This window comes from Pleurodeles waltl, chromosome 4_2 (assembly GCF_031143425.1).
Source record: "Pleurodeles waltl isolate 20211129_DDA chromosome 4_2, aPleWal1.hap1.20221129, whole genome shotgun sequence".
NCBI classification, from domain to species: Eukaryota; Metazoa; Chordata; class Amphibia; order Caudata; family Salamandridae; genus Pleurodeles; species Pleurodeles waltl.
In genome coordinates, this window is record NC_090443.1 from 115,055,546 (window position 1) to 115,199,724 (window position 144,179).

The following is a 144,179-nucleotide window of genomic DNA, read 5'->3' on the forward strand; positions in this document are numbered from 1 at the left end:
AATAGTTGGGTACAGGAGCTTTCAGTTGGGTATGGAAAGTTGTCTGTTCGATTTCACCTGGAATTTTTAAATACTCACTCAGACAAAAACACATGCACACACACTCTGGTCTCTGTTGTAATGGTATTAAAACATTGTTATTTCACAAAATACTGTGTTTTAAGTACTCTCTCCTAATCCACACTCCTTTCCCTTTCCAGTGATCCTTGAGCAACCCTCATGTGCTGCTTCTCATACAATAATTAACATGATATGCCAGCGTGTTTGTCAGAATATCTGAAGCTCACACCCTCCCAGACGTACTGACCAAGCTACACCCCTGATTTAGGTGTTAGCTGGTGTGACATACCACACCTCCACAGTGTACCACCCACAAATCAATGGTTTGGTGGTGCCATTTAACAAGACATTGAAGAGCATGATGGGAACTTTGCCTGAGAACCTCCGGAGGAAGTGGTTACTTCTCCTGCCATGTCTCTTGTTTGCCTACTGATAGATTCTGCAGAAGGCGGTAGGGTTCAGTCCCTCTGAGCTTCTGTTAGGGCACCTGGCACGGAGGCCACTCACCTTTGTCAGAGAAGGGAAAGAACCTCAGAGTCTCCACAAAAGGATTTGGTGGACTATGTGATTGACCTCAAGAAGTTGATAGCGCAAAACATGAGTCAGGCAAAGGAAAATTTTCAAGCCAGCCAAGTGCTAATGAAAATGCAGTACGATTAGACAGCTACAATGGTTGGATACCAGAAAGGTCAGAAGATGTTGGTGCTAATGACTATTCATCTCAGTGATTTGGAGGACAAATGGTGTGGGCCATACAAGGAGATTCAGATGTTTTCTGGGATTACACAGATGCCACAAGGGAATCTGGCAGGGTGTACCATTTGAACAGGCTGAAGCCTTACTTCTGGAGAGATCATGGTTATGGCAGAAGAAGTTGAGGAGGACAGTGAGATCTTTCCTGACTTGCTGTATAGTGACATGAGCGATGGCACTGTGACAGAGGGTCAGCTAGCCCCGGAATCAATGCCTGAGCTGTAAAGAGAATGTAGAGAGTTGCTGAGACGGTTTGCCAATTGCTTCTCTTTGGCTCCCGGGTTTGCACCTGCCTGTGTGCATTACATAGGCTCAGGGACAGTCTACCAATGTATGACAGAGTGTACAGAATGACCAAATTCAGGGATGGCTTAAGGTGGAATTGCCAAAATGTTGGACCTGAGGTAATTGAGAGATCTTGTAGTCCATGTTGTAGTCCTGTGGTGCTAGTACGAAAACAAGGGTCTCCTGACTTGCTGTTCTATGTGGACTACTGAACCCTCAATTAGGTTACCAAAACCAACACCCATCCAATTTGAAGAGCGCATGAGGTTTTTGGATTGGTTAGATGCTGCAAAGTACTTGAGAACCTTGGATCTAACCGCTGGGTACTAGCAGATTGCTTAGGGAACCAACTGCCAAGGAGAAGACTGAATTTTATGTCAGAAGGGCTATATTGGTTCAAGGTGAAGAATGCTTCTGTCACTTTTCAGCATCTAGTGAACCATTTTCTTGCATGGCTGGAAGAGTACTGTGTGGCCTACCTGGATGACACTGCGGTGTTCAGCAATTCATGCCAGGACCACGTGAGACACTTAGACGTTATTGGCTAATATACAGAAAGCAAAACTGACATCAAGGTGACAAAGTGTTGGAGTACAGTACTCTGTAGTCCACCTTGGGCATGAGGTAGAGAACAGGAAGATTGGCTTTTTGGATACCAATATTCAGCCTATGATGTAGTGGGATGTGCCTACTGCCCAGACTGAGATAATGGCCGTATGAGGACTCACAGGGTATTACAGAAACTTTGTGGCAAACTCTTGAAGTATAGTTGCCCCATTGACTGCTTAAACCTTTCGGAAGCAGCGCAGGAAAGTAATATGGACTGCAGACTGTCCAAAAAATTGACAAACTGAAGAAAGCACTATGCACTGCACCTGTACTGAAAGTACCTGATTATAGTCATCCTTTCATTGTACAGAAGAATGCCTCTGACAAGGGAGCTGGAGCGATTTAAGCTCAACTAGAAGACAAAGGTAGAGATCATCTGGTAGCCTTTATTTGTAGGATGTTACTACCCAGAGAACAGAACTGGGCAGCTGTTGAGAAAGAGTGCTTTGTCACAGTTTGGACCTTGTGTAAGTTCCGCCTTTATTTGCCGGCACTAAGGGCCTGATTTAGAGTTTGGCGGATGTGATGCTTATCCCTTCCGCCTTATTACAAGTGCATGATGTTCAATGGTACTTGTAATATAGCAGACGTTATATCTGTCATGTTTGTGATGGAGTAACCTGTCTGACGAACTCTAAATCAGGCCCTATGTTTGTGGTGAAAACAGATCATAAGACACTGATGGCTATGAAGAGAGAGAACCCCTAGTAGTTGAGATAATCTATTTCTTTGTAAGGATTAAACTATGTAGCGGAGCACAACGCCAGATTGCGCCACATGAATGCTGATGGACTTTCCTTATCTTACCACCTAACCTCTCCAGCTTTGGAGTTGGTTCAGAATGTTCTGATCTTGGAGGGGTGTCTATTGGGATGGTAAAGTCCCTTGCATGATGATGGATGTGTACCCCTGCCCTGACTCCCCCAATTGCTATGATGCCTGTATCCCTGTAGCTGATTTTTGTTGTCATGGGTGAACACAGATCATGCATGTGCATCCTGATGTAGGTCTGTCTCACGGATTGGGGCCTTTCTGGACCTGAAAGGGTGCACAAAGTGCAACTCTCATAGTGGTGAAAGGCTACTGCCTTTTCCAGGAGTTAAGCAGCACAGGTGTGGTGAAGGTAGCATACCTCGTAGTGATCAGTAGGAGTGAGCAGGTCTTTTTGCCTCTGTCACCGGAGTGAGGCCTACAGGCCCACTTATTGAAAGTTCTGCTACTGTGTGCTTAACTCATCATTGGCCTACATTGGAATGGTGTTCAGTACTGCACAGTGCGTGTGTGTTTTATGCATGTGTTTGGTGTATGTGTGCCTGTTAATGGAACAATACATAGAAGATGTGGTGCTGTGCGTTGCATGTATATTATAGGCATGTGCTGAGTGTATGTATGCATATGAAAGGTACAATACATGGAAGATTTCAAATTCAAATTTGGAAGACTCAGACTAACGGGAGAAGCATGCGGAGGTAGAGGAATCCCCCAGACAGATCTGTGGACTGCTGCATTCCTGTGATTTTGGTCTGACTCACTGAAGGAAGAGCCAGACTCTACTGAGTACTGTGTTTGAGTCACCGAAAGATCTCTGGGAAGGGGCCTAGGCACATCTCACGAAGCAGATGGGGCTGATAACAGGATCATAAAGAGAAGGGCCAAGGCTCTGTGGTAACCTTTAGATACGCACATTACTGTGGCTGACATCCAGTTGGGATACTCTAGTGGCCTGTATTGTGGTATCATCAGATTTGGAGTTCCTCCTACTGTGATAGGCTGCTTTCTAGATGAAGGGCAGGGCAGATGAGAGAGCACTTCAAAAGCAGCAGACCACCAACATAAACTTTAAAGACTCAAACTCTTATTCACATTCGGTCTCTGGAAGTGGACTATAAGAAGGGAAGTTTGAGGCCCTCAAAATTGTCAACTGCTAAGCAGCCAGTGTGTTAGGAGGCGATGCCCTGCAAGACTTCTGCCTGAGACTAGGACAGATGGCAAGGTCTGCTAGTCTCCCAGCTGGGTGAGAAGACATCACCCAGGGCATCCAAGATCACCAATACCTGCTTGCTTGCCAAGATAAGTGTGCCCTTTGAGGAAGAGGAGGGTGTTGGATGAAATGAGGTCCAGTGAAGGATCCTGGCTATTGGATCCCTGTAGGGAGGTGTGAAGAGATGGGTGATGCACTGATCGGTTTGTTGCCCGTACGCAGGTTAAAGCTGGCAACCCCCGTATGCCAGTGTAGGTCTTCCATGCAGTGAGCCGTGAACTTTGATGCACCAATCGGGTCATTTCCCATTTGCAGGTTTGAGTTGGTGCCCCGATATATAAGGTGGGGCTAACTGTGTAGATTATTGCTGTACCAATCAGGCCGTAGCCTGTGTGCTGAGTGAAGTCTGCAATCCTGTATGCCAGGTGGGGACACTGTGAAGGGTGCTGCTGTGCTGATCTGGCAGTAGCACATGTGCAGACTGAGGATGGTGACCCTGTATGCCAGGTTGGCCCACTGGGAAAAATACCAGCAGCATGCCTGGCCGAGAGCACCATTCAAAGAGGCTTCCATGGAGACCCGTGAAGGCCCAAGCCCCTAAGTCAGGACCTGCACCAGGAGCATTGAATTACCTCCCCCACCCGTAAGGAGGTTCCAAGGAAACTTACCTGTATTTTGGAAAAGTGTTGAAGACGTCCCCACCCACTGTCTCTGCAGAACCACGTGTGGTAAACTCAAGGACACCCAACTGCTGCTCCAGCAGGGTTTCATGTGAGGAACTCACTGGAGACAGCTGCTGCAGCTTCAGCACCCATGGAGGGGACGCACTCAGAGACTCCGATCATGCAGGCCCTGTTGGTGCTGGTAAGACTGATTCATGGGACAGATTAACCCAGTGGAACCTGCCTGCTATATGTCTCTTCGGTGCTGGAGCACTTTTGACTCAAATAAGTCGGAGTTGGACTCCTGAGACTTGGACTACTAGTGGGGCTTAACCTGGATGTCACCTATCATGAATGGGGAATAATCACTATTGCTAGCGTGGGGGACTGAGGAACCTGCATAATAAAAAATGCTAGAGCCCTGACCTCTGGGAAATGTGTGCATTGTTTGTAAATGCAGTATTTTACTTTGTGTGGGTATATAAATACTCATTTTTTAGGTCGCAGGCTACAAAACAGCTCAGCTGTCGGGTTTGCTAAAGACATCTTGGGGGCTTTCAGAAATTTGACCTAGGAATGCATTCCACTCGTTGCTTTACATTGGCTTTGTGGGTTGTAACACACTTTCTGGGTTTCCATTTGCTGGCTTTGTTTTACGCTAACCAGGTTCAGTTTGTCCCTTCCGTTCCCTAAACTTCCCTAAATGGTGTTTTCTGTATTCTTCTGCAAACTCGCTTTCTGTTTACAGCCCTTTAAATCTTGTTCTTATCTTGTCACATTTGCTGTGTATTCAAACAATGAGGTCAAATGTCAGGCACTGTCTTCCAAAGGCGCTTGTTTACTTTTCTTTCTCTGACTTCAAAGTGAGAGGATTTATGTTGCTATTTTGCTGGATCCTGCGGGAAGTACACAACAACATTTAAATGAACTGTGTAAGTACATCAGAAATAATCAGCATTATGAATGCAGAACTGAAGCACATTTATTGTTATTTCTGAAGTATGTTGTGAACAAATACTTTAATATGATCAAAACAAATCATTAAACTAGGTGAAGCAATTTCCACACATTTTTGTCTGTGCACTGTATAGTTTTATTAGTAAAACTGTATGTTCGTGCAAATGTAAATTCAATTGTTCAATTGAAAATGTGTTTTCTGTAATGGCAGTGTGCTTCCACACCATGAATACTCCACTGTTTCCACTTCACTCTACTCTGCACCACTACACACCACTGCACTCTACTCTGCACTACTCTACTTTACACCACTCTACGCCACTTCATGCTATGCCTCTCTGCTTTACCCTGTACCACTCTACTCAATGAACCCTTGCCACTCTACTGTACGCCATTGCATTCTTCACCACTGCAATCTACACCACTCCAGTCTAGGCCACACCAATCTACTCTGCAGAACTCCACACTACACACTGTACTCTATGTCACTCTGCAACACTGCACTCTACTCCACTGCACTCTATGCCAGCAAAGTCTACGTCAATGCACTTTACTCTGTAACACTCAACACTATGACCCTGCACTCTACGCCAATCCACTGTATACCACTCTAATCTACTCAGCACCATTCCACTCTGCACCACTCTAACCTACTCTACGCCACTGCCTTCCACGCCATTGCACTCTACACCACTGCACTCAACTCTGTGCCACTCTACTCTGCACCACTGCAATCGGCTATGCACCACTCTAATCTACGCCACTTCATTCTACGACACGACAGTGTATGCGGATGAAATGAATGCCACTGCACTCAATTCCACTGCCCTCTTCACCACTATGCTCTGCAACACTCTACGCCAATGCACTCTACACCAGTACATTATACTCTATGCCACTCCAGTGTATGCCACTCAATGTGACTCTACACTATGTCACTCCAATACACAACACCCTCTGCCACTCCACTCTTCAACACTTCATGACCCTCTCCTCAATGCCACTAGCTTTTAGCCATGCTGAATAACAGCTGCACTGGTGAACAACAAGGCTAAAACACATTGACAAAGCTAATAGCTCTTGCATAGGCAAGACCTTTAGGCTTTGCCAATGCTTGTTCAATAAAGCAAGTATTCGACTGGACAATCCTTTATAGATCCTGCTGAACGTATTTTGAGTTGTGGACCTGTGTTCACCCCCCTATGTCTACCTCCTGCTGAGAATCCTTGGACTGTTCGACTCACACTGTCACTGGGGGTCAGGTGCTGAAGGGGTACTTGAACTTGTCCCAGTTGCTCAGGATCCATGGTAGGCGGGCCCTGGGACATCAGGAGTAAGCGGCCACTTGTCCTGCTTGCCCCTGTAGTCCTCTGAATGTGGTTCTGACAGCAGCCTCCACACATCATGATAGACATAGTTAAATGTTATTGCTACAGGCATTTTCTCTTGTTTGTGTGCACATCACTCAGTGTTGCCAATGTAGGACAAACTATGTAAAGTTATGTCTGTGTTTAAAAACATTGCAAAGCCTCTCTGTTCACTTGTTGTATCATGTTATCTCATCCTTATGGTTTCCCAGTGCAGTCACACCTTGTTATTCTTCCCGCACCGTCGGCTGCACAGAAGCCATGGCTGTTGACTCCGGGACTGGATGCACCAAACAACGTGTAGATGAAGAGCGAGCGCATCAAAACTAGAATTATTATTGAAATAGTTTCTAGGCTCCAAAAAAAGTCAGTTTTGGTGTTTGCCTGTATGGGACGGAGTCCTCGGTTGAAGACAATGAAAATGCAGAAGATGAAGTGGAACTTGAAACAGACAAGGGCATAGGAAGGGGGCCAAAGTTTGCATCAGAGTAACTGTAGATTTATGTCACGGATTTTGTGATTTTGTGAAAATAAATCTAAAGTTTAGACACATCAAACATCCCTTCGCAAGAGTGACATTCCTCGCATTCCAACAAAGATTGTACAACGAACACTTTGCTTTAATTGACATTCCTATCATAATTCCTTATGTATCGAAAACATATGCTTCTCTTATTGACACAATATAATCCAAAACACAGTGTACGCCTCAAACAAAAGCAGTTCAACAATGTAATTCAAGCACAATAAAAATAGCCACTAGCCTGGGACGTTTGTAAGAAGCAAAACAATCTACTCATCGTTGCTGGCTCCAGATCCGGTTGGTTGGCTGTTGGAATATGCCCATCCTCGTAGTTTTCTGAAAATAGTATCAGACTAGAAGGTGCCGTTTTAGGGATTCGGCCTCAAACCAGCAAGTCCATGCCTGCTGCAGCATAGCATGTTTTAGGATAACGGGTCATTATGTAAATGATTCTAATTGTATGAGGATAGGTTTTAAAGAGACTGTCCGTCATATCATGAGATGTGTTTGCATGGTGGGTGAGCCTTCTGGGAGGACGTTTCTCGTGGTAGAAGGTCTGGCCTTTAGGAGGTAGTTGTAGGACTGGGAATATGTACCAAAGGCAGGAGGAAAGAACTATAAACGTATATGGAAATGCTTATCTAGGGGGAGGTTTCTCATGGCCTCATCTGAGGTGTAGAAGGTGTCTCCATAGTGAGGTGGTTGTCTTAGAAGGAGGTTTATAATGGTCAACGGTGTGTTCTGAAAAGGTGTTCATAGTGGGGTGTGCATCCTAGAGGAGGCTTTCTCATGGCAAGAGGAGCGGCTTGGAAGAACTTTTCACGCTGAAAAAGTTGTACTGGAATCAGGTTTTTCAAGGGCTGTGGTCTCTCAGAGGTTTCCTTATGCCTGGCTATGATACCTAGAGCAAGTTTTTGTGGCATGAAGGGCTGTTCAGAGGTCGGCCTTATGAAAGGGAATGTGGTCTAATCTGCGGTAGTTCTCTCTCATTGAAGTAGGGTATGCAGTCTTTAGACTGCGGTGCTTACCTTGCATTCCCTTTTTTGGTACTTTATAACGTAGTACTTTACGATGCAGGTACTTAAAATAATGTTGAAAAAAAACGGAAATTTAAGGGTAAAAGGATGAGTAAGGGTTCAGGGTGGGAAGACAGAGGGAGGGTAGAGCTAAAAAGAGATAACGTTTTTTTAGATTTGGGGGGGCAAGTAGAGGTTCTGTTCATTTACATTGCACACAGCGATTATGACTCAGAGCAAAGATGTCTGATAGTTTTGTGGAAGTTAATACAATTTTTGAGGTACATTGGGCCAATCTTGTGTATGGCTTTGTATGTGAAGTGTAGCTGTTTGTGGACGGTGAGCCAGTGGAGCTCTTTGAGGTGTGAGGTTGTTAGAAATGGCCCCTTTTGCAGCATAATCCCCAAACCGTTTTGCTTCTGACCTCCTGGTTTTGATCCATTGCTGAATTTCGTTTTTGCTGGTTTGAGGATTCTGGGTGCTTTACCACTGCTGACCAGTGCTAAAGTGCAAGTGCTTCTGTGTAAATTGCATTGGTGATTGGTTTCTCCATGATTGGTATATCTGGCTTACTAGTAAGTCCCTAGTAAAGTGCACTATGTGTGCCCAAGACCTGTAAATCAAATGCTACTAGTGAGCCTGCAGCACTGATTGTGCCACCCACATGAGTAGCCCTGTAACCATGTCTGGGGCCTGCCACTACAGTGTCAGTGTGGGCAGTTTTAAACTGCCAGTTTGACCTGGCAAGTACACCAAATTGCTGGCCCTAAACCTCCGATTTAACTAAATGTAAGTCACCCCGAAAGCACGCCCAAAGTAGCTTCATGGGCAGGGTTAAGTGTATTTAAAAGGTAGGACATGTACTGATGTGTTTTACCTGTCATGATAGTGACATACTACTAATTCGGGTTTCACTATTGTACGGCCCATCTCTCCCATAGGTTAACATTGGGATTCTCTTGAACTATCTTTTAAGTGTAATTTCCCATTGGAAGCAGATAGAGATATGGAGTGTAGAGTCTCTGAACTCACAATTTAAAAATATAACTTTTGGTGAAGTTGACTTTTGATTTGTAAGTTTGAAAATGCCACTTTTAGAAAGTGGGCATTTTCTTGCTTAACCATTTTGGGCCTCTGCCTGTCTGCTGGAATACATTTCTAAGTGATGATGCCAGTTGGGCTGTTTGTGAATTCACTTTAGACAGTAACAGAGGGGTAGAGGTGTGCCGCACAAATCCTGATGGGTCTTCCTAGGCTAGAGTGGTGGGAGGAGCTGATCTGAATAGGGCTGTGCCTGTCCTCACACAAAACAGTCTCCAACCCCCTGGAGTGTGTATGGGGCCAGGGCAGTGAAAGGCAAGGTGTTGTGTACTACAAAGGCTTCTCTTTGAAGTTCACCTACTTCAAAGACAGAAATGGGTAAAAGTACACCACCTCTGACCCCACAAAGTTAAAATCCTTCTGGACTGAACACATTCTGCCAGGAAGAAGAGCTGGATGCCATAGGAGGGATTACCACTCTGCCTGTTGCTTTGTTGTGCCAGCCAGCTGCTTGCTGATTCTGTCCGGGGAGTTGCAAAACTGGACTTTGCTTCCTACATTCTGCTTTCCAAAGTTCTCCAAGGGCTTGAACTGAGCTTGCTTCCTGTTAAGAGGCCTCAGGGACATTAAACACTTCATCTGCAAGTGCCTGGGCTCTTTACTGAGGGTCCTGACTTGCCAAGTGGTGCCGACTCCATTCCCGGGGCCCTTAGAATTGTAAGCTGGTGACCTGAAGAAGAAAATCCATGCACTGATGCGCCGTGGCCGAAAAATCAATGCTGCACCTGTCCCGCGGCTGAAGAATTGATGCACCACCTGTCTCGTGGCTGGAGAACCAATGCAGTGGCTGTTTCCTATTGGCTTCATCAACACACCGCATCTGCATTTTCCATGCATCGTCCCCAGGGCATCAGTTTCTCATCGACCCTGCACCACAGTAAGGAACCGAGGCTGTGTGTCAGGAAATCAGTTCAGCGCCTTTCCTGAGAGGAAAGAATCCACAAATCACCTCCCCTGCCAATAAGGAACCGATGCATCGCCTCTCCTGTGAAAACAGAATCAACGCATCACCTCCTCTGCGCAGTAAGGCACCGATGCATCAATTTGCTTTTTGGCACCTCACCTCCTCTGCGGCCTGCATTGTCTTTGTTTTTGACACATTCCATGTGCTCTGTGTTAAATAGATGCAACCGTTGATTCCTATGGATTAAGTCTCATCTAAACCTCTAAAAAGTGATATCTTTACTTGTGTATGTTGGATTTTTGCCATTTTGGTCTTGTTTTATTCAGATAAATATTGGCTATTTTTCTAAACTGGCGTGGAGTACATTTGTGGTGTTTTCACTGTGTTACTGTGTGTGTGTGTGTGTGTGTACAAATACCTTACACATTGCCTCTGAGATAAGCCTGACTGCTCGTGCCAAGCTACCAAGGGTGCGAAGAAGGGTTATCTTAGCTGTGTGACTCCCTTACCCTGATTAGAGATTGGGTCCCTACTTGAACATGGTGCAAACTACTGACAACTAGAGACTTCATTTCTAACATTGGTGATCAGCAGTGAGGATCAGACTTGTATTTGTACTTGACATACAGTGATTGGTGTACACTACTTCCATATCGCAGACCATTACACAACTACATACAGTTTTTTCTTTTTTGGCCTTCTCTTCTTTTTGCCTTCTTGAAACTTTACAACTTTTTAACCATCCACAATCATGATTCAGTCTGGGGAGCCATCAGCAGTTGTTGCAGAGTTGATGTTTGAGCAGGAGAGGTTGACTATCTACTTGGTGTATCAGCTCAAAAGGTTTTGCAAGTAGCTCAAATGTCCTGTTAGAGGCCTCACCAAAAAGGAGGAGTTGCAAAAGGTGCTGAGGGCCTCGTTGGCAGCAAAGGAGGCTTGTGAGCCCACAGAGGAGGAGAATGCTATTGTGCATAGAGAGGGGCAGAGCCTGCATGGTGATTTTACCTGGGGAGAAGGCACCCTCCAGGGCTGGCAGCGGTGTATTTTCAAAGGATCTGACCCCAGAGGAGCTGGGGGACAGGCAAGAAGGCGGGAAGTAGACATTGGAGCTTGAAAGGCTCAGGCTGGAAATGGAGACCAAGAGACTGGCCATAGAAGAAAAAAAAATTATCTTGGCGCACGAGCTGAGCTTAAAGGAGCTGGACTTGAAAGGAAAGGCCAGCACAGATGGTGGCAGCATTTCATCAGTGCAATTTGAGAGAAGGGTGCACCTTCTCAAGAATCTAGGGAAAAAGTACACTGAGGAGGTTGGAATACACTGGTGGTTTCAGCGATATGATGCAGCTCTCCATATGCACTCAATCCCTGAGAAAGATTGGGGGACAGGCCTGTGGAACTACTTCACACTGGAAGGAAGGGACACCTTGTTGGCACTAGGGGCAGCTAGCAAGCTCACCTACTCTACCATGAAGGGTGCCTATATCACTAGGTATGGCCTGACACCAGAAATGTACAAAAGGCTGTCTTGAGTGTGTGGATTCCTTTTGTAGAGCACTGAATGGTTGTGTGAAGAGCAGTGAGGTAACAGATTACCAGGGGCTGTACAATTTGTTTGTATGGGAGCACTTGTCTAGTCTGTGCTTTCCAGAGCTGTGCCAGCACTTGATTGACAGCAGACTTACTGACCCCAGGAAGCTTTCACAGGAGGTGGACGGCTAGATGAGTACCAGGGTCCACAAAATGTTGTATGAGGGAGACTCAGCCAAGGATGGGCAGGGCTTGTCTCCCCAGAGCAGTACATCGGCCAGGTGTGTAGGGTGACACCAGCCCATGGGCAGGACTTCTTCTGCCCTATGATACGATATCCCTAGAGTGGGTTGGGGAGGTGACCCCCAGGAGGGCCATAGTTAGTCCCCAGATGCCCATAGGCTACGTTCTGGGGAATAAATTTCCCCCGTTGTAAAGGGAACTGGGAGGGGTGGCCGTCAAAGGCGCTCTCACAGTTACGTTTTCTGGGGGTGCCACTCCATATCCGTGGAGTCCCCCGCACAAACTTCTTATTTAGCCCCAGGGAGGTGGCGGTCCCTGGGACTCTCGGGGAGGCCATAGGACCTCCCTCATATGAAAGTATTCTTTTGCTCCAGGGAGGTGGTGGTCCCCAGGGCATGACGGGTCCCGCAATCCCCTGCATTTTTCATTCTGATTGTCCCAGGGAGGTGGTTGCCCCTATGGCTAATAGAAGTCCTAGAAGGGGGGCCCCGTGCACCCCGTCTCTTATTAAAGCCCCCAATAACCCCAGGACCTGGCCCACTTGGGGGCTAATTAAAAGAAAAGGGCAGGAAACCGCCATTTTTTTTTAACATCAGAAAAATTAGCGGCTGTGCGTATATTTCCGACATTAAAAAAAAAATGCTTTTTCACCCTGGCAGGATCCCTCTGGGACCCCAGAACCAGAGTTAAGGGTTCAGGGTGTCCTTAGGCTGGGCCTTTTTCTTTTTTTTTTTTACTTTTTTTATGGGACTCGGCAGAAGCCAACACTTCCTTGTTGAAGGGTTGGGAGCCAATCAAATATCAGTACGGGGACAGTTGGATCCGTATCCCTAGATATCTATATTTTTTAAACTCTAATTTCTCAAAAAGTACTGAACGTATTTACACCAACTTACAAAAAGTGTGCTTTCTGGACCAAGACCTAGCTTTCTGACAAATTTCATGGAATTCCATTCAGCGGTTTGGGCTGTAGTCGTGTTCGCAAATTTGAAAAATTCCATTGATGTAAAATGAGGAAAAAATGTTTTAGACACACCCTTTTTCTCAGCCAACGCTTGACCGATCACGCCAAAACTTTCAACACAGCAGCTGTACTGACCAAAGTATAAGTTTAAACTTTTTTGTGAAGGTTCATCAAGTGGCGTCAAAGTTATTGGCAAAACAAAAAAATACTCTGTCTATAGAAAAAATGGTCCTTACTATAACTACCTACTTGCGACTGAAAAAACCCAAAGGTTACAGGGACGTTATAGTTAGGCTTACATTTTAAATGTATCAAACCACAGAAATTCACCAGTTATAGCTTGAGTTATTTCAATGTAACACAAGCCCTAAGGTAACTATAAGTTGCACCCCCGCTACTTACTTCAGCTGCTATCTTGAAAGTTTAGGGTGATTAATCAAGTGGAGGTCGAGAGATAGGGGCGTCCCAAAATGTGTTTTCCACATTCAATTTCTCACAGGCTTCTTGAACACAACTTCAGCCCGAACCGCTGACCGGAATTACACCAAATTTGGCGGAAAGCTAGATCTTGGCCCAGAAAAAGTGCTTTTTGTAATTTGGTGTGATCTGATTTGATTGGCTGTCACCACTTCAACCAAGAAGTGTTGGCAGCCATCTTGGGACCCAAGAAAAAGGTGAACAAGGAGAAGGGGGCAGGTTAGAAATATCTGTATCTTCTGGAGCTGGTGTTGTTTTTTTTTTTTCAATTTTGTCAGAAACATGTGGATGATCAATGGATGCCAGCAAAATTGAAAAAAGCAAACACTTGCTTTTCTTTGCCGCCCTGGTGGGCCAGGTCCTTGAGGGAAATACCTTTTAATTTTAGGGGGAGTGGGGGCACACACAGCCACCCCTATGCTGATTATAGCCCTAGGCATACCTGGCCGATTTCATAAGTAGGAAGGGGGCTCCCCTTCCTGGGTCGTGTTCGGCCCCGGGGACCCCATCCCATAGAGCCCGCAATGCATGGGAAAGGAAGGGGTGCACACGCCCCCCCTCCCAGAACCAATAAAGGCCCCGGGGGCCCCATTCCCCAGGGCTCAACTCCTGTTATGCCCCAGAGCATAATGGGTTTGCTATTGCTTGGCAGAAGCAATTTTAAAGCTCCCACCACATAAGAGCAAACACTAAGGGCCTCATTTGGATGCTGGCAGTCGCACCACCAAGCCGCGTCAGGTGCAGACCCCGTCTTGTTGAAGGTTTTCTGCCGACTGTACTTAGATGTTCCAATTCTGCAGGTGGTCTGAATGGCAGCCGTTCGCTGGTGGAGGGAGAGGGCTGGTTGACTCAATGGGCTTCGTACAATGGCAAGGGCTATGGAAGAGAGGTAAGTGGCACACACACTGTCCCTCAGCCATAGGTGTACCCCCGCACTACACACAACACAACACATTCACACAATATCCCATTGCCATTCCAACACAGCCCGTACATGCCAAACACACACATCAACATACATACATGCAATTACATACAGACACCATTGACACTAAACACACTCATGATGCTACCACAACAAACTACACACTCAGCTATAGAAACACACACCCAACTATACACATCACAACAACATCTGCTACACAACAACCACACTCACCTGAATGCTACTCACGGCAGCACAACATATACAACATAGGTCTCACATGCAAATGACACATGTAAAGACACAAGCAGATCACTCGCTCTCCCACCTCAACCAGCCAATGGCATCGCATACGCACATACACATACTGACTCACACACACAACTGACAGCACAGCATGACAGGTACAGTTTCCCTGACAATGTGCACACATGGACACAATTGACAGGTGTGAATGTACCATCATTGTGGTGCCAGCATTCATTTGCCAATTAATACTGGCACAATAATGACAGCTGCATATGTGTAAGATATGTGTTGTGCACCAGTGTGTCCCCACCCATCTCTGACCCGCTCATGTCCCCGATATATGCATGTGACAATGCTGAAAATAAATTACTGTGACATGTATGTGTCTCCAGTGGTCCCCATTTCCCGTGCAGTGCCCACACAACTTACCCTGGCAATGCAGTGTCCCAACTTAAAGTCCATCTTTGGGGGGGGGGGATTGTGTTATCTCCGTGGGTAGGTGGCAACAGCAATGGCAGGTGTTGTCCAGTCTTGTCCAGTCGAAGACTGGGGTGCACAGTGGAAAAAGCTTTCAATCCCCCCCCCCAATCTGCCAAGTAACAAGTGGAGGTCAGACCACTACTTTTCCCTTGGCGATCAGGCTCATCTAAATCTGCATGATGGGAAGGCTGGCTGTGGTCCTGCCTGCATCTCCTTATGTCTTTCCCGCTATCAACATGGGCGGTGTTTCTTGGCGGAGACAGCAGTTCAAATGCAGTCTTTCGTCTGTGGGACCACCAACATCTAAATATGGCATGTGGACTGTCATAGCAGCAGAGGGGTTTCCATTCGAAAAGTCGACAGCGGGACCATTACAGCCAACATCTAAATCAGGACCCAAGTCCGCTCCCAGCAGGTGGGAACATGTAAAAATCTTCCTCCCGCTGGGAGCGGACTTTCATCTGTTTTCCTACCTCCACTGAAAAGGGCAGGGAAACAGATGAAAAAATTGTTCTTGCCCACAGGGAGCAGCATTTTTTGCTGCTGCTCCCTTTAAGTTTAACAGTTCCCACTCCTGCACTGGGGCTCCTCTGCAACCTCCCATAGTGAGGAAATCGGTGGTGCATCCACCTGCTACTGGCCAGGTCCTGGGGGGATGGGGTCCCTGAAGCTGAAATCAGTCCAGGGAGGGGGGCTGTGTGACCCCACCCCCTTCAATAATTAGCCAAGCCCCAGGAGACGGGGTCTGTAGGGCCAAAAACGGCTCAGGGAGTGGGATTGCACAGCCACTATCCCCCATTTATAACTGCCCAGGACCTGTGGGATGGGTTCATTATTGGCCCTGGGAGAGGGGCTGCGTGCCCCCTCCCCCCTATTAATATGCAGTGGTGCACTGGTTGGGCTCCAGGACACCCACCATTTACTGGCCCGGCCCGGGGAGATAGGTTCCCTGGGGCCAATATTGGCCCAGGGAGGGGGGCTGAATGCCTCCCTCCCTCTTCTCAAAAAGGCTAGGCCCTGAAAGATGGGGTCACCGGGGCCAGAAACCAGCACGGGGTGCTGCGCGCTCCACTCTCCATTTAAATGGGGTTTGCTGCATGCAAGGGTTGGCTGCAAGCCCTGGATGCAGGCCAGCCCCAGCAGCCAACCTTCTGCAGTGCACGACGAAGAGCTTCTGCTGCAGTGGTTGGCTACATGCAGGAGGTTGGCCGCAGAAATTCACTGAAAAAAATCAAAGGTTACAGTGATGTTCTAGTTAGGAATTGGCATTTAAAAAAACCTTAGAAATTATCTTAAAGAACCAAAGATTACAGGGGCGTTATAGTTAGGATCAGAATTTACACGTGCAAAACCATAGAAATTTAGAGTTATTTCAAGTTACTATAACTCGTGCCCTAAGGTAACTATAACCCTCACCCTGGCCAAGCACTGCTAATTACTCCAAATATTACATCAGTAATTTAATCTTCTATGACATCATTGATAATATCATTGCAACATTTGCAATGGAATTATTGATCTTAAAACTGTGCATGGCATGTGTGCAGTAATTAGCAGTGCATGGAGAGGGTGCAAGTTATAGTTACCTTAGTGCAAGAGTCATAGTTACTTGAGCTGACCATAACTATAACTGCTGAATTTCTATGGTTTGTGCGAGTAAATTCATATCCTAACTATAACGTCCCTGTAACCTTTGTTTTTTTTTAATTGAATATCTATTTTTTTAATTCTATTTCCTAATTATAATGTCCCTCTAATCTTCAGCTTTTTCAGTGAATTTCTATTTTTTTCAACATAAAGTAATTTTACTTACTATACGTTAATGCAACCATTGCCACGCACGTCCTATAACTACCCAATACTACGCCAGGCATGGCCTTTGCCCCTGCACAGCAGGGGTTGGCTGCAGGACTTGGCCTGCGGCCAGGTCCTATAGCCATCCCTCTACAACCACCCAACCCCGCATTATGCACTGCCTTTGGCTGTGCACACGGGGTTGGCTGCAGGGCCTGGCCTGCCTCCAGGCCCTGCAGCCAACCCTCTATAACCATCTAACCCCGCACCATGCACTGCCTTTGGCAGTCCACCTCAGGGGTTGGCCGCATGACCTGGCTGCAGTCCAGGCCCTGCGGCCAACCACCCTATAACCCTTAACCCCCTATAACCACCCAGCCCCACATGCATAAATCTCTCAGTGGGTCTGTGAATGAGTGCATGAGTCTCTGAGTGGATGTGTAAGTGGATGCATGACTCTTTGAGTGGGTCTGAGTGGATGCATGACAGTTGGTCTGTGAGTATATGTACGAGTATCTGAATGAGTCTGTGAGTGGGTGCATGTATGTCTGAGTTGGCCTGTGAATGGGTGCGTGAGTGCCTGAGTGGGACTGTGAGTGAGTGTGTGAGGTTCTGAGTTGGTCTGTAAGTGGTTGTGTGAGGGTCTGAATGGGTCTGTGAGTGAGTGCATGAGTGTCTGCGTGAGTCTGTGATTGGGTGCGTGAGTGTCTGAGTGGGTTGTGAGTGGGTGCATGACTGTCTGAGTGGGTCTGTGAATGGGTGTGTGAGTGTCTGAGTGGGTCTGCGAGTGGGTGCATGTGTCTCTAAGTAGTGTGTGAGTGGGTGCATGAGTGCCCGAGTGGGTCTGAGAGTGGATGCATGAGTGTCTGAGTGGGTCTGTGAGTGGGTGTGTGAGTGTCTGAGTGGGTGGGTGAGGGTCTGAGTGGGTCTGAAAGTGGGTATGTGAGTCTTTGAGTGAGTGTATGAGTGATTGGATGTGTGAGTGGGTGTTAGTCTCTGAGTGGGTGAATGAGTTTCTGAGTGCATCTATGAGTGAATGAATTAGTGTCTGAATGAGTCTGTGAATGATTTTTTACATTTATTTTGGTGTTATTCACAAATTTGTTGCGACGTTACACTGGGGCCACGCTGATAGTCACGACAAATTCATGAATATCGTGCATGGGAAAAAATACCTGTTTCTTGACATATTGTACAACTTAAGGGCACCTCAAAGACCCCTATAGGCCAAATATAGGGTCAGGGTACTGCTACCCTGACTCCTTATACCACTATTGATTATAATTTTCAGCCCCGAGGACTGTGTCCTGTTACCTAAAATGGCAGCCTCAACTTCCTGCTCAGGTTGTGGTCAGCCAAACACAGTGTTCGTATTGGCACACGTATTCACGAATTCGCACCAATAATCGTGAAGTCGTCACAAAAGATTTGCGGCCCAAGATATACAAATTTATTTTCCCTTTAATATCTCAAAAACTACTGAACAAAGTTACACCACATAACAAAAAGCACAACTTGCGGAACAAAATCTAGGTTTGTGCCAAATTTAGGGGGTCATTATGATCCCCGGCGGTTCAGCCCACCATGCCAGCGGCGGGTGAAAAGACTGCCACCGGCATGGCGGGCTGAACTGCCATATAATGAACACATGGAGGGCCGCCGTAGGTGGCCCTCTTCCACTGCCAGGCTGCCGCTGACAGGCAGCTTGATGGTGGAAGGAATCACCATCCGACATGGCAGTGCTGCTGCTGCCCCTCGGATAAAGATCCCTACAGTCACCAGCCTTTCGCTGGTGGGTTCCCCTGCCAGGGAAAGGCTGGCAGAAGGGGTGCTCCGGGGCCCCCCTGGGGCATGGGCAGTGCAGGGGCCCCTGTGCAGTGCCCCATTGCGCAGGTCACTGCCCAATTTACGGGCAGTGATCTGCGCGACGGGTGCAGCTGCACCCGCCACACAGAGGCATTGACGGCGGCTCTATGTGGAGCCGCCGGCAATGTCCCGGCCCAGCAGAATGTTCTTTATGCGGCCGGCGGTGTGCCAGGGGGGCTGGCAGTCAGTTAAATGACCACCAGCCTGAACACAGCAGTAAAAACCGCCGTGTTTATTATGAGGGCCTTAGTGTAATTCCATCCAGCTTCCTATGGGAAATAACATGGGAAACACACTTATATTGACCCTCCCCCCTTTTTCTTGGCCCCGCTTGACAGATCACCCCGAAACTTTCAATGTGCAACATGAATCACCAGCACATTTTTGGGGAAAATGTCATGAACATTTGTCAAACAACCCCAAAGATATAGCCAAATCAAAAAATGCTTTTCCTATGGAAACATGGTCCTAACTATAATTAAACTACTGTCATCCGCCAGTAGGTAATACATGAATAAACAAATGAATACATTTATATATATATATATATATATATATATATATATATATATATATATATATATATATATATATATATAAATATAGGATAAAGGGGAGGGGTGTCATGCAGCTCACCTCCCTGATCAGTATGCAGCCCCAGGGCCCCGATCAATTGAAGGTGGATGCCCTTGTGCCCAGCCATGGAACACACCTGACGTTGGTAGGTGCAGGGGATTCCTCACCCCACCCCACCCCACCCACTGGCTCCCCCACATGCTGCGGGAGCCTGCTTAGCTCTCGCCCGGAGGGGGCAGCTATTTATGCTGGTCCCTCTGGGTGGGAGCAATATCTTGATCTGTTTCTCTTCCTGCATCAGTGTGGGCAGGGAAACAGATCAAAAGTCTGCTCCCAGCCAGCTGGAGCATTTTTAAAGCTCCCACACACTGGGAGCAGACTTTGTGTTTGTTCCGATTCAGTGGGAGTTTAAAAAATGCGCGTGCCAGGCAGGAGCAAACACAAGAAACTGCTATGTCCCGGAAGTGGGCTTCCTGGGACACAGTATGTGAGCTACCGTCAGGGGGATGGGGTCCCTGGGGCCTTTAATGGCTCAGGAAGGGGGGTGCAATGTGGCCTCCCTCCCTGTGTTTTTTTAGGTAGCAGCCATGGAGGAAGGGGTACCTGGGGACTATTAAAGGCCTGTGTGACTGCCCTCCCCTTAAAAAATAAAGTGGGTCCCGGGATGCGGTCCCCAGCGCCAAAAGCTGCCTGGGGAGGGGTGCTGCCCACTCCCTCCCCTTAAAAGTACTTCAGGCCTGAGGGGTAGGTCACCGAAGCCAAGAATGACCTGGGGAGCAGGGCTATGTGCCCCCACCCCTTACAAAATATTTTGAGTCCTAGGAGATAGCGTCCATATAATCAAAAAACCTCTGTTGCCCATTGGCCCCTTGCCTTGGTCCACCCCAGAGGGTTTAAATAGAAGAGCAGGAGCCCATGGTTCTTTTTTTTTTAAATCTGCTGCGTGTCATGGATTCTCTGCGAATCTGGGGGAAATTCTAAAAAAATAACATTTTTGACCCCAGGCGAGGCCAAGGGGGTCATGGTATCCCTACCCTGTCCCTCCTTATGTCTTTTTTAATGTTGTTTTAGGACCCGGGACTGAGTCAGAGTCCTATGATGGCTTTCACCAATTCTTATTTAATGTGGTGGCAGCCAATCAGATGTAAGTTTGAGATCTGTTGACTCCACGGATCCTCAGCGGCGTGATATATACCATTTTCTTAAAACCTAATTCCTCCAAAACTACTGAACGGATTTTACACTAAAAAACAAAAAAGCACTCTTTCAGGACCAAGATCTAGCTTTCTGCAAAACTTGGTGTAAATCCAGTCAGTGGTATATTTTCACTTATAAAGCAAAGATTACAGGGACATTATAGTTAAGCTCATATTTTAAACATACAAAACTATAAAAATTCACCTATTAGAGTTATCTCAAGTAACTATAACTCGTGCCCTGAGGTAACTATAACTCGCGCCCCCGCCATGCACAGTTTCTTTGTCAAAAATGTTACTGCAAATATTACATTGATATTATCAATGATGTTATCAAACATGTCATGAGTGCCTTAATTTGTGGGGAAATTAGCATTGCATGGTATGGGCGCGAGTTATAGATACCTTAGGACACCTTCAGCTGTGTGCGGTGGGGTTGGCTGTAGTGCCTGGCCTAATGCCAGTCCCTGCGGCCAATCCACCTAACCACCAAAAACTACGCTGCACATCCCCCAGAGCCCAGCCAAGTCATCTGGGTGTGTCCCAGGGCACCCTGTCACCTTGGTTGGGGACCCCAGGAGGAGCCTGAAGGCCCACTCAGTCCCAGTTGGCCCCCCTCCTCCTGTGGGAGCCAGCATTGCTGTCACAGAGAAAGAACTGCTAAAGCAGCTCCCTCTCTGTGAAAGCAATGTTTCCTCTGTTTCCATGCCTACCTCTCCACAGGAAGGGAAACAGAGGAAACCTCTGCTCACAGGTCTGTTTGACAGCTCTCTCTTGCTGCAAGCAGAGTGCTTGCTCTGACTTACAGCTATGTCCTGGAGGTGGGTAACCCGGGACATAGCAGGAGCTGGCCCTGTATGGCATGATTTGAATATATGCATGAATTTCTATGGTTTTCTATGTTTAAAATGTGAACCTAACTATAATATCCCTACAACCTTTGTTTTTTTAAGTGTGTGAATGTATATATGTATCTATATATATATATATATATATATATATATATATATATATATATATATCGAGAGAGAGAGAAAGAACAAGAGAGAGAGATTGTGTAAAGTCCTGTGTGGTGTTACAATGCATTATAAAGGTCAGCTTGTTGAAATGCCTGCAGGGTGAAGACATACATGGAAAACCCATTTGTAGTGAAGTCTGATATTCAGCAGGGGATGTGGTGTAACAACTGACTGGAGTATTTCTTGAGGGGGACATGATCCTTTGCCAGTTGTCCATTTGGGTATGATGTGCTTTGACCTCCTGAAATGTGTTTCTTATGGAAGGAATTCGACTTGCATCACACATGAGGGTTTAACCAGTATTTATGTCTGCAAGCAGGTCGGGATTTGGGGTATCCAACATGAATATTTATGTTATAAATGTGCAGTACAATGTTTCTAAGTGTATGTAAATTTGTCTCAGGATTATTCATGTCTAAAATGTTGTAAACCTGCATTGATTGTTTCCGTTTTGTAGGGGGCAGTCAAAGTAGACACAGGATCTCAAATCCCTGCCTCTTAAGCATCTTGGGTATTGGTGTATAGTCTGGCACATTTCTTGAGCTTGGAAACTGGATTGTGATCTAGATCGACACAGTTCAATGTTGGTCTAATAAGGCCAGACCACATTTTTGGGGCACCATAATACAAATGTGCCTAAAGGAAATTCATATAGAAATGATTTACTTAGTCAGTCATTGTCTTGAAAATTTGTTATAGATCTGGTCCTTGTGTTTCAACATTTAATACTGTGGCTCTAAGAGCAACCTCTGAAACTATATGTGTGGTCTCTTGTTGAATTTTCAAACTGACATTTGGTGTTGCTTAATTGTATCAATAGCAGATGATTAGAACGTGAATCATACATGTACTTTCACCTCCTGCTGGCATCAGAAGAAGTGATATCTGATAACATTGATGCCAGTGATTGACCATTTTCTGATCTCCAGGAAATTTTATTGAAAACTCATAGGTACAACAAGTTTACAAAACCAATTGGTAATGGACACAATCCATTTCCTCATAAAACAGGGCTGTCCAGTATAGGTAGGCCAGGGATGGCCTAGGACAGGCATCCAGGATTTGCAGGGCTTTGTAAATCATTCCCATTTAGATTAATTGTATGTAAAAGTATCTTATGTGGATAGCTTGAAAATTGCAAGGATTCATAGGTTATAGAATATACTTCATACATGTACTTCCATGCTTTGCCCCCTATTTAATTGTATTCCACGTGACCACCCTGGGTTCCATGCCGACTACATAGGTGGCGGGGGCAGCTCTGAGCAGTGTTGGAATCATTAGCTAAGAGGTATGCACTACTGCAAGGCTGTGGAATGGCAGTAGCTGTCAGCCCTGTAGGTGGTGTGATGCTCTACTTAGCTTGATCTCTCTTGGTGTCCCGGACTTGTGACAGACCCAGAGACTGGAGCTGTGCAGCAACCCTTGCTCCTGAAGACCCACTGCAGGTTTCTGCCATTTTTCTATATTTTTCTAAATATGTTAGTTCCTCAATTGTTAGCAAGGAAATCTCCTGATCAAACCCATTGAATACCTGTATGGGCAGGAAACAACGCAACACACACAAGGGAATTACCCAAGGGTGTGTTCAATCAATCAATCAAGGGATCTTGTAGAGAACAACCTTGTCACCCTGGGGGGTCCCCGGGTACTGGAGGAATGCTCGTCTGGCTGGCAATGGTGATCGAAGAGCCAAGTCTTGGGCTGCTTTCTGAAATCCTTCAGGGAAGGGGAGGTGCGCAAGCGGAGGTTCCAGTACCTGGCTGCAAGGTGAAAGAAGGAGCAACCTCTGAAGCATTCGCCTGTGGATGCGAGGGATGTGGGCCTGGGTGAGGGAGGCTGAGTTCTCCGGGCCGTCAGTGGAAAGTGAGGTGGTTGTTTCTGTAAGCTGGTCCTGCATTGTAGAGGGCTTTGTATATGTGAGTGAGGAGCTTGAAGTGGCAACTTTGCTGGACGAGGAGCCAGTGGAGGCCCCTGAGGTGGGGAGTGATGCTGGCTTTTCTGGGGAGGTCGAGGACTAGTCTTGCTGTCATGTTCTGGATGGTCTGGAGGCGGTTTATGAGCTGTTTCCTGGTTCGGGCATATACAACATTGGCATAATCGAGTCGGCTGGAGATGAGGGCCTGGATGACTGTTTTCCTGATAGAGATAGGGATCCATCAGAAGATCTTGCGGAGCATGCGGAGGATGTGGAAGCAGGCAGATGAGTCTGTCTTGATCTGTTGCTTCATGGTTAGTTGGGTGTCCAGGAAGATCCCAAGGCTGTGTGTGTGGTTGGTGGGTGTGGGGAGGTACCGATCGTGGCGGGCAACCATGTGTGGTCCCAGGGAGAGGGATTATTCCCAAAGATGAGGATCTCCGTTTTGTCAGAATTTAGCTTGAAGCAGTTGGTCCTCATTCAGGTGGTGAAGTCGGTCATGGTGTTTTGGAAGTTGGTTCTTGTGGTGGCAGTATCGTCTGTAAGGGATCGGACAAGCTGGGTATCATTGGTGTATGAGACGATGTTGAGTCTGTGGGTGTGTGTGATGTCTGCCATTGAAGTCATGTAGGAATTGAATAGTGGGGGGCTCAGGGAGGAGTCCTGGGGGACTCCACAGATGATGTCTTTGGGTGTGTTGATGTAGGGAGGGAGGAGGATTCTCTGTGTCCGCCGGAGAGGAAGGAGGAGATCCATTTGAGTGTGTTGTCTTGGATGCCAATGCTGTGGAGTCTGGTGATGAGTGTGTGGTGGGAGATGGTGTTGAAGGCTGCTGATAGATTGAGGAGGATGAAGGCCGCTGTACCCCCTAGGGTGAGAAGGTGTCTGATGTCGTCGGTTGCTGGGATCAGGGCGGTCTCTGTGCTGTGACTGGGATTAGGATTGGGATGGGTTGAGCTTGTTGTTGTCTTGAGGTAATCCGTGAGCTGGTGATTGATGGCCTTTCCCAAGACTTTGGCAGGGAATTGGAGGAGCGAGATGGGTTTTTTGAGGTTGTTTGTGTTGGCTGAGCGTTTCTTCAGTAGGGGATTGACTTCTGCGTGCTTCCAGGCCTGGGATGGTGTCTGTGGAGATGGAGGTGTTGAGGATTTCTGTGAGGGAGGCTCTGATTACTTCTCTTCTGAGAATGTAGAAGCAGTGCGGGCAGGGGTCCGCAGTGAATCTGGAGTGGAAGGAGGCCATGATGGAGATGGTGTCTTTGGTGGAGAGCTGCTTCTGTTTGGTGATCCCTTGGGGGGAGTGGTGGGTTCGTGTGCGGGGATGGTCGAGGTCTGTTGGCCGTGGGTCGAAGTTGCTGTAGATGTCCCAGATTTTATGTTGAAAATAGTCCAATAAAGAGTCACAGAGGGCTTGGAAAGGGTGGATGGTGTTCTCTGTGGCAGAGGGGCATGAAAATTCCCTGATGATGCTGATGAGATGTTTGGCGTGGTTGGTACTCGCCTAAATGCAGGTTGGTGAGTGCTTCTTTATTGGTCTCCCTGAGTCGGTGGTTGTATCTGTTGAGTGTGGACTTAAAGGAGTCTAGGGTTGGTGGGGGTCTTGTTGGAGCGCCAGTGTCTCTCGCTTTTCCTGCAGTGATGTTTGAGGGTCAGCAGTTCTGGGGTGAACCATTTGGCTTACTTGATGGGCTTGCTGCTGGTGGTGCTTTTTACGGGGGGCAATAGTTGTGGTAGCTGAGGAGATCCAGTTGGGGAAGATTTTAATGCAGAACTTGAGGGTGTCGGCCGGGGAAGGGTCTAGCTTCTTTCAGGGCAGTGGCCCAGGGTGTTTCTGTGACTTTCCTCCAGTTGTGGCAGGGGAGGTTGGGGGGGTCTCAATAGGGCTTCAGGCAGTCCATCGATGGTGAAGTGGATTATGTTGTGGTCAGTCCATGTTACCTCGTGGTGAGGGAGAATGTGACTCTGTCACTGGTGGAATAAATGTGGTCCAGTGTGAGTACTGCGCTGCATGTGGGGGCGGTGACCAGCTGTGAGAGGCTGATGATTCTCATGTTTTTGAGGAGTCGGACAGGGATGGCGTCTTCCGGATCTTCTAGGAGGAAGTTCAGGTCCCCCAGGAAGATGTAGTCGATAGAGTGTTGATTAGTTCCAGGACTTAAGCTTATTTAAGAAATTGGCTGAAAGTACACTTTATACCACAGTATGTTGCTAATTGTTGTCAGTATAAACATTTAAACAGACCTGAACTCTATGGTGAGGTCATATAACCCTGATTATCCTGAGGGGGTCACTAAATTGCAATTGCACCATTGGAGAAGACCTTACAGATACATTCGATTTGCCTTTGTAGGGGGCAGTCTCCAATGATTCAGATCCCCTAAGAAGACAGATTTTACTTTTTGCTGCAATGCAGAGTTTAAACTCCATCATATGGGGAGGCTGTTGGCATGTCAAGTCCATAGAATCCCAGGATTTGTGGAACATTCCGTGCAAGATTAAGAACAATAGTGCCTCCACTCTCTTTCAAATGCTTTTGAGCACCTTAGGCAGGCATTTCTAAGATGATGCTTGATTGCCCGCAATGCCTCCCATGGAAACAATCAGCCTGGGATTATACCTGAGGAGGATGCAATATGTTCTCCTGATGGGAACCTGGATGAAGGGGAAGGTTTAGTAGTTCATGGCAATAGCGATGAATCAGCCTTTAGAGTGGACCTAAGCAGAAAAGATGGCTCACCATGTGAGCAGTAGTTTGAGAAAACCAATGGACAAAGAAGTAAGGGGCTCACTTAGGGCGAAGTGCCCAAGAATGTCCCTTGAGAGAATAGAAGCAGTGACTCGAAAAAATGATTGCCCACTTTCATTATGAAATTTGTAAAAAAAAAGTCCCAAGAAATGGATTGGTTTGGTCTTATTAAGCATGCCAAGAGTAATTGCTTAACATAGCAGTTACACTTACTAAGATTCTAGACATGGCCAAAGATGCTATGGAAGCCATCTAATTAATAGATCCAAAAATATTATCTGAATGGGAATATAGGGTGATATGCTTCTTAGGAATTCAAATTGGGTCCTGTCCAGCAAGAGGCACCGCAATCTCTGAATTAAAATAGACCCCAAATAAGGTGAACTGGCAACTTTAGAGGTGGTCTCAACACTGGAGGGTAGCCTCTGTGGCGATCCCTTCATGAAGAACTTAGTACATTTGTCACCACATTTATGTCCTTTGACAAGGCCCAGCAGTACATGGAAAAGTCTTCGGACAAAAGATTTTTGGCATGGCAATAGAGGCAGAAGGCAGTAAACCAAATGTGCTTTTATCCCAGAATCCCAACAAGGGCAGTGTTCCAGAAAAATGATCCAATGGCATGTTCAAACAACATTTGGAGAATTCTTCTGAATATGTTGAGGCAGAGGTGACAAAAAGTATTCTGCTGTTCTGCTAATGGTTTGGATAAAGCATCAGGTAAGGAATACTTGTTTTTCCCAACCAAAAGTAGGAGGGAGGCTAGACCTCTTTGTTTATAAGCAGAGAGAGATTGTGTGGGATGCCTGATTTTCTTCAAACAGTGAAGGGCTTCCAGATAAGTGTTCTACCAAACTTTGTTTCAGGTGAAAAGACCACTTTCCTTCTCAGAAGAAGAAAGAGTTCTCATGGATTAGGAGGTGGAATCTCTACTTCACAAAAGAGTGGTAGCTTCCTCATCCCTGCATCTGAGAGGTACTGTCTGCAATATATTTGTAGTACAATTTAACGACAAATGCCATCATACCATAATCAGTGTCTGGGAATTCAGTGAATGGATGAAAGACAAATGGAATTCACCTTCACAGGGGTGTACTTCTACAAAATAATTGCCTTGTGAGGTTATATTTGAAAGACACCGATCTCACGATTCTTGATCTTTGCACCACACCAAACATTCATCCAAGTTCTGGTGGTGAGACAAATGCACCAATTCGTAGCTCCAATGCTCAGACTATCTTCATCACCTTGGTGTTCCTCCAAGGTTCTGAAGCCGACCATAGTGCTCCTGCATGCTAGAGGCATACATCTAGCCAACATTCTCCTGATCAACCAAAGTCCCACTCAACTACAAGAAAACCTACAGACAATGATGTCCCCCTTGAAGGACCAAACCTTCATCATCAACAAGGAAAAGTCAGAAATCATTTCAACCCAGAAAATGATCTTCCTTGGATTTTTAGGTTGATCCACCATACCTTGAAACTTCCTGAGAAGAAGATGGGAAACATCTGGAAAAGTTGAGAAAGCTGCTCCTAAGGAACAGTACTTCACGGAGACAGCTGGCTTGGTTATGGGACTAATCATGTCGAAATGACAGTCAAACATTCCAGGCGTACTTCATTACCAAGCGCTTAAAAGGCTGATAAAGTCGCATTTGCAGAAAGGACTAAATCATGTAGAAGAAATAAACATATCAGAGGAAGCAAAGACAGGGATTCAGTGGGGGCTGGATCACAAGGTGGCCTGGAATTGCAACACTATATTCACTTTCAATCCAGACCTAATAATAGAGTCGGATGTGAGCTGTTCAGGAGAGGGGGGCTCACTGTAGAGACATTACCACAGAAGTACAGTCATCAGAATAAGGTTTGGGGATGCACACCAATCGTCTGGAACTTGGTGGGATCCTTTGTGGTGAAGTGCATTTAGAAAGGACAAGGTTTGCTACGCCGTGCTCCTAAACATGGACAACTTATCAGGAGTATGAGACATCAAATGTCTGGTAGGCTCAAAGTCCAGAGTTATGACTAAAATGGACAAGGATTTTGGCACTTTTGCCTGGACCAGAAGATATCAGTTTCAGTGGAATACCTGCCAGTGAAATGGAACTTAATCAAACACTACTGTTTTTGCATGGAGAAGGTGGTCCTGTTGGTGTCTGGGGCAGACTCTGGATCCCATGGGTACTGATTTAGCAATATATATAATTTTCATAAATCACTTGATGGTCGCCTTGCATAAAGGGCAATCAGTGTGTGTAGATTAACAATCTCTGCAGGCCACGTGACATCCAATTGCATTTCGATAGGAAACCACCCTTTGGTCTGCAAGTTGCTTGGAGGTATCCAACAATCTTTTCCCTCCAAAAAAGTATGGGGTAATCTTTTTGAAGTATGGCAGTATAACCAGTATCTGCCACGTAAGGAGCTCTCAGCCGGGGTGTCTATGTTATGTGCCACATATTCGACAAAAAAGCATTTGATGTTAGGGGCCTGGGTATCTTAGCAAGGATGTTTATTCTCGATTCTAGGAGAACTAGATCCAGTATCAGATCAGTATCTGATCCATCCTTCCCAGACTATCTGAAACTCTGCGTGGTCAGATACATAAGAATATAGGAGGTCATGACAGAAGAGACCAGAGCTCCAAGGCCAAAGCAATTGCTAATTTCTATTGCTAATTCTTTTGGGACACTCTCATCTCTATTGTGAAATGGGTCCAAAGAATAATGAATGAAGCTGGGATTGGTACTTCCATGTTTGTGTACCCTCAGTAGGTACTCGGTTTAAAGGTATATTAAATGCATTTGATTGGTCTAACAAGTCAACATTCAAGAAATTTTACTTAAACCAGTGATGTGGTTGTCATCATTGGTAACCCTTCATAGTCTTAGCCTCCAGTCCAGACATACAATGTAAAATGTCCTGGCTATCGCAAAGGAAAGTTTCAATTTTAGTAAGGACATGGAGGTGATGATTATTCCACCCTAAGTTTGCCAGAAGTTGATAAACCTGCCTAGGGGAAGATGAAGATGTCAACATTGTTGGTATAATCATAAATGCTTTTCTTTTGCTGTTTTATTGGTGGAGATCATCTGTAGGCTACGAGATTGATTGCAAAGTTTGTCACACAGTAATGGTCTAAGTAACTGAATTTGATAAGGTATAGTGGAAGAGAAGCAAACTTTTAAGTTTTATTGTATTTACAAGTCAGAGTGGAAAAAAACAAATTTTTCAATGAAGGCAAGGGGAGACTTCATGGTTGAGAATTTACGCACGAAGAAAGAGGATCTAATGTTTTTCTGAGGACTGTTACATATTAATAAGTGTGATTCGATTGGAGGATTATTGTTGAACCTGCTCGGACTCAAGGAAAATGTACTCCTGCATTGATCCTGTAATGGTTAAACCAGTGCTTAATTTGTGCTTGTTGTTTCCGGTGCTGAGCACCGGCGCTTATTTCTGAGGGCCGGCGCTTAGTCTTCTGTCTCAAGCATTTACTGCGAGCAAAAGACACGTGGGAAAGAGAAAAAAGAAGAAGCGTCAGAAAGGGGAAAAGCAGGAAGCTGCAGGAGTGAGGTGAAGGGGCAGAGAGTGGCTTTATATGGATTGAAGAGGCCCGAGATGGCTTCAGGATTACTCTGCCTCAGTATTATGTTCTCGCACTTTTAATTGCAGCAGCTGCGTGTTTAAGAGGAGAGCTTTTAGCACCGGCACCTTTTTATTTACAAATTAAGCACTGGGTTGAACTATTATTTAAGGCTGCAGAGTGGAGAAAAAGAAGAAAGGCATACCTAATCCTTGCTTCTGTGTCCTTAGTAAAAATGAAACTTTCCTTTAAAACAGCTCGGAAATGTGATTCTCCAGAAGCTTGAGTTAAACAAGCGCTCGCGCCTCCGCTGATGATTGACGGCTGGGCTCAGTAACTTGCCTGGCATTGGCAAAGGTTGAATTTGCCTCTTTGCCATCAGACACCCACGCCAACGTTAGACTGTAGGAGCTGGGAACGATAATGAGATGCCACCTACACTCACTGCAATTAAAAAGATAATGTCTACCATCGAAAGTGCATAAGAAAGCACGACTTACACAACGTGTTCATGCCAAAAGCGGGCGTCGGAACAGCTTAAGTGAAGCAGCTGCTCGCGGGAGATGGAACAATCTCTGACTGCCTCTATATTCCAAAGCATGACCATGTAAACGCCTAGCTTGCCACATAGCGCCTAGCCCAGGGAATTAGCTTGTTTTAAGCATTGCCCATTTATTGGCAGTTATGGGAATGGAGGCGGAATAAGATGCAGAGATTTGGCCAAGGTCACACAGTGTTTCAACGAGAGCTGAGATCTCCTTGTACCAAGTGAAGACATTTGTAAGTTTTTACTGAAAAACATTCTCGAAAATCTTAGATCGATAAGAACACTTAGGTATCTCCCATGTTATTACCGCATCTCGTAAATGCTCTGGTTTTCTCTTGACTCTGGGGAAGCCCTGCCTCCTCCCTTGATTTCCTGCTCCGCACAGTACACTTGACAGCCAGAGCGTCCTATGACTGTCAGAACAATGCGCTGGTTTGCTCTTTCTTCCAGCTCCCATCTGATGCAGTCGTAAGCAGTTCTGGAAGTGGAAAATATTTACTACCGGGGTCCATGTATGGAGGGGTTGAGAATTGGCAGCGGAAAGGGGGTGGGAGGAGTCACGACGGGTAGCGTCACGTAAGAGGATTCTGGGGTTGATTTATACATTTATTTATTTTAAAACACAGCTGCAAAGAAATTAGCAACAGGGACAAACATGATAGCAAATGTATTCTGGCTTAGTTAATTGGTCACAAAGAGAATGCATTTCGAAATATTTTGGAGGTTACGGCACCTGCCGCAGATAACATGGAGTGCTCAGCAATTTTGAGGGGCTAAGATTAATGATGAGAAGAGCTTGGAGGATAAAGCGCTTGCCGAAGAGATCTTTCTTTTGTCTAGTCACTCTTTTGACTCATAAGTAACCCAGAGGGTTTATGTGCCTGCTGCAAAGCACATCGTGTAATACACAGATCACAGATTTATATTTTATGTAAATAGGTAGGTGGGTTACTACTTTTGATAAAGTTACTTTCTTAAGATGCAATCCTTCATATAGCACATTGAGCTATATACAACAGCATCAAGGAGCAGAATGCAAACCTCAAGGCGTTGGTTTAGAATCCTATTGCTTTTTTTTCTCAATCTGTGATTATTCAAACATTGCTAAAAAGGTAGTAATAAAGCTTTATGAGTAGAGAACACCAACCACCGTGTTACGATTTAAGTCGTGATTTGCATTTCTCCCGGCCATGCACCCTTAACAAAAAATGCCTACCAGTTAGGACCATATGTGAGTCCTACATCTTGTAACCCTAGTTGCCGTATGTAACATTTCCTGTACAGTGATTTACACACTTGTATTTTATTGTGTTGTCTAGGCGTTAGGCTCCAGAAAGGCTCCAGCCAGAATTATACTAGAACAAAAAGAGGGCTCACGGTCCTTTAAATCAGGTCTTTGTTTTGGCATCAGCTGGAAGTAAAAATAAGACCACCTGCTTCTGGAGGCACCAAATTGCACTCCCTAAATTCAGCATATTTTACTGGGGCCGAGTCCCAGATCAGGGTCAGTAGTAAGTGCCGGTTTTGGCGATCCAGCTCGAGCCTCCTCATTTCCTGCACTGTCAGTAAAGCAGCAGGTTAGTGTGAGGTAAAATACTTAAACAACCAAACAAAGTACAGTCACGCGCTCCCTCTAGCTTCAACGATCACTGAACACTTCCGTCATCCACCACAGTCTTCATAATTATCCAATCACACAATTGACTGAACACCAACACTAGTTCTGTGTGCACTCTGCAAAGCCACTGAAAGATTACTAAGTGTGACGGCAGCTGTGAAGCTCGCATGTAGTACCAGGATAGATGGTGCCAGTGCTTAATTTGTGCTTATTGTTTTGCCTCTATCACTTGCTGCGAGCAAAAGAACCATATGGGAAAGACGGAGGAAGGGAAAAACGAAAAAGCGTCACATAGGTAGAAAGCATAAAGCGGTCAGAGTGAGCTGAAGGAGCAGGGAGGGGCTTTATATGAATTAAAGAGGTCCGAGGTGGTTTAACGATTGCACTGCCTCAGTAATCTGTGCTCTCACATTTAAATGCAGCATCCACGTGTTTAAGAGGAGGGCTTTGGGCACCGGCATGTATTTATTTACAAATTAAGCACTGGATGAATTTATTTTCCAATTTACATGGCGAAGTGGGAAGGAAAGAAGACCTCAATTCACATCTTAAGTCTAGCTTTCTACCTACGCTATTATGTGAAACACATCCGGTACGCCACATGAGAGTGGTGTCCTTGCTAAATATAATCAACGCAGGCTTGACAATAGTGGTGCGGTGAGTAAGAACTATTCCGCTGGCGAGCCACATTACCATTCCCTTAGCACCAACTGTATTCAGCACAGGCCTTACCGCAGTAGCGCACTAACTGTGAACGACTCATTGCTACTCACAGAGGCTACATGACACATACAGGGCAAGATGCATGAAAAATCCAGTTTGTGATTTCCTAATTGTGAATCTTTACAATTTGCAATTAAGAATTCGCAAACTGCGATGTACTACCAAGTGCTTAACGCTGTTTGGGATTCCCAAACGGGTTGCAAGGGTCCTGCCTCATCAATATTCATGAGGCTGGTCGCAATTTCTGACCCAATGGGAATGGCCAGCACTTGCAGGGATGGTGGCCTGCTGGGGTCAGCAGACCACCAAGTCTGTGATTGCTTTTTAAATAAAGCATTTTTTTTGTAATGCAGCCTGTTTTCCTCAGAGGGAATTGGGATGCATTACAAAAGAAAACTAAAAAATTTTTAAGAGTAGGCAGTGGTCTGTGTGACCACTGCCTGCTCTTGAAAAAAATGTCACCCACATCCACAAAGGGGAAGGGGAACTCTGTGGACACCTTCATGTTTGCAAATTGGTTACCGCCTCCTCTACAGAGGCTGTAAAATATGAATGTTTTATGACTGCATTCCGGTCGCAGAACATTCATATATGCTAGTGGTATTTGGAATGAGGAAGGGACACCCTTAACATTCCCCTTTCTAATTCTGAATCGCAAAAGCAAAATGCAATTCGGTAACAAGTTATAGATTTGCATTTTGCCTTTTGTACATGGCAAAATGCATTTTACCGGTAGCAAACAGCCCGATGGGCCATTTGCGACTTGTAAAATGGTTCATATATTTGGCCATACTTTCTGGTAGCCACGATAAAGCACCCAGAACTGCTCTGGGGAAATGAGATGTCTTAAAATATCTTTTCAACCAACCACAAATCACCACAAGCATTGTCAAAGCCAAAAGGTCTCACCCCTCGGATCTATTGGCTTTGCCAATGCCTTTTGAAGATGCCAGTTGGCGTCAGGGGATAAAGTAAAATGTTTTTTGTAGTATGAGTGAAAAAATTAAAAAAAGGTGCAATGACGTAACCACTGGCAGTTAGGTCATTCCACTGGCATGTGTATTTTTGATGACGCATGCTCGTCCATGTGTCATAAAACACATGCACGTGCCAGCAGGATGATGCAGGCACAGTTTGCCTTGTTTTTTATTTGCAAAGCCCTAAATGGCAGACACCACTTGGACCTGTAAATAAAAAAATAATCTTTATCACAAAAAGGAAAAATAAAAAAAGGGCCCATGAGGGCAGAGGAGGAGTGGGTGGAGGGAGGATGGGAAAGGCAGCACGCTAGGGAGAGAGCATCAGGGGGCTGGGAGTAAGCACATGATGGAGTGAAGAACATTGAGAGAGGGTGAACACAATGGAGCAAGAGCGTGTAGAACAAAGCTGTGACAACAATACAAAGGGCGGGGAAAGAAGTACACAAGGGAGAAACACAGAGAGCTGGGGGTGGGCATTTAGAGGGAGCACACGAGGGAGAGAGGGAGATAGCTGGAAAATACCTGCACTTTCATGGAGTGCTTAATCAAAAAGAAAATGGTAGTTCCCTAAAATTGAGTACTGGAAGGACATAGGTCTGCCAAATGAAAACGATGGTAAAGAGGCTGTACTCTAGGGGAGGAAGAAAAACGAGATCGTCAAGGAAAGCTCTCAAACAAGGAGGCAAAGGACAGTGAAATAAAGCCTGCTGATGGCAACCAATGGGTGGTCTGAAAGCCTAATGTAAGTTCTTGGTAAGACCACAATAGGTATTACATAAACAAGGCTCCAGGTGTGACGATAAGGTGTAGAGCGGAAAATGTGTAAATCTTAAAACTATCTCCTGAGTGAGTGATTTATATTTTCCTACGCCCCCTCAGTGAAATTTACATTCCTTTAAGCGCCCCATCAATATTATGGGTAGTAGCTTGCACCTTGATCATCTTGGTCGATGTCAAGAGGGGTTCGAGGATGAAACCGGCCACCTATTAGGTGGGTGAGAGCATTTGTCCTAAAGCAGGGAGGTATCCATACTCATTGAATTTATACCCTGGCCTAGTGGCCTTTAGTTCTTGCGTGAAAAGATGTAATGCAGATTATAGAGGTAGATCTCTGCCTGTTTCTCCCTTACCCCTTTCTACTCCTGTCTCCCTTCTAGACTCTCAAAACCTTATAGAATGGTTGAGCAAAATATGCTGTAAGCATGGGATATGACCCGAAAGAGTAACAGAGACCTGAACTGTAATATGGGATCAGCAGAGTACTCGCTAAACACCCACTAATTACAGTTATAAGGCTGCAAAGACAGAGATCATGACCTGTGGACATTGGCACACACACCAGCCTGCTGGCATATGGCTCAAGAAAATGATACACTTTTCACAACACCAAGAGAGGTAAGAAACCCAGGGGTAACCCTCAATTCAGAACTAACCTTGACATGGCATGTCAACAAGGTCACAAAGAGCACTTTTATACAATCAAAAAACTATAATGCATCTTTTCATGACGTGGATCCTAGCAAAAGTTACAAGCTATCATCACTCTAGAAATCTCAAAGGTTGACTATTTCAATAGCCTATACCTCAATGCTGCCACGTCCATCATAAGTAAAACACAAATAAACTAAAAACCTGGAGCAGGACTCTTTCTCTGCCTCACCTCATAGAATTTCTGGAATCAGTCCTGAAAGCACTCCACTGTCTACCTGTAGGTAGGGGAGCAATGTTAAAGGCATTCTGCACTGTTCACAGAGCCTCCCAAAGAAAAGGACATTACATTCAAGTTAAAGTCAATTAATTTAAAGAAATGGGACACTGTGCTCCGGGCTTACACCATGCATTGTTACACCACCTTACTATAAGAAATCTATAGGAGGCATGGCGTTATCAGTACAAGCCACCAAGTTCCGAAACTCACTGGCACTCAAGATCCATAGCATCCAGGAGCAGTTACAGGTCAGAAGTGAGGCTGTTCCCAAGATAAGTACACATCCCAAAACCAAAGGAAAATAAACACTCGCTGAAGCACAGTCTACAGTCCCCAGACAGGCAACAACCCGAACATCACACTCTCCTCATGTTTGCCAACAGTCCTGCAATCTTCTATGTCCACTTAAGTTAAGAAGGGCTGAACTGTGTCTAGCCTGGGTATTATCTAGTAATGTAAATTCATATATAATCCTCCTGGTCTTTGCTATTAATACTATAACACTCCATTTGCATGCATACAACTGCAGTTCAAACAGGCTGCATAATAATTTGCTTACACTGTTAGGACCTCCTACACCCACATAAGACAAAAGTGCTACAGGTCTTGTTTGTCACCCAGTACTGTACCAGTTCAAAGCAGGAAACCACCCACCATCATTTGACAGACATGGAATAACTGAAGAGGATTGCCACACGCCGCTTGCCACTGTAGCACTCTAATTTAGTTCACCACTGCAGATCCCAACCAACAACATAGTATAATCGCTTCTTGACATCTCACTATGATAATTATATAAGGGAATATTGTAATGAAGTCCATCTCAGCAGCTCTCCTGACCATTTCTCCCACCAACCTAGGGCTGCTTAGGACTATCAATGGAAAACCTTGTGTGGGATCCACTGTGAGAACTATGACCATAATGAGTACCAGAAACCGTCCTGAAGTTCTGATCAAAGCTGCCAGTTTACAAAAAATCAATGAACTGCACACTTATCTCTCACACTTCCTCACCCACTGCACTGCTAGGAGTTGCATCCCTTAACATGAAAACTGCACCTCAGTTCACACCCTCGAAACAATTTCCACATAGGCTCAATAATACAACAACACACTTCCAACCACACAGTCTGGATGGTGTCGCGCATTACTCCTTCTGTAGATTTTCATTCATTCTCTTGGCCATGTGGGTGGGTAAAGAGGAAGGCTGCTTGCCATGTGCTCTCATACAAGCCGTTAAGGCCGAGGAGTTGCTGGTGGAGTCCTTCAGAAGCAGGGCAGCAGGTGAAGTAAGGCTATGAAAATAAAACCAAAAAACGTTAGGTAACATAAATGCAAATGAGTGATGGAGAGGTAGGGAAGCGATTAAGATTGTCCAAGAAAAGATGCACAAAATTATTCAGCTGACCCTGTCAATCAGTAGGTTGCAGGTAGGTATGGATGCATCTAGAAAGAGTCTTCCTCAATAGAGAACATTAATAAATACTACGTGAAGAGCATGCAATGGGTCCATCACGGTCCATCTGTAAAGTCATTCAATCACTTTTCCTCCCTCTTGTGATGGGTAAAGCTGAGGCATACCTAGCTCTTCAGACCATAATGTTCGGCTCACTGGAGGATTTGTGATCTGTCCCATCGTATTGGGTTTTGAGCCTGTCATCAATAGCATATGTCAAATTTTTAATCACTCCTTGTCCTATGGTGAAGTTACTGATTTGCACAACATGGTTTGTTACTCTTTTGATGAAAAAATGGGGTTGGATCCGTAGACCTTGAAGAACATCTGCCCTATCACACTGCTTTCTGTCGTAGCTATGTTAATAGAAAATGACTTGCCTACTCGTTAGCTAATTTCCTAAACCTGCAGGATGTCCAAGGCAGGTCCCAAGCATGCTTCCAGGTAGGGCAAAGCACAGAATCTGGACGAATTACGAGCTGGGCTCAACAAGGGTGAGACAGTTGGCGCATGGCTGCTGGAACTTTAGGTGGCATTTCACATAGTCAATCTTACCATGCTTTTTGTTCGTCCAAATGCTGATGGTTTTGAGGGACTGCCTCTTGGCTGTATCACCTCCTTTCTGGGGAATTGCACTCACTCAGCTTCCATCTTTCCATCCTTTCCACTTGTCTGAGAAAAGAGTTCCCTCTGTAGTCCCTCACTTTAGCTTCATTCTATTCAATGCGAATGCTCTCTTTGATAGGGAAAGCATCTGCTTTTTTTGGACCTGATTCCCTTTCCTATGGAACTAATTTGACCACAATTCATCTAATTCCATTGGTTGACTTAAAGACTGGCTGCAAAGAATTCAGAACTTCATGAACGTGAATTTCTCCAAGCTCAATGTGAAAAAAACAGTATTACTTTTGATCCGGAAGACAATTTGTGTAGGTCTTCTGTTATGGCCACCTCAACTAGGCTCTTTTCAGTCAATACCACTAAAAATGTAAGGGCCAGATTTACAAGAATGTGTTAATCATTTCCGATGTGCCACTTTACTTGCAACGCCCCTGCCCCACCTAATGACACCATGGCTGTGGCGTATATACAATTTATGAGGCTATTGTGGAACTTTGCTGGATTAACGCCTTGCTCAGCAAAGCACTGGAGAGGCCCATAGGTTAATATGGGCCTGTCACTTTAACACCTGCCCGAGTCGTTAAAAATGACAGAAAAAATGTTGCAGTGATATCTTCCAGATTTCACTGCACCATTCTTTGTGGCCTCCCTGCATGAGAACGCCCCCCTTGCATACATTATACCTGGCAGGTATAATGTGGCATAAGGAGTTACAAAAGAAGTGCAATGCTAGCATGTTACCACTTTGTAAACATGGCGCTGGGAAATGGCCTCCTTAATGCCACATTAGCGTAAGACAAATGACGCTAGTGTGACTCAAGAAGGCACAAGAGCCTTGTATTTCCGGACTTCAGCATCTTCCTTACCGTGCTATTTCATTTGTACCACACACCCAGAGTCGTGTTCGCCGGATTTCATAAACTAAAAATGCTTGAAAAGCTTTTCTGCCTTTTTCTTCAAATAAATATTTCTCTGCGGTTGAGGTCTGATTTTTGACCACCTGGATCAATGCAACACTATTGACCTTGGACTACGAGAAGATTGAACTCACAGACTCCAGCGCCTTTAAAATATGCAGGTGACTTAATGTAGTGGTCTGGGTGAATCTGAGCATGGAACTTCTGCTTGCCACTCTCTTCCCGGCTACTGATGAAGCGAAGATTCTAATTTAAGGCCCTCAGTTTTGTCCATTCATCCTTTTGCAGAATGAGTCCTACATTTCTGTCTCCTCACGTATTTCCCTTCACTACTTCCAGGACTCATCGACAAGTTTTGTTCTTTTTTTATGAGTCCCTCAAATTAAATAGTCTCATAGTGAGAGGTGTCCTTTTACTGCATTAGGGCCTTAGCACTGGAATATCCTACCACATAAACTGCCACATAAACTGCAAGCTCCTGGTAAATGTAGGCCTTATAAGATGCTGTTAAACATGTACACGTTTTGTTTATCCTCTGTTCTCTTTTCCTTTCGGTTCCTAGCAACAGGATGTGTTTTTGGAGGTCGTGCACTCAATAAAAATATAAATGAATATCAAAAATTCTTCAGAATTACTTTGCAGCAAAAAATTTCACCTCCTCAAAGAGGTGTACTGCTTGACAAAAGTTTGTTTTCTTATCTCAAAACTTTTAGAACTTTGAATATTTGCTGTAATGTACAGCACACATATAAGTTATAACAACGTTTTAAATTATGGCTGGATTTAGAGCTTGGCGGATGGGGTTACTCAGTCACCCATGTGACAGATATCCTGTACGCTGTATTATGATCTCATTATACCCTATGGGAATTGTAATACCGTGGACAGGATATCCGTCACATTTGTGATGAGGTAACCCATCCGCCAAACTCGAAATCAGGCCCTATATCTAAGAATAGTATTTTGTATTGGAAAGATATCCTTCTAGTGTAAAAGGTATGCTAGCCACAGCATACACAAGCTTCCACAGCAGTGCAAGGGGTGTGCGCTTGGCGCAAGGCAGCCTGAAGTGCAGGGAGAGAGCAACAGCGCCATATCTCAATAAATCTGGCGTTTTCCTGCTCTCTCCCTTTCATGCAGCTCAGTGCAGAAGTTTTGGTTGTCGCGCTGCATGAGTTCTTTGTAAATTTGCCCCTTACTGTCTTAAATAAGGTTTAAAAATATATCAATCACTCCATCGCATTTTATAATAACAATCTAAGCGCAATGGGACAATATTGTTGCAAATTATATTTAGAACACAGTATTTATGTTAGCCGGTATTTATACGATCTTTTAACATACAACTCCTGAAAACATATCTTGGTCCTCTCCTTGTAGTACATTCTCTTGGCTTCTCTCCTTGTGGACCCCAGGCTCTCTTCCAGGCTCACTGGGCCCTGCAGGCTCTCGCACACTTTCCAACTGGAACTGGTCAGATTTCTGCGCCTCCGGCCTATGTGGAAGTAACATGGCGGGCAGCTTTGTGAACGCCTCCCCCCACAAAGGGAAAATTAGGTTCCGCACACAATGAGAGAACAGAGAAGAAGGCGGCAGACAATTCTGCATCCAACGAGAGTGGCCATTTGCCAAAGAGGTAGGAATCTTTGCAGAAGAACAGATGTTGCAGAATGAACCCATTATGTTGATGACAACATAAGCGTCACAGAAGGTTAAAAACTGTTTGAATTGGCAATCAACAAGTGGGTTGGTGGCACAATATTTTTTAACGAACTCGAAAATAAATATGGAGCAGGTTTTGAGCACTGGAAGGAATCTGCATGATAGCCAGTCTCTTGAATAATTTATGTATTAGTAAAACTCTCAGAGTTTTTCACTAAGTAGGTCTGGCTGAGCCTTTTCAGCAACTCCGTGTTTTGAACTCTGCCCTAGCCTGATGCACTGCCTGTGGCTCTTGGTTCTGGCTTGGCTGGGCTCCTGTCTGCGGCCTGCGGCTACCACCAGACTCTGCAAGGGCGGGAGGGTGGAAACAGAGGACTGGTGAGAACAAACATGCACTGTTGTAGTTCACATATGTTTTGGTCTCCGAGTATGGCATGGGAAGATGTTGTGAAGAAAGAGCTGAGGGGGTCTCTTCTAGCTAGAGTAGTTGGAAATGGAGCTACTGATGGTCACGCGTGGATCTGCAATCTGCATAGCTGCATAAGTAACATACCCTGTTTGAAACAGGTCTTTCTGTAATGACGCTCACACTTGAACTGGATGTCATGCTTCATCATCGGGTCTGCTCCTCGTCGGGCTGGCGCTGCAATGCCCGACGGGGCCCGCGAAGGGGCTCTGTGCCGGAGATCTTTTTGAAGTGCATGCCAAGAAAATATGTAGGAAAGAATTCAGACCTTCTGTAAAGAACAGAGAGCTAGAAAAGATACATTAAAATTGGCTCGAGAGCCACACTGCAACAAATGTATTGTATGTGATGGGTCTTGGTCAAAGTTAAAAACGAGGGGAGTATGAAGTAAGTAATGTTCCTGTGCTCTGTCCAACTAAATATAAGGCAAAAGGACATCGACTCTAGCATTAACTATCTGTCAACATGTTTAATGCCTTGGGTGTCCCTAAGGATCAGTAGGTCTGAATTCTTTCCTACGTATTTTCTTGGCATGCACTTCAAAAAGATCTCCGGCACAGAGCCCATTTGCGGGGCCCGTCAGGCATTGCAGCACCAGTCCAACGTGGAGCAGACTTGATGATGAAGCATGAAATCCAGTGGATGTGTGAGGGTTCTGACTTCTAAATATAGAAGTGCCTCTGTTATTTCTGCTTTCTACTTAGGAACAGTGTCATTTTTGATTTGTATTAACCATTTAGGGAGGCTGTACACTGGACCTGTCCTAACGCTCCCTGTCCCTCGAATTTTTACATAGAGTTTCTGTAATGACTGCATTATACAAATTATTTCATTATATCTGACCCTAGCCATGGGGGGTGGAGGTTGGGTGAGGAGGAGTCAGATTTGTATGCACTGCAGCCTGTTAAGCCATAACAGGGTTATGACTCTAGAGAGAACATTGGATTTTATACAGTGTGTAGGAAGCTGGCTCTTTATATGATATTTAAACATGAGATATATTGTGCAAAGAGTCCAGGGGGTCCCCTACTAGAGGACAAGGGCTTGCTCTAGCAATACCAATGTGCTCTTTTTAGGGAGTAGTGTGGTGGAGAAGCCTCAGGCTTATCAGAGAGGAGTGTGAGACACCTGCAAATACACATACAGTCAATAAATGAGACACACGACTTAAGAAGGAGATCCACACCAAATTACAAAAATAACAAGTATCTTTATATATATTTCAACACCAGAATCAGTTTGCTATGTTAAGTACAATTTGCAAGAAAAATCTTTACAGTTTTGAAAAGTCAACACACTGCAATTTCAGAAAGCTGCAATGTTTTCCGATGAAGAAAAAACAAAGACGGCAAAACAGGTACAGTACAGTGACTTACGAGACCAAACTCCTGGAATTTAGGTAAGTATTGGGCAAGGGTCAGGTCCACACCAACAGGTCACACCGGGCGGCACAGGGGCGGCACTGGGGCGGCCAGGTGCAGGGGTGTAGGATGGAATTGGGTACCCAATGTTACGCTTTGGGGCTTGGTCCTGTTGAAAAGATGATGCAGATGAGGACTGAGGACCCAGTCGGGGGGAACCAACAAGTGGGCCCATTCTTAGGATGTTTGAGGATGTAGGGACACCTTCAGTCCTCTTCCCCACAAGTTGGGAGCAAAGGGTGCAGAGGTGTCCTGAGGCATTGTGTTTTCTCCACCAGGGCACTCGTGGTTGAGGGGGCCTGCGTGCAGAGCCTGTAGGCAAAGTCGGAGGGTCCACAGTGGTCAAGTCAGAGGCAGACTTTGTCCCTGGAGGTCTGGGGAATCACGCTGGCACAGTTGGTCCACTTCGAATCGGGTTGTGTGGCACGGGTGGAGTGGCGCTTCCAGGTGTCTGGTTTTTGGCTGTCTGGATTTCCCCCAGTTTGTCTTGGGTGCCTGCAAATGCCGAGAAGCGGCTCCACAGTAGTTCCTGGGTCTTTTTAGAAGGCAGGCAGTCCTCCCAGGCTTTGGAGGCACAACAGCTGCAGGATGAGATGAATTTGGTGAGGTACACCAGGAGCAGCAGGGCTGGGTCCAGGTCAGGTGCGTCTTCCTTTGTTTTCATGGCTCTTCACTGTCCTTCTTCATAAGTCAGCAGGAATCTGGTTTCCTGGTGCCAGGGCTCCCCTAAATACTGTTTTTAGGGGTGTTTTGGAGAGTGTAGGGTAGTAACCAATGGGCTATTTATCCCTGGGGTCACTACACTGCCTATATGACAGCTTCCTGTGGGAAGTGGGCATAACCGTGTCCCAGAGTTCCAAAATCTGCCTACACCAATATGGCAAATTTTTAAAAGTTGTGTCCACATCAGGCAGCACACCTTAGGGATGGGACAGACCTAAGGAGTGGACACACCTCCCTAAATACTAAATTTCCCACCTTTCCAAGTGCAATATGGGCCCTGGGGCAGGGGGGTCGGCATATCTGCTGTGAGGGAAGCCAGATCTGCATACCAAGGGCAACAAACTTCTTTGAAGCCCGCCTACCTCAGAATGCAGATTTGCAGGTCATCCTGTTGGGTAAGGTGCACAAACACCTCTCCCAGGGCAGAATTTGTGGTTAACTGCCCGAGAGCAAAGGCTCTCACCCTAGAGGTCAGACTCTTACCTAGAGGTGGCAGGTTGGCTAAAACTAGTTATTCTCCGCACCAGTAGTTGGCAGATTTTCAGGGGGTACCTCTAAGGTACTCTCTGGGTGCATGTATTAATAAATCCATCACAGGCATCATTGAGGGCTTATTAATATGAGATATTTGATACCAAACATCCCTAGTTTCAGTGAAGCCATCATGTAGCTGGGGAACTCATAGTGACCAGTGTCTAGCACATGTACTTAAAATGGCTTCCCTGCTCACTCACTATGTCTAAGAATCGACAAAGACATAGCAGGGGCATATCTGCTAGTGTTCATATGTCCTCACATGCAATATAATGCACACTGCCTTAGGACTGGAAGGGCTGCTGGAGGGATGACTTACATATATTGCATGCAGTGTTAGGAGTCATAGTACACAGGCTGCCTGCTATGTCGTGTTTTCACTTTTAGCTGCACCAGGACACGCAGCCTGCAATGGCAGTCTGTATGTGCTAGGCGAGGGATCTCTCAGGGTGGCACAATACATACTGCAGCTCTTGGGGACTCTCTTTGGTACCCATGCCCTAGGTATCAGGGGTACCATTCACTGGGGACTTACTGGGGGGGCCAAAGATATTGCCAATTGGGGAACAATTGTACAGTTTTAGGGAAAACGATCTGGCACTGAGGACCTGGTTAGCAGGAACCCGTGCACTTTCAGTCAAAATTGCATCATGTACCAGGCAAAAAGTGGGATTGACCATGTCAAAAAGGGACACTTTTCTACACCTTGCCTCCCAGAACCAATCACTTACTTTAAATCACCTCCAATGTACATATGTGTTCATTTTAGAGCTGGAACGGGGGCAACCATTTTGACTGGGTACAAAACAGTGAAAAACACTGATAATTTTGGGTGCTAACCTCATCAAAATTCTCCATAACTTAATTAAAGGACAAACAGAGTCATTAAGTCACCAAAGTTTTCAAGCTGCAACGTTAAAAACAGAACATCTCCCAAACATTCACACAGCACAGATATGCCACACTGCGGATAATCGAGTGGATCTCAACATCCCAAGTCACAAAGAGTGGTCAAACAAAGACAACAGAAGACATTGGACAGATAGATGTCACATATGTCTAATACACTACAGATAGTAAATACAGTCACTGTCAGCACTTGAACCAAGACAGTCCAAACAGAAACATAGTGAAATCTTTTCTTACTCACACATACGCACAGCACCAGCAAGCCAGATAACTGGCTATTAGGTTTTCCCCCCAAAACACTAACTACTTAAAGGACACAAAACTGAGAGAAAAAAACAGACAGAGCACTAGACACAATCATCACCCCCTAAACATGACATAAAGCCAGCAGCACCATGGACAAATTAATTCTAACTGCTGCACAAATGACGTTTCATCAACCAAAGGCGTTTGGACAAATCTTTTCCACTCTTAAATTGTGCAATCACCACAAACATCTACACCTACACCCAGTGCTCAACCTTCACATGGACTCAGCTCAATCCTGGACCATATCAACCCAGGCCTGGAACATAATACTCCAAACAAGCCACTATGATACGTCACACAGTGGTCTAATAGAAGAAAGCACACATCCTAGACATCTAACGGAGGTCCCAGAACATATGATGAATGCTATAAAAATGCTGGTGACAAAACATTACATAATATGATGAAGCATACCATGACATAACATAGTAAAACAGAGACAATTTTCCTGAGCCTATTTTAGGCATGTAGTCATGATTCACATGCCTCTGACTATTTATCTTAGCATCCACGATCAAGAGCACTTTGTTGAATTTCATTGGAGTCTTATCAGGGATAGAGACTTGTAATGGACTGAACTAAGGGCTTGATTTATTGTTAGGTGGATGTGTTACCCCATCACAATGGTGACCATATCCTATCAGCTGAAATATAAATTCCATTATATTCTATGGGATTCATTTTTCGGTGGACGGGATATCCGTCACTGTTGAAACAGAGTAACTTGTCCGCTGAAATATAGATCAGGCCCTTAGTCCATGAACTGAAAATGTTATCCTAATATTATAAAAGGTGTCCAACAGAAAAAAGTGGTTAGATGTGCAGAGTCAGTATATCACCTGTGATAAAAAAAACAGTATATCACATACATACATACGTCACACAAATGATGCTCCACTGCTCATAAAGCTGCCCAGATACATAAAGGAATGTTGGAGGGGAAAATCAAATTTCTCATTCTGTGGCAATCAAGGACAGAGAGCAACCAAATGAGAAAGAGAAAATATATTTATTTTCAGATGTCTCTTGGTCCTACATAATTATGTACATAAAATGTACCATCCAAAGCATGGAACAAGGTCTGGGAAAAAGGGTTAAATATGATTTATTTATAAAATCAGAAATCCATACATTAAATCATGCACATTTATTCGTATTCATATAAAGAGTTTCAGCCCACATGGAAGTAAAAAGGCCATCATCAGGATGAGGATGAATGTGACTTAAGTCCATTCAGGGCACTAATTAACCTGAAAAGGGGAACGTTTTACCCATTGATCCATTTTCAGGTTAACTATTGTCCTGAATAGGGTTAAAGGCATCTCTCCTTTTAGCAACTTCTCGTTGACCATGTGCATTCACTTTAGACTGACTTCACAAGTATTTTCCTGATATTTTTTCAGATACCTGTAGCACTCAGAAAATGTCCTCCTGCATCCTGATGGTGACCCTTTAGCTTGCATCTGGGTTGAAATGCCATTGACATATACGGCAACAAAGACAGACAATGTAAATAAATGCAGAGTGAAAAATATAAACTGTATGGGTATTAACAATTGAGCACTATGTGATTTTGCTTTGCTTAACCTGTCACTGTGTTCTTTTTTTAAAATCACATTTTGGGTTCTATTTTTCCATTATTGGCACTGTGTAATCACATTCTACACTGAAAACTTTTATTGAATATGATTACGTGCAATTTTTTCTTCGTACTCTGGTTGAGTTTCACATAAATGTGTTTTTGCTCAATTCAAATTCTCAAATGGTCATTATTTATTTTTCATATATTATTTAGTGACATACTGAATAGATCATGATTGATTATACTATTTCAAGGGGATAACTGTAGTGGGCATTGTTGCTGTACATATATTATTTTCAGGATAAATGCTACAGGACTGAGTGAAAGTGCTACTTATTGCACCTCATAAATAATGACACCCCATGTTATGTTATTTATCAGGTGTGATAAATAGAGGTATTACGAGTTTTCAGGGAATAATATGTGGAATTCAGTCCCATATTTTACTTTTTAGCGCTGCATTTGCGTTGTTTTGTGATGCAAAAACTGCGCAAACTTACAAAATACAATTGTATTTTGTAAGTTTGCGCTGCTTTTGTGTCAAAAAATGACGCAAATGTGGCGCTAAAAAAGTATGAACATGGGCCTTAGTGTTGAATGCACCAAAACCTATATGGTACGGTACATACCATACTCATTTCTCCTGCTAAATTTCAGCAGTTTGACCTGCCAAATTTAATGAAGGTTTAGACATTTAGGGCCGTATTTATACTCTGGTTGCGCCGAATTTGCGTCGTTTTTTTCGACGCAAATTCGACGCTAAACTAACGCCAACTAACGCCATATTTATACTATGGCGTTAGACGCTTCGGGCGCCAAAGTGCCCGGAGTGTGCGTCATTTTTTAGCGTGAACCCCTTCCTTGCGTTAATGATATGCAAGGGAGGCGTTCCCGTCTTAAAAAATGACTCCCAGGCCTTTACGTGGAATTTATACTCCCGGGCAAAAATGACGCCCGGGAGTGGGCGTGGCCAAAAACGGCGCATTTGCGCCGCTTTTTAACGCCTGGGTCAGGGATGGCGTTAAGGGACAAGTGGGCTCAAAATGAGCCCAGAGTGCCCTCCCCTGCCCCCAGGGACCCCCCCTGCCACCCTTGCCCACCCCAGGAGGACACCCAAGGATGGAGGGACCCATCCCAGAGACATTAAGGTAAGTTCAGGTAAGTATTTTTTTATTTATTTTTTGTGGCATAGGGGGGCCTGATTTGTGCCCCCCTACATGCCACTATGCCCAATGACCATGCCCAGGGGACATAAGTCCCCTGGGCATGGCCATTGGGCAAGGGGGCATGACTCCTATCTTTACAATGATAGGAGTCATGTTGATGGGGGATGGGCGTCGAAAAAAAATGGCGCAAGTCGGGTTACGACGATTTTTTCGACGCAACCTGACTTGCCCCATTTTAAGACGCCCATACGCCATTTTCCCCCTACGCCGGCGCTGTCTGGTGTACGTGGTTTTTTTCCACGCACACCAGGCAGCGCCGGTCTGCTAGCGCCGGCTAACGCCATTCAATAAATACGGCGCCCGCATGGCGCTTCAGTATGGCGTTAGCCGGCGCTAATTTTTTTGACGCAAAACTGCGTTAGCGCAGTTTTGCGTCAAAAAGTATAAATACGGCCCTTAACACATCTGATAATATTCAGATATGTTAAATACGTCCTAACTCGTAATTCTGACCCTTGCACAAACAGGGATTTACGCAAGGGTTGGAATACACCGACTAATTTATAATCAGGCCCTGATTTTTTAAACAAGTTACTTTTTAACTCACGTAAGGTATTTTTAATTTATGTGGATATCCTTAAAATTGATTCAATGAGAAAATATAGACTGAAAAACAAACATTTCGCAAAAATATAGACTGAAAATACAGACTACCAAACTCTTGACTGTAAATAAATATGTCCATAGAAAAATGTTAATCTGTGTTTAACCTCTAGATAAAACCATACTCAATTCCTACAAATTTTAGAAGTGGATTCATTAACTGTTCTTATGGCTTTAACAACATTTTTAGGGCAAACACTTCATCGTGGGATTAGGCACAGGCTGAATAATTTTGAGGAAAATATTTATGTCAAATCAGGAATTCAGTAATCAATGGTTTAGAGGTTATGTTTTTGCATAATATGTTTTTGCATTTAAGGTTTTCACATGAATCTAGCCCTGCTTTCTAGGACCTATACTTGGCCTGCCTTAATGTCCCAGTGTTCTACTAAAGACAGTGAACACGAGTTTTAGTACAAACTGGCATGGCACATACAACATCCTAGAAGGACTTGAACTAAATAAGGAGGAACAAAATAAGTTGAAAGGTAATGTCGGAAAACTGCAAAAACAAGGGTTTGGCATAATCCGGGGCCTGTCTTTGTTTAGGCTGGGAAATACCAGAGGGCATGATTCAGGCAGTAGGCTTGAGGTCTCATTAAGGATTTTAGTCTATTTCCCTCCATTCAAGTAATGCTACCTAGCTTGGTGAATATCCCAGTTCTCCCCTGACAACATGTGTGATTTGGAACATTTCTCGCGATACCCCTATGCACATTTTTAGTAAAATGTAAAATGGCTTGGCAACATCCATCCACACCATCAGCAGAACAAACCCGTTCTAGGTTGTGAATTATTTAAAAAAACCTCTAGGGTTTCCAAATGTTTTGCCCTTGACTTCCCACTCACTCCATGTGAGCAGTGAGGTGCCTCAGATATTCTCCATTCGTGGCCGCTCCTGCTGGGAATACAGCTTGACAAAACTCGCAGGTCTGGGAGCTAAGACCGGGTGAGTCTGAATTGAGTCTGCTGTCGGATGCCAGGGAGCAATCTTCAGACAAACGTCTTGGATTCCAGGATGACTTGGCAGAGGGCGAGAAGAACACAATAAGGACATTTCACTATGAGAAGGTAGCATTCAATTATTTGTGAAATTATTTAAAACTCTTGTAATTTGTAACGGTGAAATAAACTCTGTATTCTGTCATTTGCACCACTATTGAACCAACATGAATATTAAAGGCAGAACTGAGCAAGCATCAGCAGAGCCAATAGGCTCCAACGTTTTTAGCTATGTTGCACAGCAGAGTGGCTGCTATGTATGCAGCATGGCTAAAAATTTGAAAAAGGCAATATGACGCTCCCAGAGCAGGCCCCATCAAAGCATTTTTTCCTATGGCTGATAGGGGTTGACAACACAGACAATGGGAGGAATGGTGGGAGTTAAAGGGTACATTGGACAATGGGAAGGTGGGTGGGAGGAAAAGGAGAGGGGATGTCAAAAAAAGTACTACATGTAGGTAGCAGATGGAGGGCAACAAAGACAATGGGTTGGGAGGGGAAGAAGCAACACAGACAACAAAGGAGGGGAGAGTTAGAAGCAACAGGGACAATAGGGGTTGGAATTTTAGAAGCAACACAGAGAGTGGGGGGAGGGTTAGAAGCAACATGGACAATGGGGGTGAGAGGTTAGAAGCAATACGTACAACTTTATAAGCAGCACGGACAACAGGGGGTGAGAGGGTTACAAGCAGCATGGACAACGGGTGAGGGCAGTGCTTAATTTGTGCTTGTTGTTTCCGGTGCGGAGCACCAGCACTTATTTTTGAGGGCCAGGATTTATTCTTCTGCCAAAAGCATTTGCTGTGAGCAAAAGACACATATGGGAAAGACGGAGGAAGGGAAAAACGAAAAAGTGTCACAAAGGGAGAAAGTAGAAAGCTGCAAGAATGAGCAGAAGGAGCAGGGAGTGGCTTTATATGGATTGAAGAGGCCCGAGGTGGCTTCAGGATTTTGCCGCCTCAGTATTCCGTGTTCTCACATTTATTTGCAGCAGCTGCATGTTTAAGAAGAGGGCTTTGGGCACCGGCACATTTTTATTTACAAATTAAGCACTGGCTGAGGGAACGGTTATAAGCAACATGGAGAGCTGGTGTAGAATGGTTACAAGCCGCATGGACAACGGGTGGTGGAATAGCTACATGCAACATAGGCAATAGGGGTGGGATGGGGGAAGGAACACGGACAACGGGGAGGTGAGGGATGCAGTAACATGATAACAGGAGGGTGGGAGGAAGGAAGCAACACAGAAAAAGGGGGGTGGAAGGGAAGAAGCAACACAGAAAAAGGGGCTGTGGGAGAAAGGAAGAAGCACAAGAAGAAGAAAGAAAAATTGTACTTCTATCACAAAATGAACAGTGAAACACTAATCAAAATTAAGCAACCAGTAATTGATCCTTCCTCCACATAAAAGAAGAGGAAGTGAAACTGGCCAATTAAAAGGCAGCAAAACAGAGAGACAATGAAGCCAATGAAGAGTAAGCAATGGGTGGGTTTCAAGCCATGGATGACAATTCACCAAAATGCCAGGGGGAGCGGAAGTGACATCACACTCCATTTCATCTTTACTTTCACATACACACACATGCTTACATATACACACACATTCACACACTCTCTCTTACATAAGCACACAAAGGCAGGGCTAGGGGTCGCAAAGGGCAAGCGAGGGGTCGCAGCTGCGACCCCCGGCGACCCCTAAATGACATCCATGTTCCAAGCCCCTTCTAGTAAACAAAATCTCTTGCAAGCTACAGCGCATGCGTGCTACCTTAGGCAAGCCTTAAAAATGAATACTTGAATACACATATAAGAATAAAGAATCATGTAGGTAGTATCACAAGAAGTACCACATTTTAGACATTAGCTAGCAACTTCAAGCAATGTCAAGTTTCTAATCATATCTGTGAAAATATCTTGTATTCAAAACCATGAATTACTTTCTGAAGACAGAAGAGAAACTATTTTGGCAAAATGATGGTATATGGCTTTTGCAATTAGAAACTCTGTGCCTGGTTGATCTTAACAAGGACCAAGAAGTTACAACTAGCATTAAAACAAAACCTAATGGTATTTGCATTGCTTGGATTTGGCTCTCTGGTTGTGACTATGATATTTTAAGTAAGGCAGTAAACCTATACTGATGTGAAAACCATAGCTAATTTAAAAAAACAGGCTGGTGCCCAAAGTTAAACTTATAAACCCAAGGCCAGCTCTATCAATGATCGGGGCGCTGAATATCAAGTCATTATTCTGCTGCATGCCTCTTTAATCCACCATTAGGCACTCCCTGCTCCTTTCTCCCACTCTTGGAAGTTCTTTTTCATTCCTGCTTTCTCCCTTTCACACTGGTTTTCCATTGTTCTCTTTCTTTCTCTCTTTTGTGTCTTCCTCTCTCTTGATCTGTATCAAAAGCTGTTGACAAAAAATAAGTGCCAGTCCCTGAGTGCTCTGGGTCCCACCTACAACCACAGCTCAAATTAAGCACTGTAATGTTGCTTTTGTGCAGGCAGTTTTTCTGGGTAATAAATCTGGCCACCACCAATAAGGGTTTTAGCTTTGGATAGGAAATACATAGTGCTGCGAGACAGACACTTAAAGACGAATGAAACAAAAAGCAGGGACTTTTGGCGCTTGAAAGTTAAAGGTCTCGAGTCACTTAAATGACCAGCCACGGGCAAGATTTTCAGCACGTGTGATTCCCATGGAGCCAGGGACATCCACTGGAGCTACTAGATCAAACATGAAAACTGGATAACTGGGATTTTCATCACTATGCTCCTGCAACTTTAGAATGTGATAGCTCCTGGACTGTTAAGGTGGATTATTCAAATGTAACCAGTAAACAAGGATTTATGTTATATAAGAAAAATCTGCACGTCTCCCTGGGGACAGATGTGGACACCCTCAAAGTTACAGAGGGGTACGGGACGGGGTGGGAATGATGCTTTCCCCCACTCTCACAGTTCTAGAGGGCTCTTTGCCAGTTGCCCACCTCCCAGCTGGTACAGATATTCTTGCGCTAGTTCTGGTAGCCAGCTGACTGTAGGGCCCTTGTGGCTTCAGGGGGGGTTCACTTTGTTCTGATGTCCTTCAAGGAAGCTTCGGTGTGAAAGGCCTTGCGCCTGGATCTTCCAGGTTAGGGTACATCCTTCGCCGCGCCTGGCAGTATTCTATCTTCCAGGTCACAACAGCATGACTTTACCCATTTCAAAAGTTTGTACCTCATTTCGGGAGAACAGTAACATGCAGAGTTCTTCTCCAGGCCAATATCACTTTGTTTCCAAGGTCAACACAAAGAATCCAGGTAATGTCAAGGGGGTCATATTAATTGTCTATTTGAGGGCCCTTGTAGGAAGCCAGAGGCGCCCACAGTCTAAGCAACCTTTAAATTGTTATGACTCCTGCAATCTAGAGAGACTGAATATAATATCTGGTCTTACCATGCCCATGCCATTCAGCACTTCTGTAGAGAAGACTTCGCTGGGAGGCTGGTAGCAAATGGTCAAGGAATGTGCTTTTGGTCAGTGATGAATCAGATGCTTTCAGTCAGGGCTTCTCTTTAACTAGGTACAGATCAACCCAGAGCTGAGAAATATGGGATCAGGTATCCTGAAGTTGATAAATGTCAGGAAAAGAGCTCTTAATTTGTCAGCCTTCCAGAAATCCAGTGACTGCAACAGCTTGGAGTCACGGCCTCACACTTGTCAAAGACAACCAAAAGGAACCGCCAAGTTAAGCAGACACCCACAGCAGGCTTCAACGTGCATTCACAGCGCAGTGGTCTAGTGTTGCAGGCACATGTACCATGCCGAACACGTACAGCCTACAATTCACGCACCGAGGAGGGAAGCGACTAAAACCTGAAAAGAGGGGAATGGGAACGATCTTATAGGTGAGAGACGGTGGGCTTCATCAAGATCTGTGGGGCAAGTGTAAAGGCCTCTACCCATGAATTACAATCAGCTTCCACCCCTTCCAGTCTCTCCACAGCAGGGTGTGAGGGCATTAATATGAATTAGAATCTGGAACTCTAATCGTAAATCTCATTTTTGAGCATGAGGGGCCGCACAATTTTATTTTGTGAACCAAAACCAAGATTATATTTTGTCATTCTGATTTCTGGCTGATAATTTTCAGGATTTTCTTCCTCACTTGAATTTATTTTCGTTTTACATTTGTTTACATTCTTCTTTGCTTTGAGCACGGCAATGAAAGTCTCAGCGATACAAATCAACTGGGTTGGAACTACTCCCACAGCTTGCCTCCCTTGTCCTCCACCTAATTCTGCTCCTCTTCCCTAACGTGTCCCTGTCTTTTCCTTGCCTTTGTGCAAACACTTGTTTTCATAGCTCACAAAAGACATGCTGAAGTACCACAGCTTAGTGGACAGATGGCATAATAATTAGAACATTGGAAAGATGGGCGCTCTACTGAGGATAGTAGTGTGGCAGAGGGTGATAAGGATGGTGTAGGGCTTCTGCTCAAATATGCCACAGAATGTTTGTCTTTCTGTTTTCCCCTTTTAATTTAGAACTTAGAATTTTGTGCCCTCAGTGGGTATAATGTTTTGTTGGCATTATGGCTCTTCTGCCTTGGATTATACCAGTCATTAAAGCTCCTTTCCTTTATTGTTGATTTGAGTAATTGACTGTTGATATTGGATTTCGACACAACGTCTACATGCATCCCCACATACGGCACTAGACAAGCCCTCTACTCCTAAACCTGGACCTTGGGTTTGCCAGGATGGTCCTGTTGTGCTAAGCACCCACAGATCCCTCAGGACTACAAAATGGGCACCAAACAACAAAACAACACCATACAACACAAATAAATAAGAGAGCAAACAACTCTAATGTAATCTAATCTAAGGTAATTTACTGGTTCTAAAATCAAATTCATTTGATCAGTGGTGACAACAGCATTCCTGCTGATCGCTAGGTAAATCTGCTGAGAGAGAGTGTGACTCATCTTCAGTCACTAAGACAGGCACAGCAGTGTACCAGAAACCTGCTTCGCTACACAGCATAGTAACACTGTGAAAGTATACCTTCAACTACGAGAGTCATTTGCATGGTTTTGTGGAAGTGGCGTGGTCTGGTGGGAGACCGTGTGGCTAAGGGCCACTGGTGATGATATTGAAAGGAGGAAGGTGTGAATGAATGGTAGGCGATCTTGTTCAGTGGGAGTGGATTAGTGGGAGGAGGAGTGGTTCACCACCGAGAGAAATCATCTACTTGGGGAGGGGAGGGGTTGTGAGAGGAGGTATGCTAGATTGGGAGAAGCAGAGAAATCTGCTGGGTGGGGGTCCAGTGGAGTGAGGTTATTTGTACTTTGCTGATGAACGTGGAGTGGTCTAATTGGAGTTGTTTTTGTTCAGTGCGAGGAGCTACGTTTAATGACGGGGGGTGCGCTCTAGTGAGGTGGGAAGTGGTGGTGTGGGAATACATGTGCAATCTAGCGGGACACTGTGTAATCTAGTAAATAGAGGCATGGTCTAGTTGGAAGAAGTGTGTTTACATGTTCAAAGGATATGATCTTCCGGGAAGAATGAGCGCTATAAAATGCAAAAGGCGGGGGCTGTTAATCAGACCCACTGCCCATGTTGACATACCTTTTAATCAAGGGAATTCTTTCTTCAGAGAGGGAACATGTGAGTGTCTTCTCTGAAAAGCATTGGTAACAATATAACTATTTTAAATCATTGATCAGGAACGGTTCATACCTGTTCTGGTCCTCGAACTCCTTTGGGCAGTTCAGCTTCCCAAAGTAGACTGCTGTGCCCCAAATCGACCTCTGATTGCATATAGTGAAGTAGGTTGTAAAAGTCTGGGAAGCTATTAAATCGACTTTGGTCGCTCAGGTCAAGGTAGGGCAAAACCTGCACCCCAGGGACGGAGCCACTGTTGTCCTTAATGGAATCTGCGCCAGGGCACTGGATTCCAGACCTTTCCTGCAGGCCACACTGGTGTTCTCCGTGGCCCCCATCGCGAGTAGAAACGATCTTCTTTGATGCATCTAGTTGATAACGCCCCTCTTCTGCCCCATGCTTAATAAAGCAGTAGTTGTCCATTGGTATCAGCAAAGAGGCCTCCGCTTTGCATGGTTTCTTTCCTGAAGAAGAAGGATGGGGAGATTTGGAAGCAGTCCAGTCAAGAGGACCATAAGGCACGTCTTCCACTTTTGTTTCTGATACATGGTCTTTGGCTTGTTCACGTTCTTGGTCATCCGTACACTGGACATGTATGGAAACAGGCATGTCTATAAAAGTCCAAAAATAGAAAGTATTGCATTCTCTGTTTAGAAAGATGATGTAATACATTCTGTCGTATGGATGTACAATATATGACCAGGAAAGCTAGATCAAAGCCCAAATTTGGGGATCACCTCTGATTAAGTCAAAGAGTTTAATTTACACTCATTGTCTGTAAATGTGTATTATGTGGAGCATGGATTCATCCTCATACATTGAGCATACCAGTACATCGTCATTAACAAAAATACATTAATAGTATTTTAAGTTTGAATCTGTTTTATTGGTTTTCAGTGTGGTAAACAATACAGAACATTCAACCCACCTACATGCATTGGCCGGTGAAGCGTAGTTTAACATAGGGAGGGAGGCAGAGGGGGAGAGGCGAGGAGGTTGGTAATGTCCGCTGGAGAGGGGAGGGGCAAGGCACAAGGTGAGGGAGTAGTGTCCTGGTGCAGGGGAAAGAGCTGCTCGACGAGTCCTGCTGTCGCATGGTGCCCTAAACGCAGATCTGGGGATGAACGCAGTAGCCCACAGCTAAGTCTTGCAAGCTCATTCATCATCGTTTTCAGTGTGTGTAAGTCAAAGAATCTGCAAATAGGCCAGACAGGACAGTTCTCTGAAGTCTGGAGCCAAGCATTGAATGCATAGACCCATTGTCTTGGGTCAGCATGTGTTCTACGGCAGCTGTCAGTTTCTCGATGCCGAGCAGTCCCCAAAGTTTGTGTAGTCAGTCCATGTGCGTGGGTATCTTTTCTGTGTCCCAGGTGGACAGAATAACCTGTTTGGCTGCACACAGGGCGAGCGTGGTGGCCCTCCCGCTGCAGAATGGAGAGGGTATGTCAGAGCATTCAGGAGCCCAATAAAATGTAGCTACGATGCCTGGGTATATCAGTCTAGTACATTTAATTGATGTCTGTCAGAATATCTGCCCAGTACCGCTGCAGTTTAGAGCAATGCCAGAGAATATGGGTCAGCGAACCTGGATGTCTGCGGTTTCACCAGAAGTCATCATTCCTTTTTGACTTTGACTTACCCGTTTGAGCTGGGGTGTAGTACCAGTGCGCTAGTTTAAATAGGCTCTTTCCCAGAAGCACTATAGGCAAAGGTGTGGCCCTGTGTAGTATTTCTGACCATTCTTTGGGCGTAAAGGGTCATTCACATTCTAATTCCTATCTCAACTGGGCCAGCGATTTAGCAGTGGTCAAGGGAGTGTTTAGGAAAGCATAAATGTTAGAACAAGTCAAAACTTGGCTATTTCCTCGCTAACTGCTGTTTTTTCCTTCTCTCCCTCCTGGCGAACGTGTCTTTACCTTTCTGCTAGTGCTTCGATGCCTCAGCCGGAATGCGCTTTACAAATACAAATACAAAAGATAGAATACGCTTATCTGTGAGTCAAGTGTGTAGCCATTTCTCAGGGACACTGGGTGACTCAACCCCACATATGGATACAGGCATATGTGCGGTTGAGTCCCCCAGTGTCGGAAGTCAAATTAATGGCAATATTCAGTGCATGGCAGCCCACAGTTAGAGCTGAGTAGTGAGAAGTCCACCAAGCTCTGGTGGTCAAATGAGTCCCCCACTCTCTTACAATTAGATTCTTGCCTAGGGAGATACATTGTTCACCGAGTAGCTGGGGGAAAGCCAGGGTTTCCCATAATAGGGGTTGTGGCAAAATGTGGATGGAGAGGTTTTTCATCTGTGTAACTCTATCCCGAGTCCCCATTGTTGCTCTCACTACGGGGTGTTTTTGTGGCAACCACTGGACTTTCCAAATGTGGACCACTGGTCAATGAAGCACCAGTACAATTCTGCATGGGCCCTGTTCTATTCCACCAGATATGTGAAATTAGTTGCCTGATAATAATGGGTTAAGTTGGGAATGTCCAGGCCCCCCTCTACAACAGCGAAGTGAGCATGCTTTTTGGCCAAACGAGCTCTCTTGAAATCCCATATGTAGTTCTCAATCAGGTGTTACAATTTCCCCAGTATGTGTGAGGGAGGTTGCAGGGGGAGGGTCTAAATAATGTAGAGTATCTTTGGAAGGAGAGTCACCCTGACAGACGCTATTCTGCCCAGCTAAGAGATGAGACCACCTTTCCAGGACTGTTAATCGAAGTGGGCAGCAGACAAGAAAGAAGCGTAATTGTGCTTCGTCATGTTCTCCACCGTGGAGTGTATCTGCAAGCCCAGATATGGAATCCCTCTGGCCGCCCATGGGAAGGGGAAGAGCAGCTCTAGATGATATCGATAACTCTGGGGAATGGTCAGGTTGAGAGCATGTGACTTCTGTATATCGACTTTGAAGCCAGAGATGTTACCCAATGCTTCAAGTTCTTGCAGAAAGTGGTAATATAGAGGTGTGGAGTTGTGTGAGTGCAATCATGACATCATCCACGTATAAGGCGATTTTATGTTCCTAGCAACCCATGGTAATTCCGATGATTAGAGAGTTCCTACAGATCCTCTCAGCTAGATAGTCCATATAGAAAGCAAGTAGGAGTGGGGTTAGGGGTCATCCTTGCCACGTACCTCGTGCTGTGTTAAAGAAACATGGGCCCATATTTATACTTTTTGACGCAAACCAGCGCCGGCTAACGCCATTCCCACGCGCCATGCGGGTGCCTTATTTAAGGAATGACGTTAGCCGGCGCTGCGGACTGGTCTGAGTAAAAAAAAATGACTCAAACCAGGCAGCGCCGGCGTAGGGGAAAATGGGGGTTGTGCGGGAAAAAATGGTGCAAGTCAGGTTTGAGGCAAAAATCATGCCTCAAACTGGACTTGCGTCATTTTTTGATGCACAACCCCCATTGAAATGACTCCTGTCTTAGCAAAGACAGGAGTCATTCCCCCTTGCCCAATGGCCATGCCCAGGGAACTTCTGTCCCCTGGGCATGGTCATTGGGAACAGTGGCATGTAGAGGGGCCCAAATTAGGCCCCCCTATGTCACTTTAAAAAATACTTACCTCAACTTACCTGTACTTACCTGGGATGGGCCCCCCATCCATGGGTGTCCTCCAGGGGTGGGCGAGGGTGGGAGTGGGTGTCCCTAGGGGCAGGGAAGGGCACCTCTGGACTCCATCCATGGTCAGAGACCATGGAAGTGAACCCACAGGCCCCTCAACGCCTGCCCTGCCCCAGGCGTTAAAAAACGTCGCACATCAGGCTGTGCGCCGTTTTTTAAGGCCTGCCCCCTCCTGTGCGTCAAAATGACGCAGGTGTATAAATAAGGCGCACAGGCCTTAAAGTCATTTTTTGGGCGGAAACGCCTACCTTGCATGTCATCAACGCAAGGCAGTTTCCGCATCCAAAAAATGATGCACACAGAGGAATTTTGACGTCCGTGGGCTCGGGCATCAAAGTTTAAATATGGTGCATGGTTTGCGCCGAATGTGCGTCAAAAATTTTGACGCACATTCAGCGCAAACAGAGTATAAATATGCCCCATGATGTCAATCCGCTACCCCGCACTTTGTCCTTGGGCCTGGTATAGCTGCCCCATATCCAATTCTGAAAGCATGCCTCTAGTCCTGCCTTAGCTAGCACAAGCTGGGAAAGGGCCAGTGCACCTGGTTGAAAGCCTGTTCTGTATCGATAGACATTAAGAGAGCTGGTACCTGAGAGCAGTGTGATTTATGAATGAGATATTATCACTGCAGCTTCTCTTGGGAAAAAAACCCAGCTTGGTCTGGGACAACCAACTCCTATATGTAGGGGCCCAGGCATGCTGCGAGAATGCTGGTAACGATCTTGGTGCCGACATTAAGTAAGGAAATGGGATGATATGAGGAGCAGTAGGTGGGGTCCTTACTGGGCCTGGGGATCACTGTAATGGGGGCCTGCCTCATTGTTTCAGTAAGTGTACCTGCCTCCCTAAAGAGATTGTAAATGCAGGTCAGGAGAGGGGTCAGCTGCGAGGCAAATGTTTTGTAAAAGACAGAGGTGAAGCCATCCTGTCCAGGCGCCTTTCCCAATTATAGTCTTGCAATGGCCGCAAGTACTTAATCCTCCCAAATATCCTTGTCAGGTTGAAGGGCATCTTCAGCTGGCACACTTTCTGTAGATGCTTGAGTGAGGTAAGCAGGTGCACCCTTACAACTGAAGTCTTCCGCCGAATACAGTGTAATAGAAAAGTGTTCAAATTCCTGTGCAATCAGATCATCTTGAGTAACACTTTGGCCTTGTGGTTCCTGGATTTCAGTTATTCTGTTTGTGGATTTGGGCCCTCAGCCGATGGGATAGGAGGTGTCCCTCCTTATTATCCACTGCGTAGTATTTCTGTTTAGTATGAAGTAGCACATAATACGCTTTGTCTGTGCCAAGGGCATTGAGTTGCTTCCTAGCTAGCGTAAGCTGTCTCCCCACTTTGTAGGCGCCAGGCTGTGTGTGGGCTTCCTCAAGCCCCTTCACCTGGGCTTCCAGGTCAGCTCGCTTGTCTTTTCTGTTCTTAATAAGTCTGACAGCTATGGCTCTGAAGACACCCCTTAAGTCTGCTTTTAAACTGTCCCAAAGTAGGGAGATGGAAGACTCTGGTATGTCGCTGGTGCAGAGGAAGGTGTGAGTTTTGATCCTTAATGTGTCAATGTTGATTTATAAGTCAGTAATTTGGAGTTAAAGTGCCATGGGGATGGAGGCGAGCAAGGGCCACTAATATTCAGGGTAATCGAAATAGGGGAGTGTTAAGACAGGGCAGTTGCACCTATGTCCACATGAGTAGTGGCGGCCCTAAAGTGGGGGAATATCAGGAAGTAGTCTACCCTAACATAAGTTTGGTGAGATGCCGAAACATAGGTATAGTCTCTTACAGTGGGATTACTTGTCTGCCACATGTCTACTATACCCATCTTCCTCGACCATTTGAGGACCTTTGAAGTGACTGACCCTGTTTGTCCTGTCATGTGTTTTGAGCGGTCTAGCAGCGTACCTGGTACCAGATTAAAGTCTTCCCCTAGATGTACGTCTTCATCACGGGTGGCCACCACCAGCCCTACGGCAGCCAGGATGAAGTCCTACTGCTGGGCATTCAGGTTCAAATTTAGTGATTATAAATGTGTGTGTATTTACTGCAAGGCTCACAAATAGGAGTCTGCCTCATAGTTCCATCTGTGTCTGGAGGACCCCTTGGAAGTGAGTTGTCAGCAAAATCGCCACACCTGCTTTCTTCCCTCGCCCAGAAGAGAAGTATTATTGGTGTTCGAATCAGTGGGATCACATATGTTTCCAGTCCCCCTTAAGGGGATGTGTTTCATGTATAAGGCACTTGTCACAGTCAGAGTCTCCAAGCATGGAAAGGAGCACCAACCACTCTACTGGAGCATTAAAGCCATGGATGTTCAGGCTTAAAATTGTAATCGTTCAGCCCCATAGGCCGTTGTGCTGGTAGTGATGAGCGAGGGTCATCTGGCAATACCTCTCCCTGACAAGAAGGACAGTTGAGCACAAAGTGTAGGGGGTCAGTCAACAGGTTTCTCACCGAGCTGGGTGGAATGGGGTAATAACCAGAACAACAAAGATTACTCGCACCCCTCTCTGAAGCATGAAAAAGGAAGTGATCAGTGCCATGTCACTGGCGAGCAAAGGCCTCATCACAAGGTGTGGGGAGAGGTCTGGCTTGGCGTTGTATCTGATGGAGCAAAGCTGATCTCTCTCTGTAACTCTCAGTCGGTGTGGGCTTGCCTGATTCTTCCTCGCTGATTAGTGAAAGTGCCTCGAGGTGTCATATGAGTCAGGTAGGCTCGGTAGCGCTGAGAATCGTGTCCACCCTGCGGAAGGACTTCCAGGCCCAGGATTTTTCGGGCCTCCTCCAGTGTTCACACCATATACGTCTCATTATTCCAGGGGAAGACGAGCCGAAAGTGATGTCCCCATTTGTACCTGATCCGCTTTCCTCTTAGGAATGGGGTAGCTGGTCTGAGTGCCTGATGGCGCCGCAACAGGTCCTGGAACAGCCATACCTTTGTATCTTCAAATGTGAATGAATTCTGATCTGGCATTGCTGCCATGATGGCCTCTTTCTGGTAATAGTGGTGCGCACAGGTTAGTATGTCCTGTGGCACCCTTAGGGATTTGGACAGGCGGCCCACCCTATGTGTGCAGTCTTAGACAATGTATTTCTCTGCAAACTCTGGCAGGGTATGGTAGGAGAGATGAATCAAGTAGCTTTCCAGGCTCCAGAGGCGACCTGGAGAGGGACCCCCTTGATTCTAATGTTTGAGTGCCACAATATGTTTTAGAGGTCTTTGTGAAGGTATTGCAGTTCGGTATTTTTGTCGTATGGCTCTAGCAGTTTGCAGCTGTGAGGATCCAGCTCCTCTTCTCATGTGCCACCAGTTTGTCCTAGGTCCCCCAAATCTATCTTGATCTCTTTGATGTCTGCTGTCACTTCTTTTCGGAGTGCAGCCGTATCTGTCCGTAGAGCACTGAAGAGGGTCTCCATGAAAGTGTGTGTGATTGGGGCCTCCCTCTCTCGAAGGTCCGTCTCCGCTACATCGGGGGAAGTGGTCAAGGTGGGGAGGCATCGCGCTGTGACTGATCACACGGCCGGGGACCTGCTGAGCGTGTTATTAAGTATGTTATCTTTCTGAGTGCGGAGTGCAACCATGTTGGTGCTGCGTCTTTCTTGCTCGCCGGTACACTGACAACAGCGGGCTGGGGAGGAGCAGTCCTTCAGCACTAGCGCTCCCTTGTTGCATCCCCACTCCAGCAGGGGGCACTCTTCCTGGCGCACCCCCAGAATGAGAAGGTAGCGACGGTGGAGAGGAAGGGCTGTTCCCTCAACTCTCAATGCAAGGCCATCACGGCGGCTTTCGGTCCTCCCCACCCCAGCTGCAGCGCACAGATGCTGGTCACTGCTGCTAGACAGCTTCTAGGCACTCAGTGCAGTCCTCACCATAATTGCTTGTCCTGCAACAAGCCGTCCAGTCAGGATGATCTCGGGTGGGCTCTTTTCTCTTGCCTGTGTTTTGTTGAACACGGGTGGGTACTGTTTTCCAGGATCAACCTCCTCTGGTCCTTTGCCGTAGGTATGGGGCTCCTCTGTCCCCGCCCTGCTGCTAGCACTGTTGTACGCACTGCCGTGCCGCGTTGGATTAGGGGCCTATTGCGAGTGCCGTCTATTTGAGTGGCCCCCTTCGACAGGGACAATGGCTGTGTCTCCTATTCACCAGGCCGGGGGTGCTGCCCCTCTTGTTCTGTGCCATCCCGCTGGAGGCTGTCCACTTGGGGATTTAGGTCCCGAAGCCGCTATCTTGGGTGCGCTATCAATGGAGGGGCCCGCGGGAAGCAGGAGCAACGATCCAGTCTTCCCGGGGGCCATTTCGGGAAGGAAGTGATGGCGCAGGACAGTGATTGGAGGAAAGATAAGTGGGGGTGGGTGTAAGGGGTGGGAATAAAAGGGGTTGGGGGTGGAGGGACCGGCCTCTTTCCGCGCTGCCCATCGCACGGTTAGTTTGGCCGGTCCCGGGAAAGGTGTCGGAGTATCAAGGTAGTGTGCGTCAGGCAGGGCAGGCAGGGCCGGGGGCGTTTAGCTTATGGTGCTGGTTTTTGTCTGGGCTGGGCGGAGTGCGCGTGGGCGTTCCGCGTGATCCTGTTCAACTTGGCCGGGGGCGGCAGCGCTCTCCCCGCACGCCGTTCCCTCTTGTAAAAATAACCGTGCTTTGCCCCCCCTTGCGCGAGTCCGCATATCTTCATTGGGGGCGGCAGCGCTCCACCAGCGTGCTGCTCCGCCTTTGGAGCAAGCACACGTGCCGTTTCAGCCGCGGCTATGCGGCGACGGTGGGGGGTTCTGTGGATCCGGCCGGCGGCGGTGCGCTGGGACCCTGCTCAACGGCCTTCAGGCCTATTTTCAAGGAGTTTCCAACGGCGGTTCCCTTTAGGGAATGCGCCAGCCGCGCTGGCGGCGGGGGGGGCAATTAACGAAGTGTGGCGCTACAAGAAAAATAAGGAATAAATAAAATAAGGAAAAAAGATATATATTTTTTTAAAAAATGTTGAATTATAATGATTTGAGGAGAACATCGCAAAAAAAAATAAAACCTTTTTGTTCTGGACCAAGGCAAGGTCCAGGGGGGACTTAGAGACAGCGATGCGTGAGCGGCGGCGTGCTGCGCGCCCGCAAGCCCGCAAGCCGCAGGGCGTCCAAAGACTTCCCGGTCAGGTTTTTTCGGCCCACTGCAAGGGGGCGGTCAATAAAGGGCGGAAGGACCTTCCACCCTGGCGCCATGGCAACCAGCCATGACGCGGAGGCGGTACAGGCCGCGCTCCGCATACTAGGCGAGGCGGGCCGACCTCCTCAGGCCTGGGGTTCTGGAGCAGGCCTGGGTGGGGATGGTGCGGCCGACGCGCGTTGCGTCTGGCCGGGTAGCGGCGGTGGTAGCTGCCTGCACATCCCCAGAGAGGGCAAAAAGCCCAAAAAAGCAGCGGTGGCAAAGGCGCGTGGCACTCCCTCACCCACCAGCCAAATGGGAGACGGGGAGGGACCCTCGAGCGAACCAGGGCCCGCAGGGTACGTGCCAGAGCCAAATCAGCAGGCAGGGGATAACTTGGTGGACAGGGCCCCCGCGCAAGAAATTGTTGTACAGGAGCTCCCCGCCCCCAGCATAGAGATGACGCCCATGGACCTGTCACTACCCAGGGTCAGAGCCAACTCGGTTGGGGTCAATAATAACGCAAAGAAGAAGGGCAAGGGCCCCAGACAGACAGCCGGGCAGGGCAAGGGCAAGGGCAAGGCCAACAAGGGACAGCCCAAGGTAGATGGGGGGGAGGGGGAAAGAGCTTTTCACAAGCACAGGCCAGGGTGTCCCCAGGGCGGGCATGTTAGACGTGGGCGAAGCATGGGATTTAGAGGCCAGGATTCGGGAACAACGCCGCATAGTGGCGGAAACAAAAGATAGGTGGGCCCAATTGTGCATTGAGCGAGAGATGGCCGAGCCATACGGCCGGCAGCTAAAACGGCCAGCAGAAAATCTAGGGAATGCAGGAAACATGCCACAAGAAGCCGGAAAAGGTAGTTGGGTGTGGGTACCGAGCGGTAGGGGTCAGGAGGCTGGTGCGGCCGGTGGTTTAGGTAGCGCGATGGGGATCAGTGGTGCACACGGCCACGCAGGGCGCGAAAGGTCAATGCCAACACAAGAGGTCGGCAGAAAGAAGGCGATGCCAATGGGGCGCAAAACCGCCTCTGCACGTTGGTCTGAAGCGCTAGAGGGGTCTTCGGCGGCCTTCTCTGCTCCGCAGGATCGGGGACAACACAGAGATGGCGGACGCCATGAGGGTCACGATGATATCTCCACTAATTACATGATGATGAGTGGGAGTGTTGAAAAACGGATGGATGTGTGTGAAGACGATGTGCTGGAACTTCACTATGAAGAGGAACTGGAAGAATGGGAAGAGGGGGAGATCAGGGAGACAGAGGTACACAGCACAAGGGGGAGGGGAAGAGGACGCAGGAGCGGCGCAACCCCTCTCTCCGCTTCTATTTTTCAGGAGCAGGACAACAGCAGTGGTCCACATGAAAGGAGGCAAGACCAAGCACGGGGCCGAGGGGCCCGGAAGGTTTCACGGCCTGTGGCTACACAAGGAAGAGGTAAAGGGCAATGGTGGTCGGTTTGGGGGGATGGCGCTAAAGGGGATGACGCTCCAATTTGCAAGTCCGTTGGGGTAGGGGATGGTTCGATACTTGACCCATTACCAGCTAAAGATAAGCAGGGCGGGGAGAAAGGCACAGATGTGCAAGGCAGAGCTACAACCGAGGGCGAGGGCAGGGACAAGGCAACAGGAGAGAAGTCAGGCACAGAAGAGAAGGAAGGGGGAGAGCACAAGAAGAGGCTACCCTATATGGGTCTGGCTATGCCATTGGGCTCACACGTAGCAGAAAAAACAAAGGCTAGAATATGGAGACATGAGTATGTAGACGTTTTTAAACTCTTACATAGGGACATACAAGCCAAAGAAGGGTCTAAGGAAGAGGAGTGGGAGCTGGCCCGTAGGCCGAGGGTGCCAATTAATATGGATAATTGGACATCAGCGTTTTTGATTTTTGCAAGCATTTATTGCGAGAAATACCCTGACAGGGCTATAGCACTATTTAAATACATGGACATCATTAGGAAGCACAAATGCATTTTGGGGGTTTTGCCTGGCTGAGTTAAGACAAGGAGTTCAGAGCTCGAGTGAGCATTAACCCGGATAAGCCATGGGGGGATGTAGACCCAGAATTATGGATGCAGTGGATGGCATCGTCACAATCCACAGCATCGACACATACGGCCAGTGGTTTACCAGTGGCTTATAAGCCATTTCAGGCACGTCCCGCCTCGGGGGGGGCTGGCGTGGGACAAAGAACAACACCTAGCACGACAGGAGCGTGCCGGAATTTCAACAAGGGTTTCTGCTCCAGACATCCTGGTAAATTTAAACATGACTGCTCCAAGTGCGGAGGCCGTCACCCGGTCACACAATGCTTTTCACTTTCCAGTCCCTCCGAACAATGGAGGGCTACAAAAGGCAGAGGGACACATGGCACTCCTGCTCCAAAGGGGGCCTACGCCAGTTAGGTTAGACTTTATCTTACCATGGCTGCACATATACCCGGATAGGGAGCTGCGTTTAAGTTAGCAGAAAGTTTTCAGGAAGGTTTCAGGGTCAGCTACCAAGGCCCACGGGGGAGGCTCTGGGCAGACAATTTGCGGACTGCGAAGGAACTACCACAGGTGGTAAAGAAAAAGCTGGACAAGGAATTGTCATTGGGCAGAATTGCGGGCCCATTTTATGAGTTGCCGAGTCAGAATTTGATGATCTCCCCATTGGGAGTCGTGCCGAAGAAGGCCCCGGGGGAGTTCAGGTTGATCCATCACCTCTCATGGCCGGAGAGCACATAGGTTAATGATTTCATTGCAGCAGAGGACACCAGAGTGGTGTATGCATCTGTGGATGATGCTATTAAATTGGTCAGGGTGTGTGGCTATGGGGCAGAACTGGCAAAATGCGATAGACAATCAGCTTTCAGGCTATTGCCGATACACCCAGGGGATTTTGATTTGCTGGGGATGCAGTTTGAAGGAGCAATCTATGTGGACAGGCTCCTGCCCATGGGTTGCGCGATTTCATGCGCCTTGTTCGAAGCCTTTAGCACTTTCATGCAGTGGGTCTTTGTCAAGAGCAGTGGGCATTATGCGGTGACCCATTACTTGGATGATTTCCTCTTTGTAGGAAGGAAGGATTCGGGGAGTGCCGGAATGCTCTGTCAAATTTTCAGGACATGGCACATCAGATGGGAGTGCCGTTGGCACCTGAAAAGACCGAAGGCCCCTCATCGGTTCTCACCTTTCTGGGTATTGAGTTAGACTCCAGTACAATGACGGCCAGATTACTGGCACAGAAAGTAACGGAGATGCTGGTTTTCTTGGTCATGGTGAAGGAGGCACGAAAAATCGATTTGCAAACAGCCCAGAAGCTGTTGGGGTACGTTAATTTTGCTTGTAGGGCAGTCGGGGGGAGGAAGTTTTGCAGGCGATTAGGGTTGTCCATGTCAGGCGCAGTTTAGCCACACCACAGAATAAGAGTGTCAATGGGACTCAGTGAAGATGTTAGGGTGTGGGAAACATTTCTGAAACAATTCAATGGGGTATCCATGTGGTTCTGTGAGGAAGAGACAGTATGGCAGATGCAGATATTTTCGGATGCAGCGGGAGCACATGGTTTTGGGATTTTCTGGGATGGAAGATGGTGCGCAGAAGCGTGGCCAGCACTTTGGTTACAACAAGGGAGGAGTATTGCTTTTCTGGAATTTTTTCCCCTTCTGGTGGCCATGGCAGTATGGGGACACGAGTTAGCAAATAGGACAGAGTTGTATTCAGAATCGCCAACATGGCTGTTGTGGAGCTGGTGAATAGACAGAAGGCGAGGGATTTGAGGGTTTTGCGCTAGTTGCGCCGATTTATGTTGCAGTGCTTATCTCTATCTTTAAAGCTGTCCATATACCGGGAGTTTTCAACGAGATTGCGGATTCCCTGTCTCGTTCACAGTGGCAGCGTTTCCGCAACCTGGCACCAGGAGCAGAACAGACCAAGACATCGGTCCCGGCAGACATTTGGGAATGGGGGGGCATGATGATCACAGGGCTGGTGGAGATGTCTTTAGCGGAATCCACTCGGTGAAGTTACTGGCTGGCCTGGTTGGATTTTCAGTTTTTTGAGCGGTTTGCAGGACATTTTTGGGGACAGAGTGATAAGCAGCTAGAGCATTGGGCGTTGCGCTTCGTGCTGTGCATGAGTCAGAAAGATTTATCAGCAGCCACTATCAGGGGAAAATTGGCAGGTGTATTGTTTTATGGGAATTTGTTTTTTGATCACGACCCGGCAAGAAACGATCTTTTGGGAAGAATGTTAAAAGGTTGGGGCAGAATCATAGTGGTAGAGGGTAGAGCAGCCAGGGAACCCATTGATTTTGATTTGTTACTGGAGTTGTTACACGTTCTGCCGGTATGTTGCGCAGACGAATATGAGCTAGCACTTTTCCGCTTAAGTATGGTGTGGATGTTTCTTGGAGCTTTTCGAGTGTCAGAGTTGTTGGGTGTTGGGGCGGTGGTTGGGATACGCTACAGGGAGGTGTGCGTGCACGGCGATCGATTGGGGATCTGGCTTAGACGATCGAAAACCAACCAGCTAGACAAGGGAAAGTGGGTATGGTTAGAGAAAGGGGGCAACGTGTTGGCCTGCCCAGTTACAGAATGGAGCAAGTTTCAATCCTCATTTATGTCGAGCAGGGAAGCCGGGGTTTTTGTGCACAGATCAGGGTCCAAGCTCACCAGTTTTCAGCTTTTGCGAGTATTGAGGATGGCATTGGGACATGTGGGCCACCGGGCCATGGATTTTGGCACGCATTTGTTTAGAATTGTGGCAGCTACGGCCGTGGCACATTTGGGCTGGGACTGGGCAAAGATCAGGGCGATAGGCCGCTGGAGATCAAGGTGTTGTGAACGATACGTTAGACACTGAGATGTGAGGAGGGACAGCTGCAGGGTTTTCTTGGGCGGGGGGGGTTGATATTTAAAACACATGTTACAGTTATTTTTCCATTGCAGGAGATGCGTTTGGTCCATCGCAGGGCAAGACGGTTACATGGCTGGTCGGCCATTCATTTGCCCACTGGGCAGCGAAGTTCGCAGAGAAACAGATATATGGTCGGGCCCTGGGACTATCCAGCAGGCGGCAAGAGGTGCTATGATGGGGAAAGAGCGGCATGCGGTGGGGTAACCTGCTTCCTTTCATCACTGCTAACTTATTGAACTGGGGATGTCCGGATTTGTTAATCATCCATTTGGGAGAGAATGATCTGGTAAAATTATCAGGACTCACGCTACTGTAGCACATGCAGAGAGACTTGGAGATTCTCAAGCAAAAACTGCATGGTACATGCTTGGTGTGGACAGAATTTGTTCCCCGTAGAGTGTGGAGAGGGGCCGTAAAGTATGGAGCCATGGAGCGGGCTCGAAGGAAACTTAACAAAGCGATGAGGGTTTTTTGCTGGGCCCAAGGGATAAAAATACTGAAACATGAGAACATTACAGAGCAGGAGGTGGCACTATTCAGAGACGATGGTGTTCACCTGTCCACACCGGGAAATGCGTACTATCTGACAGATCTGAGACTGCTGGTGGAGGAGTTGTGGGGAGAGAACTTGTGGATTACAAACAAGAGATGAGAAGTTCTGGCTGCAGTAGCGTGGCCTTGGGGGGGGGGGCAGCAGAATGCCAAATGGGTTTGTGCTGGTTGGCAGTAGATGGGGAGGGTGGTGAGTCAGATGCGGGCTTGGCCACCCTTCCAGGGAATAAACAAGCAGGTGAAGGCTCTGAGTGTGGGTACGCACAAACCAAATGGGGCATGAAAGGAAAAGGGGAGTTAGTAGGGGAATGGAAACGAAATAAGGGTTTGAATGGGAAGGATGAGCGAGGAGATGTTAAAGGGAGGGCGTTATCAAAGTTACGGTTATGTTTAAAAGTGAATGGTTATGTTGCTTATGCAATCCTGTCCTAATAAATGACCTTTTACACTAAAACAGCTGTCAATGAATTATTTCCCGATGGAGGGGCCCGCGGGAAGCAGTAGCAACGCTCCAGTCTTCCCGCGGGCCATTTCGGGAAGGAAGTGACGGCGCGGACAGGGATTGGAGGAAAGGTAAGTGGGGGTGGGTTTAAGGGATGGGAATAAAAGGGGTTGGGGTGGAGGGACCGGCCTCTTTCCGCGCTGCCCATCGAGCGGTTAGTTTGGCCTCCCACCCACCCGGCAATTAGAAGGGGGATTGGAGGATGGAAGTTAGAGGCGAGTATCAAGAGGGGGAGGGTAGTCGACAGTTAGGGCAGGTTGCAGGAGTGAGAGGGCAGTAGATGGGGGAGAGTGGTGAGTCAGATGCGGGCTTGGCCACCCTTCCAGGGAATAAACAAGCAGGTGAAGGCTCTGAGTGGGGGTACGCACGAACCAAATGGGGCTTGAAAGGAAAAGGGGAGTGCGTAGGGGAATGGAAACGAAATAATGGTTTGAATGGGAAGGATGAGCGAGGAGATATTAAAGGGAGGGCGTTATCAAAGTTACGGTTACGTTTAAAAGTGAATGGTTATGTTGCTTATGCAATCCTGTCCTAATAAATGACCTTTTACACTAAAACAGCTGTCACTGAATTATTTCCCGAGGCGTGGCACCAGGACCGGTTGCAGAGTGTTAGCCGCTCCTGGGGATCAGTGTCGCCCTCAGTGCCTCAGTGTGTCCCCAATCCCCATGCACCATTTTGAGCTCCCAGATGCCTGTCGAAACCGCCCACGTTCGGAGTCAGAAGCGGAGCTCCACAAGGATGCTGCTACTCGGGCGTCATCTTGGACTTGCCCCTATTATTATTGTCTTAACATTTCACCTATCAAATGCTTTTGTAGTGTTGAAACTACTGCTGCTGTCTCAGATTGCTGGAAAACAGACAGACTGCTTTTTTTAGTTTTTTTTTATCGTACATTGGAAATACCTTAAGGTAGCAGAGAACAACGATGTCCAAGATAAATCAATCAGGTAAAACCATAGACGTCAATTCACCGAAATGCCCGGGGTAGCGGGAGTGACATCACATACCATTTGACCTCCCCTTTCACTCACACACATTCTCACACATACACACAAATTCACTCTAACATTCACTCTCTCTCAGGTAAACAATTTGTTACTTACCTCAGCTGCCATGGAAGGGCATAGTCCAGCTAACTGTACTCCACTTTTATTACCCTATTAATGAATAACATGTTACTATTCATTACTAGGGTAATAAGAAATTGACAGAAAACAAAGAGAGCGAAGCCCCAACTGACGTCCATAAGGATGAGCTGCCACTGTGTTCCTCACATTGAATTTGCCACCTCTGAAGTCAGGCAAAGGCAATGCCAGGGGAAGCAAAGGGCAAGCCAGAGGCCACAGCTCCGAGCCCTGGCGACCCCTAAATGACGTCCATGGGTAAAACCTGTGAATGTCCAAGGACTTCATGGACTACAAAGATCTTACCTGGACTGTGTCTGCTTGGGTTTTGAAATTCTTAGAACCTGGATCGACGAGGACGCATGACCATTATTGGAATATAGCGGGATATTTTATTTTGCAGATCTACCTCAACAATATTGTATGCAGCACCGGTGCACAGCCTTGGTCCACAAGGGCTGTATCCATGGCAGAGTTTTAAGATAACTGCAAAATACGTAAATATTTGGCATTCGTACCCAATGTACGTAAATGTATCCCATGCAGACATCTTGAAAATCTTACATATATATGGCCCTCGTGGACCAGGATTGGACACCCTGGGTCACCGTTAACTATGTTAATTTCTCCCAGAGTTTGTATATCCTTTATAAATCCTATATTCGTACAATTCTTGTTTGGTAACAAATATAGTCCACCTTGACAGGTGCCTCAACTGAAGATATGTTTATATGTTATCGCTGACATAAATGAGAAGTGTTGGAGAACCCGCTCAACACCAAACTGATGTAAAATACAGGCAAAGTGCAATTTACAAGAGTGAGGTGGATCCCAGCAGCAGCAAATGTACGTTTTATTTTTGAACACTTTAGAGTTTCATGCGAATGTAAATTTCACAGGGTGGAGAAAATGTGTTCTAAATACGAATGTGCTGCTCTAAGAATAATGCAGAAAGTGTCCCATCCCTAGGAGGCAGGAAAGCTGTTGTTGGCTTTGTATTTTATGTATTTCTGCACTGCAAGGCAGCACTGGGAATTTTTTGGCGGCCTCTCAATCTGTTTGTCTACCCCCTAGCACATTCCATGCGGAGTGTTTAAAATATGAATCGTTTGAGGAGCTCTAAAAATAGCCCACTTTCCAATTTATTAGCAGGTCAAACAAAGCACTCTCAAAGTTTAAAAAAACGCCAAGCTCCATTTCAATGTGCTACATTCACAGAAGAAAAACAAAATAGGTAACATAGTTTCTAATGTTTCGATATTATTGAAAATATTTTCGAAAAAACAACACTCAACATTCTTTAGCAGCAAATAAACATTTTAAAAATGCTCGATGAGCTCCACTGTTCAAATGCCAAGGATAGTGCATCACAATCTCCTCTTGTCCAATCTTGATAACAGTCGTCCAAGCCAGGAGGAACTGTAAAAAGCCTACATCGTTAAAACCCCAATCAAAGACATACATTCCTTCACAACACAGTTTTGAAATAGTGGCAGATCAAAAACTCTCCTAGTTCAGGCTGATACTCGCTCATATTCCGACAGGGTTATTTTCTACCGCTAGGTGGTGCTAAAAGGGTATGACTCTTCCTGCCAACAAGTTCCAAATGAAGAGCCATGATGGGTTGCCCCCGCATGGGCCGCCGCAACACGTTTTTGAACTACAGGCATTTTGCCCCTGGACGTCGGACTATGACCTTCTAAAGTGAAAGGGAGCCAGGAGGGACATAATTGAAAAAAATAAGCAGGTGAGTGCGAACAAACTAATTATAACCCAAACCTGAACGAAAAGGCTCGCTCAACAATGAATTGGGCAGGTGCATATACCTATTAAAACAGGCTTAGTAAATAGAATTAGGTACTCTCCAGACTAGCTCCAGACATAGAGAAAGAAGACATGTGTAAAAGATGTATTGGCGCTGGTTGATTAATTTCCGACGGTTGTAGTGTAGGGTGACCACCTGGCATTGAGACAAATCCTGGACAGGACTTTAAAAAATTCAGGATAAAGGGTCAAAATTTAGGACAAAAGTTCAGGAACAAATGTCAGTTTTACAGACATGTCCAAGAGAGCTCATGCCTCACTATGTTATCAGTGCATTTATTTACTCTTTTTTAACATAGCACTATTTAATCACTGTAATATTTTTGTGATTGCTTACTGGTATGCTACATTCAGGTGTCACATTAAGTCCTTGTTCAGTACTAAATTAATGCCCTTCAGCACTGTGTCAAGGCCACCACTCCTACCCAATCTTTCTTGAAGAGAAAGTAACAGCAACATTATGATTATGTTTCTGAACATTTTAAAACCCCTGGCAAACAGTTTTGGAAACATTAAGTTAATTAACCATATGCCAGTTTAAACAGATTGAACAAAAACATCTGGCTCACCCCAACCGCCCATGGACTTTCAACCTAGATAAAATTTAATGAGGCAGGGCAGATGGTGTGGGCAACAATCACACACCTAATGTCAGGATGTGAGGTACCCACAACTTGTCTGTAGTCTCACAGCACTAGAGTGTATGTCTTGGACTCTACATTTATCTCAGAAATGGGAGCCTGGACTACCAATCAAAGATAATTCAAGAGGAGGATGAAATTGAGATCAAATGTGAGATCTACGGCAACTGATTCAAAGGGTTGGTGCTAAGAACTGAATAAATAAGGAAGAGAAAAACAAGGTGGGACAATTCCTAAAATCAGATAAGATGGGTCCACCCAGACTATCGGAAGGTATTGCGCACCTTGGGAGTTGTCTCTGAAGACAGGAGAGAAACAGAAGAGGCACTGTCGAGTGGTTGAACAAGCAGCACCCACCCACCTTGGCAAACTCTTCTGATGCAATGGTCCACTCTTCGTGCTTGTGAAGGGTTAGCAGGGGCCAGACCCCTTGCGAGGATGTGAAAGGCATTTGCCCGCTTTATCCTTATCTTAAAATGGTTTTGAAATTGAGCAAGAGCCAAACTAGTGATCTGGGTTATCCCTAAGTGTCAAGTACACATAGAATCTTCAAAATATTTGGGATGTACATTGCACAAACAAAATGTAAAAAAATGTAAAATGTAATTAGTGTTTCTTTAACATATGGCACTGTTTCCCCCTTTATATACAGTTAGACCTCAGATTGAACTGGGAACCAGTTACCTCTCAACACCTAGTGATTAATACCTACCATTCTCCCAATGCTTTGCAGTATGGAAATCTTGGCAGAGTGTCACCGTCCCTCCAACCTCAGCTTGCTTTTTGGTCTTCTTTTCTGCTTTCTGTAGTGGGCCATGTGGCACTAGTGAAGAAGGTGGGCTACCCTGATGATAGTATTATTATGCAAACCTTCCTGTGCTCATCCTTCATTCCTTCTTCAGACATGCCACACATCTGATTTGGTGCTGGGGCACTGTCCAGTAGCTCTTTCCATTCTAAAGATACTCGTGATTACGGGTTGATTACGTCTTCTGGACTTAAAATGCTATTATTCAGCTGCACAGGTCCAAGCTCGCTGGATTTCTGCCCACCCCCTGCATGAGATGGGGTTTATCCGTAAAGATGTTTAAGCAGGGCTTCTACACTGCTCATTGTTTCCTACTAACCATTCTACGGATCACCGTCGGGGGTTATCATGCACAGCTTTCTCTTGCCTTGCTAGAACCTGTAAACTCACTGACACAAAGAAACCCTGTGCTCCTGCAATACCTTTGCTAAGCCTTCCCACTTGCACAGGACGGCTGTGCTCAGAGCAACTCCATCAGTAGCATGCTGCAGGTGTCATAAAATTGGGGGATTTGTTTCTGGATGGTGAGCTACTAAATTTCCAAAATCTTATGGCAGACTACCATCTCCACCCCAGTCAACTCCCTACTTACAACCACCTTAAACAATCATTAAATGCCCTATTTCATGTCTGTCACCTAGCACTAACCCAACGTGAGGTGTTCCAGAAGCTCTACACCATAGGGACTGGTGGCAAACTGATAGAATGGGTGTACAGACCTTTCCTGCAACATGGAGACCACTCCAGGTCTTCTCGTCATACTACCTGGGCGATTGATGTGGTCAAACCTCTGCAAGATACGGACTGGACTAAAATACTGGACTTCCCCCACAAAGTATCACACGAGTGTTACTTTAAGTACATTCATAGAGCTTCCTTGGGAATGCATTCTGCTTGTTGCTTGCCATTGGCCTTGTGGTTTGTAACTCACATTTTGTTGCTTTCAATTTGCTGGCTTTATTTGTTTTAGGCTATGCAGCTTGAGTTTGTCCCTTTCTTGCCAAAACCTTATTTACAGTATCCTTCCGAGTGCTCCCTTTCTGTAAACAGGCCTGTAGATCTTGTTCTTATCTCATCGCATTTGCTGTGCATTGAAATGTCAGGCTCTGTCTTCGGTGGGAACGTGGTGTTTACTTTTCTTTCTCTGACTTCAAAGTGAGAGGATTTATGCAACAATCTTGCTGCATACTAGGGTTAGGAAAGAGTTTTTTTCTACCACAAGACATTTAAATAAACTTCAGAATATATCAGAATTTGGAGTCAGTTTTGAAATGTGCTGGAAACAAATACCTCTATATGATTAAAACAAATCATTGCATTAGGTGATGCAATTTCCACACATCATCGTCTGTGCTGTGTATAGTTTTATTTGAAAAACTGAATGCCTGTGCAAATGTAATGGTCATTTCAATCAAAACATGTTGTCTGTAATGGCAGTGTGTTACCACACCATGCATACTCCACTCCATTCTGCTCTGCACCACTCCACACCACTGCATCCTACTCTGCTTCACTCCACTTTACACTGCTTCATGGCACTGCACTGTGGGACACTGCACTCTTCTCTACTCCACTCTATGCCACTGCACTCTGTTACTTCACACTACGCCTCTCTACTCTACTCTGTACCACTCTACTCTATGCCAATGCACTTTACGCCTCTCTACACCACTGCGCTCTGCCCCTCTGCACGCTATGCCACTCCAGTCAAGGTAATACCAATCTAGTCTGCACAACTCCACTCTGTAACACTGCACTGTATGCCACTGCACTTTTCAGCTAATACACTCTATGCTAGTGCACTTTACTCTGTACCACTCAACTCTATGCCCCTGCACTCTACATCAATACACTGTACGTACTCAGCACCATTGCACTCTATCCCACAGCACTCTACACCACTTTACTCTATGCCAGTGGTTCCCAAACTTTTTCGATCCGCGGCTCCTTTGACCTATTGGCCGTGTTGGCCACGGCTCCCCATTATGTTACTTTTTTTTGGCGGGTGGGGGAACGTAATCCCAGCCTGTACCTGTACCTACACTATTTACAGTTTTACTTCTTAATTCTCTCGTTCAGGTTCCTGAAACCATTTATTTTAAATTATTTCTTTTCTTTTGTCATAGGGATATTATTAATGGTACTCTGGCGCCTTCCGCTGGTCACAATAATTAATGCAGGGGGTTTTGTTTCCAAAACCACGGTGAAAAGCTACCGATTAAAAGCACCTCCGAGTGGTTTCCAGACTGTGTGCGGCGCCCCTGGCTAATTTTGACGGCGCAACAAGGAGCCGCGGCGCACAGTTTGGGAACCACTGCTCTATGCCATCACACTCTATGCAGCTCCACTCTACCATTCACCCCTCCACTCTATGCCACTTCACTCTACTATGAAACAATCCACTTTATGGCACTGCACTCTGCGAAAGCTGCATTCTATGCCCCTGCACCCTACCCTGCACCTCTCCACTCTAAGCCACTGCACTCTACTCTGAAACAATCTATTCTACGCCACTGCACTCTACGCCACTCTGCCCCACTGCACTCTAAAACACTGCACTCTACTTCAAAGCCCTCTAAACAACTGCACTATACACCACTGCACTCTGACACCCTACTCTGCAACCCGGCACTGGCCGCCACTATACTTTAGACCACTCTACTTTGTAGTACTGCATTCTGCACCAATACGCTCTATTCCACTGAACTCTATATCACTCTACTCTGCAAAACTCCACTCTACGCCACTGCACTTTAGAGCACTATACTCTGCTCCACTCTACATTACTCTACTCTGCACCACTCTACGCCACCGCACTCTATGCCACTCTATTGTATGCCTCTCTACTCCACTGCACTCTGTGCCACTCTACTCTGCCCCATGCCACTCTATGCCACTGCACTATACGGCAATGCAGTCTAAACAACTGCACTGCATGCCACTCCCCTTTACTCTGCACCGCTGTACTCTACGCCACTGCTCTCTGTACCATTCTACTCCACTCTACACCACTGCACTGACACTCTACTCTGCAACATTGCACTCTCTGCCACTATACTCTACACCACTCTACGCTGTACTACTGCATTCTACGCCGCTGCACTCCATGCCACTGCAGTCTACGCCACTCTACTCTCCATCACTCCACTCTGCGCCACTCTATGCCACTGGACTCTATGCCACACAATTCTACTCTGCACTCTATGCCACTGCACCACTCTGCACTACTGCACTCTCTGCCACTAAATTTTATATGGCATTCTACTCAACTGCACTCTGTGCCACTCTACTCTGCCCCATGTCACTCTATGCCACTGCACTCAATGCCAATGAACTCTAAACAACTGCACTGTACGCCACTGCCCTGTGCTATGCACCACTGTACTCTACGCCACTGCTCTCTGTGCCATTCTACTCCACTCTACACCACTGCACTGACACCCTACTCTGCAACATTGTACTCTCCGCCATTGTACTCTACACCACTCTACTCTGTACTACTTCATTCTATGCCACTGCACTCTATGCCACTCTACTCTGCATCACTTCACTTTACTCTACTGCACTCTACAGCACTAGACTATGCATTGCACCACTCTACACCATTCCACTCTGCACCACTCTACACCACTGCACTCTATGCCAAGCGAGTCTACTCTGCACTCTATGCCACTGCCCTACTCTACACTACTGCACTCTGTGACACTCTATTGTGTGCCACTCTACTCCACTGCACTCTGTGCCACTCTACTCTCCCCCACGCCACTCTATGCCACTGCACTCTAGACTACTGCACTCTATGACAATGCACTTCAAACATCGGCACTGTACCCCACTGCACTCTACTATGCACCACAGTGCTCTATGCCACTGCTCCTATGCCACTCTACTCCACTCTACACCCCTATGCCACAAACTTCAGCAGCCACTCTGGTGTATAACATGGCTAAAACACATTGGCAAAGCCAATAACTCTTGTGTAGACAAGACCTATTGGCTTTGCCAAAGTTTGTAAGTACTATGAGGTACCAAGGTTCCTGAAAGAACTGGGAATGTGTAAGCCCTTATCTTAAACGTGCATTACACACATCATAATATAGGATGCCACAACATGCGCAAATACATGTCAGTTGAATAAAAAAACGTCCTTCTAAAATACAGATTTGAATAATATACAATTTATACCTAATACTAACATTTTTGATAACAATCCATTAAAACCACACACTTCACAGCTCACCTTGGAATACCATTACAGTACCTCTCTAAAAGAAAATATATTCAGATGCCATCAGAAAGCTTCAACTGACTCCTTTGATTAAAGTCAATGCAGGTTTCCAAGCCCCTTTACATTTGCAGCCTTACCAGTTGGGCACATTTGCATTTCTTTAGGGAAGGAGACCCCCAGGCTAGCAGGCATGTTTCTTATCCATTCACCCCCCTCCCCCCCCTGAGAGCACATGAGACTCCCTGCCTTTTAATCTAGCTGGGAAAGTGATCTTCCCTAATTACGTTTTGTCCTTTAGGTGAAAGGCTAATATTACAGACAAATGCCGTCCGTTGAGTCTTTCAACATGGACAATAGATGGCAGGGCAAAATTACTGGCAGTCTGTGAAGATTACAGACGGGTGGTCACCCTATTATAGGGTGACCCCAGTTTCAAATAGAAAAAAAAAACAGGACAGGCCAAACATAAAAGTAGGACTAAAGGAGAGTGACGAAAATTGAATAGGCATATAAGAGTGTGTACACGCACACACACAGTGTGGTGGCAATTACCTTTAAGCACTCTGGAAACTGTTCGGAAGGTTGTAGTTCAAAACTGTGTTCCATACTAGAGCCCTGCTACTTTTACAGAAGTACCAGAACACATATATTTAAGCTACTCTTACCTGTAAAGTACTCTTGCTACTTTTGAAAGTATTGTGAACCTGCTGTATTCAGCATGAACTTGTTCTGAAGGTTTCAGGCTCCTATGCATATGAAGTCTTAATGCAAAAGCTATACCAGCATGGCATGACCTCCTCCATGCCCTTGTCCCCTCCTCTCCATGCCCTAAGGTAACTATAACTCACACCCCCGGTCATCCTAGCTTTTTTATGAATAATTTTACAACAACTGTTACAATGATATTATCAATGGAGTTATAAAAGATGATGATTGCTGTAATATCTGGGATAATTAGCAGTGCATGACGAGGGTGTGAGTTATATAGTTACCTTAGGGCACAAGTTGTAGTTACTTTAGATAACTCTAACTATAACAAGTGAATTTCTATGGTTTGGTTCATTTACAATGTGAGCGTAACTATAACATCCCTGTAACCTTTGTTTTTTTAAGTAAATATCTGTGTTTTTTTTTAATTCTATGTCCTAACTATAATGTCCCTGTAACCCTTGGTTTTTTTTCAATGAATTTCTATGGGTTTTTTAACGTAAAGTCATTTTCATTACTATACGGTAATCCAAACACCACCGCCCACGGCCAAAGGCAGTGTACGGCAGCGGTTGCCCACAGAGCCTGGCCTGCAGCCAGGCTCTGCGGCCAACCCCCCTAACCACTTAATCCCAGGCTGCGCACAGCCCTTAGGCCATGTGCGACGGGAGCTGGCCGATGCCAGTCCCTCTAGGAGTGAGAATAGGTGTGAGAGGGTGTATCTGGGGGTGAGAGTGGCCGTGAGGGTGTATGTCTGTGTGTGAGAGTGGGTGCATCAGTGACTTAGTGGGTGCAACAGTTTCTGTGTGGGTCTTTGAGTGGATGTGTGAGGATTTCAGTGGGTTTGTGAGTGGGTGCATGAGGGTCTGAGTGGGTCTGTGAGTGTCTGAGTGGGTCTGTGACGGTGCTTGAGGGCCTGAGTGGGTCTGTGAGTGGGTGCATGAGTGGAAGTGGGTCTGTGAGTGGGTGTGCAAGGGACTGAGTTGGTGTGTGAGTGGGTGAAAGAGATCAAAAAAGAGAATTTGAGAGAGAGAAAGAGAAAGAGAGGGATAGAGTTTTTTAGGTTTTGATGGTTGATATACTTAGAATGAGATATTTCTGGACAAATTGAAAAGAAAAATGTATGTATAAGTTAAAAAGAGTACAATCATTTTTCAAATTGAACCTTACATTTTTTAAGTTTAAAATAAATTAAAGTAGGGAAATGACCACAGAGAGACCTGGTCTAGCTCCCTCAACCTTCAGTGCGAGGTTCTGTGACCTTAACTATTATGCCACAGGTGACAACTTACTGTAGTATTTGCATGGAGAGACCATTGCAATGACTATCCCTCTTTGTCTCTTGCACCCCATTATGGAATGGAAGAGAGAGAGCGAGTGACAGGACCCTGGGGGGAGCCTCAAGGCCACCGGGGTCTTAGCTGGCTCCCCACATCCCGTGGGAGCCGCCACTGCTTCCACAAGGAGGGAGCTGCATTAATTAGCAACTCCCTGCAAAAGCAAACTTTTAATCTGTCTTCCCTGCACGCATATTTGCATGCAGTGAAGACAGATGAAATCTCCGCTTTCTATTAGGAGAAGCTGTTTGACAGCTCACGTTGTCAGAAAGCGGACTTTGTTTGCTTTTGATGTGTGGGAGCGGTCAAAGCTCCCACCAAGCAAAAGCAAGCAGCTGTGTCCCAGGGTGGGCATCCCAGTACATAGCAGGATTTGGCGCTGGGGGATGGCAGTCCCTAGGGCCATCAGTGGCTCCACAAGGTGGGCCGCACGCCCCCCTCCAGCAAGCATAACCCTCAGGAGGTGGTGGTTCACAGGTCTGTGGGGGGGCCATGTGGCCCCGACTCTCTATTTAAATATAGCTGGGGGAGGTGGTGGTCCCCGGGGCTGCAGGAGGGGGTGGCACTCTATTTAAATATAGCCCCAGGGAGGTGGTATTTACAAGGGCTGCGGGGATGACGGGCAGCCCCCTTCATCAATTTTGATTATAGCCCCGCATTAAACTACATTTAAGCCCTGTGGAGGTGGTGGTCCCCGGGGCTGCGGGGGAACAGGTGCTCCCCGCATTAAAATATGAAAGCCCCCGAAACTTGGCCCTCCCAGGGGCTACAGCTAAGCAATGGCAGTAGGCCACGTGTGCTTTTTTTTATTTATTATCACTGGATATGCAAATTGTGGCCAAAAAAAATTGTTTTTAGAGTTCGGGGGGGGGGGGGGTGTGCTTTTGTGACCCCAGCACCAGAGCTAAGGGGTCACGGTGACTCTACCATGTCCCCTTTCATTTTGTTCACACATTGTTCTGGCTGCCAACAATTCCTTGCTGAAGTGTTGATAGCCAATCAGATCTCAGCACGAGAACTGGAGGGTTCGCAGAGCCTTTCTGTTGCTATATATACAAATTTTGATTTTCTTTATTTTCTCTAAAACTACTGAACAGATTTGCACCAAATAACAACAAGCATTTGCAATGCAATGAGTCTTGTGTTTGCTTGAATTCGAGCTATTAACGTTGTAAATTCCTAACTGGACTTTTCTTGCCACATAAATTGAAAATGAAAAGTAAAACAGTTGACAGAAGTGAGCCGACTCAAAGCATCACAGCCGCCATGAGCGTGAACGCAAGAGTTATTGGCTCCCTGCATGAATGTCTAGAAAGGATCGCAGCTGGGATGAAAGGCAAACCGAAACCGGAGGAGAGGCCATCACACGCTGTAACAGGAGGAAGTGTGACATAGTGTGGTTGCCAACATAAATGTTCACTTAGTGAAATCACGTGGGAGGGAACTCAGCACAGAAAGGAGGGACATTTCACAAAATACACCAATAAAAATGAAGCATTTAAGACAAGCACAACAAAGAATAAATAGCAAAAGTGGGTGTGGTTAAAAGCCCATGGAGAGATTATAATAGGCCAAAGCGCATGCGCGCTCAACCCTAAAAAGGCCTCTTTTTGGACCATGAGATAGCTTTCTGCCAAATTTGGTGTAATTCTGTCTAGTGGTTCGGGTGCTCAATCCCTATGGAAAAATGAATGGGGAAAAATAATTTTGCCCCCCCCCTTTTTTCTCGGCCCCCGTTTAATGGATCACCACAAAACTTTCCAGACAGAAGCTGAAGTGACCACCGGGTTTGTTTGGAAAATTGTGCGTAGTTTCTTCAATCGGCACCAAAGTTATTAGCAAAACAAAAAACACTTTTACTATATAAAGTAGGTCCTAACTATAACTAACTTGTGGCGACCACCATTAGGTAATATGTAAATACATTTAAATATAAAATATATATATATGTATATATATTTATATGTGTGTGTATATATATATATATATATATATATATACATATATATATATATATATATATATATACTGGAAGATGCAGGACCACAAGAAAACAACAGCCAGCCAGGGCAAAAATCTGGATCCCAAAGGATGCAATGAGTCACAAGAAAATGTAATATCCAAGAAAGAAGTGACTCAAACAGATGATCTCACCAAAGGACAAAAATATATTGCTACTACAACGTTTCAGCTTCCGCCTTCCTCAGGTAGTATAAGATGGTTTGCTCAGTGGCTGCACAGCTGACACTGCGGGATTTTCAAAAAGCATCATGAGTGAAGATTCCAATTGGAATGTGGAATCAATGCAGTCCTGAGAACTCTTCAGATATGCAGAAATCAAGTGGTGTTGTCAGTGATGTTCAGTCCATCTGGATGCAGTGATTTTAAACGGTACATCCAGAAATTTTCTCTGATGTCCAGTAGTTCTTCCTTTAAAACATGTTCCACAGGGAAAATCTTCAAATCTGATAGTAAGTGGTCCACAAGGTTAAAATGGTTGGCTACAGGCTGGTCAAGTTTCTTGTTAATTATTGCGATTTGTGGTTCCTGAATCGTGTACGGAGGTCATTCACAGTTTGACCTACATATTGTTTTTTACAGCATTGACGTTGGCACTGAATCACATAAATAATGCATCTAGAGCGACATGTAAGATGCTGTCTTATTCCATAGGTCCTTTTTGTAACAGAGCTAGTTACTGATGATGTTTGTAAAAGGTATTCACATGGTATGCACCTTTTGGAATCACAGCAATGAACTCCTGCATTTTTTACAGCTTGCTTAAGTTCAGCTCTCACAATAAGTGATCGTAAATTGGGAGCTCTGCGGTAAGCAATGACTGGTGGTTTTGGAAAAAGCTTTTGCAATTTTTCACAAATAGATAGTAAGGGAAAAGTTGTTTGTATTACATTTCTGTAGTTGGGAGCTGATGGATGATAGTCAACCACAAAAGGGATTCTGTCACTTTTGTTTCTTCTGTTGTTATTCCAAATAAGTGCTTCCCTGGATAACTGCAAAGACTTGTCAATTTGTTGCAGAATGATATGCAGAGGCTAGCCTCGCTTTTTAAATAATCTAACAAGCTCCTGTAGATGGCCTTTACAAGTGTCTTCATTGCTGCAGATGCGTCTTATTCTGAGTGCTTGGCTGTAGATGATGCCGAGTTTAGTGTGGCGTGGGTGACATGAAGTCCAGTTTAGATACAAATGAGCATCTGTAGGCTTGTGGTACAGGTCAGTTATAATGTTTTGTTCATGAATGGTGAGTAACACATCCAGAAAAGGGAGATGACTCTTCTGTGTAGTATTGCTGCCAGTGAATTTGATGGTAGGATGGATTCTGTTGATAAAAGGTGTAAATTGCTCAAGTGTTCTGCTTCCTGCATTCCATATTATAAATGTCATCAATGTATCGTAGCCATACCAGTGGTTTTATGTTAGAACTCGCAAGTATATAGTCCTCCAGTTTTCCCATGAAGATATTTGCACAGGAAGGAGCCATCCGAGTGCCCATGGATGTCCCTTGTATCTGCAAATAGTATTTACCATTGAAGGTACAATTGTTGGATTTAAGGATAACTCTTGCAAAGTTGGTAAGCACATTTGTTGATGTTTTTTTCACAGTTCTTTTATTAAGAGCTTCAGATAATGCCATAAGCCCATCATCATGTGGTATATTGGTGTATAATGATGTAACATCAAATGTAGCCAGAAGAGTGTCATCATCAAATGTATAGGTTTGGTTTAATTTTTCAATAATCTGAAGAAAGTGACTGGTGTCCTTAACAAATGATGGAAGTTGTTGGACAATGGGCTGCAGGTGCAGGTCAGCAAATAAAGATAGTCTCTCAGTGGCCGTATCATTGCCAGAGATGATGGGGCGGCCAGGATTGTTCATTTTGTGAATTTTGGGAAGCATATAAAATCTTCCAGGTCTTGGTTTGGGTTGGACAAGTATATCTGCTGTATCATCAATGAGGTTTAAGCTCCTGTACTTTGCAACCATGTTCTTGATTTCTTTGTTCAAGTCTTCTGTGGGATCAGTTTCTAAAGGTTTGTAAGTGTTGGTATCCATCAGTTGTCTCATTCCCTCCTCAATATAATCACATAATTTCATGGCAACCACTGCACCACCTTTGTCTGCTGGTTTTTTAATGACATCTGTTCTTTGTTGAAGGTGGTCCTTCAACAAAGAACAGATGGTTTTATAATGACATCTGTTCTTTGTTGAAGGTGGTCCTTCAACAAAGAACAGATGTCATTATAAAACCAGCAGACAAAGGTGGTGCAGTGGTTGCCATGAAAGTATGTGATTATATTGAGGAGGGAATGAGACAACTGATGGACACCAACACTTACAAACCTTTAGAAACTGATCCCACAAAAGACTTGAACAAAGAAATCAAGAACATGGTTGCAAAGTACAGGAGCTTAAACCTCATTGATGATACAGCAGATATACTTGTCCACCCCAAACCAAGACCTGGAAGATTTTATATGCTTCCCAAAATTCACAAAATGAACAATCCTGGCCGCCCCATCATCTCTGGCAATGATACGGCCACTGAGAGACTATCTTTATTTGTTGACCTGCACCTCCAGCCCATTGTCCAACAACTTCCATCATTTGTTAAGGACACCAATCACTTTCTTCAGATTATTGAAAAATTAAACCAAACCTATACATTTGATGTTGACACTCTTCTGGCTACATTTGATGTTACATCATTATACACCAATATACCACATGATGATGGGCTTATGGCATTATCTGAAGCTCTTAATAAAGGAACTGTGAAAAAACCATCAACAAATGTGCTTACCAACTTTGCAAGAGTTATCCTTAAATCCAACAATTTTACCTTCAATGGTAAACACTATTTGCAGATACAAGGGACATCAATGGGCACTCGGATGGCTCCTTCCTATGCAAATATCTTCATGGGAAAACTGGAGGACTATATACTTGCGAGTTCTAACATAAAACCACTGGTATGGCTACGATACATTGATGACATATTTATAATATGGAATGCAGGAAGCAGAACACTTGAGCAATTTACAGCTTTTATCAACAGTATCCATCCTACCATCAAATTCACTGGCAGCAATACTACACAGAAGAGTCATCTCCCTTTTCTGGATGTGTTACTCACCATTCATGAACAAAAAATTATAACTGATCTGTACCACAAGCCTACAGATGCTCATTTGTATCTAAACTGGACTTCATGTCACCCACGCCACACTAAACTCAGCATCATCTACAGCCAAGCACTCAGAATAAGACGCATCTGCAGCAATTAAGACATTTGTAAAGGCCATCTGCAGGAGCTTGTTAGATTATTTAAAAAGCGAGGCTATCCTCTGCATATCATTCTGCAACAAATTGACAAGTCTTTGCAGTTACCCAGGGAAGCACTTATTTGGAATAACAACAGAAGAAACAAAAGTGACAGAATCCCTTTTGTGGTTGACTATCATCCATCAGCTCCCAACTACAGAAATATAATACAAACAACTTTTCCCTTACTATTTGTGAAAAATTGCAAAAGCTTTTTCCAAAACTGCCAGTCATTGCTTACCGCAGAGCTCCCAATTTACGATCACTTATTGTGAGAGCTGAACTTAAGCAAGCTGTAACAAATGCAGGAGTTCATTGCTGTGATTCCAAAAGGTGCATCCCCTGTGAATACCTTTTACAAACATCATCAGTAACTAGCTCTGTTACAAAAAGGACCTATGGAATAAGACAGCATCTTACATGTCGCTCTAGATGCATTATTTATGTGATTCAGTGCCAACGTCAATGCTGTAAAAAACAATATGTAGGTCAAACTGTGAATGACCTCCGTACACGGTTCAGGAACCACAAATCGGCAATAATTAACAAGAAACTTGACCAGCCTGTAGCCAACCATTTTAACCTTGTGGACCATTTACTATCAGATTTGAAGATTTTCCCTGTGGAACATGTTTTAAAGGAAGAACTACTGGACATCAGAGAACATTTCTGGATGTACCGTTTAAAATCACTGCATCCAGATGGACTGAACATCACTGACAACACCACTTGATTTCTGCATATCTGAAGAGTTCTCAGGACTGCATTGATTCCACATTCCAATTGGAATCTTCACTCATGATGCTTTTTGAAAATCCACCAGTGTCAGCTGTGCAGCCACTGAGCAAACCATCTTATACTACCTGAGGAAGGCGGAAGCTGAAACGTTGTAGTAGAAATATATTTTTGTTCTTTAGTGAGATCATCTGTTTGAGTCACTTCTTTCTTGGATATATATATACTGTATATATATATATACAATTTTCAAAAAATGTTCCCAGACAAAGACGGACTCCTCATTTAGGTAGTCTTATTAACTAAGGCTTCTACAAATACAGTCTTCACATTAAATTAATTTCTCTTGCCTTTCATATTCCACGGTCCTTGTTCACAGGCTGATGTGTGGCTCTGCAAAAACATGCCTACAAACACTAATCTGCATGCTAATTAGAAATATTGCCCTCCAGTGGACGTATCCATATCATATAAAATCAAACAAATATTCAAAGAAAAATATTACATACATTTAAACAATATTAAAAAAATATTAAAGTCTAGGAATGATAGATACACCATTCCCACTCCAATCTGTGAAACAGTAGAGTAAGCATTATACTTTGTAGGGGTAAAATTTACTATTCCCACTCCAGTCTGTACAATAGTAAGAAAAGTTTTGGAATTCGAAAGGGTAAAATTTAATATTCCCACTGCAGTCTGTACAAAAGTAGGGAAAGCGTTGGAATTTGTTGGGGTAAAATTTAGTATTCTCACTCCAGTATGTGCAACAGTAGAGAAAGTGTTGGACTTTGGAAGGGTAAACTTTACTATTCCCACTCCAGTCTGTGCAACTGTAGGTAAAGTGTTTGGATTCGGAGGGACAAAAATTACTATTCCAACACCAGTCCATGGAACAGTAGGGAAAGCTTGTGAAGTTAGAGGGGTAACATTTATTATTCACACTCCCGTCCATGCAACAGTAGGGAAAGCATTGGACTTCTGAGGAGTAAAATTTACTATTCCCATTCCAGTATGTACAACAGTAGGAAAAGTTTTGGACTTTGGAGGGTTACAATGTACTATTCCGACTCCAGCCTGTGCAACAGTAGGGAAAGCGTTAGACTTCAGAGGGGTTTCATTTACTATTCCCACTCCAGTCTGCTCTACAGTAACAGAAAGCGTTGCACTTCGGAGGGGCAACATTTTCTACTCCCACTCCAGTCTGTGCAACAATAGGGAAAGTATTTCACTTCATACACATAGTATATTTTAATAAACCTAACAGTTGACCAGAAACATAAAATTCGTATTAGGAAAATGATATATAGAAAATTAAAAAGCAATTAAATAATTTTCATAATTATTAAAACCTGTAATAATTAATTATGAATTAAAAATACTAATAATGTGTTACTTAAATACATTTTCACACTATACTCCCACACACCTAGCAGGCCACACTTGAAATATAACTAACATGAATAAATATAACACAATTAACATATTTAATAATCATATAATGATCAGTAAATTAATAAATAATTAATTGACTATTACTTAATAACTTCTCAACCTATGCTCATACAACAGCCTGCAACTAACACATAACTAAAAAAACATAATTACACAATTTACACAATTAATAATCAATACATTTTTATTAATAAATTAATACATAATTGTGAATGAATTATCATTTAATTGACTTCCAAACCCTTTACCCCTACAAACCTAACAATCCTAGTATATAATAATTTTTTTTACATAATTTATAAAACGAATAATCAATAAAATAAATAATAAAAAAGAATAATGAATTATTACTTAATTACCTACCTACCCTATACCCCTACAAACCTAATGTATAACTTAAAAAATAAAACAATTACACAATCTACCTAATTAATAATCAATAAATATTTAATACATTTATTTAAAAAATAATTCACTATTATTTAATTAACTTCCGACGCTACACCCCTACAAACCCAACAACCCACACTTAGTACATAATTTAAAGAATACAAATATTTCAAAATGTACATAAATCATAAACAATAAAATAGTTAATAATGAATTATTATTTAATTAGCTATCCACCCCTTACACCTACAAAGCCAATACTCTGCACCTAATGTATGACTTATAACATAGAATAATTATAAAATTTACATAATTCAGAATCAAACAATTGTTAATAAATTAATATTTAATTATTACCTAATTAACTACTAACCATGTACCCCTACTAACTCAGCAACCCACATCTAATATATAACTAAAAAATATAGTACTTCACAATTTACATTAGTAATAATCAACTGAACATTAATAATACTATATTTAACTGCCCCACCCTGTTCCCCTACAAACCTTACAACCGCTATGACACTATAACCTACTATTACAAATTATGAATCCTTTGAAATTACAAACGATATTTAAAATATTGCCAAATATGATAGAAACAATATTTAACATATAAAGTTAATATATGAACTAAAACACATGAAGATAATTTAAAAACGATATTTTTCACAACTATATTATAGAAAACGACATTACCAACAAAGATATTCTTAAAAACAATATTACTTACCAAAGAAATCATTATTCTTGTCAACCATATTTCTGCATCATGATATTTTTGTATCACCTTATTTTTTCAATATATCTGCCTTTTTAATATTTAAAACTCTATATTCTGTTCAAACACAAACCTAACTGCATTGTTTGAGAGGAGAGTGCATACGGATAGTGCCGGTGCACAGGACTGCCAAAGCTGCGGGGAGGTCGCCACCGCCATGGTGGTGATGCCCCACGAATGTATTACATTGTTCCTTCAGGGCTGACCGCCGGGAACAGTGCTACGGTATTGGCCAATATTGTACGACTCCAGCATCCTTGGAATACGAACTGTCTGCAAAGCATTAAGACGGTGCTGGGCAGGAGGGCCCCTGCATTGCCTATGCCATAGCCAGTGCAGGGCCCCCCTGTGGCCCCCTGCACTGGCTTTCCGCCAGTCTTTCTAGGGGCACCGCCATGGAAAGGCTGGAGGAAAGTGGGGTTGTAATCAGCCAGGTGGCGCTGAGTTCAGCGCCACCCTGGAAGAGTGCAGCTCCAGCCGCTGTCTACGCATCAGGAACTATGTTCCCAGCAGAGACAGTGGTCCCCTGGTGGGTCTGCCCCCCCAGGGTTGTAATGTGGCGGTCAGACCGCCACAGTTGCAGCAGTCCAACTGTCATCACTAGGCTGGCGGCTTCGTAATCAGGCCCATAGTGACTTAATATGAAGGCCAAAGATCACCATATGCTCAGGAATATTGTTTTATCAACATTGGACATTTTATTTATAGTGTTATATAAAGTGCGGACATGACCACCAGGGTATCAGAGTGCTGTACAAAGAAATCACTGATGAGGGTTGCAGAACAATAGGAACACACAAACAATATAAGGTAAAACATCTATCTACAGTGAATCCTCTTATGATACGCTGTATATTGACATTGAAGAGGAAGGTACAATACAATAGGATACAATAAGGAATAGAGCAAATGTCCATTTCCAAAAGAGTTCTCTTATGACATGTTTTTTTCTAAAAGAATGGCTTTAACTTCCTTCTGTAAAAGCTTGGTTGAGATAATTGCACTCGTTGAGGGTGGTAGGGAGTTCCATATTTTTGGAGCAGATCTGGCGAAAGTGCGTCCGTGTGTTTCCCTTCTTTGCTTCTGGCTGGTTCTATTATGAGGGATATAGCACTTGTTGAATCACTTGATTCTATTTCCCATATATTTGGGACCAGAGTTAGACATGACGGCATGCAATGACAGGCTGGTCCATGATCATTCTACCAGTTCTGAGGAGTGACATCATAGTCACAAGGGATGTAGTAGAGCAGTATGATATGCCAGCACATGCTCCCCCTATTATAGTTCATGAATAATGTCCTGCCTACATTGCATGTAGCAGCATGCTGGGCACTTAGGAATGATATACCATTCACTTGGGACTTAGACCCCTACTTTTTTAGTGCCACATATGGTTCATTTTTTGACGCAAAAGCGGCACAAACGTACAAAATACAATTATATTTTGTACGTTTGCGCCACTTTTGTGTCAAAAAATGACGCAAATGCGGTGCTAAAAAGGTGTAAATATGGGCCTTAGTGTCATGTTAAGATAGGTCAAACTATGCTGATTCTGCCAGAGCCCAGTACAATGTCCTATACACATTGAATCTCGCAGCGTAATATAGCAGATGAGCACTGTAGGAAAGTACCACCAAAAATTATATGTCCAAACTGATGCATCTGAATTAGGAGTAGGGGCAGTCCTATCACAACTTAATTCTGAGGGCCAGGATCAACCTGTTGCTTTTATTAGTAGGAGGTTGACCCCTAGAGAAAAGAGTTGGTCTGCCATTGAGAGGGAGGCCTTTGCTGTGGTCTGGGCACTGAAGAAGTTGAGGCCATACCTGTTTGGCACTCACTTCATTGTTCAGACAGACCACAAACCTCTACTTTGGCTAAAACAAATGAAAGGTGAAAATCCTAAATTGTTGAGGTGGTCCATATCCCTACAGGGAATGGACTATACAGTGGAACATAGACCTGGGAGTAGCCACTCCAATGCAGATGGACTCTCCAGATATTTCCACTTAGACAATGAAGACTCATCAGGTCATGGCTAGTCTTATTGTCCTTCGTTTGGGGGGGGGGGTTGTGTAGGAAAGTACCATCTTGCCTGGCATGTTACCCCCATTTTTCACTGTATATATGTTGTTTTAGTTGTATGTGTCACTGGGACCCTGGTAACCCAGGGCCCCAGTGCTCATAAGTGTGCCTGAATGTGTTACCTGTGTAGTGACTAACTGTCTCACTGAGGCCCTGCTAATCAGAACCTCAGTGGTTATGCTCTCTCATTTCTTTCCAAATTGTCACTAACAGGCTAGTGACCATTTTTACCAATTTACATTGGCTTACTGGAACACCCTTATAATTCCCTAGTATATGGTACTGAGGTACCCAGGGTATTGGGGTTCCAGGAGATCCCTATGGGCTGCAGCATTTCTTTTGCCACCCATAGGGAGCTCTGACAATTCTTACACAGGCCTGCCACTGCAGCCTGAGTGAAATAACGTCCACGTTATTTCACAGCCATTTTACACTGCACTTAAGTAACTTATAAGTCACCTATATGTCTAACCTTTACCTGGTAAAGGTTAGGTGCAAAGTTACTTAGTGTGAGGGCACCCTGGCACTAGCCAAGGTGCCCCCACATTGTTCAGAGCCAATTCCCTGAACTTTGTGAGTGCGGGGACACCATTACACGCGTGCACTACATATAGGTCACTACCTATATGTAGCTTCACAATGGTAACTCCGAATATGGCCATGTAACATGTCTATGATCATGGAATTGCCCCCTCTATGCCATCCTGGCATAGTTGGCACAATCCCATGATCCCAGTGGTCTGTAGCACAGACCCTGGTACTGCCAAACTGCCCTTCCTGGGGTTTCACTGCAGCTGCTGCTGCTGCCAACCCCTCAGACAGGCATCTGCCCTCCTGGGGTCCAGCCAGGCCTGGCCCAGGATGGCAGAACAAAGAACTTCCTCTGAGAGAGGGTGTGACACCCTCTCCCTTTGGAAAATGGTGTGAAGGCAGGGGAGGAGTAGCCTCCCCCAGCCTCTGGAAATGCTTTGTTGGGCACAGATGTGCCCAATTCTGCATAAGCCAGTCTACACCGGTTCAGAGGACCCCTTAGCCCTGCTCTGGCGCGAAACTGGACAAAGGAAAGGGGAGTGACCACTCCCCTGACCTGCACCTCCCCTGGGAGGTGTCCAGAGCTCCTCCAGTGTGCTCCAGACCTCTGCCATCTTGGAAACAGAGGTGCTGCTGGCACACTGGACTGCTCTGAGTGGCCAGTGCCACCAGGTGACGTCAGAGACTCCTTCTGATAGGCTCCTTCAGGTGTTAGTAGCCTATCCTCTCTCCTAGGTAGCCAAACCCTCTTTTCTGGCTATTTAGGGTCTCTGTCTCTGGGGAAACTTTAGATAACGAATGCAAGAGCTCATCCGAGTTCCTCTGCATCTCTCTCTTCACCTTCTGCCAAGGAATCGACTGCTGACCGCGCTGGAAGCCTGCAAACCTGCAACATAGTAGCAAAGACGACTACTGCAACTCTGTAACGCTGATCCTGCCGCCTTCTCGACTGTTTTCCTGCTTGTGCATGCTGTGGGGGTAGTCTGCCTCCTCTCTGCACCAGAAGCTCCGAAGAAATCTCCCGTGGGTCGACGGAATCTTCCCCCTGCAACCGCAGGCACCAAAAAGCTGCATTACCGGTCCCTTGGGTCTCCTCTCAGCATGACGAGCGAGGTCCCTCGAATCCAGCGACTCTGTCCAAGTGACCCCCACAGTCCAGTGACTCTTCAGTCCAAGTTTGGTGGAGGTAAGCCCCTGCCTCACCTCGCTGGGCTGCATTGCTGGGAACCGCAACTTTTGCAGCTACTCCGGCCCCTGTGCACTTCCGGCGGAGATCCTTTGTGCACAGCCAAGCCTGGGTCCACGGCACTCTAACCTGCATTGCACGACTTTCTAAGTTGGTCTCCGGCGACGTGGAACTCCTTTGTGCAACTTCGGGTGAGCACCATTTCACGCATCTTTGTAGTGCCTGTTTCTGGCACTTCTCCGGGTGCTACCTGCTTCAGAGAGGGCTCCTTGTCTTGCTCGATGTCCCCTCTCTCTGCTGGTCCAATTTGCGACCTCCTGGTCCCTCCTGGGCCTCAGCAGCGTCCAAAAACGCTAACCGCACGATTTGCAGCTAGCAAGGCTTGTTGGCGTTCTTTCGGCGGGAAAATACTTCTGCACGACTCTCCACAGCGAGAGGGATCCGTCCACCAAAGGGGAAGTCTCTAGCCCTTTTCGTTCCTGCAGAAACCTCAGCTTCTTCTGTCCAGTAGAAGCTTCTTTGCACCCGCAGCTGGCATTTCCTGGGCATCTGCCCATCTCCGACTTGCTTGTGACTTTTGGACTTGGTCCCCTTGTTCCACAGGTACCATAGATTGGAAATCTACAGTTGTTGCATTGTTGGTTTGTGTCTTTCCTGCATTATTCCTCTAACACGACTTCTTTGTCCTTAGGGGAACTTTAGTGCACTTTGCACTCACTTTTCAGGGTCTTGGGGAGGGTTATTTTTCTAACTCTCACTATTTTCTAATAGTCCCAGCGACCCTCTACAAGGTCACATAGGTTTGGGGTCCATTCGTGGTTCGCATTCCACTTTTGGAGTATATGGTTTGTGTTGCCCCTATCCCTATGTTTTCCCATTGCATCCTATTGTAACTATACATTGTTTGCACTGTTTTCTAAGACTATACTGCATATTTTTGCTATTGTGTATATATATCTTGTGTATATTTCCTATCCTCTCACTGAGGGTACACTCTAAGATACTTTGGCATATTGTCATAAAAATAAAGTACCTTTATTTTTAGTATAACTGTGTATTGTGTTTTCTTATGATATTGTGCATATGACACTAAGTGGTACTGTAGTAGCTTCACACGTCTCCTAGTTCAGCCTAAGCTGCTCTGCTAAGCTACCATTATCTATCAGCCTAAGCTGCTAGACACCCTATACACTAATAAGGGATAACTGGGCCTGGTGCAAGGTGCAAGTACCCCTTGGTACTCACTACAAGCCAGTCCAGCCTCCTACATTGGTTGTGCAGCGGTGGGATAAGTGCTTTGAGACTACTTACCACTCTTGTCATTGTACTTTTCATAAGAGAAAAATATACAAAACAAGGTCAGTGTATATACACATAGCCAAAAAGTTTTGCATTTCCTCTTTTCACTCTTTTCTAAAGTGCTGAAAAGTACTTCTAACTTTCTAAAAAGTTCTAAAAAGTTTTAAAAGTTTTTTTCTCTGTCTTTCTAAAAGCTCTGACAAACTTTTTATCTTTTACTATCACTTTAACTCTCTCTAAAAATGTCTGGCACAGGCCAAAATGTTGATCTGTCCAAACTTGCATATGATCACCTTAGCTGGAAAGGAGGAAGGAGTCTCTGCATAGAGAGAGGTTTGAGTGTAGGGAAGAATCCTTCCTTAGAACTGTTAATTAACATGCTTAGAGTACAGGATAAGGCCATAAGTGCCCCATCTGTTGAAAAAGTAGCTAATGGTTCTCAATCTGATCCAGGGACTCCCCCAGGAAAAGATTCAGGAAAGAAACTTCCTAGCCTGCCCATTACTAGACAGTCTAGCATAGTTGGTAATGATGATGAGCCACACCATATAAATAGTGTTGTCTCACATCATAGCAAAAGCATTTATTCTCACCATACTGGTAGTGATGTTTCTGTTAGCCAAGCTGTTAGGGTGGCTTCTGTAAGGGACAGGTCTCCTTCTGTCCATTCTCACCATACTTCTGTTTCAAGGCATGTCCCTCCCACCCACCCTGATGACAGATTGTTAGAAAGGGAGCTCAATAGATTGAGAGTGGAACAAACCAGACTGAAGCTCAAGAAGCAACAGCTGGATTTGGATAGACAGACTTTAGAAGTAGAGAAGGAGAGACAAAAACTGGGTTTAGAAACCCATGGTGGCAGCAGCAGTATTCCCCATAGTCATCCTGTAAAAGAGCATGATTCCAGGAATCTGCACAAGATAGTTCCCCCTTACAAGGAGGGGGATGACATTAACAAGTGGTTTGCTGCACTTGAGAGGGCCTGTGTTGTACAGGATGTCCCTCAAAGGCAGTGGGCTGCTATCCTATGGCTATCATTTAGTGGAAAAGGTAGGGATAGGCTCCTTACTGTGAAAGAAAATGATGCTAATAATTTCCAAGTTCTTAAGAATGCACTCCTGGATGGTTATGGCTTAACCACTGAACAATACAGGATAAAGTTCAGAGAGACCAAAAAGGAGTCTTCACAAGACTGGGTTGATTTCGTTGACCATTCAGTGAAGGCCTTGGAGGGGTGGTTACATGGCAGTAAAGTTACTGATTATGACAGCCTGTATAACCTGATCCTGAGAGAGCATATTCTTAATAATTGTGTGTCTGATTTGTTGCACCAGTACTTGGTGGACTCTGATCTGACCTCTCCCCAAGAATTGGGAAAAAAGGCAGACAAATGGGTCAGAACAAGGGTGAACAGAAAAGTTCATACAGGGGGTGACAAAGATGGCAACAAAAAGAAGGATGGTAAGTCTTCTGACAAGGGTGGGGACAAATCTAAAAATGAGTCTTCATCAGGCCCACAAAAACACTCTGTTGGGGGTGGTGGGCCCAAATCCTCTTTTAATCAGAACAAGGAAAAGAAACCATGGTGCTATTTATGTAAAATAAAAGGCCATTGGACAACAGATCCCAGTTGTCCAAAGAAAGGCACCAAGCCTCCTACCACTACAACCCCTACTGCTACACCTAGTGTCCCTACTAATAGCAGTGGTGGTGGGAGCAAACCTACTAATAGCCAATCCAAGGGAGTAGCTGGGCTCACTATTGGTAACTTAGTTGGGGTTGGCCTTGTTAGGGAGGCCACAGAGGCTGTGTTAGTCTCTGAGGGGGCTATTGATTTAGCCACCTTAGTTGCTTGTCCCCTTAATATGGATAAGTACAAGCAGCTACCCCTAATAAATGGTGTTGAGGTTCAGGCCTACAGGGACACTGGTGCCAGTGTGACTATGGTCATAGAGAAACTGGTCCACCCTGAACAACACCTACTTGGTCACCAGTACCAAGTAACCGATGCTCACAACAACACACTTAGCCACCCCATGGCTGTTGTAAATCTCAACTGGGGGGGGTTACTGGTCCAAAGAAAGTTGTGGTAGCTTCAGATTTACCTGTAGACTGTCTATTAGGGAATGATTTGGAGACATCAGCTTGGTCAGAGGTGGAGTTGGAGGCCCATGCAGCAATGCTGGGCATCCCAGGGCATATTTTTGCTTTGACAAGGGCTCAGGCCAAAAAGCAAAAAGGACAGGGAAGCTTGGATCCTGGAACAATGGACCAAGTGCTCCCTAAAGCTAGGGCTAGTAGAAGCAAACCACTTCCTACTATCCCTCCCTCTACAGTGGATTCATCTTCAGAGGAAGAAGAATTCCCTCCCTGTGCAGAACCTACACCAGAGGAGCTGGAAGCAGACACTGCTGAGCTTTTGGGTGAAGGGGGGCCTGCCAGAGAGGAGCTGAGTGTGGCACAGCAAACCTGTCCCACATTAGAGGGTCTCAGACAGCAAGCTGTCAAACAGGCTAATGGGGATGTCAGTGACTCTCACAGAGTTTACTGGGAGGACAACCTCTTGTACACTGAGCATAAGGATCCTAAACCTGGAGCTGCCAGGAGATTAGTGATTCCTCAGGAGTACAGAAAGTTCCTCCTAACCCTGGCACATGACATTCCCCTAGCTGGGCACCTGGGTCAAATGAAAACTTGGGACAGACTGGTTCCATTGTTTCATTGGCCTAGGATGTCTGAGGACACAAAGGAATTTTGTAAGTCCTGTGAAACCTGTCAAGCCAGTGGCAAGACAGGTGGCACCCCAAAGGCACCCCTTATTCCACTGCCTGTGGTTGGGGTTCCCTTTGAAAGCGTAGGGGTTGACATAGTTGGCCCCCTTGACCCTCCTACTGCTTCAGGCAATAGATTTATCTTGGTGGTAGTGGACCATGCCACAAGATATCCTGAAGCTATTCCTTTAAGGACCACTACAGCACCTGCAGTGGCAAAGGCCCTCCTGAGAATATGTTCCAGGGTGGGCTTCCCAAAGGAAGTGGTATCAGACAGGGGAAGCAATTTCATGTCTGCATACTTAAAGGCCATGTGGAAGGAGTGTGGTGTAACGTACAAGTTCACAACACCCTATCATCCACAAACAAATGGACTGGTGGAGAGATTTAATAAAACTCTCAAAGGCATGATTATGGGTCTCCCTGAAAAACTCCGCAGGAGATGGGATATCCTTCTACCATGCCTCCTTTTTGCCTACAGGGAGGTACCCCAGAAAGGAGTGGGCTTCAGCCCCTTTGAACTTCTTTTTGGACACCCTGTTAGGGGTCCACTCACACTTGTAAAGGAGGGTTGGGAACAACCTTTAAAAGCTCCTAAGCAGGATATTGTGGATTATGTACTTGGCCTCAGATCAAGGATGGCTGAGTACATGAAAAAGGCCAGTAAAAACCTTCAGGCCAGCCAAGAGCTCCAGAAGCAATGGCATGATCAGAAGGCTGTTTTGGTTCAGTACCAACCAGGGCAGAAAGTGTGGGTCTTGGAGCCTGTGGCCCCAAGAGCACTCCAAGATAAATGGAGTGGACCCCACACAATTGTTGAAAAGAAGGGAGAAGTCACCTATTTAGTTGACTTAGGCACTGCCAGGAGTCCCCTTAGGGTGCTCCATGTCAACCGCCTGAAACCCTACTATGACAGGGCTGATCTCACCCTGCTCATGGCAACTGATGAGGGACAGGAAGAAGACAGTGATCCTCTACCTGATCTCTTCTCTTCCACAGAACAAGATGCTCTTGTGGAAGGTGTAGTTTTGGCTGATTGTCTTACTGCTGAGCAAAAAGACAATTGCATAAACCTCCTAGATCAATTATCTGAACTCTTCTCTACTGTGCCAGGTACCACTTCTTGGTGTGAGCACACTATAGATACTGGAGACAGTTTACCTGTCAAAAGTAAGATCCATAGGCAGCCTGACCATGTCAGGGACTGCATAAAGCAAGAGGTCCAGAAAATGTTAGAACTAGGAGTGGTTGAGCACTCTGACAGTCCATGGACTTCTCCTGTGGTACTGGTACCAAAACCCCATTCCAAAGATGGAAAGAAGGAAATGCGGTTTTGTGTAGACTATAGAGGTCTCAACTTGGTAACCAAAACTGATGCTCACCCTATACCCAGGGCAGATGAGCTCATAGATACACTGGCATCTGCCAAGTATCTAAGCACTTTTGATTTGACTGCAGGGTATTGGCAGATCAAATTGTCAGAAGATGCTAAACCTAAGACTGCATTTTCTACCATTAGAGGACATTACCAGTTTACTGTAATGCCTTTTGGTTTGAAAAATGCACCTGCCACTTTTCAGAGGTTGGTGAACACAGTCCTGCAAGGGCTGGAAGCTTTCAGTGCAGCATATTTGGACGATATAGCTGTCTTTAGCTCCAGCTGGGATGATCACCTGGTCCACCTATGGAAAGTTTTGGAGGCCCTGCAAAAGGCAGGCCTCACTATCAAGGCTTCAAAGTGCCAGATAGGGCAGGGTAAGGTGGTTTATCTGGGACACCTTGTTGGTGGGGAACAGATTGCACCACTTCAGGGGAAAATCCAAACAATTATTGATTGGGTTCCCCCTACCACTCAGACTCAGGTGAGAGCCTTCCTAGGCCTCACTGGGTATTACAGGAGGTTCATTAAGAACTATGGCTCCATTGCAGCCCCTCTTAATGACCTCACATCCAAGAAAATGCCTAAAAAGGTATTATGGACAGCAAACTGTCAGAAAGCTTTTGAGGAGCTGAAGCAGGCCATGTGCTCTGCACCTGTCCTGAAAAGCCCTTGTTACTCTAAAAAATTATATGTCCAAACTGATGCATCTGAATTAGGAGTAGGGGCAGTCCTATCACAACTTAATTCTGAGGGCCAGGATCAACCTGTTGCTTTTATTAGTAGGAGGTTGACCCCTAGAGAAAAGAGTTGGTCTGCCATTGAGAGGGAGGCCTTTGCTGTGGTCTGGGCACTGAAGAAGTTGAGGCCATACCTGTTTGGCACTCACTTCATTGTTCAGACAGACCACAAACCTCTACTTTGGCTAAAACAAATGAAAGGTGAAAATCCTAAATTGTTGAGGTGGTCCATATCCCTACAGGGAATGGACTATACAGTGGAACATAGACCTGGGAGTAGCCACTCCAATGCAGATGGACTCTCCAGATATTTCCACTTAGACAATGAAGACTCATCAGGTCATGGCTAGTCTTATTGTCCTTCGTTTGGGGGGGGGGGTTGTGTAGGAAAGTACCATCTTGCCTGGCATGTTACCCCCATTTTTCACTGTATATATGTTGTTTTAGTTGTATGTGTCACTGGGACCCTGGTAACCCAGGGCCCCAGTGCTCATAAGTGTGCCTGAATGTGTTACCTGTGTAGTGACTAACTGTCTCACTGAGGCTCTGCTAATCAGAACCTCAGTGGTTATGCTCTCTCAGGTCTTTCCAAATTGTCACTAACAGGCTAGTGACCATTTTTACCAATTTACATTGGCTTACTGGAACACCCTTATAATTCCCTAGTATATGGTACTGAGGTACCCAGGGTATTGGGGTTCCAGGAGATCCCTATGGGCTGCAGCATTTCTTTTGCCACCCATAGGGAGCTCTGACAATTCTTACACAGGCCTGCCACTGCAGCCTGAGTGAAATAACGTCCACGTTATTTCACAGCCATTTTACACTGCACTTAAGTAACTTATAAGTCACCTATATGTCTAACCTTTACCTGGTAAAGGTTAGGTGCAAAGTTACTTAGTGTGAGGGCACCCTGGCACTAGCCAAGGTGCCCCCACATTGTTCAGAGCCAATTCCCTGAACTTTGTGAGTGCGGGGACACCATTACACGCGTGCACTACATATAGGTCACTACCTATATGTAGCTTCACAATGGTAACTCCGAATATGGCCATGTAACATGTCTATGATCATGGAATTGCCCCCTCTATGCCATCCTGGCATAGTTGGCACAATCCCATGATCCCAGTGGTCTGTAGCACAGACCCTGGTACTGCCAAACTGCCCTTCCTGGGGTTTCACTGCAGCTGCTGCTGCTGCCAACCCCTCAGACAGGCACCTGCCCTCCTGGGGTCCAGCCAGGCCTGGCCCAGGATGGCAGAACAAAGAACTTCCTCTGAGAGAGGGTGTGACACCCTCTCCCTTTGGAAAATGGTGTGAAGGCAGGGGAGGAGTAGCCTCCCCCAGCCTCTGGAAATGCTTTGTTGGGCACAGATGTGCCCAATTCTGCATAAGCCAGTCTACACCGGTTCAGGGGACCCCTTAGCCCTGCTCTGGCGCGAAACTGGACAAAGGAAAGGGGAGTGACCACTCCCTTGACCTGCACCTCCCCTGGGAGGTGTCCAGAGCTCCTCCAGTGTGCTCCAGACCTCTGCCATCTTGGAAACAGAGGTGCTGCTGGCACACTGGACTGCTCTGAGTGGCCAGTGCCACCAGGTGACGTCAGAGACTCCTTCTGATAGGCTCCTTCAGGTGTTAGTAGCCTATCCTCTCTCCTAGGTAGCCAAACCCTCTTTTCTGGCTATTTAGGGTCTCTGTCTCTGGGGAAACTTTAGATAACGAATGCAAGAGCTCATCCGAGTTCCTCTGCATCTCTCTCTTCACCTTCTGCCAAGGAATCGACTGCTGACCGCGCTGGAAGCCTGCAAACCTGCAACATAGTAGCAAAGACGACTACTGCAACTCTGTAACGCTGATCCTGCCGCCTTCTCGACTGTTTTCCTGCTTGTGCATGCTGTGGGGGTAGTCTGCCTCCTCTCTGCACCAGAAGCTCCGAAGAAATCTCCCGTGGGTCGACGGAATCTTCCCCCTGCAACCGCAGGCACCAAAAAGCTGCATTACCGGTCCCTTGGGTCTCCTCTCAGCACGACGAGCGAGGTCTCTCGAATCCAGCGACTCTGTCCAAGTGACTCCCACAGTCCAGTGACTCTTCAGTCCAAGTTTGGTGGAGGTAAGTCCTTGCCTCACCTCGCTGGGCTGCATTGCTGGGAACCGCGACTTTTGCAGCTACTCCGGCCCCTGTGCACTTCCGGCGGAGATCCTTTGTGCACAGCCAAGCCTGGGTCCACGGCACTCTAACCTGCATTGCACGACTTTCTAAGTTGGTCTCCGGCGACGTGGGACTCCTTTGTGCGACTTCGGGTGAGCACCGTTTCACGCATCCTCGTATTGCCTGTTTCTGGCACTTCTCCGGGTGCTACCTGCTTCAGAGAGGGTTCCTTGTCTTGCTCGACGTCCCCTCTCTCTGCTGGTCCAATTTGCGATCTCCTGGTCCCTCCTGGGCCTCAGCAGCGTCCAAAAACGCTAACTGCACGATTTGCAGCTAGCAAGGCTTGTTGGCGTTCTTTCAGCGGGAAAACACTTCTGCACGACTCTCCACGGCAAGCGGAATCCGTCCACCAAAGGGGAAGTCTCTAGCCCTTTTCGTTCCTGCAGAAACCTCAGCTTCTTCTGTCCAGTAGAAGCTTCTTTGCACCCGCAGCTGGCATTTCCTGGGCATCTGCCCATCTCCGACTTGCTTGTGACTTTTGGACTTGGTCCCCTTGTTCCACAGGTACCATAGATTGGAAATCCACAGTTGTTGCATTGTTGGTTTGTGTCTTTCCTGCATTATTCCTCTAACACGACTTCTTTGTCCTTAGGGGAACTTTAGTGCACTTTGCACTCACTTTTCAGGGTCTTGGGGAGGGTTATTTTTCTAACTCTCACTATTTTCTAATAGTCCCAGCGACCCTCTACAAGGTCACATAGGTTTGGGGTCCATTCGTGGTTCGCATTCCACTTTTGGAGTATATGGTTTGTGTTGCCCCTATCCCTATGTTTCCCCATTGCATCCTATTGTAACTATACATTGTTTGCACTGTTTTCTAAGACTATACTGCATATTTTTGCTATTGTGTATATATATCTTGTGTATATTTCCTATCCTCTCACTGAGGGTACACTCTAAGATACTTTGGCATATTGTCATAAAAATAAAGTACCTTTATTTTTAGTATAACTGTGTATTGTGTTTTCTTATGATATTGTGCATATGACACTAAGTGGTACTGTAGTAGCTTCACACGTCTCCTAGTTCAGCCTAAGCTGCTCTGCTAAGCTACCATTATCTATCAGCCTAAGCTGCTAGACACCCTATACACTAATAAGGGATAACTGGGCCTGGTGCAAGGCGCAAGTACCCCTTGGTACTCACTACAAGCCAGTCCAGCCTCCTACAAGCACATGGTCACCCTACTTGCCTTCAGTACCTAAGCTCTTTCGACAAAGGACCTAACACCATGCCATGCCTACCACTCTGAGGAGTGATGTCCCACCCACATGGGACCTTAAAGAGAAGCACGTTAGGACTGGAACGCTCTGCAAATTATAGCTCATGAATAATGTCCCAGCCACGTGCGAAGGGCAGCATCAGCCCATGATAGTCCTAAGCATGCTTTGCTAGTGCCCAGAAGTGATGCTCTATTCGCCTGAGGCCTAGCGCCATGGTACTGTAGTGCAGTGCATGCTCACCCTACCGGCGGTCCACGACTTCTTAGTGGTAAGCTTCTGCAGTAGTTCCGTCTGCCTCGCGCACACAGCTTGCAGCTGCTTGAATTCCTGGTAAAGCCGCAAGAAGGCCTCTTCCATTTCCTGCTCTGTTCAAAGAGAAGCAAACATATTTAGCCCACACTCCCTGCAAATCCGAGGCGACAGCGAAGCCTGGCTTAGATTTTTCTTATGAGAACCCTTCTAAAGGAAATACATTCTTTAAACACTTCAAACACAACCATAAGGAGGAGCGATGACCCATGCATACTATTGTCTCTGCCAAATTATGCTAACATTCAACAGCAAGTCTTGTGTTCTCACTATGTGGGAACAAGAATATAGCATCCATTTTGAATTGACTTAAGAATTCATGTATTTCTTTATTTATCATGTAGTTATTCTTTTACGTACATACCTGCTACATTTTAAAAAGAGGGATTCAGGCTCTGGAGGGAGCCAGATTATTGCTAATTTGTGCCAGTGGCTGCAGATGGTGGGAATGGGCACTCATAGTAAGAGACTCAGCCTGTCTTTTCTTCACCTTTTTGACCCAGAGCAAAGGAGAGAAAGGAAGCAAAGGGAACAAGCATTGGCAAGCCAATAGGTCTTGCATATGCAAGAGCGATTGGCTTTGCCAGTGTATTTTCAACATGGCTAAAAGTTAGTAGCACAGATGAGAGTGGCATAGAGGGTCGTATTGTGGAATGGTGAAGGGTGGAGTAGAGCACAGTGTGGAGTTGCGTGGAGTGGCATCCACCGGAGTGGCATAAAGTAGAGTGGACTGGTGTAGAGTGTATTGGCGTAGAGTGTTGCAGAGTATAGTGGTGTGGAGTGCAGTGGCATTGAATTCAGCAGAATACAATGTAGCATTGTAGAATGCAGTGATGTAGATTAGAGTGGTGCATAGTCAAGTGCAGTGGTGCAGAGTAGAGTGGTGCACAGTGGAGTGGCGCAGAGTGGAGTGACTCAGAGATGAGTGATGCAGAGTAAAGTGGCGCAGAGTAGAGCGGCATAGAGAGCAGTAGAGTAGATTGTTTCAGAGTACAGTGAAGTGGTGTAGAGTTGAGTGGTGCGGGGTACAGTGCAGTTGCATAGAATGGCATAGAGTGTAACAGCGTAAAGTGGTGTAGAGTGAGGTGACATAGAGTGCAGTGGTGTAGAGTAGATGAGGGTGGCATACAGTGGATTGGCCTAAAGTGCAGGGGCATTGAGTTCAGTGTTGCAGAGTAAAGTGCATTGGCGTAGAGCAGTGGTCTCCAAACTTTTTAATGCCGCGCCCCCCAGTTGAAAAATAAAATTCATTGGGCCCCCCTCAGAATTTTTCACAATTATTTGATAAAGATAGCAATGTTTAAATATGTCTAGGCCTATTTAAGCATTGCAGTTAAGTACTGTTACCTTTTTTTAAATGCAATAACATGCCTCTGCTTAAAACAAAGGCCTGTTATCTGTATAATGCTTCTTTGGCCAGAGCCTGGCGTCCCCCCGGGACCACTTGAGGCCCCCCTAGGGGGGCCACCCACCAGTTTGACGACCTCTGGCGTAGAGTGTATTGCCATAGAGTGCAGTGGCATAGAGTGCATAGTTGCAGAGTGGCATGTGTACAGTGGCATATAGTGGAGTTATGCAAAGCAGATTAGTGTGTCCTAGACTGAAGTGGTGTAGAGTGCAGTGGCAAAGAGTGCAGTGGTATAGAGTAGAGTGATGAAGATTACATTGGCATAGAGTAGAGTTTTACAGGGTAGAGCAGAGAGGCATAATGTGAAGTGGCCTACAGTGCAGTGGCATAGAGTGGAGTGGTGCGGAGTGCAGTGTTGTGGAGTGGTGCAGAGTAGAGTGCAGGTGTGGAGTGCTGTAGAGTAGAGTGGAGTGGCTTAGAGTGGAGTAGTCATGGTGTGGTAGCATACTGTCATTATGGACAACACATTTTCAATTGAAATGACCATTACATTTGCACAGACATGCAGTTTTTCTAATAAAACTATACAGTGCATAGATGTAAATGTGTGGAAATTGCATCACTTAGTTTAATGATTCGTTTTGATCATATTAAAGTATTTGTTTCAGCACACTTCAGAAATAACTAAAATGTGCTTCATTTGTGCACTCATCATTCTGATACATTCTGAAATGCTTACACAGATAATGTAAATGTTGTTGTGTGCTAGGAAATTTTGTTTCCTACTTACAGTATCCAGCAAGATTGTCACATAAATCCTCTCACTTTGAAGTCAGAGAAAGAAAAGTAAACAAGCGTCCTTGGAAAACACCGCTAGACATTTGACATTGGTCTTCGAATGCACAGCAAATGGAATGAGATAATAACAAGATTTAAAGGCCTGTTAACAGAAATCAAGTTTGTGGAAGAATACAGAAAACTCTGTTTAAGTAACAGGAGGGATGAACTGACTCTAGAGAGCCTAAAGCAAATTAAGCCAGCAAATGGAATGCCAAAAAGTGTGAGCTACAAACCACAAAGACAATGGTAATCGACAAGTGGAATTCATTCCCAGGACAACTTTCTGAAAGTCCCAAAGATGTCTTTAGGAAACCAGACAGCTGAGCTGTGTGGTAGGCTGTGACCTTTAAAGAATTAAAATAGAAAGATACAAAAGTAAGGATGAAAAAACCTGCAAGATGTGATAAAGAGGAAGAAAGTATAAGGAGGTGGAAAAAAGAGACATAAGGGCGACGCAAAACTAGACAGGCTTGGTATTTGGTAAAACTAGTATTATGCGTTGTGCTCCCAAAAAACACTTTTGGCCCCTCCACTTGTTATTTTATTTTATTGTTTTACAAATTAAGTACTTGAGCCGGAGCACTGGAAGTTATTTGACAGGCTTGTGATAAAATCAGTTCTGGTAAAACAAGGAGGAAAGGAACTATAGTGAAATATATATACGTAAGTTGTTCTCCAAAGAAGTGAATACGTCCATACAATGTTCTTGGCACAATCAATAGAAGGAAATTGCATCATATCATGACATTAAGGAACGTATTTAAGAGCCCCTAGCGCCATCTACTGACACATTAGCGTCAGTATTTTGACACTAATGTTTCATTAGATGGCCAAAATCCCCATGACATTTTTACAAACTGGTGCAATGCATGCATTACACCACTTTGTAACCCTTTGCCCTGCATTATGAATGTGCCAGGCATAATGTATGCAAAGGGGGCCTCCCCCGTTAAGGGGGGGGGCGAAAAAATGGCACAAGGAAATCTAACAGATTTCCTTGTGCCATTTATTTCGGTACTTTTAGTGCCTGCTCAGAGCAGGCGTTAAAAGGGGGCACACAATTGTTTCTAATAGGCCCCTATGTACTCTGCATTAGTAGTGCCAAAATGTTGGAGCTACTCCTGCAGACTACATCAATAAAGTCATAAAAAAGGATGCTATTGTCCCCTACTCTGTGCCATGGTACACCGTATTTTAAATACGGTGCACACATGGTGGTGGCAGGGGGTGGTAAAGGGTGCAAGAAAATGCCCCTAAATGTTGGTGGCTGTGCACTATGTTTACAATTCTAGCACAAAACAAGCATTTTTGTTTTATAAAGAAGGAGTATGGCACCTACAGGACCCATTTGTGTCATTTACCATTCATATGAGACACCCAGACCAGTACATTGGTGGGTTGTGTGCATTATGAGTGCATATTGTGTAAGGCATGCAGGGGAGCAGGACCCTGTGAGGATGTGATTGTGAGATTGTTGAAAAGGTAGGATCTATTTTGGATTGCTCTGATTTTGAATGCAAAAAGAACAGATGATGGACAGAATGCTGAATAATGCAAATATTCACCCCCAGTCACAAAGATCTGAGTTTAATCCATCGTTTTTTTGCTCACCACGCCACCCTAGTTTGGACCCAGGCATATGCAAATCAGTCTTGACCCTGTTCCTCATGGGAACAGTCCAGCCCGAACTACCAAACCAGGTCCTTCCTGGACTGGAAACAAGCATCCTAGGACCAGTTTCAGGGTATCACCCTTCATCAGATAGGCTAGCTTGAATCCAGTGGCGCTGTGAGCACAGGACCCATGTCTGGGCATCCCCTCCCACTTGGGGCGACAAATGCAAAAAGAACAGATTTGCTTTCTTGATTTTAAATGGCACAAGATGGAGGGTGTGATACAGCCTCCCCAGACAGTGGAAGTGTATTGTTTGCATATGTGAGCTGAAGGGTGTAACCTTTGTCAATGGTAGGATCAAGACAGGGCAGCCTTTAGAAACTCTGTGTTAACTTTTTTATTAGGGGATTGTGATTAGTCCCTCCTGAGCCCTACCATTTGGGTTAATGGTGGAGGACTGCACGTGAATCCATAGATTCTGCGATGAAGGATTTTAGGCAGGGAATACCTCTTATGTCTCACCCTGAGTGCTACTTCTGGAAGAGTGATAACAGCCAGTTGCAGAAGCTTCACATATTATTGTTCCAATGTTTTAGGTGTGCATATCTAGAGCCAGCATCAGCATTACCTGTCATCACCTTTTGAAAACACTGGGGGTTATTACAACTTTGGAGGAGGTGTTAATCCGTCCCAAAAGTGACGGTAAAGTGACGGATATACCACCAGCCGTATTACGAGTTCCATAGGATATAATGGACGCGTAATACGGCTGGTGGTATATCCGTCACTTTTGGGACGGATTAACACCTCCTCTAAAGTTGTAATAACCCCCACTGTGTCTGCACTTCAGAAAGAATGTGAAATATGAGAAGGACAATAGCAAACCAGTACATGAGCACTGAGAATAGGATCAACATCCCCTGTCTGGGAATTGTATCTACAAGAGGGATTCAAACTAATCCACTTGGTTCTGGTGATAAGTTCTACAAAACCAAGAAAGAGAGTGCACCACAGAGTATTCAAAGGAGTACTGAGATCCAGCACTGATGCCCTTGATAGCCAGTTTCCCAGTGGTACAGGCAGATCACCTGAAATCTACACATCCTTCTTGAAGAGCTGTAGGGCAGCTTGTGACCTGGAATCCTGCCTGACCTGATGAGATGAGGAGAAGCGTGCCTGGCCTTGAAAGAGCAGATTGCTCAAGGTAGCAGAGGCCATGCCAATCCCAGTAAAGGGGTGGCAAAAAAGGACTGTAACCAGAGTTGCCCTGAACCCACCCAAAGGTTTCTTGGTCTCCAAAGTATATCTACATTTAAGCAGTGTGAGTCGCACCAGTTCTACGATTCCCCCTCTAAGCATAATTGCTCCAGCAACTGCCAACAGAGAATGTATGTGTGCTGATTCTAGCTTCTGCGTACCAAGTCTAGGGGCCTGCACAGTGACCAGAGGGTAGAAGAAACCTCCGGGAGTTGTGGGACCTGCCTAATCAGACCCTACTTATCAAGTGCTGCTGCTCCTGCAACTGGTCCTACGCGAAGGGAGGGAGGTGAGACCACCTGGCTGGGATGCTACAATCGCGAGCAAGTCAGGTCATCTATGCAGCTCTTGCCCACAAGAACCCATGCTCCCAGTTTAGCTTAGCAAGAGCCTGACAGCTCAGGTAAAATCATTACCTGAATTGAACAATGACTGTGAGCTGTACTACAGATTTATGTGGCTTCAATGCTTTAACAATGACCCCACTTAAAGAGAACAATCTATCCAAGGAAATAGGGACTGATATACAGGTTTCAAAAAGTCATCTGCACACATAGCGAGCCGGTAGCTTAGCTTCAATATAGTTTACTGATTTCTATGTTTTTAACTACAGTACCACCAATAATCAAAAAAGTTGTGATGATTAACATTTCTTGGTTGTAGTATCTCATAGTTGTGTGATTCAAGTACTACTCTTTTTTACTAAAGACAAAGCACTAGACTGTACAATTAATTATTGTGATTGTTGTTTGACTGAGTTCTGAATCTCTATCTCCACACTACCTCTCTGACAAACCTTTGAATGCTTGCAATTTCTATCCTGAGAGTCAAGTGCAAAAAAGAGTATATGCTCAGTTTACATTACCGGAGTAGGACAGATCCCAGGACACCATAGGCAAAGAGCCCGCCCACCACAGCTGTGGCCCAGTAGCCCCTGCGCGCCATGTGACCTCGTAAACAGGATCTGGAAACCATCTTCATCTTTAACAACATCGCCCAGGAGGGTAGGCATTGGTTTTGGCTATGGTTGTGTGGAATTGGCGGAATTTGATTCAGCAGAATTATATTAAAATTTTGTGAGATTCTGCAGCGGGGTGGAGTGAACATTTGGTGCTATTTTCATAGCACAACATGCACTCTTTTGTCCAAGGATGGGTGTGAAGGTGCATTTTGTTCTACGACATAGTGCTGCCAAATACCAAATGCACTTACAGTGCATACCCCGTGCGCCCTTACAAACTCTGCAGTGATTACTGCCGAATTTGTAAGCACGCCCAGGGGTATGAACTGTAAGTGCATTTGGTATTTGGCACCGCTGTGCCCACCCCTAGGTGCCCATGCATCCTCTGTAGTGATGACTGCAGAGTACTTCAGTGCATATCCCTCACCAACCCTACCTACTCTGCAGTGATTACTGCAAAGTATTGAGTGGGACAAGGGGATATGCACTGCTGTGTATACCCCTCACCGCCCTTACATACTCAGAATATAAGCCCGAGGGGTATGCACAGCAGTGCAGTCCGTGGTTTGTAAACAGGGCCAGACGAGGAAGTTGTCCGTCTATGTTTACAAATCACTGCAGAGAAAAGTTTAATCTATTTAGGATTTGAAACATAAAGGGTCTGCTCTCTCTTCCAGCCCTGTTTAGCACTGCTCTGCTTGGTGAATCAAAGGCAAAGATACTTCCCGTGGGCGAATTAAAAAAAACACTCACTTGAGTATATTATTCACAGCCCTTGGAGTGTTCGCAATCTGTTCTTCCTCTGATGTGCTCTTCAAGCAGAACATTATTGCAAATTTACCTTGGCTTGTGAATTAAAATGCTGCAGATTAATTCCGCCAGCAGAGCGATTCCATGTTTCAAGAGTAAAGCAGAATGCCTAAATTTCTCCAATTCTACCAGCAGAATTAAAAATTCTGCCCACACCATGTCATCTCCAGTGATCACACTTAAGAGGTATCTTGTTTTTTTTTTCCCAACCATCCAGTCAATCCCGCACTGTCTGTGAGAGAAGTATGACCACTTCTTGTGATCTTCCTTATGCTGTTCCCTCCCAACCTCCATCCATCTCCTGATTTCAAAGTACCACTATCTTTGACTCCAGAAGTCATCCCTTGAGTGGGTGGGTTAAGTCGAATCTAGTATCTGTATTGGCAGTTGGCCCTTCTGAACGATAAGGCTGAAGAAGATGAGAAGGTCAAGAGGTTTGAAAGAGAAGAGTTGAAATTAGCTCACAAGGAAGAAGAAGAATGGAGACAGGAGAGACAGAAGGAATGAGGCCGAGAGGAAATGTAAAGGCAGGAAAGGAGAAGGAAAGGCAAAGAGAAGTGGAATGACAGAAAATAGCCTTGGAGTAATCGAAAATCTCACAATGGTAGCACATGCAGCTACATCTGGTAAAGGTAGTTGCCACGCCAACTCTGCAGGACTTCCTGCAAAGATTCCAAAAGAGATTGGCACATTTGGGTGGAAGGCAGGGGATTCTTGGGATGGTTTGGGAGCTTTGTGATAGTATGGAGACTGCAGGTTTTGAATGGCATTTCTAAGGTGGTTGCTTTAATGAGTTGCTTGTGGATGGAAAGTACTTCCATCATTAGGAGAATGCCAGGGGGTTGATCAAATGAATTAAGAGCAAATGAAGAAAGTTCTGATAAGATGGTTTAGGTTTGGATTGGAGCCAGCTTAATACTTTCAGAGATTCTGGGAACGTAAAAGATTGTATGGTGCTCCATTTGTAACCTGAAATCATTGTGTGTTGGGTGCTTAGACTGAGCGTGTGAAAGGGATGAAAGTGAAGGATTTTCACACTCTAAACAAACTGATGGTAACAGTAACTCAGTGAAGGGTTCCTTGCCCAACTTGCAGAATATTTGGAAGACCTGAAAGAAAAGAATCCAAAGAAACTTTAATTGGTGGCTGGAAGTGGTTAGTTAGAAGGGTTAACAAAAGGCTGGAACATCTTAGTATTAAGATGAAAATGGAGAAAAACTGTCAATGGACTAGTTCCAAACCAGAGGGTAAGGGCCAGAGTAATTCCCAATGGTCCAGAACTCGACACAGGCAACTAGGAATACAAGGACAAAGGAGGGAAGGAAATTAGTTCCCTCCACTCCCAAAGTAGAGTAGTGGCTTGCTGTAGATGCCACAAGAAGGGGTATTACAAAAAGTATTTTAGGGTGAAAAATCCTGTGTCTGCCACACCCACTATAACGAGTGTGTTAACTCTGGACCAGGGCACCCGAGATGACACTGTAGCACACAGGCAGGTTGCTATGAATATGTGGAAAAGGAACACATGCTGTCCTGGAGGACATTCACCCAACTGCCGTGGGATTTATGTTGGAAGCAGGCATCAATGGGAGGAAGGCTCATATCTTGAGAGATACAGGTGCTTCGATGGCTAGGGTTAAGAGGAAGTATCTCAGATCTGAGGAGATTTCCCACGGTGCCAATGGCACAGGCCTGGTAATCAGTGGGGACAACATGGGGTACTTACTTGCTTCCTAGAGTAAAAGCAGAGGTCAATGGCAAGAGAGGCACGGGATCAGAGAGAAATAGAGTCCTGGATGTCTCATAACCAATTACCTCAATCCGGCCGGTCTAGCACCAGGGCTGGATGCCTAAGTATCTTGGAAAGCATCATCTGTGCTGACCAGAGCACAAGGTGCACATCAATCTCAGATGAAACTATAACTAGCCCCAATTTACAGGGACCAGAGAAGGATAGTGAGTGGATCAGGGTAGCCTCTAAGAAGGCTGGGGCACCCATCACCCCTGCTCCAGGTGGAGAGGAGCATGAGGTACTCAAGACAGACTGGATGTTGCATTCTGGGTCACTGCCAGAGCTGCAAGGCGTGTTAGCTGTTTAAGGAAATACCCAGAAGGAGTCTTTCCAGGCGCAAGTTGAGATCCCTATAATTGTGCGTCCTCAGAGCTATGCCCAGGAACATATCTGCAATGGAGTGCTTGGTAGGAATTACATTGGTTGGGAGGATGAACTGTTTTAAAGTGAGCCAATCTATCCTGAGTGAGGTGCTATCAAAAGGGCCTGTAGTTCTTCTAGTGCGCAGAAACGTTCTTTGTAACTGGCCCATGATCTTTAGTCAGCAGGACACTTGGGCATTAATAAGACACAGGTATGGTTGGGCTCTTTGTTTTACCGACCAGGAATGTCCAGGACACATAGATGTTTTGGGAGACCTGTCCAACTTGCCAACTGAGTGGTAGGTCCGGAACTAAGATTGCAGTGCCACTGGAAAAGCTGCCTGTAGTAGGTGCACTATTTGTACAGCTGTGCTTTTACATTGTTGGCCCATTTGACCCCCTCTTCATCAGACTACACATTGATCTTGGTTGTGGTGGATCATGGCACCAGGTCCCCAAAGGTGCCACCTCTGAGAAGCACTACTACAAGGGTAGTTGTTATGGCACTTCTTGGGATCTTTTTGAGGGTTGGGTTTCCAAAGATCTTGATATCAAATTAAGCTACGTATACCTCATACATAGCTTAATTTGAGATCAAACACACTAAATAAAATAACACAATAAATATATACATGAATAAAATTGTGAACTAATGATCACAGCCATTAATTGATAACATGTAGACAAATGACACCCAAAGACTTACAGCTCCAGGAGTCTTCACTTTAAGCCATAAATCCATTGCTCAATTTAAACCAGTCAGTGGTCCACAAAAAAATATCTAGCCACCATAGATACATGTACACCTGCAAAAGTGTTTGCCCTTACTGCATAAGTAACAGAGTTAGAAGACCGACACAAGGTTGGGGACTCATAACTGTATGGACATTCCCCTCCAGTGTGTAATGGGGTATGGAACTTAAAAGAACTTGTGGGAGTTAAGTGGAAGAGTTTCTCCATCAGGAAAAATGTTTTTCCTGTGGAGTACAAAAAGAAATTAAACTGTGATATTCCACAGTTGGACTACCTTTCCCTAGTGCCTAATCGTACTGGATGTACGATTATACTGTGGCATAATAGTAACTCGTAAAAATGTCACAAGGCCTTGCAAGTCAAACCCCTAGAAATTCGCAACTGTTGCAGCTAGTACTGCTGGCAATGTTTGCGAATAACAAAAAGTTAGACATCAGCACATGTTTTTAGCAGTGCCACGCGTGAAGTATTCCTCCAGCAAATCGGACCTTTATATTTTTGGTTTGTTTGCAGGCCATAATGTACTAAGATTTTCAAATTAACCACAAAACGGTCCTAAATAGATTCACCTGTGCAGTGTGGAGGACGAACCATTAACGCCCCCCTCCAACTACATTTACAGTGCGGACGACATCAGCGGGCAGTTGTCTGTACATGAAAGAAAATGCTTCTGGTGAAAACACCAAAAGCTCTTCCTTTCCTAAAATCAAAGCCAGGACCTGAGGGAAGAGTTTCCCTTTGGTCCCAGGTTTGATTTTTTTCGTTTTGCTGTAGCACCAGCACGCACATTGCATTGATGTCACAGCAAAACAGAAGAGAAAGCAGGCGGCGCTAATGGCGTGGTCTGCTTTCATTTGTGGTCTGTGCCGGGGCATAACTAAGCCCCCAAGCACCGATCTCTGCATAAGAGGTAGCACTTGAAGGGGACAATGTCCTGTCTCTACCTAGTGGATCCCTGCTTGATGACTGCCCTCGGAACAATCTCCACACAGAGCTCCCCCTAATAGACGCTAGGGATTTCTCTTGCAGGGCGAGTGGCCTCTTAGGCAAGGGACAGAGCTCCCCTCCGATGGGCAAAACAGTGTTTCTGCACCCCCTGGGAGACAGATTAGGAAGTTTGTCTCCAATGCCCCTGAGGGGTGGGACACCCAATAGACACCAGGGATTATAAACTAAAGAGGTGGGGATAGCCCACCCTGTCATCAGGCCATACACGCATTCCAGGAGGAGCATACAGTCTTTCTGCCCCCTCTGGGATGGGGGTGTGGAGAAAAAACACTAGACACCAGGGATTTATCTTTTTATGAGAGGGGGAGAGGCCCCTTGGGCAAGGGCTGATCCCCACTCACCACGGACAAGGCCTTCTTTCTTCCCCCCAACCCTGTTAGGGTAGAAAGCCCGCTAGACACCAAATAAATTATTTAATTAAAAACAAAGGGGTGTGGGTGGCTCACTTTGGTACACGTCCATGTCTCCAGCTTAAAAAGGGCAACACAGTCTTTCTGTCCCCCATAGGGCAAGATTATAGTTTGCTCCTATCGGCCCACTACAGGCAGAAACCCACTAGGCACCAGCAATTTTCAAAATGGCGGTGATAAAAATAAAATGGGGGCAGCCAACTATGGCATTGGACCATAGATTCGCCCCAGAAAGGGTAATAGAGTCTTTCAGTCCCCTGGTAGAAGAAAGGGAATTTGTCCTGAACAAGAGTTCACTTGGAATCTGCCTGCAAAGGGTAGAAAGCCCACTAGACATCAAACATTTTACAGTGAGGCACAAAAAAGGAAACTGGCCATCTCCCACTCTAGCATTATGCCCCACCCACTCTCCAAAAATGGGCAACAATTTTACTGCCATCCTGGGAGAACTGAGGCTTCACTGGGGGTGCAGAAAGCCCACTGGAACCCAGCAATTTTGCCAACAAAAAGAAAAAGGTGGCAGCCCACCCTGACATTGGCCCATGTTTCCATCCCAGAGGGGCAATAGAGTCTTTCTGCCCCCTCCCCACCCCTGCTGAGGATTCGTCCATAATTTGGTCTGAGATTTAGCCCTTAATCTGGTCCCTGGTGGAGTAGATAAGGCCACTAGACACCAGGGATTTTACAGTGCTGCAAAAAAGGGGTGGGGCGCTTGAGCCTGGCAGAGGGCCATGTGCGTGCCCCAATGAGAGTATTGTTCCCTGTTTGATCCATTCTTGTCATGGGCACATGGGCACAGGGCCAAGCCACACAAGTGGGGTTGCATTTATATCAGGACAATAGTGGGAATGCTAGGTGGTAGGAATTCTGTGGATCTCCACAGATTATGGAATTTCCCTCTCGGAAAAATGTGGAAAATGTGTGATTGTAGACAAAGTTTGAGGTTTGCAGGATATTGTGGGTTGGAAAACATCAAGGAAGAAGGCACAACACACCAAGCTGGACTCCCATGGTGTCAAGATTTTTATAATGGCTGTGTTTGATAGGTTTCTGTGGGTGGCAGCTGAGCCTGGGCCCAAATACGACTGATATTGTCATTGCCAAATCAAGTACTTTTTTGTCAGGAAAGGTTTGCATTTTTCATGCTTGTTTTGTCATAGGTTTTAGGCCAACCCACAGAAGTCAGGCAGTGTTTGCATCTGGTGAAGAGTGGGAACTCTGAGTGGTATGAAATTAGCTCCACTCAGATTCTAGAAGGAGAAATGTGAGGCAAATATTTGATTTTTGAAAGGTATTAGGGTAAACAAATGTCATGGGATCCATGCAAGTAATAAAAACCTTGATTCTTCTGGATGATTAATTTTCATAAATGTTTGGGTTTGTTAGGTTTCTTTGTGTGGTGGTGGAGCCGCCAAAAATCCACAGCTACAAACATTGCAAAAAAAAGGTTGAATTTGAGTGGAACAATTTGATTTGTCTATGTCGCGTTTTGGGCCTTTCCTGTCTCAGGCACTGAATCCACCCACAAAAGGGAGGAAGGGGGTTTTATTGAAACAAGTATGGGAATGCTGGGAGATAGGAAATTGTGGGATCCCCATAGATTCCAGAACTTTCTCTCACAGAAATTGAATGAAAATGCATGTTTTTTTGCCAAAGTTTGAGGTTTTCAAGGTCTTGTGGCCACACCAACTTGTTCTATCCTGGGTTTGTAGCTTTCAGGAATATCTAGGACTGGAAGCTTTCCCTGCATGACAGAGAAACCCAGGCCCAAATTCTGCAGCTACCAATATTGCCAAACCAACTTGTTTTTTTTTCACATTATTTTAATGTCTCCATGGTGTGACATTTTTGTGTCTCAGATCCCCGGCCCAGCCATTCAAGTGGTGAACTGTTTTTATCAGGAGAAGTGTGGAAATGGTGGGTAACAGTACTTTTGTGGCTGTCTGCAGCTTCCAGAATTTTCTCTCATAAAAATGTGAGGAAAATGCAGATTTGCAGTGCCTTTTGTGAAAAGAAGTGTGGTATCCATGCAAGTCACATCACCCTGAACTGCTCTGGGTGTCTACTTTTAAGAAATGTCTGGGCTTGGTAGGTTTCTCTGGGTGTGGGCTGAGCTAGGGCCCAAATTCCACAGCTATCCACATTGTAAAGAAAAGCATTGATTTGGCTAGGTGAAAGGTAATGTCTTGAAGCTGAATTTTGAGGTGTTTTATGTCATGGGTGCTATGCCCAGCCACAAAAGCGGGGTACCGTTTTTATCTGGAGATGTGGGAATACAGAAAAGTGTAACATTTGTAATTACCAATCAGATTTCTCTGCATGTTCAGCTTTGATGCATAATCCAGTGTGCAAGAAATGAGAAATTTTGAAAAATGCCTTCTGAGTCACATGATAATATGCGTAACCATTAGTTCAATTGTGGGTTCAGTCGGTGGTTGATGTAGGCTGCTCCCTAATTGTATAAGGCTTTATAGGTGTGTGTGAGGAACTTAAACTGGCATCTCTTCTGGACAGGGAGCCAGTGGTGGTTTCTTAGGTGGGGGAGATGCTGGAGTGCTTAGAGAGGTCCAGGATGAGTCTAGATGCTGTATTCTGAATGGTCTGAAGTCTACTGAGGAGCTGTTGCCGTAGTTGAGGCGGCTGGTAATGAGGGCCTGGGTAACAGCTGTCCTGGTGTTGATTGGTACCTATTTGAAAATTCTGCAAAGCATGCGGGGGATATGGAAGAAGGAGACAACTGTGTTGATTTGGTGTTTCATGGTCAGTTCACTGTCGAGGATGATGCCGAGGTTGTGTTCGTGGTCCATGGGTGTGGGAGTGGGTCTGTGTTCGGCTGGGCACCAATTCAATTCAATTATTTTATTTATGATTTGGAACTCGACTGAGGTCCACATAAAAGAAGAAAGCAGAAAAATCACATTTACCATTTACATCTAGCTGAGAACCACATAAAATTTACAATATTCGTGAGCAGAAGGTCGGATCTGCAATTTACACTTACATCCAATCGAGTACCAAAAGGTGAGATAAATGAAAAATACAGTGAAATGTTGCATCAAAATCCTATGCCACCTCACATGCCTTACAACGAACGTTTCTTAAAATAAGCTTAAAAAACAATTAAAAAAGTTAAATATTTTAAAACAAAAACTTTCATTCGGAGGATCATACAGAGCTTGGAGAAACTCGGGCACTGACAATAGAGAAAACTGAAGACGGATTGGATCTAGGCATTTACGCCGAAATGAGGCAAGAGAAGGGCAGACAAATAATAGATGGTGTAAATCTTGGGAATCCGCCAGACAGAAGTTACACTCCTTTGCAGTACCGTACCATTTTGCCAATAGTGTATTCAAAGGGAGCAATTCCTGTTGGAGCAACGTCCAAAAGCGCCTAACACTATGGGGGATGTTCCAAGTGAAGTACGGTTGTGTTTTTTTTATTACTAGAGTGTTTACTATATTCGCAGAAAAACTTCTTTTTTTACAGCACTCCAAGTCTTGGCGGAAGCTCAAGGCCCACTTTGCACTCTTCAAAGTCACCCTCAAGAGCAATGGGGAGAGTTCTAGAACTTGGCTGCGATCCAGCTCCAGCATCTCCAGGGCAGTAGAAAAATTCTTACAAAAGGCAAATTTCTTCAGAAATGATCTTAAAGTGTATACCTCACTATTTAAAATTGAGGTAGCCAATCGTATAACCCCGCTAATCCTTGAGCATACTTGCTTCGAAGCCCCATTTCCAGCCTCAGAGCCGCCACTGAGGCTGCCGTATTAACAGCTAGTAATTTTTGGAGAATTTTACCTTCTGCCTGATTTAAGAACCCCCATTTGGAGGTATCAATGAGTTCCACCCCATATAGCAGGGATGCAGGAATTTTAACTCAATGAGCAGATAGAAGGTAAGAGAAGTGCCTTCTCCCTGTAGCTGTATAAAGGGCCCCCAGACCTCTTGCCTGACATTCAGCCTTTGCTTTATTAGAGGCGATGTGGGCAACATCGCTAAGGTTCCCGCTCACTATTTTCCCTAAAAAGGGATAAGATTTGACTATTTCAAGGATTTGGTTGCCCAATGTCCACTGATAATTGGGGAAGGTCATCTTTTTTTTCCCCAAGAAACAAAGGACCTTACTTTTAGACCAGCTGTGGTTCCAAATGAATGTGTTTCTCTTGAAGAGCAGCACTTTTGTGTTGTCAGAGTTGAACTTGAGGCAGTCTGTGTTCATCCAGTCGGCTACGTGGATCATGGTATTGCAGAAGTTTGCTCTGGTGGCGAAGGGGTCTTTGATAAGTGTGAGAATGAGTTGGGTTTCACCCATGTAGGAAATTATATTGAGACCGTGGGATTTGACAATGTCAGCCAGGATTGTCATGTGGATGTTGAACAATGTGGGGCTGAGGGATGAACACTGAGGTACACCACATATGATGTTTTTGGGTGCGGAGGTGAAGGGAGGCTGTCAGACGCCCTTAGTGCATCCTGTCAGGAAGGAGGCAATCCATTTGAGGGTGTCCACTTTTATGCTAATGCTGCAGAGCCTGTTGACAAGGGTGTAGTGGGAGACGGTGTTGAAAGCTGCAGGCAGGTCAAGAGGATCAGGCCAGTGGTCTCCCCATGATCGAGGAGTGCATTGATGTCTTGTTACTGTGTTTGGTGCAGAATCCTGGTTGTGAGATGTCCAATGGGTTGTTTTCTTTTAGGTAGCTGGTTAGCTGTTGATTGAAGATCTTCTCAAGGACGTTGGCTGGGTAGGGGAGGAGAGAGATGGATCGCAATGTTTGAGTTCACTGGAATCTGTGAAGGGTTTCTTTCTGAGGGGTCTGACTTCTGCGTGTTTCCATTTGTCTAGGAAGATGGTGTTGGAGAAGTTGATGATGCTGGTGTGTTTGGTGCTCATGTAGTTGATTTCAAGGTTGAACAGATGGTGGGAGCATGGCTCCTGAGTGTCCCAGAGTGGATGGATGACATGAGGCTGAGGTGGACTGAGTGGTGAGCGTGGTGAGCGTTCTGTTGGTGTGCGTTGATGGGTCGAGAGAGCTGAGGTTGGAGATTGTGGGTTAGGGGTCAAAGTAATTGTAGATGGTAGTGATTTTGCTGTGGGAATAGTTTGAAAGGGTGGTGCAAAGTTCCTGAGAAAGGTGGATGGTGTCCTCAATGGCTGTTGGGTTGGAATATTCTTTGACTATTCTGAAAGGTTTCTCTGGTGCGGGTGGCTGCTGACTCAATACGGGCGGTGATGGCCACTATCTTGGATTCCTTGATTTGCTGGTGGTATTTGGTGAGGGCTGCTTTGTAGATAGCTCTGCCAGATGGGTTTCTGGTGGAACGTCATTGTTTATCCAGTCTGTAGCACATGCACTTGGTGGCTCTGAGCTCCGGGGTGTACCAGCTGGCTTGTCTTAAGACTTTGTTTGTTCTGGCTGGTTTCAGCGGGGCAACTCTGTGGGTGCATTCGGTGATTCAGAAGGAGAAGTTCAGGATGGTCTCGCCCAGGTCAGATGAGGACTTGAGTTGGGTGTGCTGAGGGCCTGCATCCATTGTGTTCCTGTTACTTTCCCCAGTTGCAGTTTTTGGGTCTGTGGATCTTGGTGGTGGTGTGTTGAGTGCTGGTGAAGTGGACAATGCTGTGGTCAGACCAGGAAAATTCTTTAATGTAGCTGAAACTGCTGAGGTGCTGAGGGCCTGCATCCACTCTGTTTCTGTTACTTTACCCCAGGTGTGATATTTGGGTATGTGGCTCTTGGTGGTGGGTGTTGAGTGTTGGTGAAGTGGACAATGCTGTGGTCAGACCAGGAAAGTTCTTTGACATAGCTGAAACTGACTCTGTTGCTGGAGGTGAAGATAGGGTTGAGTGTGTGTTCAGCTTTATTGGTGGGTGCATTGACCAATTGGGTGAAGCTGATTTTACTCAGTGAGAGTAGTGGGAATGGGGTCATAGGAAGCGTCAATGTGGAAGTTGAGGTCACCGAGTAGAATGTAGTGGTTGGAGTCGATGGCTAGAAGTGCGATGACGTTGGGGATGGCGTAGCAGAAGGCTGGTCGCAGTGCTGTGGGTCTGTATATGAGGGTGCCTGTTACCACTGTCTTGGTTTCAGTTTGTAGCTGGAAATTGAGGTGTTCCATGAGGGGGTTGGGTTGTCATTGGTGGTGATGCATTGAATGGTGTTCCTGGGGATGATGGCAATGCCCCCGCTGTGTTTGTTGGTGCAGTCATGGTCTATCACCTTGTAGCCGTCAGGTGTTGCGGGGGAATGTCGGGGTTCAAGGTGGGGTTTAGCCAGGTATCGTGATGAAGGGCATGTGGTGGGAGAGGGAGGTGTTGGTTTCCCAGATTTCTGTGGTGTGCTTGCAGAGGGTTTGGACATTGATCAGGATGCGATGGAGTGGTTCCGGGTTGTTTTTGGACTTCCAGGCGGGTGTGTTGCAGGCTATTGTGTCTACTGGCAGCTCAGTGTTGCAGGAGAAGCGTCAGTAGGTCAAGGGTCCTATGGTTGCTTTGGGGGGAGGAGGTGCTGCCATTGTTGTTGTGGTGCCCAGGGTCCAGGGCTCTGAGCTCTTCAGCGGAGTAGTGGTGGGTGGTGGGAAGGGCAGTGTCCCAGGCGCTTTGCGCGGTCAAGGAACGGACGGGACGGACATAGATGGCCTTGCTGTTGGTGCACCATTGGCCAACCCGCTGGGGTATTGTGCTGCATTCTCCATTAAGTAGGTCCTGGGGAAGACAGGATGTGGATAGCAGTGGGCCGGGCCAGCAGGCGGGAAAGAAAGAAGTGGGCAATAAGGCGGGAAAGAAGGTGCTGCATCAGGCAAAGGAGCACAAATGGAAAACAGTGGATGGCAACAAAACAAACAAATAAAACAGTGGGTGACAGAACAAGGACAATACCGCAGGAGCAATTACTGAATGGCAGAGCTGGAAACAAATGGAACAGTCAAAGACAGCGGGGATGCAAACAGTGAATGGCAGATTGGAAAAACTGACAGAACAGTCTTAGATAGAGGGGGATGCAGACTTTGAATGACATATTGGAAAAACAAACAGAACAGTCAAAGGTAGGAGGGGGAGCAGACACTGAAAGGCAGAGGGGAAAGATGAGAAGAACTGTCAAGGAAGAATGGAGAAAAAGACACACAGGGCGGGAGCCGTGCGAGCGGGTCAGCGAGGTGGCAGAGCGCTGGCGCTAGCACTGGGCCAGAGACAGTGCGAGGGGAGATGGCACAGGACCTGCTCCACAATGAAAAATCATTATAAGCTGCAGTTTAGCTGTTGGGTCTGGGTAACTTGTGTTTTGGGAAAACCTACAAACCCTAGATGTCTTTGTACCAGAAGGGTCTGAGAGGTGTATAACGGTATATTGTAATGGTAAATCAGCCACCAGGACAAAGATCACTGATGAAAACGTTGTCACCCCTGCTATTTTTTTCTACTTCTTTAACTATTTTTTATTCCAACAATTAATTTCTTTGGAAAAAAAAACATTCAGGTTTCTACATAAATGATCCCATGATTATTTCAGAATTGTGTATTCTTTTCTGAAATGTGTAGCTTTCTAGGATCACCCTTGGGCTCCACATCTGTTTCCATCACAAACTGCAAGTAGGTTGAAACTGAAAGCACAATAAATAGGAAAACAGATGACCTCTTACAAAAATGGAAAGTGTGTGTTGGACAAAATGTTTTTAATACGATTCTACTTGTTCCTGGAAGCTGGGGAAATTGTGATCCTAGCACAGTTAATTGTTTGTTGATGCAATTTTGTTTAAAAAAATCAAACACATAGTAGTACAGGATGTTTTCTAAATGTTCCCCAAAAATCCAAACTATATCTATATTTCAGCTACCTTTTTGGTGACCATCATGGGAATCCTCTAAATTCAGGTACCACTAGAACCTACAGGATGTTGGAAAAAAGTATACAAATTTGGTGAGGACATCTTATGTGGAAATGAAGTCTTTAAGGCATAAGCGCAAGTACACCAAATATCAAAAATATATTCTGCACTGTGGATAGGAAAGCATCAGTAGCTCTGGCTTTAAGCAACATGGTGTGTAGCAATAGAAGAAACTAAAATAATACATATAAATCCTGAAAATGCAATATTGAAAAGTATCTTCTTTTGTTTGTATCAATGAAAATGCACGTTCAATCTTTCTTTTCAGAAAAAATCTGCTATTTAAAAACAAAACTTTCATTGGCTTTCTGCTCAGTATTTATGTCCGCTAGTTACGTTTTTCCAGCTTTATTAAAACTGACATTTTGGTAGGTTTGATCTGCATAATATAAACATTCAAAAGGGGAAAGGAAATTGGGTTTTGTAGCAACAGGGCTAGCTGTTAATAATTCTGTTAGCAAAATCAAAAACTCTGAAAACCACTATTTAAAGATGAGGGGGTCATAAGTTACTGGTATTTTCAGATCTTCCCAAGACCCATTTGTGGAAAAACAGAGAACACTGGTATGGTAATACAAGTCATCATTTGGGTCTTTGGGTTGGGGTTTATTCTTACTAGAATAGGTGGTCTGAGTTTTCCCTTCTTACTTTTTTTCACATTACGTGCCCCACTCTTGGTGTAGTTTGGCAGCTGGTCCACAATAAATTTAAGATATGCAGGTTCCCAAGATGGTCCGTACATAGTTTCCAATGTGTTTCTAGCAAGTTGCGTGTTCCACAACTGATGGCAATGCAATCGGAGATGGAGGCCCATTCATGGATCTCAATTCTTTTTACGATCTTTAAATCTTAAAACAACACAACTCAAATCCAATTTTGTCTTATTCCATGCTAATGTATATTTCCATTTCTAAGAATCTTCTAAAGTTCCTTTACTAGCTGCAGAGGGGATGTTTAAAATTATGATATATCAGGCAGGGAAACACATTTTTCCTTTGTCCCTTTGATATTATGAAACAATACAGGGGCACTCTGTCTTGCAGCTATCATCCCTAAATTCGTCAGAGATGGTGTACCATCCTCAGAAGCTTTTGGATGGGCAGTAAAATTATCCAAAATAAGGTGGTAATCATTGGAGAGCTGACTTTTTTGGACCTTGACTGAGTCTTTGATTCAATTAGGACAGTCTCTGTGGCACAGTTACGCAAGATGTTATCTCTTTGTGGGATTGTAGCCCTCTTGTTTGAATCATGATATTATGGTGCTCTACACAACTGCTTTTTTAAATAAGCAACTTCCCTTTTCTGAGTACTTACCGCTGTCCAGGGTAAGCTATAGAGTCAATATTAGGCTTAGGTTTACGTGTGAGGCAGACATAGTATTTGAATCATGCCTTGGCCCAACTTTACCACTATGCTTGGGTTTAGTGTTTGGGTTTAGCCTCGCTATGAGGGCCAGGACACAGGACTTGTGTTAGTTTTAGGGTTGGAATTGGGCCTGGGTTCTGGGCTTGAGTAAGGTTTAAGCTCAATATCAGGCTTGGGTTCAGAGGTTAGTGTGAATGTTATGTTAACATTTAGGGCTGGTTTATTTAATAGTTTCTTGTTTTTTTAAAAGATATTTTGGGATTTCTTATTTGGCATTAAGGTAATAAGCACTGTAATCATGTTTTTGGGATTAAAGTTTTGCTACCGTGTTTGCAATAATATTTTTTAGGCATTATAGATTAGGTATTACAATTTACAATCCTAACACATCAAAATGGGAAGGCAAAAATCATGCTACTCAAATCATTCTAGCGCTCAGGATTGCAGTGAATATACACCTGGTGAATGAAGTGATATTTGACCTCTTGATAGGCCATACCCATAGAGTACAGAGATATGTTAAAGCTCAGATGGAACTCAGGCCCATATTTATACTTTTTTTGTGCCGCATTTGCGTCACTTTTTGACGCAAAAGCGACGCAAACTGACAAAATACAATTATATTTTGTAAGTTTGCACCTCTTTTGCATCAAATAATGATGCAAATGCGGTGCAAAAAAAGTATAAATATGGGCCTCAGTGTTGTGAACTGATCTATTGTACTCAAAGTAGCGGCATGCTTCAGCACTTGACCACCCTTTTCCTGCATGCAATAGAAGCTCCCAGAAAGTGCAAGTGGGTGCTCGGTACAGAAGTCTTTTGCCCGTTTGCCCCAACAGCATGAATCAATGACTCCAGATTCAAGGCGAAAGAAATGGGTACCATCATTAAAACAACCTCCAGTTAAATGGCCTTATTTCGGCTCTTGCGGATGGATACCCCATCAGTAACGCGGCATATGTCCTGCTCAGCAATTTACAATTTACAAGTGCATTATAGCCTATGGCACTGATAATATGGCAGACAGGGTATCCTCTGTTTGACAGAGTATCAGCCATGCTCTAACTATGACCCAAATTATTTTTCTAAAGATGGACATTACATTACAATTTTTCCACAGTAAGTAAAGTCAGTGAAACCCTCCAATTAAGACACAGGTTCAGGGCTTTTTAGATCAGCGAAACTGGTAATTTTCGTGCCCTCATTTTTGGAGTTTCAGGAGTGTAGCTGGTAAGTATTGACGTCTGCAGGTCACTTGAATCCAGAAAAATAGGAGGATGTCAGAGGAAGAGAAGACCGGAGGGCAAAAAAACATTACAGCATGTATGATGACCGTCCGGTACAATCTCTACGCTAACAAACATCCAGCAGCTTAGAGAAAGCTTTGAAATTGTAAAAAAGGCTCTCTGATCAGGGGAGGATTATAGCTGAATAATCCTCTTCACATCGTATCTACTTATCTGCGCCTTGATCTCCACGTGAACTCTGGCCTGACGACACACAATCCCATTTAACAGTATTTCACTTTCCAGTACACCATTTAGCATAACACAGGTACAAATAAAATGTACCCCACAGCAGCCAGACCATGTTCATTCATTATTCACCCCAGCCCACAGCACATATTAATTTGTAACTGTTGAACCTGACCTGCCCTCCGGTGATCTCCCTGTTTCATGGTCTCCAGCAAGCAGAGAAGCAGAGCTCTGTATTCACCCCCCTTCACAGGCACTATAAAGGATGTGATGTCAAGGACACAATTCAAGGAGGCACAAGGAAGGTCACAGTTGTGACTCCGATGCCCTTCCTTGCAACATCAATGAGGTTTTGAAGTCATCTCACTAGGTCTACCCTTATTTTAGGATTTTCCTATCCCGCTTTCATCTGTGATTTTATCACACTCATAGACTGTGTTATGCCACTTCCTGTGATACTAATCAGGTTATACCTCATGTGATGTAACTTCCTGTAACATTATCAAGGTCCAAGAATGTGATATCACTTCCACGTCCCCTGTAATTTTAATGAAATACCACCAGAGTGTTTTGCTAGCTTTCATATATTTGACTGTCAGTTGCATAGAGGCCTGGATAAACCTAATCTGTCTCTTTCTCGTACAGTGGTTAGAAGATTATACTATTCTGTGGGATGTAGTATATTTGGGGTATAATACAACCCTGTCTTAATTATTTAGAAATACAATGTTCTGTTGACTACACCAATGCGATAATCAAATGTAAAAACAAACAACCACGTGGGTTCTTGACATTTGCGGTCTGAGAATACAAAACAGCACTAAATAAAATAAAACTGAACAAATGCTGAGCGGTCCAGATGGAAGTGGTAAACACCTGGGCATTCTTCCCACAAGAGGGCCCAGCTCCCAGAGATGTGACGCATGTGATGGACTCGAGGGAGTACCTCGCAACCCTGTAGAGGTCTGATTAGGATGGTGAGATTCCCAAACACATGAGATTACTTCTTGACATTTGGAAGTAGACACACGAGTATTTGGAATGGGAGTGAAGTCTGACAAGTGAAGCATCACTATGGGATAGTGATGCGCTAACAGAAGCAGGCAAACGGAGGGTCTTCTGGAATAGGAAATCATGTGCATCGGCAAACTGGGTGACCTATGGAAAGGAGGAGGATCAATTCCTCTCAAGACACTTCAAAAGAATACCACATGGCAGACTAGCAGCCATTTCACTACGTTCAAATGAAGCATGCGCTTTCATCCCATATGAACAAGAATCGGGGATAAAGGACTCGTCGCCACTGGCGGACAGCATCCTCTCTGAAACTCTCCTCAAAAAGGCCATCCTTCTGATCTATAGGAAAATAGTCAATAACTCCCCTGATCGTAAAGGGAAACTGAAAAGTGTTTGGGAGCGGGAGTAGGGGGGAATGGTGGATGAAGAGTGGGAAGAGGCACTATAAGCTCCGAGGGAGGTGGCAATGAGAGCAGGATTCTGCCTCATACAACTGCAAACCCTAAAAAGACCCTACTAAACAAAAACTATGTTATTAAGAACAGGGAGGGTAAATACTCATAGGCGTGCAAGGAGGCTTGATCAGTGAAGTACCTTCACATACTTTAATCCTGCCCCTGGACGGGCCCCTACAAGAAGTGGGTCAGAGAATGCTCAGGGCCCTTGAGAGGTTTATAGATACAGGACGGGGCCTAACTGTTACTGCTTAACATGTGGGTAGACTGGGGCATAGCAAAGTATGCAAAATAATACACATCACACAGGTGACATGAACTGTTGCTTGGGAATTATAATAAAAACGATTTCAAAAAGTTAAAGTGAACAAAATAAAATACCACAAAATATGCACGTTCATTCACACGTACATCTGCACAATCAGCCAACACAAGAGTGCATAATGGAAACATTGTCTTTAGTTGAAAATAATTTTAAAAGAAATCGCGAGGCTTACAATAGCAGTGATATTGCTCAGCTGCTCACATAAAATACAATTTTAGTAGCAGATGTTTTTGCAGATAAACATGTTTCTAGTGAGGCAGCATGAGAAAAGAACGTATTTTGAATTTCAGTAGTTCATGTAGTTTAACATTTGATTTAGACCCAAAAGTCTTCAGTTTTTTAAAGTTTGCAATACCATGTAAGGAAAAAATCCAAGTATAGTCTTCTGTGAAAACTAGCTGCTCGCGAGAATAGTGGCGCTGCCACTGCTATTTCATCACTTGTGAGTAACAGTGAGAGGATTGGTGCACATCCAAGTGCATTTGTTGCACTGCCCGTATCCAAGATGGCTGCCACCCGCCATATATCTAGATGTTGCCTGTGATGTAAAAAGCCAAACAATGGGCACCAAGATACATGGTCTTCCACTGTCATTTGTCTTGCGCCTTGTTGTGTCCATGTGCAAAGTCACGTGTGATTGTAGTCGTATTCAAATGAGCAGCACATGCTCTTACTTCTAAAGTGAAAGGAAAAATATCTTCAAAATATTAACTCACTGCTAAAGTCAAGACACCAATCAGACTTAGATCCAACTGAATCAAAAGTGACACCTGAAGATTTTTGGAGACACCAAACGGAAGCTAGTGGTCTGTCACCCAGTGTTTAATTTGTCCTTGTTGTTTCAGGTGCGGAGTACCGGAACTTATTTCTGAGGGCCGGCGCTTATTTTTCTGCCTCAAGCATTTACTGCGAGCAAAAGAGACATATGGAAAAGACGGAGGAAGAGAAAAACTAAAAAAGTGTCACAAAGGTAGAAAGCAGAACTCTGCAAAAGTGAGCTGAAGGGGCAGGGAGTGGCTGTAAATGGATTGAAGAGGCCCGAGATGGCTTCAGGATTACGCTGCCGCAGTAGTCCGTGTTCGTACATTTAATTGCAGCAGCATGTTTAAGAGGCAGGTTTAGGCACCTGCACGTTTTTATTTACAAATTAAGCACTGCTGTCACCATCCCACTTTTGCAGGCAGAGCTTGTTACCAGTGGTGTCACACTAATTCCACAGACGATTACATGATCCAGGTAAGCATCATTTGATTTATTGATGTCAAGTAGAGGAGTAAGGACCATCAACCACTTCCAAACCAATCCGACTCCCGAACCATGGAATCCCCACACCGGGCAGATTGTGTGACATGCTCAATATACCAATAACAGTTGGATTGCACGCAGCGTATATGATGGAATGAGGTGAAAAGACTGTCAGAGTGTGCAGCCATAATAGCTGTGCCCTTGCACACTGATCAGCAGAGGCCACATCCTGGGTCGATCCTCCAATTCCTGCTGGCTCAGCGCTCAGACCGATTGGCGCCTCATCCATTGGAGCACTAGGACATTGTCCCCCACGCTTCAAACCGCCACATACAAGTGTAATCAATAATCCGTGATGTGGTCAGAGTTCTTTACTTTTAATGAAACTGCTTGCCAATGCAGTGCTCTCTTCTGGCGTCAAGTGTTGTGGGGGGCAGGGCCAGTCCGATTGGTTAGCATGGGAGTAAGGCCTGGTCAGTGAAGTGATATTTGTAACTAATTGGTTTATTGCATATTTCTAACACTTAAGAGACAGGAGCAGATTAATGCTGTGATGTGATCCCCCCCTCAAATTTGCTGACTTACATCTAGGAGAAATACAAACAACATTTATTGGAAACAAACTAGACTAGGCAAACAGTATTCCAATCCCATCATCAAGGCCAGGCTGATGAGTGCAATGTGTGGTAAAGCAGCCTGTATGAGGTAACACTATTGTGGCCCACTAAAGAGCTCAGGATATCTGTAATGTTACAGAGGTAAAACATGCTGTTACATCTTGGATTGTTATGTGTGTGTTACTGGACAATGACAAGTGGCAAGTACAGAAATGTATTACTAAACCGTTAGCTGTGTGGTGCGGCCTTTACGGCTCTGTGAGAGGCAGAGTGCACGAGGCTACCACAAACAGAACACTGCACTCCAGCCGTGCACTACTTATCATCATACCTCCTCACCATAAGACATTCTTCGGAAGTACTGTTTTCCAAGCTCTGGAACTCACTACCAGCCAGCATTAGAAGCACCAAAGACGGTAACACTTTTAAATACATTTGAAAACATTGCTATTTCTTAGATAGCTGCACCACCCCTTATCCTGGCAACAGAACCCAGAAAACAGTTGCACCCTTACTTGCAATCGTCAGCTTTTCACCCACAGATTGGAAACAACCCAAAGTGCTTTTGATGAGTAGGTAAGCTAAGAAGGTCTGACCTGTGGCTCCCTGTGATAGATGGGAAACATTGTTTACAACGATGCATTTTCTACGAAATGCATTTACAATGATGCCATTACCACAAATATGCATTTATCATGCATGCCTTTACCACACATGCCTTTACTACGAATATACCTTTACCACGCATGCCTTTACAACAAATTTCATTCTAAAGGCATGAATCGTAAAGGACATTTCATGATAAAGATTTTAAAGGTAAGTATTTTTTTTTTATTTTGTAACGGCACGAATGGTAAAGGTATATGCATGATAAATGGGTTTTGGGGTTAAGGGTATTATTAGGGTTTAGGTTGGATATAGGTTTTGGGGTGGCACTGGAATTTGTAGGTTTTGGGGCGGTAGGGGCACTTTTAGGTTTGAGGGTGGGTATGGGTTTTGGGTGCTAAGGGAATTTTTAGGTTTTTGGGTGGGTATGGAACTTAGGGTGGTAAGGGTATTTTAAGTGTTTAGATTGAATATAGGTTTTGGGGTGGTAAGGGCATTTTTAGGTTTTAAGGTGGGTATGAGTTTTGGGTGGTAAGGGAATGTTTTAGGTGTTACGGTGGGTAAGGGTTTTGGAGCAGTGAGGGCATTTTTAGGTTTTATGGTGGGTATAGGTTTTAGGGTGGTAAGGGTATTTTTAGGTTTTCGAGTGGGTAAGGGTTTTGGCGTGAATAGGGACATCTTTAGGTTTTAGGGTGGGTATGGGTTTTGGGGTGTTAAGGGAATTTTTAGGTTTAAAGGTGGGTATGGGTTTTAGGCTGGAATGAGCATTTTTTAGGTTTTAGGGTGGGTCTGGGTCTTGGGGTGGTAAGGTTTTTTAAGGTTTTAGGGTGGGTATGGGTTTTGAGGTGGTAAGGACATTTTTAAGTTGGTTTAGGATTTAGGGTGTTAAGGGGATTATTAGGGTTTAGGGTGAACATGGTTTGTGGGTGGCAACATGTGTGTGTGTGCGTATATATATATATATATATATATATATATATATATATATATATATATACAAATATAATATATATAACATATATATATCTATCTATATATATATATATATATATCTCTCTCTCTATATATATATATATATATATATATATATATATATATATATATATATATAGATAGATAGATATATATATATATATATCAGCTCCAACAGGTCCAAACAAGGCGCGCTCGTTTCTTGTCAGTGCCTGCATCAGGGAAGGACCTGCTCCCATTAATCTTCACACCACTTTTATAAATAAGTCAAGGATGCAGCACTCACAGGATTCCGTTAAACTTCTTTTATTCCATGAAAAGAACCCCAACAAACTGACACCAACGTGTTTCGAACTTCCCGGTCTTGATCACGCATCCTTGACTTATTTGTCAAACTGCTGTGAAGATGTATATATATATATATATATATATATATATATATATTTGTTTTTAAACATAGCCACAAATATATAAATAATATATATAATATATATGTTTGAATAGATTTTGGGGTGGTAAGGGCATTTTTAGGTTTTAGGGTGGGTATGGGATTTATATATATATATATATATATATATATACCACCCATATAAATATATGTATGTATGTAGGGGTTATACTTACCATTCTATTATCTACCATGCATATGTCTTTACCACCCATGCCTTTACAACAAAATGTTTGTGGTAACAGCATGCATGGTAATCCCAAATTTTGTGGTAAAAAGCTCATTGTAAGTGCATTTGTTGTAATGATGAATGCATTGTAACTAACCACATTGTAAAGGCAATCATGGTAATAACACTTGTGGTTCCATCATACAACTATGATAAACATGTATGTGCCATATTTATCTGCGATTCTATGTGAAGATGTGTGAAAGAGGTACTAGGAAGTTAAAATATAGACCACTGCAAAGGAAAGACCAATGGGGGTGTGTGTATGTGGTGGGGATGAGGGTAGGAGGAACGAGCGCTGTTTGTTTGCACACAAAATGTCTAAAATTAAAAGGAATAACTGAGAACTACTACGAGTTAATGCATGAACTTTAGACAGAACAAGTGATAAACAGAGAAAACCATACTTTTCTGACTTGTGCTGTTTAAAGTTAATGCATTAACTCAAAGAAATATTGGGTTATAAGGCTAAACTTCAGACACCTTGCCTACAAAAAACAGGCATTCTGCACATTTTGATAAGGCCCATGGGAGAGCAAGCACTGGCAAAGCCAATAGGTCTCCTGCCTATGCCAATGTGTTTTAACCATGAAGTTCACCTGCATAGCTGCAATTCAGCATGGTTAAAAGTTAGAGGAGAGTGGTGTGGAGTGTCGTAGAGTGGAATGGCAAAGAGTGAGGTAGAGTGTTGTAAAGTAGCGTGGAAGAGAGTATTGTGTATTCCAGTGAAACAGTGTGGAGTCGCACAGAGTGGTATACACTGGAGTGGCATAGAGTAGAGTGGACTGGTGTACAGTGCATTGGTGTAGAGTGTTACAGAGTATAGTGGCACAGAGTCCAGTGACATTGAGTGCAGCGGCATTGAATTCAGCGTCATACAATGCAGTGTCCTAGATTAGAGTGGTACATAGGAGAGAGGAGTGGCGCAGAGTGGAGTGGTGCAGAGTAGAGTGGTGCATTGGCATAGAGTGTGCTGGCACAGAGTACAACGGCGTAGGGTGCAGTGTTGCAGAGTGGTGTAGAGTGTAGTGGCATTGAGTGGAGTTGTACAGAGTAGACTGGTGGGGCCTAGACTGGAGTGATGTAGATTAGAGTGGCAAAGAGTGCATTTGCATAAAGTAGAGTGGTACAGGTTCAGAAGAGGCACATAGTGTGAAGTGGTATAGAGTGCACTCGCATAGAGTAGAGTGGTGCAGAGTGCACTGGCATAGTGTGGTGTAAAGTGGAGTGGCGCAGAGTAGAGTGCAGTGGTTTGGATTGGTGGAGAGTAGAGTGGGGGCATTGAGTTGAGCATTCATGGTGTGGTAGCACACTGCCATTATAGACAACACATTTTCAATTGAAATAACCATTACTTTTGCACAGACATACTGTTTTACTAACAAACCTATACAGTGCACAGATGAAAATGTGTGGAAATTGCATCACCTAATTTAATGATTCGTTTTGATCATATTAAAGTATTTGTTTTCAACACACTTCAGAAATAACAAAGAATCTGCTTCATTCTTGCATTTGTAATTCCAATGTATTCTGAAATACTTACACAAAACTTAAATGTTGTCATGTGGTAGAAAAAAAACTCTTTCCTACCCTCAGTATCCAGCAGGATTGTCACATAAATCCCCTCTCTTTGAAGTCAGAGAAAGAAAAGCAATCAAGCGTCTTTGGAAGACAGCACCTCACATTTGACCTCTGGCTATGAATGCACTGCAAATGTGACGCGATAAGGATAAGATTTAAAGGCCTATTAACAGAAAGCAAGTTTGTGGAAGAATACAGAAAACATGGTTTAGGCCATGGGAGGGATGAACTGAACCTGGAGAGCCTATAGCAAATAAAGCCAGCAAATGGAAATCTAGAAAGTGTGAGTTGCAAACCACAAAGCCAATGGTAATCAATGAGAGGAATGCATTCCTGGGTCAACTTTCTGAATGTCCCCATGATGTCTTTAGCAAACCAGACAGCTGTGCTGTCTGGTAGGCTGTGACCTAAAATGGCATAAGTGACTAATGCAGGCATGTAGATTGCAGAGGTGAGTGAGGTTAAGAAAAGAGCCGTAGTTACAATTCAAGTATCTCATGTTGAATAAAAGTGATAAGAAACATTGATAAAGTCAACAGATTAGATTAGTTTGTGGTGTACTTGTTTATTCTTGAATGTATTTGAATGCAGTATTAGAAACTACAGATAGAAGTATCCTTGTGCTGTTCATGTGGTATGCTGTACCAAGCACAGCTTTCTAGTTCACATTTTAGGCTATACCCATAATTATATAAGCCCGTCTTTTCTAAAGGATTTCTAATTATGCCTCTTTTGCCACACTCACACCCCCTTCTTCATCTCACTTATAGCACTTGTGGTTACAAAGAATAAAAAAAAGCAAACACTAATCTGTTATTAAAAATACTACTCTGTAACCAGAACGTAATCCATGGCCTGGTATAAAAAATATAAAATAACATAGCATATCCTAGCCATTCAGGAACTGTTATAGGAAAAAAAATTTTTTTACAAAAAAAAGGAAGGTAATAGAACTTGAACAACAGAAGGAATAGGCGCAGTGTAGGAAAGAAAGAGAAACCCATTGGGGATAAATAAGGAGGAACAGGAAATGGGCTTATAGATTGGGAGTAGGGGAAGATAAACAAAGAGGTAGGGAAATGACTGAGAAGCAAAGATATGCAAAAAAGTGAAAAAAGGAAAGACAAGTGGGTGGGAGAATGGTTCAGTAACTGAGGGATGAGGGAAAAATAGTGTGGACAGGGAATCTTACCCTCATAGAAAAATTTCCAAAATAAAATAAACTTAATTTGTGGCTAGATGAGGAAAAATCATTTAAAATTAAACTCAGAAAAAATGGAAGTAGTACTGAGAATAAAAACTCAACTTCATGGTCCAACCAGTACTGGCACATAGAAATGGGAGGGCTTCCTGAACCCAAGTCAGTGGCAAAAAGCCTGGGAGTCTTAATTGATCACCAGCTCTAATTAAGACCACAGATCAACACAATGGCATAGAAATGCATTTTTATCTTAAGGAACACCAGGAAGATGCTTCCATAGTTCTCCTCGAGCCTTTGAAAGATTTTATGTTAGTAGTGATTGGAGCAAGGCTAGACTATTATTGCAAATGTTGCTGTTACATTAAGAATGATGTCATAGAAAATGTCATTACTGATGTAACACATGGAGCAAGTAGCAGTGCATGGCGAGGGCACGAGTTATAGTTACCTTGGGCACAAGTTATAGTTTCTTGAGATAAGTATCACTATAACACTTGCATTTCGGTGGTTTTATGCATGTAAAATCATCTGAACCTAACTATAACATCCCAGTAGCCTTTGGTTTTTAGTGAATTCCTAGGGTTTATTTAATTCTGTTTTTTTAACAATAACATCCTTGTAGCCTTTGTTTTTTTCCAGAGAATATATATATATATATATATATATATATATATATATATATATATATATATATGTGACCGGTTAAGTAATAATGAAGGCTTGCAGGCGTAGTGGTGGGTTTGTAAAGGTTTTTTTGTATTTATTTATTTCTACACTTTGTTTTTCCTTTCTTGTTTATTTTGTTATTCTGTGAGCTATTGACTGGAGTTCTTCCGGGTCCTTTTCTGGTTCTTGATCTTTTCCTTTTTATTTCCCTCGTTTTCGGTGCTCATCTCGGAGTTAAGAAGAAGCCATTTAGAAGGTACGTTTATCTCCTTTTCCATTTTATTTTTACCTGTCCTCTTTTCCTTTCCTGTAATTCTCTCTCTCTCTTCTGTCTCCTGTGTCTCCCGCCTCACTGCTTTCTTCCCTGGTAGGTTTTAGACTTCTGTTTTCCTACTCTTGTTTCTGGCCTCCTCTGCGTTATAGGTTTTGATCTAGACCCTTCTTTCTCTGCTGTCTGTTTTTGTTTCTGCCTTGTTGTCTGTTGTCTCTCTTTATTGGCAATGAAGACTATGGTCTCGTCTTTCTCCCTCCTTCCATGTGCTTTTCTTAGTTTCTGTGTTCCCCGATTGTGCCTTCTATTTTAATGTGCCCCGGTCCATGCTTCTCTTCCCTCCTCGCTCCTCCCTCCTCCCTCCCCCTTTTTCTCTCTACAGCCCTTCGCCCCACTCCCCATTGATGGAGACGTCCGTACCTGAACTGGCCACGTTCTTCCCAGAACGTGGCCGGCCTCTGCGTGTCTTCTCTCCCCTTAGTCACAGGAATCCTCCATGCTACCGTCCTCCTCCTCCTCCGGTCTTCCTTCTCCTCGAGCCTCCACGTTTCCGTCCTTGTCTCGCGTTTGAGGGCCTGCCAAGAAAGGGTTGGGGAAGGAGCACCTTGAAGTTTAGTATCTATATCTATATCTGTATCTATATATATATATATATATATATATATATATATATATATATATATATATATATATATACACACACACATACATACATATCTATCTATCTATCTATCTATCTATCTATCTATCTATCTATCTATCTATCTATCTATCTATATATGTGTGTGTGTGTGTTTCTTATGGTTGTCTTTTTTGTTATATATATGTTAGGTCAAGGGCCACAAGTTAGTTCCATTTGCAGGCAATCAGCCACTTGTGTGGCCTATGATCATGCCTTTGGAGTGCCACTCATTCATAAATTGAGTCCTGTCAATACTGGTATATACACTTGTCATCATATTGTTTGAGCCATACCTATGCTGGTGTATCCTGTGAGGGAACCGTGCACTACTGCAGCATATGCTATGTTTATGAGGTAATATTCTGTCTCTTGTTGGCTGTGTCTCTTGAATTTGCACTTTCCCTTGACTAATATGCACCTGTATTTTTGTGGTTAACTATAGTTATGTACCTTTTCACTTTACAAATAACATCACTATTAATTTTATTTTTTGCCAGACGTGCTTTGGTAGCAGTTAGTAGTTGGATATTTAGGGTAAAAGTCAACCAGGCATATGGTTTCAACTGATGGAACTGGTGTTAATACAAAACACATTTAGGCCCTCATTACAACATTGGCGGTAAAAGCCGCTTACCGCCGTGCAGAAGACCGCCAAAACACCGCCGCGGCAGCGGAATTCCGCCACAGCTATTATGACACACATTTCGGAGTCCGCCAAAATTCAGACACCCACACAATACCTCCACACCAAAGGTCAGTGATAAACTGGCGAAAACAAAACCTCCACCGTCACGCCAACAGAAACATGCCCATGCTATCACGACCCACGAATCCACGCGGCGGTCTTTCAACCGCGGTATTCCATTGGCGATACACACCGCCACGCTCAAAATACACACACATCTCCAAAACACCGCCACATTGGACAATTCAAAATACACACACCTGATACACATACAAACACCACTCCCACACACCAAACACAATATAAAACACACGCCCATATCACCCTCAAACCCCTACGACCATAATTCACGAACGAAGGCCAGATAGACAGAGAGCACAGCAACTGAGAACCTCACCACACAGAGGCACACAACACCATCACCCATACAACATTACACGCACAAAACACAATACACCACTACACATCACCCCACACATCAACACTTACACCACCCCACACATCACCCACACCACCTCATGTCACGCCAAAGACACCCCCGGTTTTCGGAGGAGGAGCTCAGGGTCATGGTGAAGGAAATCCTACGGGTAGAGCCACAGCTATTTGGCTCACAGGTGCAGCACACCTCCATAGCTAGGAAGATGGAGCTATGGCAAAGAATCGTGGACAGGGTCAACGCTGTGGGACAGCATCCAAGAAATCGGGAGGACATGAGGAAGAGGTGGAACGACCTACGGGGGAAGGTGCGTTCTGTGGTCTCCAGGCACAACATCGCGGTACAGTGGACTGGCGGCGGACCCCCACCTCCTCCCATACAACTAACAACATGGGAGGAGCAAGTCTTGACCATCATGCATCCAGAGGGCCTCGGAGGAGTCGGTGGAGGAATGGACACTGGTAAGTCAAATCTTAACTATCATATCCCCCACCCTACCTGCATGCTATCACACACCCCCACCCTCACCCCCTCCCCTATCACCCCAAATCCTCACTAATGTACTAATAACACAAACCACTCATCCCAACACCAAGCCCTGCATGACACAACAAAGCATGGACACCCATCACTAAAGCATGCCCACTGCACATACTCATAACACCCTCTAACCATCATCACACAAGCCCCCACACAGGAATGCTAGCACTGGGGTACACGCTCACCCACCCATTGCACACCATGACACACACACATGCAATAATCATGCTCTTATACCCCTGCAGGACCACTACGGAACGTCACCACACCAGAGGGTCCAGACAACTCCACTCCACCCACAGAAGAGGCCCACAGTGACGACAGCAGCTCTGTCCTACTGGATCCTGATGACCAGCCCGGACCATCGTGGGCCTCGGGACAGTCGGTTCCCCTTGCACAGGCACAGCCCAACACTGACCTTCCACCCTCTGGTAACACCAGCACAGCACCCACCCAGCGGGCCCATACCTCCGTACCCAGGACACGTTAATCAGCGGTGTGTCCACCACTACAAGGAACCCAGGATAACCCACCACCCCAACAACAACAGGGACCTGGGGGCAGTGGTGGTGGGCACACGGTCCAGGGGACGGAGGCACAGGAACACAGGGGAACTTGGAGGGCTGCTGTGCGACAGGGGGCGGACAGGCCAAGGGAACCCACTCTCCACGAGGCCCTCTCCTCCTTCATGGGACCATACCACCACTCCCAGGAGACGATGGCGACGGTCCTGGCCAAGTTTCAGGAGACCAAGCGCCTGCAGGAGGAGCAGTCTTTGGGGTTCAGGGAGGAGCTCAGAACCATCAGCTCCGCCCTGGGCACCATCGTAGGGGTGCTGAAGCACATACAAAAAACCATGAGGGACACCGTGGCACTCCAAGGGGCCCCTGACACTAGCATGGACGATGAACTGCCCACCACCTCCGCCGGTGCTAGTGCACAGGACGCCCCGCCACAGGACCACCACACCAGCACCCCACCCTCTGCAGATGGACAACCAACCCTCAAGGGGTCCCTGAGATCCAGGAACAGGACAGAGCACGATGGCAAGACCCCCACCAGGAAATGAGACCACCCTGATTGTCCTCCCACTGTCTCACTTTGTTACCCTGTCCAGATTGGAACTGCCCCAGCTCCACTTCCTATGCCCATATGGGCAGTGCACCTGTGTGACTGATGGACTGTACTCTGCCATGGGCATTCCTCCACCGTCCTCCATCTCATACTACTACCCCCCTCCATTTTTGAGCACTGAAATAAACACCCTTGAACCACAAAACAATCTGGAGTCAGTCTGTGATTTGGTACATATGTATAATCAATGACAGTGTCAACATGCGTTTCCAATTGTAAAGCCAACATACCTATGTCACACATCACAAGTCCTTGAAGGATGCAAGCAGATGACACACGTTGCTAACCACACCTGTGAAACCGTAATGGAAAGGTACAACTCAGTGACCAAATAATGCTAAGAACTGACAGACAGGATAGAGGTAGAAGTGTGAAAGTGAATGTCATGGTAAAAAGAAAACTGTTCTCACCTGTGTGTCACTGGAAATATTGCTGTATGACTGACTCCCTGTTGTCTATGTCTTCTTCCTGAGCATCATCCTCATTACTGTCCACAGGCTCCACAGGCTCCACAACTGCCACAACACCGCCATCTGGACCATCCTCCTGCAGAAAAGGCACCTGGCGTCGCAAAGCAAGATTGTGAAGCATCAAGCAGGCGATGATGATCTGGCACACCTTCTTCGGTGAGTACAATAGGGAACCACCTGTCATATGCAGACACCTGAACCTGGCCTTTAGGAGGCCGAAGGTGCATTCGATCACCCTCCTAGTCCGCCCATGGGCCTCATTGTAGCGTTCCTCTGCCCTGGTCCTGGGATTCCTCACTGGGGTCAGTAGCCACGACAGGTTGGGGTAACCAGAGTCCCCCAATAGCCACACCCGGTGCCTCTGGAGTTGACCCATCATAAAAGGGATGCTGCTATTGCACAGGGTGTAGGCGTCATGCACAGAGCCAGGGAACATAGCATTTACCTGCCAGATGTACTGGTCTGCCAAACATACCATCTGTACATTCATGGAATGATAACTCTTCCGGTTCCTGTACACCTGTTCACTCCTGTGGGGGGGGACCAGAGCAACATGGGTGCCATCAATAGCACCTATGACATTGGGGATATGTCCAAGGGCATAGAAGCCACCTTTAACTGTAGCCAAATCCTCCACCTGAGGGAAAACGATGTAGCTCCTCACGTGTTTCAGCAGGGCAGACAACACTCTGGACAACACGTTGGAAAACATAGGCTGGGACATCCCTGATGCCATGGCCACAGTTGTCTGAAATGATCCACTTGCAAGGAAATAGAGCACTGACAGCACCTGCACTTGAGGGGGGATTCCTGTGGGATGGCGGATTGGTGACATCAGGTCTGGCTCCAACTGGGTACAAAGTTCCTGGATAGTGGCACGGTCAAACCAGTAGGTGATGAGTAAATGTCGCTCCTCCATTGTCAACAGGTCCACCAGCGGTCGGTACACCGGAGGATTCCGCCATCTTCTCAAATGTCCAAGCTGACGGTGCCTAGGAAGGACAACAGCGACCAGAGTCAACAAAATCCCAGGTATGTACCCACAGATACACAGAACACGACAGCAAAGACTATTATCTTCCTGTATGTGTGTCGAGTGTAGGCCTAGGTATGTGTGACGCAGTTGCAAATTAAGCCATGTGGGCCCCTGAAATGGCGGCTGCGTGACCTGTAAAGTGGGACAATGGGATGTGTGGTAACTGCGCTGGCGTTGTACACCGTCGCAGTAGGCGGTCGAAGACCGCGGCGCAATGCTGCATTGGATAACATTGGACCCAATGGGTCCCAGGAGCTAATGACGAAGTGCGCCGGCGGTGATGATACGCACCGCCGCGGACGTCACCGCCGCGGACGTGACCGCCATTTTCTCTCTGTTCAATCACTTGATACCTGATCTCCGACAGGAGAGGACCTACACTGCAAGTGCTGCTGTGACCTCGGACTGGAAGAGACAATGGCTGCTGCGTCTGGGGAAAGGGCCCCTGCCTTCACTGCTCAGGAGTTGGAGAAGCTCCCCCAGTACACGCTACTCTACGGTCCTCCAGACCAACAGGTAAATACACAGGGAGCACGTTGTATGGGCTATGCCTGGGTGGAGAGGGCTGGTTGTAAGAGGGAACGGGGCAGAGTGCAGTGAACATGAAGGACTGTGAATGCATGTGCCACATGGCAAGGGCAGGGATGTGGGCCACTCACTTCGACGGTGCTCTTGCTAATGACTTCTCTTCTTCCCCTGTGCATGTCATGTAGGTCAGCGCCCACCAGAAGAAGGACATTTGGCGTGCCATCGCCAAGGACGTCCGGACCCTGGGGGTCCACCAGAGACGGGGCACCCACTGCCGGAAAAGATGGGAGGACATTCGCCGCTGGAGCAAGAAGACGGCAGAGGCTCAGCTGGGGATGGCCTCCCAACGTGGGAGGGGTGCCCGTCACCCCATGACCCCCCTGATGTACCGGATCCTGGCGGTGGCCTACCCTGAGTTGGATGGGCGCTTGAGGGCATCACAGCAGACACAAGGGGGTGAGTACACCCTCATTCTGGGGACTTTGCACGCAGTTGAGGGGTCTGGGTGTGGGAGGAGGACTGTGGGTTTCCCTAGGCCAGGGCGACTTCCATAGGCTAGGCCCCTCCGTAATGCAGGCCATGTGGCACTCCACCCCACCGCAGTAGAGTGACAAGTACAGGTATACATGCCCCTGTGGCATCCATGTGTGCAGATGTCCACCATTGCGATGTAGGCCATATCCCAGGAATTGCATCTGTAGAGGCGAGGAGCACGGCATAGTGCAGGGGGCTGCTGTGTCTGTATTGTCTTCCAACTGTAGCGGTAAACCTTGCACTCAACCTGTCTTTCTTCTGTCGTCTCCCCCCTTTCTCTGCTCTCCCTGTTCTTTTGTGCATCAGCATCATCAGGTGGAGGTACAGTGGCACCGGAGCACGAGGGAGCTGCATCCCACATGGCCATGGAGGGCCACACCACGGACTCAGAATGCACCAGTGGGACGGAGGGCGAGGGGAGCTTCACGTCGGTCAGCGGATCACAAACCAGCGACACGGACTCGTCCGCCGATGGGAGCTCCCTTGTGGTGGCGGCACCATCTGTGCCCCACACTTCTACAGGTACAGCCGCCACATCCCCTACCAGCACCGCCCTCCCAGCAGCCCCTCAGCGTTCGCCCTGTGCCCGCTCACCCAGGAGGGTGGGCATCACCTTCGCCCCAGGCACCTCAGCCCCTACCCCTGTCACCCCTGCTGCCCTCAGTGAGGAGGCCATTAACCTCCTCAGGTCACTCACTGTTGGGCAGTCGACCATTGTAAATACCATCCAGGGTATAGAAAGGGAGTTGCAACACGGTAATGCATTCCTGGAGGGCATTCATTCTGGTCAGGCTGCCCTTCATCTAACCCTGCAATCTCTGGCCTCAGCACTGATGGCAGCCATTGTCCCTGTATCTAGCCTCCCCCCTCCAACTTCCTCCATCCAGACCCAATCCCCTGTACCCCAGCCCATCCCAAGCACACCATTAGACAAGCATGCACAAACCTCAACAAACAAAAGTAGCTCAGGCAAACATAGGCACCACACATCCCACAGGCACTCACACAAGCATCACCCACATACAGACACAGCAACATCCACTGCCTCCACTGTGTCCCACTCCTCATCGTCTCCCTCCTCCCTCCCAGTGTCGTCTACACACTCACCTGCATGCACTACATCTACAGCCACTAGGACTCGCACCAGAACACCCAGCACCACACCACGCTCACCTGCACTCACAACCCCCACTCACATTTACACGTCCCCTGTGTCCTCTCCCAGTGTGTCTGTGACGCCCCCTCCCAAAGTACACAAACGCGGGCACCCACACACCCAACATCCATCCACCTCACGACAGCCTCCAGTACCTGCACCTGCACCCAAAACATCTAAAGTGACACCTCCTACAACCACCTCCTCTACCTCCACTCCCAGACCCCCTCCAGCTACCCATCCCAATGTTCGTCATAAACTCTCCCTCAGCAACGTTGACCTCTTTGCCCCCATCCCCACACCTCCAATTCATAAGTCCTGTAGTAGCACCTCAGCCAAAAAGACTCCAGTACCAGGGGTGCGTGTTCAAGGTGTGTGGAGTGCACCGGCCACCAGGGCAGGCAGTGTGACACGGAGCCAAAGCACTGCCAGTCCACCCCCTGTAAAGCATCTCAAGTTGGAAAGTGGCCAACGGGACAGGGTGAAGACTCCTGGCGGCAAAACTGCTCACAAGGGTCCCAGGGGGATTGCAGAGTCAGTTGTGACTCCTCCAAAGGTGGTGAAGGGCCAGAAGAAGTCTGCACAGTCTGGTGAGAGCAGCACGGCGGAGAAGGGCGCCATCCTCCTCAGCGGCCGGGACGCCACCGCCAGCACCGTCGTCACTGGTCAGGAGACCACCGCCGGAGTCATTGCCCAGGAGGGCAGGAGTATCGTCACTGTTCAGGAGACCACCGCCGGAGTCATTGCCCAGGAGGGCAGGAGTATCGTCACTGGTCAGGAGATCACCACCCGAGTCAGTGCCCAGGAGGGCAGGAGTATCGTCACTGGTCAGGAGACCACCGCCGGAGTCAGTGCCCAGGAGGGCCCCGGCTGCCACAGCCCCGCTGGGCAATGAGGGACCGTCATGCCACACACCAATGCACAGGTCAGAAACCGCCATGGCAAAGCACCGCTGAACAAGGGAATCACCGCCATGGTGAAGACCGCTGAACAGTGAAAAGCACCGCTGCACAGGGCAGTGAACTGCTGAACAGATCAGAGACCGCCATGGCAAAGCACCGCTAACAAGGGAATCACCGCCATGGTGAAGACCGCTGAACAGTGCAAAGCACCGCTGCACACGGCAGAGAACCGATGAACAGATCAGAGACCGCCATGGCAAAGCACCGCTGAACAAGGGAATCACCGCCATGGTGAAGACCGCTGAACAGGGCAAAGCACCACTGCACAGGGCAGTGAACCGCTGAACAGATCAGAGACCGGCATGGCAAAGCACCGCTGAACAAGGGAACACCGCCACATCAAGCATCGTTATCACATGTACAGCTGGGACTGTGACGGAACAGGAACCGTCACGGGGAGCCTAATGCAGTGTGGGCACCATTCCCCCTCCAGAAGCAGTGGAGACTGTTATCCACTTGAGAGACTGTGACTTTGCACTCCCCAGGATTGTTCAGTGGGCAACCCACCCACTGTAGAGACTTGAAAGACTGTGGCTTTGCACTCCCCAGGATTGAACAGTGGGCAACCCACCCACTGTAGAGACTTGAGAGACTGTGGCTTTGCACTCCCCAGGATTGAACAGTGGGCAAACCACCCACTGTAGAGACTTGAGAGACTGTGGCTTTGCACTCCCGCGGATTGAACAGTGGGCAAACCACCCACTTGTTAGACTTCAGAGACTGTGGCTTTGCACTCCCCAGGATTGAACAGTGGGCAACCCACCCACTGTAGAGACTTGATAGACTGTGGCTTTGCACTCCCCAGGATTGAACAGTGGGCAACCCACCCACTGTAGAGTCTTGAGAGACTGTGGCTTTGCACTCCCCAGGATTGAACAGTGGGCAAACCACCCACTGTAGAGACTTGAGAGACTGTGGCTTTGCACTCTCCAGGCTTGAACAGTGGGCAAACCACCCACTGTATAGACTTGAGAGACTGTGGCTTTGCACTCCCCAGGATTGAACAGTGGACAACCCTCCCACTTGTTAGACATGAGAGACTGTGGCTTTGCACTCCCCAGGATTGAACAGTGGGCAACCCACCCACTGTAGAGACTTGAGAGACTGTGGCTTTGCACTCCCCAGGATACATCAATGGGCATGGAGCCCCGTCATGGATCTGGCGTGGTGCTGTAATCCGGCTCAGGTGCCCCCCCTTCCCTTCCCCCTGAGGTGACTGTTGTATTTCGATCTGATGCCCCAGCAGTGTTCTCTCCGTTTGTGGACAGGTATCTATTGTGGGCCTTGCCCATGCATTTTTGGACCAGTGGTGCACGGACATTGATATGTGCATACCTGCACTGCTTCTCGTAATGTATATACTTTTGAATGTGTATATATATCTGTATATATTTGGTACCTGTATTTTGATACATTACAATTTTTGAACTGATTTCCTTTGGTCTTTGCATTCTTCCGGGGGGGTTGTGGGTTGTTACTGTGATGTTTTGACATGCATTGGTGTGTGTGTTGTAATGTGCGAGGATGAGGGTGGGGGTGTTGCGTGTGTGTCCCCCTGACTTTTGCCTCCCCCCTCCCCTATGTCGTAGGTGCAGTACTCACCGTAGTCGTCGCCGCCGCCGTTGCTGGTGTTCGTAAATGAGCAGGAAGACAAGGGCAGGTAGGATTTGTAATTCCGGCTCCATGATGCCCTCCTTCCTCGTGGAGTTTGTTCAAGTGAGCGTTTTCCCATTGAAAAAGCTGCTTCCGCAGTGTTTTTATCCACGGTGAATCCGCCCCGGAAAAGGTGGCGGATTGGCCTGTTGTAATACTGTGGGAGGTACTTTGTCTTCCGCCTGTCTGTTGGCGGTGACCGCCGCGCTGCTTGTCTGTACCGCCGTGGCGGTCGGAGTGTTAAAGTGGCTGTCTATGTTGGCGGTTTCCGCCACGGTCATAATTCCCTTTTTTTGTCCGCCGGCCTGTTTGCGGTCTTACCGGCAGCTTTAACACCGACCGCCAGGGTTGTAATGAGGGCCTTATTGTCCTAAACTCAGACCTGACACTCTTGAAATATATTTTATATTTTTAATGATTTGCTTGCACGGCAAATAGTATTTTATTTTTCATACAAAACACATTTTTCTATACCATTTGTCTTGCTACTATTGGATGCATTATGTTCAAGTGTTTTTGTTTCGCGAAACACATTCTGCAAAACTTGGTATGAAGCAGGATCCGATAGTTTGCCTGT

At 45.5% G+C, this 144,179-nt stretch overlaps 1 protein-coding gene across 1 annotated transcript; it reads right to left on the reverse strand.

Moving 5' to 3' along the window:
* Window positions 1–47,631: 47,631 nt before the first annotated feature.
* On the reverse strand, window positions 47,632–117,736 carry LOC138293827 (TRAF family member-associated NF-kappa-B activator-like). The gene is made up of 5 exons (XM_069233147.1): window positions 117,550–117,736; window positions 117,367–117,444; window positions 102,203–102,322; window positions 54,521–55,056; window positions 47,632–48,815 (listed from the first exon to the last, which is right to left on the reverse strand). Exons 1-5 carry the CDS (start codon window positions 117,734–117,736, stop codon window positions 48,639–48,641), a joined length of 1,098 nt encoding a protein of 365 aa, XP_069089248.1. The 3' UTR covers window positions 47,632–48,638.
* Between the last annotated feature and the right edge of the window lie 26,443 nt (window positions 117,737–144,179).

Excerpts from the sequence above, each read along its gene's own strand:
- LOC138293827 (XM_069233147.1), bottom strand. The coding sequence starts at position 117,736 with ATGGGTGAAACCCAACTCATTCTCACACTTATCAAAGACCCCTTCGCC. Across the intron at positions 117,445-117,549 it reads GAACCACAGCTGGTCTAAAA|GGAAAATAGTGAGCGGGAAC; the intron begins GTAAGGTCCTTT and ends ATCCCTTTTTAG. Across the intron at positions 55,057-102,202 it reads TAAGAAGTCGTGGACCGCCG|ACATGCCTGTTTCCATACAT; the intron begins GTAGGGTGAGCA and ends GGACTTTTATAG.